This window comes from Idiotropiscis lumnitzeri, chromosome 18, assembly GCF_059441095.1.
Source record: "Idiotropiscis lumnitzeri isolate Australia: NSW breed Sydney's pygmy pipehorse chromosome 18, RoL_Ilum_1.0, whole genome shotgun sequence".
NCBI classification, from domain to species: domain Eukaryota; kingdom Metazoa; phylum Chordata; class Actinopteri; order Syngnathiformes; family Syngnathidae; genus Idiotropiscis; species Idiotropiscis lumnitzeri.
In genome coordinates, this window is record NC_142408.1 from 8,454,249 (window position 1) to 8,598,427 (window position 144,179).

The 144,179-nt window shown below is 39.7% G+C and overlaps 1 protein-coding gene across 2 annotated transcripts; it reads left to right on the top strand.

Annotated features, from left to right (window-relative positions):
- The first annotated feature begins 42,864 nt into the window (after window positions 1–42,864).
- Window positions 42,865–121,222, top strand: LOC148319395 (leucine-rich repeat transmembrane neuronal protein 4). 2 transcript variants are annotated; one of them, XR_015839792.1, is made up of 3 exons: window positions 42,865–43,535; window positions 51,092–52,716; window positions 115,427–115,537. XR_015839792.1 is itself a non-coding variant. In XM_088281867.1 (3 exons), the coding sequence occupies exons 1-3, from the start codon at window positions 43,532–43,534 to the stop codon at window positions 115,742–115,744; spliced, it is 1,884 nt and encodes a 627-aa protein (XP_088137993.1). In that variant the 5' UTR covers window positions 42,865–43,531; the 3' UTR covers window positions 115,745–121,222. The 2 variants fall into 2 exon arrangements, 1 of the variants encoding a protein (XP_088137993.1); XM_088281867.1 differs by having other exon boundaries at window positions 51,092–52,653; window positions 115,427–121,222.
- Window positions 121,223–144,179: the final 22,957 nt, after the last annotated feature.

Consider the following 144,179-nt stretch of genomic DNA (forward strand, 5'->3'; position numbering starts at 1 on the left):
CCACTCACAGAGTGGAGACTCAGGACATTAATCATTGCAAAGTCACTTCGCACCCAACTCAGCACACTCTCTCTTGCTCTTTCTCTCTCTCTCGCACTCACACGCAAACATGTGTTTTATAGCGAGCCCTGCTTCAGTGTACAACCACTCTCTTTGTCACTCTTAGTATTTGTTCAATTGATTTGACCTTTATTATTGCTGAAGACTATAATGGCTTCTCGTTAAAAACAGCAAATTCATATTTCGAAGCATGCCGCATTTCTAATGGAATAACGACTAAAGGGCGACTGCAATGTCATTAACTCCACAAGGGCCCCTCTTCTACATTATTTCGGAACGGTACGGTTTGATTCGGTTTGCTGCGGTGAGGAGGTCCAGTCGAACTTGAATGATCTCACTTGTCAGCAATTGATAATCAGAATCGAAATGAGGAATCGGAACTGGAATCGTCCAGATTGATTTGGATGCTCAACCCTAGCGAACATGAATATTGCTCACCATTGAGTGTTCAATGCCGATTATACGATGACATGCGCTTTCATGCATAATTAGGCTCCCATCCGTGCTTAATATCTTCGAGGCTCCTCGATCCGACCTGTTTCAGATATTTCCCTCCTCCACTACACCTGATTCAAATAATCAGCTTACCAGCAACCTCTGAGACGCCTGCTAACAATCCTGATCATCTTGAATCAGGTGTGTCGGAGGACAGAGACATCTAAAACAGGCCAGCTAGAAGGCATTCGAGGACCGGACTTCTTTAAAACTGGCTGGAATAATTGCACAGGTAGACTGCTGACTTGAGGTAAAAATGATGAGAAATGGCCCACTGATGAAAGACCTTGCCTGGAGCGTGTTGGTGAATTTATGTGCTCTCCCAGTAAACCTCTCTCCAGTTAAAGCGGGTGAGGGAGGTAGCGCCGGTAAATACATGGAAGAACGGAGAAATGAGAGGCGGGAGAATAAGGAGAAATACACTGGATTTTAATAAGCAGTTGTCACGACAGATAGCGTGGCCCTATATCAAGCATGCAGGAGCTTTGGGAGAGCCGCCAAAGGCCTGCACACAAAGCTCCGCTCCACTGGGCCGCCTCTCGACTCGTCGTCACAAAATAAAACCTCACTGTGTGGTTGAATTGTCCCGTGCAGACAAGGAAGTGGCTTTAATTCCGACATCTAATGTCATACAATCCCACATTCTGATTTTGCAGTTTGCCCGATCTTTTCCACGTCACTGGACTTGAGAATTGCCGTCACCAGTGTCCTGTTTGATGGGTGACGATTGAAGCTATCGTACGTCAAGTATTGCCGCGATCGCGCCACGAGCAGTCTTGCGACAACTCCCCATTCGGAGTTATATATTTGCGTGAACAACACACTCATCAGTACTGGCAACACGTTTTTTATAGGAGAATTGATGGATGAGGCATTATAATAGCGAGCAGTACTTTTGGGAAGGGGGTCACTTCTGGATCATGGCGCAAGCATGACTTGACAATTCAGAACCGCTGCTTGTCCACAAGCGTCATCTTTTCTTTTTCTCTTTGATCATCATCATTATCAAAGATCTTTGGCTCCACTATATTCAGCCATCTGTAATTCTCCATTCTACAGCATGGCTTGCCCTTCTTCAATACCACACCCAACTTTTTCCTCCTTTAATGTGCTTTGATTCATCCACCCCAGTACTGCCACATAATGGTGGGAAAAAGATTGCCTCCAACTTTGAAAACTTCAGAGAAGATGCCAAAGACTTTGACATTAAAAAGGAAAAGGGTTTGACAAATTCATTCGTCATCGGCAGTTGGACGTGACTTTTGTGCTTGATGAATTGATTTGACCGCGGAAGTGAATGAGTTAAAGAGGGCCCAATTAAGATGTCCCGGGAATTTTCAACTGAGATGAGTTATCGGGTCCAGGACCTAGACTATTGGATAGATTAGGTCTCTCGCTTCCGTGTGACCCCGGTGGAACAAGATGAGATCGCCTGCGAAAAGGAAAATCTGGGCGTCCCACTTTCACTGCTGTGTCCCTGACCCAGACTCAGATGAATGATTGTCAGAGTATGCACATTTTTTTCCCCCTTCGCCTACATGTTGAACAGCTGCACCACTGGACAACACTTCTAAACTCAATTGAGCGTTGATGTGGATAATTAGCTTTTCATCACAGTGGTTGAAAATAACGTGACACTTCACAGCGTGTAGCAGGAGTCTGAGAACAAAACTAAACAAACATTTTTCACCTTTACTTTTACATGTCAAATAATAGATAACAGTAAGGGACTGTGTTTGTGTATTATCAAACAAATCTTTTAAGATCACATCTGGATCCAAAGAGTCACAGCTCCTCTCAGAATCGTTCATTATATTTCTCGCTTAACAACACTTAATCTTCCCCCATTTAAAAATGTATCGTTCCAAAATATGATCCAGACACAGAAAAACAAGCAGCCGTTGTTCATAGTGGGACAAACACAAAAAAACCCACTTTCGTTTTCCTCCTTTGAAATGAAATTCAAGTGCATGTAGCTGCCAAGACCTTGCTAATCAAATGGTTTCCTTTCCGCTGTGTATAGTGGAGTGTCTGGGGAAATCACTGTCACCGCCGATGCAGATTGATGTACTGTTTGACTTCCACAACACAGTGGCCTCAGCGACGACTGTTATTATTTCTTGGGCAACATGCAATGCATTATGGGGCATCCACAAAGCGCAGTTAAATGTTTGGCTCTGTATTTTTGCCATTCATCCATTTATGTAATTTCCCTCACGGGATGAATAAAGTATATATTGTTCTATATTCCATGTATTTGGAATGTTCCCTTTTTGAAAACAGAACTTTGTGTCTGGGGATTTCCAGAAAGCAATGGACTGAATCTGTCCCACCACTGGTCTTCTTTTGAACAGTTACATCTTTGATTTCACCAAATACCCAATTTCATCAATCAAATACATTCATGAATTAAAACAGACAGCAAATATGCATTTTAATTTGCAACAGTAGCCCTATTCTGATGTTTCGACAATAAACTGCATTGCGAGCAAATGACATGGATTACATTTAAAAATAACGGAACATGTGAGTCTGACAACAGAAGCAGTTTAGAAATGCTGGGAGCTGCACAGTAGCATAAGACGTGATGTCAATACACAACAATAATTGTTCGGCAAGGAGAAATGTATTGATGGCATTCATGTGAGAATAGCTGGATTCACACGCGTGTATTAATCAGCACATGGTGTACATACGTAGCCGTGTTTTCATGTTGTTGAAAAAAAAAAATCCTTCATCAGTGAAATAAAGTTGGCAGCTTCGCTGTAAACATCACATTCCCGCAGTGGCATTTTTATGAATACTCTTGTTCTCAACAAGGCATTTTTATCATCAGAAATGTACACGGCACGCGTGATAGATTTTCCTTGCTGTGTTGAGGAACTGCAAACAACTTGGACCGTTTTACGTAAAAGAATGTTGGTCATTGGCTGCCAGGATGGCCGAGTGGTCTAAGGCGCCGCGTTCCGGACCCAGTCTCCCCAGGAGGCCTGGGTTCGAATCTCGAATTTCCCCATTGTGGGACTAATAAAGGCAATATTATTATTTTATTTTATTTTTTTAATGAAAAACATAGGTGGGCCCACTTTCTGTTTTCTAACGAATCAGCTCCCTTCATTCACAAAGTCACTGTCTGATTAGCGCTGATTGCATCTTTGTGGCCCATTTGTTTTGTCACTCAGTCATTTTTTTTGCTTTTTTTGTTGTTGTTGCTGATTAGTCGGTGAATTAATTGAATGACTTCTGCAATGATGGAAATTTCACATTCGGAGCTCACGAGCAATGAACAATTTTTTTTTTTACATTATTATAATATATATTAAATAATATTTTTTGTAATGTAAACAAAAGCAAGAGTGAAAAACTTTTTTGTTTTTCTTAAATTCAGCATTTGCAGTCCAATAATAATATGCAGAATTTTTTTTAATGACGATCAAATTTGGAAATTTCCAACTTCCCAGTTTTCTGTGATTCTGTGCTAATTCTATGGTTATTTTGGAATTTTGATGGGTTCGGTAAAGGATCTTAGAACCTAATTTACTGGGCTCCTCGAGCCATATAGTTCATATCAATTCTGTTCTTGCCCATTTTTGTCAAATTCCATCCCAATCTCAGAACATCACATGAGCCAACATATCAAATTCCCATATAACTTGTGTTTTAGGAAACCCAAAGCTAACACCGCAGAAGAGACTGTCATTTTAAAATTTTTATTTCATTTTTAATCGATGTAATTAATCTTGCACCGAGTCAAACAAATACGGTGACGACCATGGGTCCTTTTCTAATGCACCAATTTCATTCAAAACACTGCAACTCATTTTAGAACTGATGAACCGTATTAGCATGCAAATTAATATTTGCTAGTTCATCATCAACGGTCAACACAATCCTGTCTGCACATGCTGTGGTCTTGGTGTTCAATTCTCTTGTGTCACTCTCGACGTGCAATTATTGTCATTTGTTTCTTGTCATCTTTTAATGGCAAGTGCTTTTTTTTTTTTATTTGTTTATCTGAGAGTTTTTGCCATTTCCATTTCCAAGAAATAATGCCTGGCTCACATTAAGAGCGAAGAAGCGGTTAATACCGAATCTGTTCTTGTCCTATTCGGCTTTTTTTTTTTTATATATATATATATATCTCCGCAAATATTTGTTTTTCTCGGCTCAAGACTTCCTCGTCATAATAGTTTAAAAATCTAATTTCACCCCGTATGATTTACGTTCACAGTACAACTAACTCCGCTTTGGAAAGACTGACATTTCAATAGGATTCAGAGGTGACATTTATATATTGCGTGTCAAGGGATGGATGTCACACGCGTTTGTAAATTCATAGCTTTAAGACCTAAAAACTTTTTAAAGCGCCCATAAAATATACCCATCTGGTGGATTTTAAATCTTCATGATTTGTGTGTTGTGTTTCACTGAAAGGCCACCAAATAATCCTAATGCAATCCTTTTACATCTTGGAGAAAAATAGAATGACACAAGTAAACTTTTCCCTTTTTACTGTCTAATCTACCAGACAAAGATTTAAAAGCTGTCATTCCAACTGAGCACAGTTTTTTTTTCCAAGACTGCTTGCTGCAGTGTTGAGCATCTATATTAACCCAACTATTACCAAAAAGGTGCTGTCTCAGTTACTAGTGCCATTTCTGTGTTTAATACACACATAACGCTCTCCATACTATTGGGCGGGGGCATGGTAACGATCCTAAAACCAAGCTTCGATTTCTTTTGCGGTACTATTTACTACAAGGGGGCGCGCCTTTAGCGTCCTTTTTTGCGAGCACCCTTCGCACTTTAAAGTTTGCTTTTCCTCTGTGTAAGCAGTGAGGACACGAAATGCACCAGTCAAGCGTAGCGCTCATCAAAGTCACACAACATTTACAGATTTTCGAACTGTAAACTGTACCACGTCCATATTTATAATTCCAAAAATGACATATTTGAATATGTTTTTAAAGTTATCTACAAATGTTGGCTGCATCAGTGTTATGGATGTCCTTACAGCCAGAGAAGGGACCACCATGCAAACATTAAGTGTTTGAGAGCAGTGACAAAGGCTTTATTCAAACCATTTGATTTGAGTTACCAAAGAACAACAACAACCTAAAACAAGACAAAACGTTGACAGAAGAGGAAAAACAAATACGCACTGACAAAGAATAGAGGACAGGGCCACGCAAGAAAGTAGGCGAGAACCGAAGGATCCAAAAGGCTACCAACAAAAACTAAACAGAAAGTGCATTTAAAAGAAACATACACATTAAGTAATCGTGGTATGCGGACTAGTACTAAAACAGAAACACAAAATCACAGTAGAAGTTAGTTAAATCAAGATTAAGTTCTACTGAAGCGAAGACAAATTGACACAACGTGAGAAAATGCAGGATTTGGCAAGCATCCCAGAGCATGCAAAGCAAGACTCCGGCAGTTTCTCTCATTTGGGGCTGAACCTAAATACTAAACACTGCTGATTAGCACCAGGTGGATCAGACTGATTGGAATTGCTTCCCTTTCGTGACTCCGCCCACCACTCTACCAGGATGGACTGTGGGTGGAGAGAACACATGAGCAACACTGATCATGACAATCAGTTTTCTTTGTGATCAGTTTGACAGTATATTGTTTTTGGAGTATAGCACAAATATCAACGGGCGGGCTGGCGGCCGAGTAGTCTGGAATGACGGCTAAATGCATGCGACTTGGGCTTGTTTTTAGCCACAAAAATATGTCAGAGTCTTTAATGAGCTCTCCTGGTCTGTCACCCACGCAAACAGTATGGTGGACTAAAATCTACTAATGGCATCAAAATGTTTCCAGATACACCATAAATAGTTTCCAAGACATCAAAATCTGCATTTGAGCTTTTTCATAACACCAGAAAATGAAAAAGCTTTTTTCTGGAATTGACAGATTTGGTCAGGAAAGGTGAAATTATAGTGCAAAGTAACAGCAAGCATTTGGGCTGCTGACACTGGAAGGACAATGGGAGGACCACACGATCATATATATTTGCTCAAAATGTGTCAGCCTCAGGATGACTTGAAGCAGACTCAGATTTATTCGATATAGCTTCAATCAAACACATCCTTTGCCGCGCTCCACAGACTAAATCGTTTTATATGCAATGTCAGCGTTGAATTGAACTCAAATAAATGACATGCTGTTTATTTTATGCGGAATGAGAGGTTAAATCTTCAATCTTGCTGTCAGTGTTGTATTTGCCCAAAAAACCTGATCTTACCTCTGGGTGTCTTGTGCTTCAATTAAACTGTCCTATCCCGTGATGTGACACAATGTATTCATACGCGTATGTAAATTGTATTGAAAAACTGTCACCATCTTCTCTTCTGTCAACATAGTCATAGAATGCCTTCAAGGTTAAAATAGTGTAGATAAAGAAAGCATCCGTTGTGCATAATGTTGCAGAACCTGAAAAAAAAGCAGTCAAAGTTGTCCGCATGCTTAATGAAGACGTGTTCGAATGATTGAAGCCCGAGTTTGCTTCTATGGAACAAAAAAATAAATGCACACTGACAACTGCTGGCATTATGTGATGCAAATTATATATGCTCTGTGTGGAGATGAAAATGAAAATATGGGAACTCATCCTCGGTCTACATTTTTTATGAAAACAAGTGTGGGTGTCCTGTTTTTTTTTTTTTTTTTTAGTGGTTCACGGCTAGAGCTAAAAATGACATTTTAACTTGTCCTGCATCGTTTAATGACATCATACATATTTCATTACAGAATACTAATCCTTTAATTACATAATATGGCCACTGTCGGAAAATAATGCGATGAATAATTTAGCTCACATGATTACGAAATTACAATGAAAAATACCTCAGTCAAGTTGTATGTACCAGAAATCTTGCATTGAAGAGATAAAGATTCGGGAATGTTAGCTTATCATGGTGTTGCGAACGCCATTTTGACTCCAACTGGGAAAGTACCCCGCTGCAGTTTGAAATACGATTATAATTATACCCGCCGCCATCTTAACTTAGCGCGAACCTTGCTTGGCCATGTTATTAAAAAAATAAAAAGTTCGTCAGTTGCCATTAAGATGCTAAGGGAGGAAAATAACGAGCAATTTGATGAAGCTTTATGATAACGTAAAAAATTTGAAACGTGAACTGAAATCATGCATTTATAAATATTTAATATTTTGTATAACCTTAATTAAGGAGGCCTATATTAATGACGTTTTTGGTGAATTACTGCACCACAATCAGTTATAATGACCATGGTGAAGTTAAAAATCCGTACACCTCTAATTAAGCTAAATATGTTTCCTTTTTCCTTCCGCGCAAGAAGGCTGGCCAAACCAGGATGATTGTTTCAAAGCCCTTTTCAACAAAATGTAGCCCATTAGCTTTGAAACCTCATTTTAATGAAGCAAAGTGCTGCTCACCTGGATACATGTTACTAATTGCCGAGATTTGAACATTGTCAAGCCATTTTTGGTACATATTTATCTCAAGGGAGAATCTTGAGACTTTCATTCGGTGATATTTACAGCAGCTAATGATTCATTTTGACCTAATCAAATGAAAAAGCAAATTGTGTTGTTTGACTGGCCGTGAGATGAGTCTTTTGTATGCACCGCTAATGTTGCCTTCATTAAGTGCGGCATTCAAAAGTGAGCTCATTTCTGGTCAGTGCAACCACACCGATAATTTGTCAAGAACGTGGTGACAACAAGTGTATACAAATGTTCTGGTCACAAATCGTTTGAGATATTTAAGTTATTTTTACGATGAACTGCACTTTTCAAAGTTTACCGAAGGTTCATTTAAGTTCACCTTGTGTGTGTTTGTTGCTGGTAGCACGCACGTGTGCGAGCTTATCCTCCCCGGTCTTATCCAAAAGCATATTAATACATCTACGCAGTGTATATTTGGGCTGTCAATTTGAATTACAGGGAGAAGGTCACATTGCAAATTGTGCGAGAAGCTTTATTTTCTCGAGCTTAAAATTCCAATTTAATTTCAAAGAATTCTGAAAGAGATGGCGATTTTTTTCAAAACATAACAGCGGAAGACATTTGCGTTTCTTCGGGTAATTACAGAAATAAAGAAAGTCTTTAGCCTTTTTGACAACAGCAATTTCCCTTTTTTTGCGCTGATATCACAATATATAATTAACGTGGGCAAAGCTGATGTAAATGAATTAATTCCTTTGACATTATTGTCTTTCAGATGAATGTGTGAATGCGGTTAACTTGGGCTTCTTTCACTTATGACCCAAGAAAAAAAAAATGATGAGCCTCGCAAATTACTTCACACTTTATTCGTCACAGAAGTTGAAAAATTGAGTTTTAGTATGCATAAGATTTCCGGTGACAGTGGCCAACGTATTTATTTCATTGTAAAGTTTAACAACCCTTTTAACGTTCTCATACGCGGAACATATTAGGTGTCTAACTGCAGACTTTTTAATCACAGTTGATGTTTTAAAGTCAAGTTTACTTTGCTCCATTATCTTTGCTGAGCTATATTTTTTTTTTTGGGCTGTCGGTAATTGTTTCAGGCAGACTGGCTCAGCAAATTTAGCTCATCTTAGATTGGAGAGGCGAGACAGACCAGAGGCCAGAGTATGTGCACTCCAGTTTGTGTTGGGGAGGATTTAAGGGATCCTCTGTGTACCATCTCTGATTGTGCCCACTGGCAAATCAAATAGCATATTTTTATGCTCTTCTGAGTCACAGACTGGAGGATAAAAGAGGGGGTGGGGGTGGGCGGTGTCAAGAACAGAGTTACCTTGAGGCACTGGGGTGGCTTTCGTATGTCTCAACCTCGAAAAGTCACACAGGCGACTCGAAAAGCATTTGTCATGTTGCTGTTCTGAACCTGTACAGTCTGACGTTTTTTTTTTGTTTTTTTTTTCCTCAGCCCCTCACCCCCAGCTGTTGGCCAAGATAATTAAGTGCGTATTTAGATGCAGCAATATCAGAAGGATGGCACTGATTTTTTTGATTTTTTTTTTTTATTACATTTTCTAAGGTGCAATAGGTAATTTTTTTCCAGGTGCCGATTTGTATCAACATCAGTTTCGATTTTTTCCTTTACATTTTTTTTTTATATATGTGAGCCCAAGTGTGACTGCTACACAACCCCAAAGACATAGCGTAGCATTAAAATAAAAGGAAAATATATATACATTTTAAATAATGTGACATAAAATATATTCCTGCCACATAGCACTGCCAGAAGAAATCCACTTTTTATTTTTTTGGGATACATTTGTGATTTGTCAGTAATTCTATCACAATTGATGTGTACACCATTAGGCATAATTTATTGACTTGGAAGTGAGGCCATGCAGTTTGCCACCAGCAGTGTCCAATCAGATTGGAACGTTTTTTATTTTCAGATGGCCGTTACTTGTCTGATTAATCAAAATGGTAGTTTAACACAAAGAGTACCGGTGCCAAACGTAATTCCGTACCTGCTGCTCTGGTCTGCACTGGAGGAGGCCTACTGAACTACTGTGATTAGTATAGTATATATACCCGCCAACCCCCACACTCCCTCTAATTTTTTTTTTTGACAGCATACAGTGTTGCTTCAGTTTCTGATGTCTCATACCACCAAAACCATATTCCCAGGAAAGCTGCACCGTACATCATTTAATGCTCACCGAACCCGGGACTTGTGAGGTACACTGAGATCATGCACGGCGTCATGATGGCAGCAGTTTGAGCTCTGGAGTAGCTAAAAGTGACATTTTCATAGAATTCACCTGTGTGGTTCACCTTAGAGCAGCGGTGCGCAAACATTTTGATTGGTGGGCCACAATGGGTTCTAAAATTTGACAGAGGGGCCGGACAAGGAGCAGAAGGATGGAGTGTTTTGGTAACCTCATTTCATCGGAGAAAAAAATACATTTGATATTAAATGAAAGTGTATAAAAACATTACAACAATATATATGTCTTTGAAAAAAAAAACCCCACAGTATTTAGAAAATAAAACATGAACGAGGTTTATTAATTTAATTTTTTTCAAATTCGGCAAGCCGGATTAAAACAAGCCACATGCGGCCCCCGGGCCGTAGTTTTCCCACGCCGGCTTTAGAGGTACCACAACGGAATTTTGAGACAGAAGATGTTTTGGTTAGTTGTAGCCTTCCTTTGGGCCTTAACCTGTCGAGAGCAATGTTAAATGTCTTGAAAGTATTTATTGCAGACGTCTGTTAGGTATTTGTTCATCCGGTTACAAAATAAGAGGTTGAATTTACGACGTAGTGCAGCAAAATACCACCGTGAAAGTGCACAGGCTGGCTGGGGGGGAATAAAAGATGAGTTGCTATCATGAGAACACCGAGGGGACTAGCTTATGATCAAATGGGCCATCTGAGGTGCTAATTGCATTTGAGTGTGTTCGTGAGAGTGCAAAGTTTTGGCAGCTGCAAGCATCTGCCCTTTCCCTCAGAGCATATTCTTTTTTTTTTTTTGTTTCCCGTCGTGCAGGTTGGAGAACTGATAGTACAACGTACTTACCCTTTAAAGCAATAATACATTGCCCAGATAAAAAGAGATTGCTGTATTTACTGCCTCTTGCCTCAAGTGTCTGGTAAAAAACAAACAAGAGACAAGGCCAGTTTAGTGTACCCTGGAGTTAAATCCAATAACACCTTTACACATGCATCATATTGAGGACCAAAGCCCGATTCGGTGTTTTTTTTTTTTTTTGTTGTTGTTGAGATGCGTCTTGTTTAGTAACAGATTTAATGAGAATGTTTTCAAGATCTACAAGTCTGTGGTTGCGTTTGTCAAGGGGCGGTGTTTTGCACATTTTATAATTGTGCTATTTATGTTCAACATGATAGTAATACGCATAATATGCGAAGCGTCAGCTTTGCTTTGACAATTCCCGCTACAACTTGCGATACCTTTTGCCCTCATTTCAATGAGTGCTGCGCTCTCCTTAATGAACATTTCCCTGTCTCTTTAAATCCTTCTTCCCGGAGTTCGCTCTCCCTGCTGTATCATAATTAAGTCAGTATATGAGCCGTAAAGACCAAACTCTCCTGAAATAAACCGTAAATTCTTACCATCTGCTCCTTTTTTTTCCCCTCCACTGTGACTTCGCACCTTCGCAACTCTGTCCACCCTCGCTAGACTTCCTCCCAGACATCTAGAGGAATGAAATCATATGAATAAGAGCATCTTGAGTCTGAGACACACATCCGTCACAATGAACTCAGTTTGAATGTTTTTGAGGCACGGTAATTGTCATTACTCTGTTTTTATAAAGTATAACATTATCGAGTGCTATTTTTTTTTCATTTAAAAAAATAAAAGAAATTTTGTTTTAATTTTTTAAAATTTTTTGTATTTTTTATGAGAGACTGGAAGGGTTCTATTTGTTTCAATGAGTAAGACGATTTCAGATTCCAGTGTTTTAAGTTACAACCATTGTCAAGTAATGAATTAAACGCACCAAGGCACCACAGTATATTCTTTCACACTCACGTCAGCAAAACCTATTACAGTAATTAAACGAAATAATTGATTTCATTATATCCCTGAGACGAAGAATGTGCATTTATTTAATCAAAGCTGGATGTTTAAAAATGGATGAATTAAAAAAATGAACTCTGGAGCCCCTTTAAACCATTTGTTGCAGTCTGACAAAACTTTCTTGCAGTGTTGTAGATTAAAAATGAGCATCTAGCGCATATTCACCACAACCATCACCATGTGAAGTTGAAAAGCAGGCTCATCTCCTGCATGGACTCCAGCAAGTGCATTATGCTTCTGTCTAATTTAAACATAATTCAGGGTATACCACATTGCACACCTGGAGTAGGAACGTTAAAAACTGATCACAGTTTTCCGGTAAAGCCCCAATAGTTGCATTTCGACAAATGCTGACAGTTAAAATATAATTGTTCTAAGAAGTCATTCAAGCCTTGTATCCCACTACAGTAGTGCACCACAAATTGCAAAACTTGAAAAAGAAACTTGTGTTTCCTTGCCAAAACGATGGAGATCAGTTCAAAACGGTGATTAGTAGTGCAACGAAAAGGAATGATCAAAAGAGGTCCTGCGGTAATTAACGCGGGTCCAAAGACCACGAATACTTGTTTCTTTGAGTCTGTAATCCCGAATCAACAAGTTTTATCAAAGTACGTGATTTGCAGAAATGAGCACTTTCCCTTATTTTGCCGGTCCGTCCTTCCTACAAAACCTGGGAACCCTTCCATCATCATTCCTCCGTACCCATCCGTCCTCGTCCTTTTAAAGCACTTCTATCCTTACATTTCACTAGTACATAAACAAACACTTCCGTGATTTTTATTTCCAAAGCTGGCTGGCTAATGAAAGGCTGCACGTTCAGATCTCTGGAATAATTCCTCCTTGATCCTCTGGCATAGTGGTAATTGCTCCCTCCACTGTCACATTCACCTCACGTGGGACTGTTATTGGTAGAATGCACATTTTTGTAAAAAAAAAAAAAATACCAATCAAAAAAATACCAAAAAAAACAAATTAATTAAAAAAATAAAGAAAGAAAGAAATTATATATATATATATATAAAAGAATCCAAGATTATGACAATACATGAATCTTAATCTTAAAGTCAGAAAAGGGCCAATGCTATTTTTCCTATTTGTGGAACTGCAGTTATCGAATCACAGTTCAGGAAGAGGTTGCGCCTTTCACTTTTCATGCCGTCAATGTTCTACAACATGACAGGATCTGATTTACGCTTATGCTGAATACACAGACGTTAAGGGGTGCTGTCAGCTGGGCATAAATATGGATCGCATACTCAAACGGCAATCAAATGATTCATAAATCATCGTTTTGAATTTTGCTGCAGTCAGTTCATACAGTATGTGCGCTGAATATTTGCTGCACCTCTCATGTAAAGCCCAATCATGCGCATTTTCCAGGCAGAGCCAGGCTGAACTGTGCCATTTTAATCTGAATCGCTCTTCTGTTTTTTTTTTTTGTTTTTTTTTAATCATGCAGTCTGTTTGCAGCTGCAAACAATATACAGCAAATAGGCCATGCAACAAAGTCTACACCGACTTCTTATGAGCAGTTTCTGAGGTGCTTGAACTAGTTTAACCTTCCCAAGAGTCTAGGCGGAAGTTCAACACTTCATTTTGCTGTAAAAGAAGCCGCGCGGCTAAGAGACACTCTCCAACACATACTGTAGACACGCACGGAAATGTGAGGTGTGTTTGAAAAGTCTCCGGTCATGAAAGAGATACAGTATATTGACTTTGCTCAGTGCATGAGAAGAGGCAGAACAACTTATGGTCAGTCTCAGGCATGAGCATCAGGCAGTTCCTGACCAAGAAGAACAATGCTGTGCATGATCAACCTCCCTACTCACCCAAACTGGCTCAGTTACATTATTATTTATTTTCTTCTTTCCCCAGCTCAGTCTTCATCAAGCGGAACCGTTGGAAATATGACATCAAGATGGCCGTGACGACGAAGCTACGAAGGATCCCAGAGGATTCCTCCCAGGAGTGCGTAAAAGTGTGGAAGAGAAGGTCTGGCAAGGGATTACTTCAAGGATTGGAAGTCTATCTTTTGCGGGACCAGGCATGGAAGTTTTCCGATGACGTGCAGATTCAAAAATTCATGTGCTGTATGTCCGTTTGCACACATGCAGATGATATAGGCGAATAAGCTGCCACCTGTCTTTTTCTTTTACCCCACGGCTCCAAGGTGGCAGCCAGCTTGGAGGCCCGCACCAGATGGAAGTGCAGGGTTCCACAGGCACAGCCCAACTGATTAGAAGAAGGTACGATGGATCAAAAGTCTGCGTGAATCAATCCGTGAGCATGCAAAGTTTTCATTTTTTGTCGCATCACTAACTACAGCAGTCCAAGTCAAATGTGTACTTATTCAAATTAGTAAACACAAATAGCCAACTACAAGATCAGCCCCGCTATGCTTGCATGGATTTTCTCATTTTTCTGGTTGTCTTGGTTACAAAAACATGTCTCAGTGTTTGTGTCTGTAAATGGTTGCCTTTCTTAATGTGGCTGCAACAAAACATTCTAAATAAATTTAATCTCAATGTTTTGCAATCTGAACAAATCTGACCACAGCCAGCGCCATAAAATATATTTACTTTAGAAGGTCCACCTGCAGTATGTGTCATTTAAAACTGAGACATACCATTCTATTCAGTTATATTGAAATCACCCAAAAAAAAAAAAGGTTTCCTATCATGAACCTAAAGAGCAGAGATGACAAAGTGCACGCTGGGAAATGTTAGCCTCCACCTTGCCTTTTAATCAAAACGTAAAAAAACATGACAGATGGAATGAGAATGCAAAAATATTTCAGAGACTTCAACATCTTTCACACCTGGTCGAGAAAAGCAAAATTCTGGCAGTGTTCTAAATCAGCACAATGTTAACAAAAAAATAAATCATATTTTTGCTTCCTAACTTGTGCACTTATGGTGCAATTGGAAGCACTTCACATTCAATATGTTTTGTTTTCATACATTCTTGGATTGCCTCAATGGCGATTGAATCGTCTCAGACTTTCAGCATTGCATCCAGTTGAGTATATTGTGACAGTGGCGACTAATTTGTGCTCTCAAAAAGCATTTTATTGGAAAAAAAAAAAGTCAAAAGTCCAAATACAGATCTTAACACTCTTATTTGAGGCTTGCAGAACTTCTTGCATGCAAATGAGCCACTGCTTGCCCCGCCCACCCGAGTGCAGTACACAAATATTACAATTTTACTGAACCTTGCCTATTCTGCTTTATTTACATATTCCGCTAAAGCAGGTGTGGGCAAACTACGGCCCGGGGACACATGCGGCCCCGTTAAACGTTTTATTCCGGCCCACCGAACTTGAAAAAAATTAAATAAATAAACCTGGTCCGGCCCCTCTGTAAAATTTTAGAACCCATTGTGGCCCGCCATTCAAAAAGTTTGCCCACCTCTGCTCTAAAGTTCTCAAAGTAACACAATACCATACAATCCGAAATGAGAGTGAAAGGAGCTGGCTTCTTGTCCGACATGTGGCAGTGTGGCTTCCCCGACTGGTGACAGTTGGAGCAGATGTGACTCGTAGCTGCATTGCAGTAGCCTCTGAATCAGAAACTCGCCGCAACTTTTCCGGTTTAATCTTCAAGATGAACTGGAACAGAAAATGATGACACTGTATATTCATTTACATGCACGTTGCATCCCGAAATTGGCCCAAGTGACAGCTTTTCGCTCGATAGCACGTGATTGTGCTAGTTAAGGCTGATCGCTACATGCTCCACCCATTCCGGAGGATTCTATTTCTGCCGGTGCATTCTGAGCCACCCATGCCGAGTTGCACGCAGGTCTTCCCCATCTTTGACTTATCCCTGATCCTAAACCGGTTGGTTCCACTGCCAAGATTTAAATACTCCTTAAGTCTGATCAGGATGCTTAAAATGTGATCATGAGATCTGTAGTTAGCTCTCTGAGTGATCGAGTGAGAGTGATTGGATTAGGGCTGAAAGATTTTAGAAAACAACACCGGTCCAGGACACATCAAACAGTCGTGGTGACTCACACATGACTTGAGCACAGACACTTGCGATTTATTTATTACCCACACTGCCACGCGCTCCAACAATTTGACGGCATCCGAAACAACGCAAAATAAAAAAATAAAAAAACATCAAACGTTAGATCCTCAGGGCCTCGTGAGATGGAAAACTCACCGAAAATTACTCACGGCAGCGCGGCAGGCTTTAATCACAGCATTGGCGTTTCCTGCTTGCTCTCAAGCGTCTCCCCTTAACTCCGCTCCCAAGTCAGCAATCAAATCGCTGCCTTTGCGATTAACAAATCCTGACAATATTCAAGGAAATTATCGGTTCGGCCCTAGTTTCATGACGTCCGAATTTCTACTTGATCATTAGGTGATAGTTAAGGTTGTCGCTCCTTTGTTTTAAGGATATACAGCCTGGCAGCTTCTCATTTTGTTCTTCTTCAGAAGTGAGTGGGTGGGGATCAAGTATTTGTGTTTGTTTTCGCTTTCATTGATATGTTGCCTCCCACATTTTGTTGTTCACCACCTTTTGTTGCAGACCTCGGCACATCTCAAACGTGATTTTTTTTTGGAGCATGTGCTTTACTCTTTTCACTGCAATGAACAATAAATCACAGCCTTGCCATTTTCTCCAAAGTCATTCCGTATTCCTCGAAACGGCAATAGTTCAAATTGTTGTCAGAAAATAGCAAGACACCATCAAGTGTAGACACACTGTGGGCGTCAAACTATAATGGCGGGAGTGACTTCTTCAAAAAAGCAAATGTTTCATCCAGAATCCCTATATCAGTATCCATTCCCCTTTTGGTATTAACTTCAGGTGTGTAGATGTAATTAGGATAATTAGGTGGAGTTAGGAGCTTTAGATAACACCCACGTGAATTGCTAAATCTTCTAAGCTGGTAAGAGGTTTGGCCATGGAGAAGTCAAAGCTAAATCATGCCTTGGCGCAGAATGGTGAGCTTTCCCGTCAGAATGCAAGTTGGACAGCTGGTATGAGTGGCCCGAGTGGCAACACTTTATTTGAATCATCATACCAGTCTAGTCCACGGTAATTGTCGACAAAAATGCAGATTTTTGCAACACAATTTAACTGAATTCTGATTGGATAAAAACTGCCATCTAAAATGCAACACTAATACATATATATATATATATATATATATATATATATATATATATTTTATTTTATTTTATTTTATTTTTTTAAAGTGCAAAGATGAAAAATTTTGTCCAAGTCTGGGTTCACAGCAAACATTTGACAAGGTTCCAATATATAATGAAGGAAAGTAATAACTGAAAATTTGAAGTGCTCCACTTGCCATATGGACTGCAGCCAATTTTGTCGTCCCATTGCAAAGACAACAAAAAATGCACAAAAAGGCTGCTTATGGCACTACTCCGCCAAGCTCAACAGAGTTCCTGTGCAGTTCTTCTCGACAGATGTCGCCGGTCACCAACGACACTTGAAAGTGCTTTGAAAATGCTAGAAGTTGGACCGCAGCACTTTTACGCCTTGCATTATCCTCTCTGCTGAGTCATCACATCGCGTTGTACATATTTACATTTTCCCCGAGCTCGAAAAATACGACGTTATTCTCTAAAGGCCAAGTATGCGTTCATGAACATGGATGAAAAGCGAATATCTCCAGGTTTTAAAGCAGGACTCGCATCCTACCTCCCATTCGAGAGCATAAATCAACCTTTGCTGACAAGAGTTGAGCTTGCCTTTGTTTTTGCGAGGCTGAGTGGTTCCGCTGTAGACTGAGAGGGTGTCAGACAAGCACAGACAGGTCATTTCCTATCCATGTAGGGGGCCAAAGAAGCTGACTCAGCAGTCCTGAATTCAGATGATGACAGCTATGGATGCACCCAGTCAGGTCCTACGCGAGGCCATTCCTCCTCATCAGCCTCTCGGAGGGAGAGTTCAGTCAAGTCAGCACAACACTGATAAAACTGTTGCCGTGTGGCCTCCTCTTTCTTTCATTATTGTCTGTCGAGCAAAGAGGAGGGTGCATTTGACTGGGAGAACGAGTAGGCATCAAAAAACAAGGATAGAAGAGGAAGATTATCCCTGCTGAGCGCACGCTGTGCACTCGCCTTCTTCCTTTCTCAGACCTCCTGTTGCTCTCCATCACCACCGAGCACTCCTGTAAATTGGATGCTGTGACTTCAAATCCTGTTTCCAATTTTCTTGAACGGCTAATTCCAGGCATCACGTTTTGGTCGAATAAAATTTCAAAGATCATTTTTTGAAAAACTCTGTCTACACATTTGCATCCTGCTAGCAAGCAGTTGAAGGTGCAACCTGCCTCCAGCCCAACCGTGACCGGAATGAGGATAAGTAGTTCAAAGAATGAAGAGAATCAGAATTTGGAATCATATGTCAGTAGTATAATTTCATAACACATGTGAAGGGTAGTTCTTAAAATACAATTTCTTTCATACATTCAGTTTCAAGGTTTTAAAACCAAAAAAATAACAATGCAATCAATTTTACTGGTTTGTCATCCAGTAAAATGTAAATTGAAACAGCTCAATTGTAAACGATCCCATCATCTGTTCAAGCACTTTTTTGAGGTGAGGGTCCAAAAAATTATATTTTTTTCTCGAATGCTTGTCCTTGCGGCATAAACAGTCCAAAGTATTGATGATGTTGGTCATTCCCAACTATTATGGGTGCACGCAAAAATAAACAGCCCCTGACTTCCTGAAAGGCAGTGTGATGACTAACAGGCCTTACTCCCAAATGGAAATACAAAATCACACAAGGATCGCATGGTATGAACGGTAAACTTTTGATAACAGCGGAGAACAGTTGGCAGAACACAGGAGGGGGATCGTGTGTTTAATACAAAAGACAGCTTGGAGCTGCACAAGGGTAAAAGATGAGCCAGGTTGTGTCTAACTCAGCATTCAAATATTTGAAGTGACGGTTGTTAATTTTGGCTTATGGATTCTAGCTTTAGACCTGATGTCAAAAGTTTAAATTATTTTATAATTAAATAATAATTAATAGATGAAAAATATATAATACAATAATGATAATAATAATTAATAAAATATGAATTATAAAATAAAACAAATTAAAAAAAATATATAAATTATAAATAAAAATTAAATTAAAAACCTCTGCCCCGTAATTTCAGAAGTATGTACTTAAATTTAGTGTTTCACTAACGCTGCTGCCTCAGCATTTTTCTGAAAACTTGAACACTTGCATTGCAACTCATTTTTTTTAGATCAAATTCATCGATGCCAAACAACCAACAAAGACCAGTGTGCCAGCAAACAATCTTCTATTTTGCGATGAAATGAGGATATCCTTTTGGTTTGAGAAAAGAAGAGCTAAATTGTGTTTAAAGAGGATGAGGTGAGGCTATTGTAACAAGAGAAGAAATGTAACGGCACAGGGCAGTTCGAGGAAAATGACCTCTCATGAGGATCTCCTGGTGAGTCATGTCGCTGATAAATGTTACATTAGAGGCCGATGGCAGCAGGAAATGTTCCATCATGCAGAAAATTCTACAAGGTATTCTCATAGTTCCGACAAACAGATGTTTTGCTCTCTTGTCACCAGCACTGACCTCCTCAGACACGTTATCATTGGATGCCAGCTCTTCTGACTGTAGCTGCCATCTTGAGTTAGTGACGGCCTGGCGTGCAGAGGCCTTCCTGTCCGCCTGTCAGCTCAATGGAGGAAGAGGAAGTGGATCTCGCCCACAGCTTGTGCCCACATTTCACATTGACTCAGCTTCATGCCACACCATTCCTGTAGGCTGCTGCGGAGCACAATTCTGCGAATGAAGCCAAGCAGACTTAATACACACGAACAACTCTCCCATCCTTCTCCATTTATGGAGTTTAATGTCTTTGGGTGGTCTAACTACAACAGCAGCAGAAGCAGTTTGGCCGGAAAGGCAATTAGAATTGACGTTCATGATTGCCTTGATTTGTTATTCAAATTTCATTTTATTGCACTAAATTCTGGCTTTAATTCCGATCGCCGCAAACTCACCAGTCCAAATTGATACTAAATACTACACTAAATACTGTTTAACACAGTACAATGATCACAGTATTTAATCTGGGTTGTATACATACACAAACAGACACACACAAACACACACATATATATATATATATATATATATGCACATACACATGCAACACACCTGAACGATCGTTATCTAGCTTTTGCAGACCTTGCTGATTATCTGACCATTTGAATCAGCTGTGTTGCAGCAGGCAGAGTTGGAAAACCTGCAGGACACCGGCCCTTGAGGACCCCTGATATATATGATAAGCATTTAAAATAAAAGTATGCTATACACTACTTCAGACTTTTGGGGATTTTGTCGATAACATTATGGTTAATTGTAATCACAAAGACCTCATCTAATTGATTGTGATTAAAAAATTAAATTATTGCCAGCCCTAATATATATATATATATATATATATATATATATATATATATAGTATTTTTTGTTGTTTTTATTGCAATCGTCATTTTATGAGCTGTAGTGTGTCTGTGTAGCCACATCATATCTGTCTCAGCAGTACCGGCAAGCATTTCTTAGAAACTAACGAGGTGTGCATCGCTGCCTCAGTAACACACAGTCAACCCACACACATCACATGCGGCGTCATGGCTACATTGATGAGCAAAACTGTTCCACCCAAGACAACATGTTTGTTGTCAGAAGGTATGTACGTCAAGACGGTTGACACTTGGCATTTTCTTATTGAGCTATTTGGATTTGACTGTCTACCCCTGCTGTAATTCAGACTCAATCATTAGTGCAGTCTTCCGGGTATACAAATCACATATGCAGTCTTGGCTCAAGGTTTACATCAGGTTATCTTTAACTGGAGTGCTTGTAAAGTGTCTCCTGCTGATAGTCGGCCATCGCTTTGCATTACACTTCTGCTCGTCCGGGGAATGAATAAATGAGGCAATAATCAATTCTCACAGCACCAAAAATAAATGGACCAATTTTTGCTGATAGGTTAAAAGGTTGCATTCCTAAAAATAAAAAAAAAAAATCACCATTGAATTCCTCAATTTATTTAGATTTTTTTTTCCAGAAAGGAAGAGGCTTTATTTAAAAAAAAAAGAAAAAAAGAGTTTTAATGCAATGCATACATTGAATAAATGTGCTGGTATTAGTCTTTGAACAATTGCTGGCAATGACATGAATTGTTGTCATATTACATTATACATTGAAACAGAATATGCTATCAGCGGGTTTATGAAATGGAAACGAAAACCCACTAGCATGCATTGGAAGGGGGATTACATTTTTGGCAAATGTAACTAGGACAGGCTTTCGTGTTGGCTTATATTTTTGTGCACAGTCACAATGTAAGATACATTTGAGAGGCTGGGATTGAATTTGCAAGGAGAAATAACCTTTGAGTGTATGGACATTTTCAAAGAACCAAAAAAATCACTGAGCGCATAGCAAAATTATATATTTTTTTTAAGTCATTGTAGTTTTTATTTGTCGACTTCCACATGTTCTGTTTAAGTGAGTCCATACATTTGAACAGTAACATTCCTCATCCTGCTTCTTAGTGATTTTATCACCGTGTAACTGCCTGTTTTCTTCCATTTTCTTATGTGTGTGTGTGAGCACGTGGGCAGCATAAAAATGTGGCCCAGAAGGCATCATGGTCATTATCCATAGGAATGGTAGAATACGACGGCAGAGAAGCATGTTGGGAGTGGGAGGTGTATGATGCCGGATTGTCACATCCGTTCCCTCGTATCTGCTGTCGACATCAGCCCTGGAGGCAACGTCTTGACACTGGATGTCTCTGAGTCATGGGGCATGGGGGTGCGGTGAGAGGATATTCCTCTCTGCACTCACACCAGCGATCATATGAATCACCAGGATGCACACTATTCCGGGGCCGTTTACAATAGCTTGATCCAAAAAAAAAATAAAAGAAAAAATGAAAAAAAAAAGGCTTTAGTTTGGGCTGTGACGGTGGAGTTTTCGGTGAACCCAGGCACGTTTGGGAAAATGACACATTTCCATGTGAACACGAAAGATTCTGCAAAATATGAGTGTGAAGAGAAGAAATCCATCCCACATAGTTGACAAAATTCTCAAAAATGAATCAATCGACCATTTTTTTTGTAACATTTAAGTGGTCAGTCAGCATCTGACAGAATGTTGACGTGCCTCAATAGGTGTTGACTTATTGTGTGAAGAATTATGTATAAAATGATGAAATTAAAGTAGCCATTTAAAAAAAAAAAGAAAAAACGATTTCCAATCGGGGATAAGCATAATTTTTTGTCTCAAGAGGATCTTTCAACTGTGAGGTTGCCGCTTGAGGAAATCCTTAGTGTCTATTGACTGATTTATATTTGCACATGAGGAATGTATCCGAACGTTACAAGTGAGTTATTATCTCTGATTTTCCTCCATAGGTAATGTTGAAAAGCGAAATATTGATTCACGCTCTTGCCTGGTTCTCCTCAGCTTATGTGGCGAGGAGGAGGAAAACAAGTACGGAAACTTTTACAGCTTTGACTTCACAGTGAAGTGGTTTGGAATCAATAGGTCTCAACATGGGCATTTTTATCTGCTTCCCAAACGTGTCTCGATGTGTTCCTGGGATTATATGGAAGGGAAACATTCGCACTGTATTTTAAGACGCTTGCATCCCAAATTAAAATCCACAGAGAGGGAACTATTTTTAATCTCAAACACTACTAGGTTGACCCTAGGACCATTTGATGACTTTTATGGCAGTTATATACCAACTCTTGTGGCAACTCATACAGGAAGGGTTCAAATGAGTGCATCTTTGTGCTGTCACCGCAGACAAAAATGTATCCCTTAGGATTATTTATTCACAGAGCTCAGTTCATTTTAATAGCTAAGGTTAGAAATGAGAAATGTGTCTACAACGCCGGTACAAGCACAACTTAAGGGAAAGGTGCATACGAATTGTGATTCGGCATCTGCGTTGATTTAGAGATGATGTACAGATCAAAATGTTAGCACTTTGGAATTACACAGAGCAGAGCTTGCTATTTGCTGCATGGCTTTTTTTTTGTGAGATATTTATTTTCAAGGTCAAAAGTGGCAAAGCGCATCTGTACTATTTAAATGGAACTTGCTTTTAACTGAGAATGTTTCATATTTTTCAAATGCATATTGATTTACCCTAAATCAAAAATTGTGGTTTTCCACTGCAAGTAAAATAAAAAATAAAAATAAGGCCCCGTTAAAACCAACCTTTGCACAGGGTAGACCACCCCTTGACATATCACTCAGCTTTGGTTCTATGTGAGTCAATTTGAGAAAATTTGGAAAACAGAAATATTAACAATCCAATCATGCTACTCCATTTTCTGTGCTTTTTTTCCCCCAACTCATCTTGAGTGTATAATTCACAAATTCACAGTAGTGTAAAATGCTTTTTGGCCAGGCTGCAGCATATTCTTTATTACTGCAGTTGAAATGTGATGCAGTTTGGAGGACCATCGATGAATTTGCTTTACCGGTTGTATAATTTAATTCCCACGGTTTAAAATAAACGCTGACCCTCAAATGCCTAAGCTAGATGAAATAAATGATTGTTACAAAATGAAAGTACGACTAACTAGGGCTGCACAATTAATCGTAATAAAGTTACGATTACGATTAGTACATACAGTATATATTATATAAAAAACATGGTGAAATTAATTCTCAATTCACAATGTCTATATTGAGTAGAGTTAAGTCCAAATTAGAGTTTTATCAAAATTGTTTAATTAGAAATTACAACAGTTCAATGGCGATTTATAAGTGCATAGCAAGTAAAAGGTTTGTTTATACAAGGAAGCCATACTCAAATTTATACATTTGCACCTTTTTAATTATTTTAATTTGTATTAATATTGCTTCCATTTATACATTTTTTATATATCAAAAAATAACAATTGTTTGAGTAACCGTGATTTAAATTATTCGTAAAATAGGTGTGATTAATATTTTCTTCATAACTGAGCAGCCCTACAACTAACTGTGTTTTAGTTCAACAATCCAAATCTCAACCTGTATTCTGTAATATATGTTCTTCAAGTCCACATTTGGGTCACATCTGGTACAGAGTTTGGATGCTTCTTGAATAACCCGAGAGGTTGAACCTAAATGTAAGACTTGAGGCAAAAATCAATCACTGTTTAATAAAAGCAAAAAAAAAAAAGAAAAAGGTCAGTACACAGGCAATCAGTCAGGAATTCAAAATATGCGGTGAAAGGCCAAACAGGGTCGACACTTACTGAGTCAGTGGAATGCTTGAACGTGACCAACTGCAGGTGACACAGTATGAAACACATCCACTAATCGGGGAACGATTTGGTCACTCAAAATCTGATCAATAACATCAAAATTCTAGCGTAGTGCTTGACTCGCGCGACTTCCGTTCTGTGTGTGTTCACTTCCCATCCACAGCCACGGTGTGAATGTGAATGCTTTTCCTATCTCGAGAAGTGCCTCGTTATAGTGTGGTCGTCTGCTTTTTGCCGGAAATCAGCTGGGATAGGGCTAGTCAAAATGATTCGTAAATATATTCACTATGCTACGACTGTCGACTGCAATGAAATTAAAGGATGTTATGTATTAATAGAGGAATGTTAACGTTAAGCATGCACTTATAATTCATATGTAGTAAACACAATGTTGAGTTATAGTCATACTCCGGTTATATTCATATTAGAAGCTGAATACATGGTCCATTGCAGCTGCATTTAACAGATAAGGCACTTAAAGAACAAACCTGATGGCAGCACTGAGACCAAAGACCAGTAAAATAGATTGACTGTATAAATCCCATGTGGAGCTTTCCATATCTTAATAGTCCAGAGAGGGGGCAATGATTTACAACAAAACCATCTGTGCGTGTGCGTGTGCGTGCGCGTGTGAATGTATGTTTGGCATGCGCAGAATTTTCCTGCACAGGACATCATTTTACTTGTATTCGGAAATTGCTTTAGCACAGCACTTCTTTGAAAAGATACAGAAGGTGAGCCAAAAGTACTTACTGTACATCGCAAATTTTTCAAACTACTTTTGGCACAAAATGTCTTCCATAAATGTGGGGACATCCTGAGTCTGGCTCGGGCGATATTTGCTGTTCCTCTTATTCGAGTCGTTCACGTTATTTTCCGAGTGCCAATTTGATTTTGAATGCAAAACATCTGATATTTTTTTTATACTTTTCTGAAACAAAATTCAGGGCAAAATGAAATCAAATTGGTGACGTTAAGTAAACTTGATATAATTTGGAATTTATAAACTGGATTTCAAATATATCTATGGAAGAATAACACAAATTGAATAGCGAGCTGGTCGTTGAAAACGAACTCTGAAGCATAATTTTCCAATGCGAGTCAGAATGCGTCACATTGTTTACCTTAAGATCTCTCCTGATTGGATTTTGGAGACCTTAGATCTAAAATTACGAGGGGGGGGGGTTGGCATACCTTGATTGCCATTTTCGATTTTCCCGGACAAATGGTACTTATGTATCGTATCAATAAAATGCTAAATTTTTCTCAACCGTGTTGCCATTCCACACTTGCTTCAAGTTTCTAATACGCTCCTGGTTGGTGAGTTTTTACACACACTTTTTTGCAATATATTCAAAATAAAGTTTGTTGCAGAGCTTCCGGTGCATGGATCTGTGTTCCACTTACCCAAAGCCACATGAACTTAGAGTTCATGTGGCTTTGGATAAGTGTTTCTTACCTCTTCCTTTCCTCTATTTCCCCATCAAAAAGCTTTGAATCAATTTCATGCCCTACAAATGCTGTTTACCCTCTTGGGTGTGAAACAGCTGCTGCTTGCTCCTGACTGGCTTCTTGAGAGTGAGTCTCTCTCTGTCTCTCTCTCTCTCTCTCACTCTGAGCATATTACACTCCAGCGCTTGAAATTAAGGATTGCCCATGGAAGGCATTCACTTCGCAGATGCGGCATATTAAATTCCTGTTGTCATTCAAGACCATAACTTTCAAAGACACTTTGAAGTCGCTAAAATGCTCATCACTAAGAAAAATACTACGCTAGACATGTTTAAAATTCATCACATTAAAATATGAATCTTCCGTTATTATCGCTTAGAATGGCTTTGACAAGGCTCTGAGTTCTCAGCCCATAAATCTTCCCGTCTCGGCCCCCGTCAGTTTTGGAGTGATTTCAAACAGCCTATGTTTAAATGTTTTGCCGCACATCCAATTGAAAAGCAAACACATGGATCATATTTTAGTCTGACTCCAAGGCAGAGTATTATCTTTTCGATCAGGTATGGTTTGAATGTCCGGTGCTTGTTCTGTTTCCTTTTGAAAAAAAAAAAAAAAAAATCACATCATCTGAACCGTAAATGACCTGAATGCTGTCGATCAGAAGACATTCAAATCAAATTATGAAGAAACTCTGGAGGTTAGTAGTTTTCAATAATTCATTTATTAAGCAAAAAAAAGTGAACATAATCACTCAGCTGAAGGCAGAACTCTGCCCAAGGCCAAACAAATAGTGACAGATACTGTAGATTCCTCTCATAATTAAGTCATGAATACTTACAAAATAAGCAGAAGATGGTTGAACTATTTGGAAGTGTTGCACTCTCGATAGGAATTCTATTAATCAGTTTTGTCAAATATTTGTCCTCATAAAGGTGGTGGCTGAGTTGGAAACTATCCTAGCCAACTGACTGATTACTTATCAATCAAAGGCTACATACAGACAAGTACGGACAAATGTGCAATTTTGACAAATGGTCCTCAAGTTTTTTATTTTTTTGATTTAATTTTTTTTATAGCAATTATATGGACACCAACATTGAAAAAAGAAGAAAAAAAAAATTGTAGTAGGCACAAGCGTTCATAAAATAATGAAGCAGAGGTTTTATTACCAAAAAAATAAAAGAATTAACATTATTAGGAGTGAAACTATTTCCAAGAATATAAAACAACTGTGCTAAATAATGATTTTTTTTTGGACTATGCAGAGCAGCAAGTACAAATTTTCTCATAACTTAGATTGCTTTTAGATATAAAAACGCACAAATGAGAAGCCTTTCTCACACACTGAAAAAAAAAAGTGCTTTGAGGTTATTTCATTTGAGCATGTATTTTGTTATCCATGATTGATTTCTTAAAGCAACACATTGACTATTAGTTAGTTGATCATTTTCAAGTTAAGGAACAATTACATCCGTTTCATCACGTGCAAACGGAAATTAAGAACTTTCCTTCTGTGAAAGTTTAGGACTTTGATTGCTTCTGGTCATCACGTTTTCATAAAAGAAAATTGTATTTAACCGGACGGCATTTGAGATGAGACGCTCCACATGTTCATTGCTCAGAACTCAGCCACATGCCGCTAATCTTCCTCTCTCGCGCTCCAAATGAAAGAACGGCGGAACTTTGAAAGCATACGTGATTTGTTTAAAGCACATGCCCCGGGAAATGGAACTTAAATGGGGGGACCACCTTTCAGCACTTAGGTTGTAATTGGCTAACAGGACTGACCACCCTGGACTCCATTGCACTCCTGCTACAGATTCCGCTATTAATATTTGAAAAGCAAATTGACTAACCAAAGTCATCCATCATACGAATGAATAATAGACGTTATGACCCGAAATGTACTCAAAAGTGAATGTATTGCAGTTACGCCATCTCTTCTGCAAAGCACACTCCTGCAGTTTCCTCAAGTACCAGGTGATCTGTGTGAGCACAATTCCAGACATCACTTCACATCACCTGTTGGGAAAACATCCTGGTACATGTTTGTAATTCGACAATCCACAAAACAGGTGATGAAAATTGTGATCTGTTGCAGACAAATGTTTTAGTTCAGTGGATTTGTTTCATTATTATTAACATTTAGGATTGGGTTGAGAAAGATGTGAAATGTCCCCATTTAGGGAATATATACATGTTACATATCAAATTGAATAAGAAAGAAATAAAATGATTTTCTGTCACGTGGGATGACTTCTCTGTAATTCATTTCAATGCTTGAAAGTTGCATGCAAACATCGAAAGCATAAAACAAAAATAAAGAAGTACTGGAGTCTCATTTATTGCATGTTGGCCGTACGAATTATTTTCTTATAAATATTTTCTTAACAGTTAAATGAATCTCTTTGACTTGAGTGCATGTGTGAACAAGATTAGCAATTTTTGACAAAACATCTGCGCAATGTGAACCAAGTATTACACTCCTCACACACCTTTTCCTATTCTTCTACTCACACAGGGACTTTTACATTGGAGTACATTTACCTCCTCATATCAAACGATTCCTCGCATAACCTTTTTTTTATCATTTTCTCACGTTGTATTTTTTTTTTTTAATGTGTTTTTATTGCACAATGTTCCTTGATCTCTTCTTGAGATCTGACACGTCCTGATAAAGACACCTCAGATATATCACTTTATATCTCATCTTTGCATCATCAGTGCTGTTTTTTGAGATTAATAATGCACTTGATTACACTCACCCCTGTCTAGGGCTTTTTGACAAATACCTATCCGAGCAAATATTTATTCAAACAGATAGCTATGTGAACCTCACTCACCCCTACGAAATCATGCCGGGCAGGGGCTGTTTGACAAATAAATGCTAATCCAAATAAATACCTACTTGAACAATTACTTATTCAAACAAATACACGTTTTGAGTAGACACTCAAAGATCCGTGTGGCCATTTCACACAAGAAGATAAAATTCATTCCTTCTTGCATTTCATATAAAACTCAATGTTGGATTCCGTTAATTTAAAGGTACATTGGAAATTGTGCAAGGATGACATCGAACAGAGAAAAGAAGAAGAAAAAAAGGAACAGCGAGCATGTAAGACCACAGGTCGCGGCACCAATTGAAAAGTTCTATGGGAGCTTTTGCTGCTCTTTTATCTTGAATGTTTCACAATTGACTCGCTGTTCAGTAGACACGAGTGACACCCGAAGCTGTGCGAATCCCCTTTATGCTGCAATCCTGATGACAGCGTCAGCCTTTTGAACAATCACAGGCATCTCGTTTTGACAGCTGTCTTCAGCGTCAAATCGTTCAGAAGCCTCATGATCGCAGTTTTGGTGGAATTCAGTTGCTTTTAAGATTAAGGTCAAATACAAAAATCTACATTTACAATTAATATGTGTCTTCCGCTGACACAAATAATGTGGGTGTTTTTGTACCATTTTAGATACGGGATTTTATTATTTTTTTTAGAACGATTTAAAGGTAGAGTAATTATTTTTGTCACTTTGGGTGTGAGTTCATTCCAAGAGGTTTGTTGCAGTTGTGCTGTTACATCTAAGGTGGGCTGTTTCCTTTAACCCTTACCTGTGCCATAAACGGGTCACCACTCCGGGGAGGTGATTATTCTCCAGCCTGGTTAATGGTCCTTACTGACAGCGCTTAATGAAAATTAATGACGAGCTTTAAGATGGCATATATGGAAATGGGACAGCAGATGCATTTTTCCTGCTTTGAGAACACACATGTCGATTGTATCACACACGCAGGGCGAACTTATTATGACAATGTATCCTGGGTTCAAGTATATATTTTAGGGGGGTGCATTTCCCCCATTTAATAACATATTTAAATCCAAACTAAGCCTCTGATGGACTGCCTCAGCGGTATTCTTGCTTCATCATCACCACATTAGTCCGCCCGGCTGAATGAAAAGAGTAAGCAACACTAACTGGAAGAGCTCAGCTTCAGCCTTAAGTTGGTCAGAATCTCATTAATGCGTATTAATGGGTGACTTGCAAAGTTGTGATCCCCACAACATGGATCGGCTCGACAGCCTCTTAACCCTACTTTTAGTCTCACAGATTAGGTTTTATCGGATGCCCAGGTTTTGCTTTCTGGCTGGAGCCTCTTTGCATGCACATTTCAGGAAACAAGGCTCTGGTCAGTTTGAGGTAGAATATATATATATAATTGCATATTTTTTTTAGTTTTGTATGTTAGTTATAGTAGTTAAGAATTTTTTTCATGATTTCTTTTTCATTAGAATTCAACATTTTGGAGAGTCATTAATGGGGTGTGGATGGTTGACTGAATCAAAAGTGTTTTAGAAACATGTTTTCATTTTGTTGATTATGTTGCACAACTTTTGTAAAACGGACTCATCAACAAATTCAGGATGACTTTGCATTACTGGCCTTTATCAGAATCAGAATCAGAAATCCCTTTATTGTCATTGTACTCAAGTGTGCAACGAGATTAGAGATTGGCAATATAATTTGCCTCACAGGGTGAAGTGTCTGTCTTCAAGCCATCTGTCATATCAACCTATAACAACAACAAGAACAGCAAAAATATATCACTATTTTCTTCATTTTACCAAAAATGTCCATATCTTGCTTTAACAATGGGTTCTAAAATTTGACAGAGGGGCCGGACCAGGAGCAGATGAATGTGTTTTGGTAACCTCGCCTCATCGGAGAAAAAAAGAACCCATTTATTTTGGATGAAAATGAACAAAAGCAGTACAACAATATATATGTCTTTGAAGAACCACAGAATTTTGAAAATAAAACATTAACAAGGCATATTCCTTTCATTTTTTTCCAAGTTCGACGGGCCGGATTAAAACGTTTTAACGGGCCGCATGTGGCCCACCGGGACGTAGTTTGCCCACATCTGGTCTACATAAAGCAAAATGAGTCACATTAACAACTGAATTTTTTGATACATTAGGGTCTTGTGTGTCTTACGTTTGTATGTATACTGTATATGGAGTTAAATGCCTGCGTTGTGTGTTGACACAGATGACTTCCAGGGGAATTACAACGTCTTTCCGAGTTAACAGATTGCTTTTGTGCCATTTCATGGAAGCCAAGCCAAGATATTAGCAGCCAATGCTTGCAGCAGGCATCTGAAACCATTGTAATTTATAGGCCTTGTTTCTGCTGATACAGCCCGGCTGTCAAAATCATCAGCATGTGCACACAAACACTGGCCTTTCAGAGAGGCACACAATTGCATATAGAGCAGACCACCGTAGAGCGAGGGAAGAATTGAATCTCTCTCAGCCTATTCCCTTCTCACTCTCTCATTTTCACTGACTGTTTATCCTTCCCTTTTTTTCCCTCACCCATCCCTCCTTCATGCGGCACGGAGATTATCTTCTTTTTCCCCTACCTTCACAGAGGCAAACCCATCAAGCTGGGATTTATGTGGAAAGCTGTTGTTCAAGACCCCTCATCCACTTTAAAAAGAATCCGTGTCATAAAGGGGGGAGTCGTGTTCCAAACCAACCGCGTTAGTCGTGACTATTATGACAACCGCACTTGAAATTGTTTTCCGTTGGCCTTGCTTTTGTGTTGAGTGCTGATGAATTTGAGTACAACTCACATTTCCTCTTAGATACTGACAGATGGAACATTTCACTTTCGCACTACGAGAGTCGCCAAGGCGCCGCGGATGCCGATAGCATCAGATTTAAAGATATCGCCTGGTCAAAATGGGATTAATCTTCGCTGTAGTTACTCGCCGGCTCGTAGCGTACGAGTTGAAATCAAACCGCGCTGTCATTAAATTGCAGTGATTTGATCTTTGCCTTCGGGTGTTGTGTTAATTACGATGCTAGCGCACCAATGAGGAATTACAGATCACCACTGCACAGTGCACAAAAAGAATTTGCTTTTAAATCTTTTGGGGGTAAGATCTTTAGACTTTTTGGTGTTGTGTGAAAAGACCCCCCCCCCAATGTTTCTTAATCCTTAACCATTGGTGAAATTCAGCATGAACATGAGTGGATAAACTGTGGAAAATACTAATTAAGAAAAACGATGTTTGAATTTGCATTATTTACATGACAATGGACTGAAACTCAGTTTGTTTCAATATCAACAGTTTTTTGTTGACCTTTTTTTTTTTTTTTTTTTGTCTTATAGCCTCACTCTGGATGCATGATTGGATATTGATCTGTGGATGGAGGGGAGCTCGGGAGCATTCTGCACATTCTTCACCCCAATGAAAGTTGTTTACATGGAGAAAATGCATCTGAATCCAGGCCAGCCAAACATACTGTAAATGAAATGTTTTTTATTTTATTTTATTTTATTTTATAATGACCGGTGATAATATCAGTTAAGTGTTCTTTTTTGGTTCGCTCAGTTCTACTTGTGACCTCTTTGATATTTTTTTTCCATTGAAACAGCACCTTACATTGTGTACATATCATTCCAATACTAATGAAGTTGGGTGTGTCTGAATCAACATCTGCGTGTGTTCCCAAGCCTTCCAATCTGCACAACGGAAGACGCAACATTGTGCCGTTGGCTGAAGCTTGTGGACTTGGAGGTCTTCGGAAGGTGACTCCCACAGTGTGTAATTAAACAGCAAACTGCCTCACAAAACGCGGACGCTGCCCTACTGAGCACCTTCTTGCTCTAGCATCTGTGCCAAATGCCGGACAAGCTTCCTTCGACCATTTTTTATGGCACTCCATTGCAGTCAGGAAAGAAGCAAAAAAAAAAAAACAGCCAGAACAAAAGAACTATACCGCCATCCATCTGACAGATGATGATTTAAGAATTTCACAAAAGTAAGGTGGTAACTCATTATAGCATATGTCAGGGAACACTGTGATGCCTGTTTTGTTTGACTGATGGAAGACTGCACTTTTAAGACCAATTTTCTCCTAGAAAAAAATCAAATTCGAACAGCATTTGACAGAGGAGGTGTCTCACTAAGCACTTAAAAACTCAACACCTGAACTTCATAACTTAATGTGCAGTCAAATATATATATATATATATATATATATATATATATATATATATATATATATATATAAGGGTGTTCTACAAAGCTTGCTGATGAGCTGATCTTTTGAATCGGGTGTGTTGGAGGAGGGAGACATCAAAAATAGGCTGGATAGGGTCTCTCGAGGACCGGGCTTCATATTGAAAATCATCGCTTTTCCGTCTAATAATAATAATTACAACAACAACATTAATAATAATAACCTGTTTGCTTATTTACTACGCACCAAAAAAGATTGTTGGCAACAAATAACAAATTCATCAGAACTTAATTGATCTTTGTTCAAATTTTCTTTGAGGCACAACCAGAAGACCGTGGTGTTGCATTTGTCTGAGGCTGCAAGCACACAGTGCGCATTTGAATACAACAGAATTGAAATGCCGTCTCACCGAGGTACGAGTAATGAAATCCTATATTTGTGTGGCTTTCAAATGATTCTGTGCATCGGTGTTTAGCCACGGTCACCCGTATGAAATAGCCTGAGACCATCTGCGATTTATGATTCGCTCCCAGCCCCTGGCAAGCCAGGCTGAATAATTTACATTGTGCTGAGACCAACGTGCCCAGAATGTGAGATGCCAAAAATAGAGGAACGATAAAGCCAGATAGAGCAGGATGAAGGAACATAGTCAAACGGGTAAGCAGTCCTGTTGGAAAGAGGAAGCATCAAGTGTGAGGGAGAGTGTAACATGTTGAGTAATTGACGACTAAACGTGCCGAGTCACAGAGCCTTGATAATCTGTCGATCTCCAGTGGGTCACCATGACACTATAAAGATTATGGACAGGATGCTCACTGAGGGAAAGGAATCATGGATGGGAAACATGCTTTCTTTTAAGGATTGTCCATCTATACAATCAAATGCATCGTTCTGAACATTAAAATAAGCATTTGGGCCTACATATTAGTTGTTTTTTTTTAGGCCTTTTGAAGAACTTTTAGCCTTAACTTTTTAGCTATATTGCAGGATTCTGTCGTCAACATGGTCAAATTTTACTGCCTACTTATGTAGCAAAGAAGCATGAGCCAGGAGGAAAGATTGAGCAAATAAATAGTAAATATGAAAAAGTTTGGGAGCATTTCACAGTTACTCACGCTCAAGCTTAAGTGCATTGTGTCAACAAATCCAAAGAGCAGACTGGCGAACGGTGCTGCCAACTCTACACTCTCATTTGTTGACTCCCAGCCTCACTGATCTGGTCGGGTCTAACTTTTTAAAGCCACCAATGTTCAATGTCTCCAATAAAATTTACAATGTCGCGAAAAATAGTACCTGCACTTTACATGCACTTTATAGTAATCAAAATAAATTTTTATTTTTTTTTTTTACGATGAGATGATTAGTCGAATAATTGCAAACATTTTTGACAGCCCCGGCTCTAATAGGAAGTGTATGTAGCCCATAAAGACAAAAAATAAATAAATAAAGAAATAAATATGTTTTTCGTCCTTACCAGAAACATTCTGGTCCTAACGAGAAACACTCTCATCCGCCAACGTTCTGACGAGAAAGTTTCTCGATCGGATGAGAAAGTTTCTTCTCATGACGAGAAAGTAGTATATGCGCAAGTGAGATCCTGTTGCTACATTTCAATTTGTGTTCCTGCGTGAAAATGTCAGTCCAGGACCTCTTCTTTGTTTTGAGGAAAGAGTTCAAGTCCTCTTCTGCTGCCATTATATCTTACTGCACTGGAAGCAGGTTGAAAATAGACTACACTCTGCAGAAACCTGTGTTCACTGGTAAAGTCGCTTCTCATTAGGGCGAGAAAGTTCCTCATCCTAACAGGAAACTTTCTTGACCAAACTGTAAACGTTCTCGTTTGGACGATATGTATATATATATTCCCCCATGCCATATTAGGGGCTCCGTAGAAGTGTTTATCAGACTATGGCAAAGTTTAATACGAGAGTGGGGATGCTTATGAAGTTTTAAAAATATATAAATAATACAATAAACTCCTACTTTGCAGATTTTAGACAGTCATGAGGGGTTTTGGAACATCACCCCTGCAATAAACAAGGGTATGCTGTGTACGTGCGTGTGCTCAGGTGTGTGTTTGGGATCTAGCCTTGTGCCTTCTGGCAACAACCTTGGATGCCTCTGACTTTTTTTCACCGGTGAATGCTCTTTAAAAAAAGTTACAAGCCTCCAGCTACCTGTCCCGAAGGCCCCCCAAAAATGGACAATGGGGAGAAACTAGAAACGTATTTGTATATATACTGTGAACATTCTACAAAGGTCACCAAGGAAAAAAAAAGAACAATGAATGAGAAATTAACATTTTATTGATACCTGGAAGGTCGAAAGCCACCAAGTTTGGTGTCGAATGCTTTCAAGTTCAAACACTTTTTGAAGTTTCAACTGTCATTCTACGTGACACCATCATGCAATTTGTCAAAGACTGCTACATTAAGTCATTATGCAAGATAAATGTTTGACATACACTCAGTACTCAAACCGTGTGCTCACATTAAGCCTCCTCTTTTATCACAAGTTAATAAGAATGTCTGATTGTTCCAGACGTGAATTTGTATGAAATGCGTTATTGTTAAAATGCCCGCTAAAATGTTTCCTGTGCTTCGAAAAAAGTGATATGATTGCAAAGTTATAGAAAAAAACGATTCAAAGTATATTTATGTCTATTTTGCAAAATGCTCTCTCTGTAACGTCCTTGAGAATTTGTTTTCTGTCTCTCAGAACACTATGCAAACAGGCAAGCAAGATTGCATTTGGTGATAATCTTCAATCCGTACCAATCAGTCAGGCTCATCTCATTTTAGATTTAATAAAATGGGAGTGGCAAGATCGGAAATGCCAGTGGCTTGTAGTTTGACCTCATTGGTCTGATGCTTTATGGACCCTTATCGATAATTCAGTATCAACACGTACAAAGCAGCTTCAAATCTGAAGATATTGAGAACTTCAAGTGAGACAAAAATTCATGGGTAAAATACACTATTGCTCAATTTCTTTTCCCATGTGTTCCATTGGTCCATTGCTTGATTAGACGAGAGACAGCAATAATTTGTGTTAAATTTCTGACCTAAACATGAGACTCTGTGCATCCCCCATGTGAGCTTATGTCCACAGAGACCCCCTGGGCAGTGGCCAGATGGCAAGGCACTGCCATACACAGATGCCTGCCTCTTATCTCGCTCATCTTAGCCAGGACAAAACGCATGAAGCAGACATGGAATCAACTACAGTATATTTGGTGAGAAAGGAAGAAGAAAAAAAAAAAGACAAGCATTATTTGCTTAAAGAAAATGCTTTGCAATTCGGTCAGGTGCAAAAATGTGTATAAATGTAATATAATGGCCTCAACACCAATTTGGGGTTTCTGGGGGGGCGTGTTGGTTTGATTCAACATGTAGAATCGGGTTGGGCTGTCGGAACAAATACAATACAACACAACTTTATTTCTATGATCACTGTGATTGGCTGGACAAGAACAGGAAGTCTTGAAAGTGGACAAATGTTGAAAATTGGAGATATTAATCAAGAACTGAATGAACTTTGCTCATTTTCACTCATTCATTTGGACATCAGGGCTGGCTAGCCAGAAGAGCGAAAAGACAAAGTTATCACTCTCATTCACTAAAGACCACCATTATTGGACTTCACCGTTGTTGGCTGCATTTACTGGCGTCCCCATCGGCTTTTGTTTGCTTCTGTCATTTTCCACTCCGACGGTTCGACTTCTAGGCCGACGTTGGATTGGTGTGTAGCTGTCTTATAACGTCAAATCCTAGCACATTTTTGATCACATGGAACAAAGCATATGGCAGTGAGACATCATGTGGCTAGCACAAGAAAGAAACAGCAATCCAGGTTTTATTCAGGATGGCTGGTCAAGCAGCACTAAGATGCAGCAGTGACATCATATCCAAGTGCCTTATCAATCCACACTGAAATTCTCGAACACACGCCAAAAGTGCAGATGTTACGCTTGTGACTCTGCTTGTTCAAGGGGAGCATCTTCGTTGCATTCTCTTCAACAATCTCTGTTGGCATTAGACATTCTTTCAGAAAAGTGTTATAAAAAAAGTGTCCGCTATATACCAGCCAAGTCTATTTTTTTTCAAATTTTACAAGTTTTAAGGTGTTCAAGCATTGAATTGAAAAAGAGATTTTGGTTATTACAAGTTAACAAGCCCCAGACAAAAGTTAAGGTCTGTTTGATGATTTGTGACCTCGGGTACCTCTCGGTTATCCGCGTTGGTTCTGATAAGCGTCCTCTATTTGTGCCTCGTGTCACTCAATGACAGTTCCATCAAGTCACCCATCATCGTTATCTGCCTGGTTGTCTTTGACCGGCCCCTCACTGCTGTGTACCACCGAACATCTTGGGGACACGGCCAAGCTGATCTCGGAATAGTTAGCCTGTCTTTTAGGATTTCTCAGCGTATGTATTTTAGGATAATTAGATCTCGAGCATTTCGTATGGAAGGCACTTTGCTCATGCCTTGTACCACTTCTCATGCACAGATTGTCGTGATTAGACTTTAGAACGTCACAGGATTGAATGCATGCATGAGGTTTTGTGGAATCAAATCTTTGGTGGTACGCGGCCATCAACGTAAATGCTTACCCCTGCTGAGATATTTTTGTCTTGGTGCTTGGGAGTCTCAGTGAGATATATGAGCAGGCGCTTCTGTCCCTGGCAGATCTAAACCAAGCCAGACAGGTCAAGACCTGAATTGAAATCCACTGAGTGGCGGGTTATATGCGGGGTAATGTCATGGACTCTGCAATAAGTACGTCTCACATCAAGTATTGGACATTGTTGAAGTTCTTGCTTTGATGTTGATTGCAATAATTGGGAAAGTTTCCAGAACATGAGCCGCAATGTTTCGATGAATAATTGAAAAATCAACATATGATGCTCAGTGAGGATAAGAAGTGCAGACGACGGATCGATGTCAGTGAAAAGAAAAATAATAATGAATCAATCCAGCACCAGAAGTAACATCCATTGCAATGCGATGAACCCCAGGATATCGTGAATGAAGTAAACAACGCAGATGTAAATCATCGTGCTTGCCGTCTAGCGTTCTCACGCCTTTTTTTAAATGGTTTGGCATTGCTCTCGTAACAGTCATATGTCGCAAGTTTCTTACTCATCTGCCCGAACACATTTGGGCCTTTGCTTGCTTTCCGGTTCAGCTGTTTTGACTGCCAACCCACAGTTTTTCTTGTACTTCTTGTCAAACCGTGGCCATTACTCCCTTAATGACAGCGACAATGACTGCACAATGACTGCAACACAACCCACCGCCAGCTACGCACCCACTGAGCGTCATTATTGCATGAGGGAACATTGGCTGCCAATGTTAGACAACATACAGAAGTGGGATCTTAAGAGGCGCTAATCCTGGGGCAGTTCATCTGTTTGGCACTTCTCAGGCCGAAAATCTGCCTTCACCGCAGTAATAAGGCATCATTCCATCTAATGTGTCGTGCTCAGATACTGTCACACACAAGGCCACTCTTTTGTTTCCACCCCACTCAAGTCAGTTCCTGATGAGCTCTGTACTTGTAGACGCTCATCAAAATCATATCCAATTAATATGCTTCCTTTCAATAACTATATAATATTACATAATGGCATTTTAACACTTTTTTTGTTGCTTAGTGAGATTCCACCTGAAGATGCTTTATTGTAATTGTGCTAAAATACCGTCGCTGTCCTGTGACAAACACTTATGTAAATTTTTTTGCAGATTTTTTAGTTTTATGTTAATTGGATGTCTGGGTTACTGACCTCTCATTAATGTGAAAATTAAATTAAAAAATGTATATATACTAAATTGGACAAACATGCTTTTTTACAGGACAGCGACGATTTGGTATTTAAGTGTGGAAGGAGTCTTGTTTTGGTTGCCGTTATGATTTCGGTAGGATTCTCTCTCATTGATCCCATTTCTTTTTCATACTATGCAATTCTGCGATTTGGGGATTCAGTTCTTTTTTCTTTTCTAGAACTTCCAGAAGTGTTTGAAGTGTGTTATATTTTCAATCAACTCAATCCTGTTCCTTAAGGGTTGGTGTCCTGTCTATTTTCCATCTCTCAATGCTACAACACACCTGATTCAAATGATCAGATTATCGGCAAGGTCTGCACAAGCTAGATACGATCCTAATTATTTGAATCAGGTGTGTTGCAGCACGGGAGTAATGGAAAACAGGCAGGGCACCGGCCTCCGAGGAACCGGATTGAAAACCCGAGGATTCACGATACGATTAATACGATGCTTTTTTTTCTGCCGTACTTCAACAAAGTGTAATTGCACATCCACTCCAGTATTTGGCCGTGGCGCTTTCATTGCCCATTGTGCGCAGCAAGTATTAACGTTGGTTTTGCATTGCAATCCTACTATTTATATTTGTGGGTGGTGACGTGTGGCGCGAATTGTTTCCTTCTGGCTAGGGAGGGGGCGTGACAATAGAAATAATTGAGAAGCACTGGTTAAAGTAAAGGTTCATGAAACAACGCAAGAGTTTGATTTTAAACAACGAATGTGTCATATCAACACTTTCAAATATGTAAATTTTATATTAGAAAAAAAAGCAGTGCGCGGCCCCTTAATATTTTGACAATTCACATCCGCAAGTGAACTCGAAAAGCTCAGTGTCAGGAAATTGCCGGAAAATGAAAATAGCCTCAAGGCAGGTTAAGATTATACTGCCAGGCTTAAAGATGAGAAGAAATGAAAAAAGAAAAGAACACTATATTGGACAAGTCCCTGTGTAAAGTAAACACAGGAAGGACAAACCCGAGCCGTCACTCATGCTAAAGAGTCTGAAAAGGTTTTTTTTCCGGAATATCATATTTTTTTTTTTTTTGGGGGGGGGAGTCACGCTGAGCAGAGAGTTAGGTTACGATGCCATCCAGAGGCATATCATCCATATTTATGTTGTTTAGGCTGTTTTTCATCTTGCGTTGACATCGGTAACCTCTACAAATTGCACACAACACTCTCTCGTAGCTGGACAGAAGCGTGGAAACGCTTTGGCTCTTCAGTAAAATGCAGACGACATCTGGGAAAACGGTACGAATCAAGGCCGTAGGCTTCCTCCCAAAGAAAAAGCACACACAAATTGAGAAGGAAATATTCAATGTATCAAACTGGCCAGTCGATTACTAATCACAATTACATGAAAAATCCTTGCTTGAAAAAAATAAATAGAAGAAATTGTGTGATGAGGGGGAAAAAAAATAACGCAAGCATTCAAGAACGTGGCAAAGAAAGAACTGCAGAAAAATATTTATCAAATGACAAGGGCAATAAACCAATAGCTTAAGCTGAATTGAATTCAAGGTATTTGCAATGATCATTGCAAATACCTTGAATTCAATTCAGAAGTCTTTTTATATTATATATACTCTGTCAGTAAAAAAAAAAATGTCACATTTCAATTTCTATTTTGGGAGACATTGACTCCTTCGTAAACAAATTCAAGTGTGCCAATAAGAGAATTATGACCATGCAATTGCCGTTCCGCTTCATCCCGTCGTGTTCGATCAAATTGGGCTCAAACGTTTCCCACAGCATTAGTTTATTTTGGGGAAAGAAGGGTGAGATGAAGACAGGCTCCAAGATTCTCATTATGTTCCATGTTGCCATATTAGAGTCATAAGAAGGAAGAGACCAGAGGCTGTTCACTGGGCGAGTGAAGAAATCAGTGTAAAAGATACAGTTATCATTTCAACAAAAAAAAAAATTAAAAAAATGCAAGCTGTTGCCTGTGGTCTGGCACTGGCTGCCTCGCCATAACTTCACAGGATATTAATTGTTTCGGCGCTGTCAGCAGATTGGCCTCTGCTTGTTGAACCGCATCCAGAAGTACAGTCATCAGCCAAATTGCATGAACAGATTCGAAGACTGAGGGACAGTGCAAGACATTTAGTTTTATAAGCGCAACGAGGAAGATGCTGCCTAGCTCCATTTTATTGGGTAGTCTTAGCAACAGACACCCAACACAGCTGTGATTAATGGCTGCTAAATGAAAACAGCCAACCGCAAAATGTTTATTTATGTGAATGGGATGAGGAGAGAAGTGATTGACTTATCGAAGGTGGAGCAGACATTGAGTTTGTCCGCAATTACAGGTGCTTATGATTGTGGTCATAAATTTTATTGAATGTATTTGTGTTCTTGATTATTTTCCATGTGCTGCAAAAAGTCCAGCTATGACGCAAATGTAAATTTGTTGTATGCGGGAAGGTAATCATCTTCATTATTTCTGTCTCGTATCAGTGAAGGAAAATGATTCCCGCTTTGTAGCCTTTGACATTGGATGCATATTAGTTATGCTTTGGAAGGGGTCCAAGGATTCTGAAAACTTTGCCAAACCACAGTGGTTCTGTTACCAATGGAAACCTTCTCTTTATAGATAAATGACTCTTAAACCATTTTGTATAAGTTGTCATGACAACTGAAGAGGAGAAGATACTCTTGGTGGATTTCGTCTGCATGAACTTGATCAGGAAAATATGTATATATTTTTTATATCTTAACTTTTTGTGACATAAGAAAGCCTCGCACCCCCGGTGTCAAGGTATCAGAAAAAGAAAATAAGAATTGCTCCGCTGTTTCGCTCGGTTTACTAACGTGAACCCTTTATGGTAAAATTGTATTTGATCTTCATTGGTTCAGTTCAGTTTCTGTATTGTAAATACATTTTTGGGCTGCTCCCTCTAAATAGTGGGACTGCGCCTTGAGGGTAAACAGAGGAAAATAATAATTAAAATAGCCCTGTTATTTAGAAGACGACAGCCCACCGGGTATCTGCGTTGTCGAGATGACCAATCCAGCTCTGGTTGTGTCACGTTTTGGTGGCGGATTAAGATGGAGGAGGACTCAAACGAAGAGAAGCGCGGCAGAGGTAACTTAAATGGTATTTCATTGAAGATAAAAAGGAAAACAAGGGACTCGGAAAATCAAAAATACAAAATAACAGGTATAAAAAAAACAAGGACTTGACTTAACTAGACAAAACGAGAGACATGAATGACAATGGACCAACAAGAACTGCACGCAACAAGTACAAACAAAGTAACAAGACAACGAGGAACACCTGGACAAGACACGACCGCATTGCTTCACACCAGGGAGTGCGAGGATGACAAGCACAGGTGAACACAATTAGGTTTAACATGAGACACACACCAAGCACAAGGAAAACATGAAACTAAATACGAAACCAAAAACAGCAAACAGAGATGACAGGTTGCAATTACAGTACAAGTCACGGTGCGGATTAAATGTGCCCTTTATGATTCAAATGAGTAAAAATAAATAAATAAATAAAAAATAAAGGGATGGAACATTGGCAAAGAAAAAAAGCAGGTCTGCTCAACACGCTCCCAGAAGTAGGAAAGCAGTATGCTTATGAGCAGACCGGACAAACATAAGTGAGTGCCTCGAAACAATGTGGCCCTTTTGGAGGTACATTGCGTAAACACTCACAATCATGTCAAAATAAACAAGAAATTAAATCTTCTTTCACAGCACTGTAGCGCAGTTGATCTGAAGAGTCCTCTTCTTAATTGACTGGTGTGTGCGCGTGTGCGTGAAGTAGTGCTGTCGACGTACGTCACGTGATGGCGTGCACGTATCATAATTTATGCTTAAATCCAAAATATTACCAAAACACTGGCCCATTCAGCATTACAAGTGAAAGGTAAAACTAAAGGCGAGTTCTCTTATCGAAAAGGAGAAAAAGACAAAAAAAAATTATGCGCACGCCACATCTGATGAGGGGGGAAAATATTTCCCTCATGTTGGAATTGCTTTCTCATCTGTTGACATTACTAGAGTAAATAAATATACGTGCATCCTTGTCGATCCTCGCCGTGATTATTGGTCGAATAATCTTTATCCGGAGCCACTTTGAACGGACGTGCGCGTGGGCTGCGGAGCCGCCAGAAGAGGGCATTCGGATTCTGCTTGGTTAAAGTTGCTTGGGGATGCAGACGCACGCATTAACAACAGATTCACGCCGATTGAACTGTGTGTGCGAGGAAGGCACGTGGACGCCCCCCCAAAAAAGGTGGATATTAGGATATTGGATTATTTTGTGAGTTTTTGCGTTGACTTGTGGAGAAAGCTGCGTTACTTTGCTCTGTGCGCCATGGGCGGTCCAGACTGAGCATCCCTCCAGTCAGACGACGCTGAGCTTTTTGCCCTGCACGCGAGAGGAATCACAAGGCTGCTTTTTTTGGAGGGGAAATCGAAGCATGTTGCGTTAATTGAGAGGTTCTGCGACGGGTTTCGTGATGAATCTTCGGGTGCATGAAGAGATTGCCACGGTCCACTTGGATGGGACTGCGCCTGCTGCAGTGGGCAATTCTTTTTGGCTCCAACTTGGACACGGCTGTTGTTTTTGCAGCAAAAGCATGGACGTGGAATTTTGAATTTGGGATTTTCTTAAAAATCAATTGAATCATCCTACAGTGGAGGGAATTGTGTCGTGGTGTTGGGGTTAAACGCACATTTGAACCGGACTGCACAGCCAGGTCTATGAGAGTAAGCGGGGGCAGGTGCGCTCAGACCCGGCTATTGAATCAGGACGGTACCTGTTAGTGGACATGCGGATCCGAATCCATTAACTGGACTCGACACATACGCTGATATGGGTAAGTGTCTTCCTTTAAAAAATATCACATAGTTTATATAAGCAGTATACACGCTAATTTATTCCTACATTACAATTCGTTTTAAACGATCGAGAAACTGCCCCGAATTAATTAGTAGGACCAAATGCGTATTTGGTAAAGGTAAAAACGCATTTGAGAAGCTTCAAGAATGAATGCTGAATCGTGTGCATTAATTTTCAGTAGCAGCGCTGCAGTGCTCCCCCCTCCCCCCTCCTCGCCCCCCCTCCACCCCCATTTGGCTGTAAGGTTTATTACAGACTAAAGGGACTTCATTTGTAATTTGCAAGCCTGCGCACTCAATGAAGGTAGCCCAAATGGTCTACATAGCAAATTAGAGTGTGTCGTTGTTTTTTTTTTTTTTTTTAATCTTCTTGACCAATTTGAATGGCTGGCTCACTGACATGCACGGGAGTCACAGGAATGCTAATCACATCAATGTTGGAAGCCTGTCAATGTTACAAAAGCGTGACTCCCTGCTTAAACTATCGAGTGTCCTTAATCTGGTCGAAACTAAACGATACAACCCAGTCGGAGCACATGGATGACCCCAAACTTTCACATTTGTTGGCACAGTGCAAATTTTGACTATGTACTATTCAAATGTATTAAATAGGTAATCTACAAAGTGTGCCTGTCCCTGACTTTAAAAAAAGTCTGTTCAATAAAACGTCCATTAACGGTTGGTGCAATATTTAAACATATACAACATTGAGAGTCAAAAGCGAGCGTTTTTAGTTTATGATTGCTGTCCTGGTTTCCTTATGTGTGCCTAAGACTACACACTCACCCCCACTTCCTCACTCTGATCCTCTCTTTGATAATATATTCTGCTCACACACCCAGACACACACTTTACGCTGTATAATTAGACCTTGTTATCCATCATTTGCCTACCCAGTAGCATTATCAGTGGTAGCCTAATCTTCCCTCGCCAGTGGAAACTCAGAGTCTGTACAGATGATCAAGTTCACTGGTATTGCTATGCCATTAATTGTAAGGCAGCTTGATATATTGACCCACGGTGAGTTTCTGCACCGCATCAATATAAGCAACAGCAGCATGCACGCAGAACTGCACTGTATGGCTCGAGGAGCTCAAATGCAATGAAAGTAACTCAATAGGGTGAATCATGGCAGCCTGGCTTTGTGTTCGCTAAATAGTGTGTCAGAATGTTAAAAAAAAAAAAATGATGTCATTTTTTCGATGGTTCCCCTCAATTATTGGATGCAATTATCCACCAGTCTTCATTAACAGCATGCAACACTCTTATGCTTCATGGACCTTGTCATTGGAGATCTGGCAAAATGTAAGCAAAACTTTCAGCCCACATATATTTCACCTGATTTCATCTTTTCGTTTCTAAAACAAAGAACCTGTTGATGTTATCGGTGTGTATAGTGTTCATATCGTTGGCTAAGGCTTGCAAGCAAGGTCAAATTAGCACAACAATAGACAAAAGATGACCTTCTGCTGGCGCCTCTGCATCCAAAAGGCAGCATTCTTGAAATGTCAGGTGATGCTGCTAGGGCAATGGTCACAACAATAATATATACAACTAAAAATAGATTTCCATCATTTGGATTCAGAAGACAAACACCATGCAATGAACGCTTTGGGAAAGAAAAGTGAGAATCTATTGCTTGTACAGCCAGGGCCTTCAGAGTTACAATATGGCGTGTCATTCCACTTCTCTTCTAACGACACCCGGTCGTACCTGGCAGCCATTAAAGCCCAGTGATCCCAGCAGCCTCACTATGCCCGTCACTTGCATTTTCGGATAACGTCCAGACTTGTTCTTGAATTTAATGATAGTTATAAGTGAAGTCACTTGTTTGGGCAACGAGTTCATTTTGGAGCTTTCTCTCTGAGAATTAGTCAGCAAAGAACCTTGAGATTGTCTGTGATACTTTTTAGTCAGAACTCACACCAGCATATACAATATTGTAGCCCATCTCCTTAGCAGGACCAAGAGTAGTTGTTGTACTTGTCTCTCTATTCCAGACGTCTGTTTCGTTTAAAATAGATTAATAGATAGGCCTCACCTCATTTTCGATGATATGCTGAGTTTGAGGAACTGCCTGATCTCATAGAACAACGTGGTGGAAGCAAACAATTCTATATCGGCTCATCACATCTGATTGTTTTTTAATTTTTTTTTTTAAATTTGTTGTTGCTCCCAAAAAACACCGCATTAGGAGTAACCTACTCAACATGACATGACAGTTTAACATGACATCGTCAAGACGACTTTACAGACCAGGCCAAGTCCCTGTAGTCAAGTTAAATTGTCATCAAAAGCTGCATTCTATAATCCTCAAATCTGAACTTTAAAGCATCCTATCACCTTTGTCGTTTGGTTACAAACCAGCTGTTTTGACATGAATGTCAAACATGATATCCTTCAGACTGGTACTGACCAGGGAGAGTTGGCGCTTTTCCACATTTGTTTCTCTAGCTCAGTGAAGACTTCAAACTTCCCGTACCTGACTCCCCTGTGCTGTTAGGACTTATCAAGACTGCACGTATTCCACGTATTGATACATGCGCTGTAAAATTACCGTGTAAGCAACAGAATGCCTCCTTTCAAGCAACAATCGCATTTACTTGAACTATTCTTATGAATTATAAAGTGTCATTATTTTCACCCCGACTCCCGCAAATAGCGGAGTTCCAGTGTATTTCCATGGTCTACTGCTGTACTTCAATAAATTCATCAAGGTGAAGTTAATTGACTGACTGGCGTGTGCACGACTCAGATTTTCAGCCCGTATCAAAGCGTCACGAACGTAGGTTGGCTTCCTTTTATTTCTGCAGTTATTTGAGTGAACTATATTACGCTATATTTGGCGATTTTTAAACACCTGGCTGATTTACATTTTCTCTATTAGATACATGCATTTTTATTGCTCGGGCAGTTTGCAGACAGTGAAAACATCGAACGGCGCTTCACTAAATATAACCATTCAACATTTGTGAATTGGCATCGCGAAAGTAATTCTGATCCTGAAGTTTTGTTTGTTGAAACTGAGTTTCAACTGGGACACAGAGCGAACCGTGTGGGCTGGTTATATTTGTTATTCTCAGTCTTATTATCACTTCACCTGCATGGAGCTGTGACTATCAAGGGAAATCAGGAATCAGACAAGATTGAAAAGAAAAACACGCTCGCCCTGTCGTATGTGTGTGTGCACTGTATTCACAAAAATATTGTTGCTGTTTTTCTAGTCCCGGTAAAGTGGCAGCGATTCAAGGGCATGGCAGGCAATTGTTTTATATCAACAGTTGAAATGCTTCTAACTTGGCAGGCCTTGCCATCATCCCGAAGATAATTGGAGACTAATGGATGCTAGCCGGTGCAAGCGTTCTCTCTCCCTGTCCGTCTGTAGGCTCGCTTCAGTACAGTAGTTTTGTCATCACACTTGATCCAAACAGTGCACTAAGTTGATTAGAGAAATTTGTTTTATAAAAGGGCTGCAGTAAAGTGCATTCATTGTCTTCATGTGTTACGTCTGCGAGGCACAAATGGCTGTCATGCAGAGGACAGCATTGGTTTTGTTCTGGACCGGTATGCCTTTTTAACACAATTTCACAATGGGTTTATCCATCCTTGTTAGTTTTCGAGAGATAACTGAAGAGCATGACAAAGATAAAGGAGAGGCACAGATATACAGTATTACACAGAGGTGGGCATTTTCCTCAATTTTGCCAGTCCATCATTCGTAATTCATCAGCAGCCCGAGTACTGTCCAACTTTTCGTCGGCTTGTCTGTCAGGTATTATTATTGTCATTATTATGGGTCCATCAGAAGTCCGTTGGTCTGTCAGTCGGTGCGTTTCATATACACTTAGTTACTTGCAGATGTTTTAACCACCGAAAATGGCAATGTCATTAAAGTTTTAAATAGTTTACTCTAAACAGAATCCACCTCTGCATTGTAGCCGAGGGTAAATAAAATCCAATCCAAGTACCACGCTCCCCCTCTTCGTCTTCTTCTTCATGGGCGGATTACTGATCTTTGGTGCCTATTGCCACCTACTGTACTGGAAGCGCACAGCGTTTCCACGTATGGTCAGTGCCTCGCAATCAAACACACGAAACAGTCTTGAATAGAAAAAAATTAACCAAGAATTAACAGAAAACCACAACCATAAAGTTGATATGCTAATAAATACACATACATACATTGAATAAAGTGAACTTGAATATATATGGCTGCCAGGATGGCCGAGTGGTCTAAGGCGCCGCGTTCAGGACCCAGTCTCCCCAGGAGGCCTGGGTTTGAATCTCGAATTTCCCCATTGTGGGACTAATAAAGGGCAAATTAAAAAAAAAAAAATATATATATATATATTTATATGTGCTTAATCCATTTATATGTGCTTAATCCATTTATTTAATTATTTATTTATTTTATTATTATTTTTTTTTTTTAGATTCACATCTATCATGAGCAAAACGGTGCGTCCATCAATGACGGGCTGATGGTCTATTCCGTCAGTGACGGAATGCCCACCTCTGGTTTTCCAATAGTGAATGTTAAATGTTCAGAAAGATAAAGGCCCATTTAAGATGGAGCTGAAACCAAAGGTAAAACATATAAATGGACAAAAAAAAAACTCAGCAAGGGTTCAGGACACGATTTGAGTTGGGTTTAAAATGTAACAGAGGGGCATCAAATAGGCCCGGGAGAAGATCAAAGCTATGCAGAATAGCACATTAGATAAAGGGTAATAGAGACACCTCGGAGGGTGACTTTTGCACCTTGGTGAATGCCATTAGAAGAGACATTAGCGCACAGAGCGCTCATTAACCACACAAGGTTTCGGTAAGGGTGGTGGGAGGTGTCTTATGAGGCAGCCTTTGAATGAATAAGGAAACAGTCACATCTGATGTAACGGACCTGTTATGCACGTGGGAAACACAAGCAACAGAGGGTTATCTGCTAACTCATGGGATTAAAGTCTAAATTGGAAAAATAAATAAATAAATGAACGGCCTACACAAACGCTCCCCCAGTCAAACCTGTGTATTACAATTACTTTACAACAATACACATGGGATGTCAGTCTTATTCTGTCGTATTTTAGAAAGCATTGCAAGTAACATGATTGATGATGTATATACAACTGTTCCCTCCATCTGCGAGGGATGATGAAAGATTCTTCTGAAAATAATTTTTCTCTCCGCATTGTATTTTGACACACACACACACATCCAATACGCATATGGGATACACAGATGCTTGGCTAGAAACTAAATAGCAATGTTAGAAAGCATATGTTCAATCATGCCCTTCAGCTATTCGATTTTTGAGAATTATTGCTGACAAATCCTGCAGAGATTATGCTGAAACTGAAGCCATGGACACTACGGCTAAAAGTATCAACACGAGTATCCATAAAGAATGCAGGTTCAGGCGAGGTCAGCAGCCCCTCAAGCCAGTCTATATATTAATCATGAACACTTCCTTCAAGTTCATATGCCCAGCACGGCGCTTTTCAAGGTATCATCTATTTCGTAAACCACTTAAATGTATGCACAATTCATTTCCTCAAATTGATTTTGTCCTTTGGTAATGGTGCGCAAGGCGAATTCCTGCATGCAGCATGACCCCACACTACTTTCTCAAGGGGAAATCAATATTTTTTTAATGACAGATCATGAGTGACTTTGTAAAGAGGAACACGTTTTAATGTAAATGACTGACCCCCTCCTCTTCCCAGTTGAAGAAGAAATGTTAGGAAACTTGGCCATCGAGCACTTTACTGGATTTTTATAAGTAGCAATTTTAAAGCGTCTACCCTTCCCAAGTGCTCACGCGCTTTTTATTTTTATTTTTTTAGCATTTCGTAAACTAAGATTCATAATAAAAGCTGCTGTACAAATGCATGACAGCGCAACAAAATCTGTAAAATATTCGGGGTTTGTTTCTAATTCATACATATGTCACAGACAGCAGATCATTTCTTAAAACCAACAACAATGCCAGTCCATACAAAATACTTTTGGTGAAAATGCTCAGTCACTCAATTATATAACAAATAACATTGCTTTAGTGGATGTCGTAATTACAGACTATAAAAAAAAAAGTCTGCAGGACAAACCCAACCACTGATATCGTAATGGCTTGAATGACCCATTTTCTAAATATATAAAATGCATATTTACGGTTGCGAAACTGCCCCGTGCCACAAAGTAAATGCCGAAGACCATCAGTCGCCTTCATTTTTTATTAGCATGCTATTCTCGCTGATGCATTCCGATACGGCTTACATTTCGACAAAACTACAATAATGGTAATGGGATGCGGCCATTTCAATTTGTCTCCATATGAGAAAGAAAAAAGTGTGACACCATGCGATGGCCCACTGGGGTCTATAGGGAAGGGGAAATTGTGGGATTAGGTTTGAGAGAGTGGCGGTAGAGAAAATGTGATCAAGTAATCAACACTGAGTGGATTAACTGAGCAAAGGATTTCTCACAAGCAGTGAATGCCAGCCATACAAATATATTTGTAGGTAGCTGACACAATCCAAGAGGTGGTAAAGGCAAAGTGATTTATTGTTTGAATCGTAGCAATGATGTGTTGATGATTGGTGAAGAAGCATTTGCTCTGAGAATGTGGCCGTGTGCATGAGATAAAGACTTGGCAAAAAAGAAAAAAAAGAAAATCAGCTGAGAAGCTTTGTAATAGCATCTGTGAAAATCAGTGTACAATCATGAGCATTACCTTGACATTGTATAAAAAAAAAAACGTCAAAGTGTTAAGAAAATGTAAATGTGACGGAGCCATGATTTTTATTTTATGCTGAAATGCAAAGTGAACAACAACAATGCAAAGTTTAACACAACGCAAGATGTTCTTTTATTTATGTATTAAGTCAAAAATATGAACTATTGAGGACATTATTCAAGGTAGCATTTTTAAGCAAAATCTGAAACCGATTGATGAACCAAAACGACTGTAAAATCATGGCCGAGCCAACGCTGCAATGTTACACTATCAATGGTACATCAAAGCAAAATCGATGAAGAACACTGCATGGCGTGTGCTGGTGGATCTGAATTAATAAGGCAAACAACATTTCCCTGATGATATGTTGCTGTAAATTATACTTCTTATGAATGAAGTTGCTCAAGCGTTTCACTGTGCTGTCAGGTGCTTTGCTGCGCAATATTTTGACCAAAAGTCTTCACCTTAAAATTGATGAAACTACAAAATCAATGCCATTGTATACGCCGAGCTATCCAATTAAAGCCATTTGATCAATTAATTAGTCTCCAACGGTGACGAGAGCGGGGAAGAATTGCATTGATATTTCATTATGGATGAATATGAGTTCATGTAATGTGCTGAGATTTTTCATTCATGTTTATGAGTATACGCTCACATATCCGGAACTAATTTCATTGTGATAAAATAAATAGCCGGTGCTTTTCAATAAAAATAAACAACACATTATTACTCGTATGTGTTTTTAACATAGTGTATTGTATCTTACCTGCTTAACACTATTCGTTTTCTTCCATCCAGGCTCTGCTCTGCAACGTCGTTGGATAATACTCCAACTGCTGATGCAGGTGTGGCTAGCAGCAAGCCCAGCTCTGACGGAGCGTCCATGCCCAAAAAGCTGCCGCTGCGATGGCAAAATTGTGTACTGCGAGTCAAGTGCATTTCGTGACGTCCCCAAGAACCTCTCGGGAGGTTGCGAAGGCCTGTCGTTGCGGTACAACAGCCTCGTGAACCTTCGAGCCGGCCAGTTTGTCGGCCTGAACCACCTCATCTGGCTTTATTTAGACCACAATTACATCACGGCTGTAGACGGGATGGCGTTCCAGGGAGTTCGCAGGCTAAAAGAACTGATCCTGAGCTCCAACAAGATCACTTTACTTCACAACACCACATTCCAGCCAGTACCCAATTTGCGTAATCTTGATCTGTCCTACAACAAACTGGAAGTGTTGCAGCCGGGCCAGTTTCAAGGACTACGGAAGCTTCTCAGCCTTCACATACGCTCCAATTCACTGAAGATCCTTCCATTGCGTCTATTCCAAGACTGCAGAAATCTTGAGTTTCTTGATCTTGGCTACAACCGCTTGCGCAGTATCACCCGGAATGCACTTTCTGGCCTAGTCAAGCTCACAGAGTTACACCTGGAGCATAACCAATTCTCAAAGATCAATTTTTCACATTTTCCTCGTCTCTACAATCTGCGGGCACTTTACCTACAGTGGAATCGCATTCGATCCATGAGCCAAGGCCTAACCTGGATTTGGGCTTCCATCCAAAAATTTGATTTGTCTGGGAATGATCTGTCAGAACTTGATGCTGCTATTTACCAGTATTTGCCCAACCTGCAAACCCTCAATTTGGACTCCAACAAGTTGACCAATGTGTCTCAAGAGGTGGTTGATGCCTGGATCTCGGTCACGACAATTAGCTTGGCTGGAAATGTTTGGGACTGTGGTCCGGCCATTTGTCCTCTTGTGTCTTGGCTGAGAAAATTTAGGGGCGCAAAGGAAACCACCATGATATGCGCCTCTCCAAAGAAGGCCCAAGGGGAGAAAGTGATGGATGCCGTCGACGCTTTTGGGGTATGTCAATCGAACCAAGTGACGATGCTCACCGCAAGCATTCCCCCCACTCCATCCAATGTTTCGGAGCAGCCTGAGCATCACCCAGCAATTTTGGCTTCGCCCACTCGTTCTGGAAAGAGAGCCGAAGGATCTATTGGCGGTCCGACTTCATCGGCGGTTACCCAGCCAGTGGCACTTCCCCCAGATCAAGATTTGGAGCCTGTGTCCTTTCACAAGATAGTTGCCGGAAGTGTTGCCCTTTTTCTATCGGTTGCGATGATCCTATTGGTGATCTACGTGTCGTGGAAACGCTATCCGAGCAGTGTCAAGCAACTGCAGGAGAATTCAGCGACGGCCCGCAAACGGCGCAAGAAGTCCAAGGAAACAGAACGCACCTTGAGCTCTCCCCTGCAGGAGTACTATGTGGACTATAAACCCAACAATTCCGAGGCCATGGATGTGCTTGTCAATGGGACCGGAACCTGCACTTACACCATCTCCGGCTCCCGAGAATGTGAGGTATGACCCGCACCACCGCCACTCCTCCTAAACAAAACTCTGTCCACAGCGAAACGGCCAGAGGTAATTATTTACTCTGCATTAAGCATGTACTTGAAAATTTGAGACGCATACAAAGCAAATACTGCCGTGCAATTAATTATTTTTTTATTATTATTAAGGTTTTATTAGCATCTTCAAGAGTCATTTTTCATAATTTGCAAACTTATCTCAGTTGTGCTCAGGTTTGTGACTTTATCACAAAATTCCTTTAAAAAAAATGCTGTTTCATGTGTCATTTCATTTCTTGTTGTTCTTCTACTGTTTCATTTTTTTCGGGCATAGTATTGCATTTTGGGGGAATGGTGTAAAATATAAAACTTTGACACTGTAAAACGCCCATGGCATCTTTTGCATGATTCAAGTTTTTACTGGAGGGGATGACTTCATAATGACAACTTTAGCTCAATAGTTTTGGAAAAATGGCAGCTTGCTTCCCCCTTTTTTTTAACTTGTTTGGCTTGCACAAAATGGATCTTATATTGGCACACACACAACTAAACAGTGTTTTGGCTGTTTAAGAAATTACAATGCAGGCTAAATGTTTGGTTCGAGAAAGAAAATGACAAAATGTGAGCAAACGCCCCATCCGACTCAGGTTTGATGGGTCGCTTTAAAGAAGTTCAATAGGCTTTAGATTAGGGCTCGTCAAAGGTCTGAATAATGCAGTGTTTTTTTTGATGACCTGCAGTTAAGACCAGGCTTTGTGACAGAGAGCAGCATTTTCCAAAATGTCTTGTGATTTAATTGTGCCCTGCACAGACTCAAGTATCAGTAATGGTGTGTCGCTTGATATTGCTTCTTAAGCAAAGTCTGCTTTTGCTGGTATCAGCAGAGGCAAAATGCTCCCAAAGCTCAGACTTTCCCGAATTCTGGGTGGGAAGAAATAAATGAATATTAGATGGATCGAGATGCAGATATAAATACCTCGTGAATGGTAATCAAATTGAATCGTGAGTTGGTGAGAGTATCAAACCCACAATATAGTGTTGAAAATGGGCTTTTGGACCAGAAGATTTGGTGTGCAAATGTGCGCTACTGGCGTTGCTTTAAAGTGCTTTCAGGAATTTTGTTAGCATTGTATGAATTGTCATCGTTACGTGAAACCTTCGAAAGACTCATGTGTTTGCTAGATTGTTCTATAAAGTCTGTTGAGAACAAAGTCTCCAATATGAGTGTTAAGAAAAGATCCAGTGAACGGATTAATTGTGTTTCAATGTATTTCAATGGGAGACCTTATTTTGGTTTAAAAACTAATGTAGTCACGGAACGGATTAAATTAATAAAAATGAGGTTTCATTGTATTTGATTTCTGGATGTCTAGCTTTATTCCCTCTGAATCATCTTTTAGCGTTGTGGAGTGTTGACAGCAACTATCAGTCAGCAGTCCGCAAAGTCCAGAGAGCATTTTAGAATGTGCTCCGATCTTGTTTCCACATTTAGTTGTTCCTGTACAGACATAAATCATTCTGCGGCACGTGCTCAGCCACCTCACAGTGCCTATGTGACTGCGCGGGTTTGTGGCTGAACTGCTTTTCATCTCTCCTGAGTGGGAATTGCTTATTTCTGCTATTTTTTTGGTTTACTCTTTTAATTTGGATTTTGCGCCTGACTCACCTAAGCTTTCTTGACGTGATTATTTTCCATCTGTCCTCTTGGCATGAATTTGGCTATGTCAGACAAAGAGAGGAGCCTCTATATTTAATTTTTTATCATTCCCCTGTAATATTATTCAATCAGGACAAACACAGCTCCAATAACTTCAAAATTGCTGTGGCTTCTCAATCTTTTTCATTTCCTTTTCTGCCTTTAAATACAAATTCTTAAACCTTTCCACCATTTCCTCTCTGAATACAGTAACCTACGTTACAAACCGGAAATGACGTATTTGTCTTAGCTATCGACAGTGTGCTACCATTGCGTCCTGATTGTAAAATGCTAATTTAAAAAAGAAATAAAAATTGGGGGGGATTTTTGTAGCAGAATATAATACATCCTTTTTTGCCTCACTGGCTGTTGTTCAAAACAGAATCAAAACGTTTTATAATCACACCATTAGTTGGTGCGGACTAGGGATAGTTTACGTCACTCTCTGGTAGTAGAATAGAATCACATGAATGTGGCAGGGTTTTTAGATTTTGGATCTGGGTTTGACATGTCAGTTGACCATACACAATTACACCATTGTTGGCACTTTGCAATAATGAGCAATTTTTTTTAACGCTCGTTAAACTCTGCACATCTTTTCCATTTACTTTTCAAGAAATACAGTAAAAGTAAATGTGGATGTAGTTTATTCTAAACATGGATTATTAATTGTTATTATTAGTTGTATTGTTTTTTTTAATATTTAATATTATGATTATTATAAATTTTATTAGTTTTATTCATTTTATCATTATTATTATTAGTTTTATTCATTTTATTATTATTATTAATGGAAGTACTGTTTAACTGTAGTTAGTAGTCAAATGTTATCATAATCCAATCAAGATGCATCACATTCAATATTTATTGCGTGAACTCTAATCCTCTGATTTGTAATTGTAAAAAACTAATAAATAAATTAAAATTCCACCCTAACTAATAATGTCGTGCAAAAAATAGTTTTCAAAAATACAAAACCATCCATCCATCTGAATGGAGAGGAAAAGAAGAAACAAATGGTGACACGTTTTTTCTGAGTGCAAACATGTGTTTGGTGAAATCCTTTCTGCAAATTAAATCACCACTGTATCGTAGCAACTTTTTTCGTCACTCTCTTTTTTCAGTCAAAGGTCAAAGTCAGATTGGTAATTGCTTGGGAAAAAAAATTAAAAAAATCAGCACCAATACAGGGAAGCTAGCCAAGGGCAAGAAATCTGTCTGTAATTTCTTTGAGACGCTCCACTCCATAACGTTGGCTTCTTCGGTCGACAATTAGCCATGTGGGAGACATCAAACATGCTCTGCGCTTGAGAGAACATCTCTCTCATACACTAATCCTGTCGGTTTCACACTCTGGTTCCATGCCACTGCTTCCTGCACCTCACACTTTGATCCATGCTTAATGAGGATGTTAGCTCGCCAATTCGACAATCAAACTACCTAGAACAAGAATGTTGTGTTTTTTTATTTCCATTTTTTTTAACTCTTGTTGCAACCTGATGCATATAATTCACTCAAAAGCCTCTTTGTATTTGCTTGTTTCACATATGTCTCTTGCCTGTTTCACAGACTGCAAATCGCTGTATTTGCTGCTGCTCTTGAAACGTGTTTGACAGAGATATTGGACAGATTGGCTCAAAAAAAAAAAAAGCCACAGTTGTATTGAAAATGATGAAAATAATCCAGAACTACGATGGGTAGGAACCATTTGCTCAGAAACAATCGCAAATTTTAAAATCCATCAACTGGAAATGACACAAATTACAGATGAGTATCATGTAGCCATAGCCCACATTTTGTAAAGAGTAACTGATGGAGGCCACATGATCTGAACATCAGACCCAGCAAACCATACACACAATTATAAGTGTAAAACGGTTATTATAGATCAAATAAATTAATAATCTTACAGTGGATTGTTGGAAGTGACACTAAAATTCGAGGCCGTCTCCTGAAATGTGCAATTTAGGTAACTGCAGCAGAGGTGAAGCAATAAACTTCAGTATTACACCCACACACTTACCCGCACATATTTACCTTTTAAATTAACAATGAGTTTATAATGCAAGCAGCCAAACAAGTTATTTTGTCCTCAGTCAAATGTTACCACACTATTCCAAATGGGATGGAAAAGTGTGTCCAAATTCTTGACTGGCCGTGTATGTAATGTGGAAGTTGGAACGCGCCAGAGTCTGAGCTTCATGCGGGTTTCATTCAGACTAAGAAGGACGGATAATGGAAAGCAAACTGCACTACTTTCTGTGAAATCAACCCCAAATGTAACGTTACACATAAAGCACTCCACCGTTTGATCACAAGTGACATGCATGTGGCAGCCGACCAGTCGGCGGCTAGCTAGTTCGCTAACGTAACAATCTTCATCTTTCGTCTGTGCTCCTTCTTGTCAAACAAAGCAAACAGATGGACTCAAATGCAGCAGTTGCGGGGGATTCAAATCAAAGTCCTTTGTTTACAAACCGCTTGATGTTCTGTACCAGCCGAGGATGCCGTTTCAAGCTAGCTACGACGGAAGTAGCTGCCATACAGTATCTCGCTTAACAGAATAAATATTTTTGCTAGCTGTCACCAACCTTTTGTCTGCTACGGACACAGGTTTTATGAAAAGCCACATTTGAGGGAGTGGCATGGAAATAAATAAACAAGAATTATTAAAGGTCAATGACTTTAACAAGCACAAAAGACATGCCGGCACCCAGTGATTGTGGCCCATGTGGGATTGAGAAGCCATTTCAATAGAATGGAGCAGTCGACAGGCGGTCCGACAGAAGGCTCAAGAAATGAAGCAGCCAGTCGGATTTGACAGCCAAACAGGCAGGCATCAGTTCACAGGCCACTGACCATTATTGACTGTCCATCGTCTGATTAATGAAAGACCCTTTCATTTTCTTTTTAATAAATGATGATGGTTAAAATCTGACACGTGCTTTTCTGAAACCAAATATCAAAACATTCTCATCCTAGGGATTGAGCAAATTGTTTAAGAATATGCCAGGTGTATTTACATACATTATATGGGGGAATAGCTCCAAGTGGTGTGTTAGGATTATATGATCTCTTACGATTATAATGGAATGTCAAACATGTCAAAATCACTGATGGGTTTTTCCATCTCTGTGCTTGAGATTCAGTTCACAAACAAAATGCAATAGCAACGGAAATAAGACATCAAACCACTTGAGGGACTGAAATCTGCTCCCAGACTTATAATGTACACATAAAGAAATCCGATGAAAGTTTTTTGGAAGTGCAAAATGTTGTTGTACATTTAATGACATTTTCAGCAGCGTTTTTATTTGATCTTTCCGCAGCGTTATCAGGATGTGTGCAACATCACCAATCTCCTTCATGCATTACTCGTCATCTCTCTGAGGTTACATTTAACTTTCTTTCTATCCTGTGTATTTTTTTTAAACGACCTTTTCATGACAAGATTCACTTTAGCATTCTGTGGACATAAATGGTCAGTATGCTTTGCTTTACAGAATGACTGTGTGTGCCCCGTGTGATTGATGGATAATGTTCTCCCTCTACTTGAGTTTAGTATTCCTGCAACATATGTCCAGGGCGTTGAGAACATATGCAAATACGGGTGAACGAATGGATAAATCCCAATTTGTGAGCACACCTTTTGATGAATATAATCTCAGGTTTAGTAGAATGAAGTTTAGCAGCTGTGGCTATGGTTGGAGGCTGTCTTTTACTTTGCAATATACGGTAATTGTCCCCTTCATCGATTGGATTAGCACGGTAATGAAAGGTTTTTTTTGTTTGTTTTTTTTTCATTTTATAGTGACAGAGCATAAAATGGATATTTTAGGAATTATGAGCCCTGTGAAGTGACTCCGAGACCCTTTCTATAATCGCTGACTGTTTCTTGCAGCCGGAAGAATCAGCACTTATAAATGCTGGAATGGAGAGCAAAAAGCTACTTGAGTCATAGATATCATATCTGTGTTGCAATTCCAGTAATGAAAATTGGAAAAATCTTATGAATGTAGAATGAGTCCAAAATCAGATTTGTTTAACATGTAATAACTACAGAACGTTTGCTGGCACCCGCGGGATTTAACATTCTGGATTTGTTGCAGCACAATTGTAAGAATGTTGCAATTATGGTAACGAGGACCATCAAGTCAATTTAGTCCAAATCCTCTCTCGTGAAAATAATGCATCAATCAACATTAGGGTAACAAGCTTCGGGTTAGCATATTGATGTTTGGAACCTATGACCATTACGGTTGATGAAGGCAGAATAATCTACTCGGTACATGTATGCTTGAGTGCTATTAAATTGGTGGCTGTTAATCTGGTTCTTTTTTTTCCACTGTGAATTAATTCACCTTGAGGGGCATTACATTATAAATGGAACGAGATAAGGGCTAGATAAGGGAGGGGAGAGAGAAAAGAAATGGGTAAGTGGACCTAAAATGATGTCGAAGTTAGGGTGAAGAGGAATTGATTGTTCGAAGGAAGATCATAAAGAATTCTCCTAGCCCTTTCTGACCTGAGGTGCATAGTCCAGTTCTAAATGTCTTTGCAGCGTATAATAATTTATTTGGATTATTATGAACTTGTGCTTGGAGAGGAGGTGACGATACTTGTGCGTGCTTTCCTCGCAGAATCAATGAATGACGTTCATCCGGCCATATATTTTGGAACCAACCTCCACCTGAGCGAACCGTTCTATTCCCTTCATCAAAGTCAAGACCTAGAATAAATATTCAGCACATCATATTCTAGTTTCCCCCCCAGACAGGGCCAAGGATTTGGTTGAAGGACAGTTCCAGAGAAGTTGCAAATATATTCTTGATAGGAGGGGCCGTGGCTGACATGAACATTATATTAATGCTTGATGAATGCAACAGGCCAAATACATCAAGATTTATGCAGGCCGTTGAAAACGATGTTGCAGTGCAGGTTTAACTATAAAGCTCCTTCTCGTATCATAACACTGTTATACACCACAACATAAGCATTTCTAGGGGAAGACGGTTACAGCTTTCAATGTGTTACGCGCTTCTGGGATGGTAGCTTAGTGGAACAAAAATGAGCTCTGTCATCAAATGTTTGATAACCTGGAGATGTTTCAAAGGTATATTCGGTCGTCTGGGATTGCGACTCCAACCAACATACCTGTGTGCCGCTATGGTCATAGGCAACTGGTTTTTGAGTTTTTAACACATTGCCATGATGAATAGCAGATCCAATTGCTTTTTTAAAATAAAGACATCAGTCATTCTTCGCAGGTGTTAAAGAATATATGCCTGAGAGAATTCTTATATTTTCTGCCTATGTGTGTTGTTCCACTGTTTGTGATCAAATATCCCTTCCCAATACATGCTCGCATTAACATTGAAGTAGCGGACCATGCTGGCATTAGAGTTTTTCCATCTGCACTTGAATATGACGACTACAACTATCGATTTTTTCGCATGTCTTCAAATCTTGACTCAACACAGATTTTATTGCACCGTTCAACCTTTAATTGAGGTAGCCAACGTAGGTGTCAGTGAATTGCAGTCATCACAATGTGTCGGTGCTTTAAATGAGCAATTACAGTGCAGACCCCATGGTGGCTTGGACTGATAGTAAAACACACATTCCAATGAATGAATGTGAAATATGTGGAACAATTAACGGGCAGACTGTTGAGGGTTGGTTTTGGTTTGAATCTGGCACGGAGCTCAGTGGGAGTATGACAGGTGGAAACACTGCAAACCCATTTAACAACTACTTTTCTTAATTAGTTACTCCCCCATCCATGACACATATCCTCTACTCTTTTAAATCCTCCCTATATGCGCTCTGTTATTTTTCCTCGTTTCAAGCCTTCTCTGTATTTTTTGCCATCTTTTTGGGTTCGACCAAATGGTGACAATATGTTGGGAGCTGATAAGCAAGCGCATGTTGCTGCAGCTCAGCGTGTCTTTGCCATTGCCCATGTTGCCACTAGAGGACCAGACAAAAATCCAGCTGCAGGCAACACAGACTGCCTGAACTGCTTTGTCTTTAGAGATGTACATGCCGTGTCTCACAATGCCGGTGATCAGTGGGCAGCTTGCAAGCTACGGTGCCCTGGGCACAGCACCTCTGTTTTTCTGGTCAGGTTTAAGGCAGGAATCTGCCAACATTGCTGTACCTAAACACTGGCTGAACACCTAATCTTAAGTGAAAATTTTCAAAAACTATTCGGAGTTGTGTGTAAACAAGGCGACTGTAGCTACATTTCTTTGATGGCTGTTTGTCAAATAATGGTGGGTGGGGATTTGAAATGTTTCATTTTGGAGAGCCTTGAGCTTTTATGCCTCGACAGGGGAGTTACTGAAGAGTTATGTGACGTGTATTTATTTATTTATATTGCTTATAAAATCTTTTGGTCATTTTGCTCCAGAGGCTGACGCTTGTCCTCATTGTAGATTGGCTGAAACATATCCCAGCTTGCTTTGGATAAGATTGAACATATTAATAATGTAAAGAATGTATTTTGTCATTTGTGAAGTACTTTTAACAGAGCATGTCAAAGTGTTGCATTTGAAAAAAAAACTGTAACTGGACTTCAACAATAAAACAATATAATCTAAAACTACAACAATTTGACTTTCCATTAAATCAACATCCAATTATAGTGTAACTGAAGAGTAACATCACACAGATAATGTTAACAAAGTTCCATTTTGATCCTGAATACAAACTCAAATGCACTCCCGCTTTCCTTCCCACCTGGTGTGCAGCCAACCCGGAATGTTTTCCCTTTGATGTTGTTTAACACTGTGGTTGCACTACGTTACTATGTGTAGGTGCAACCGAGAGACTTGCAGACCAGGTGGATTGAAAGGAGTTTGCACCGGCAGGCCGAGTGCAAACAAGGCATCTCACTTTGCTTCTGTTGACACATTCAAGTCTTGTAAATGAGTCCCCACTGCCCTACTGTAGAAATACACAACAGGATGTGGCGACTTTAGCACCTGCGACGAGGAGCAGGTGATCAAACGAATATCGCACAATGATCACCCAAAGAAAATAAAATATCCCCAAAAGATCCACCATCCAAAAGAAACCGGTGAGCAGTGGCAGCCAGTCGTGCCAGCGTCCTCTCAACAGGATAGCTGTCAAGTCAGTGCACACCCTAGATTGGACTCCAGCAAATCACAGAGCAAAAAAACAAAAAGTGCAACTAAACATCCAAAGAAATATTTTGACACCACTCATTAATCAGTGAACATTGGAAGGCCCATTTTTTTTTTTCGGATTTGGTCGACGTAAAATGAATGTACAGTACAAGGAAACGGCAAGGATCAACACAAATGAAATCAGTAGTTTTGATTCAAATATAAGACAAACGTCCCAAAAGCCGAAGTAAGAGACAAAATTACACAACAAAATGCAAATTTGTGCTGATGGCATGAAGGCAAAAGCAGTTTATTAGTCCACGTGAAGCAGTCGGCTCAGCACCTTCATCTTGTACATAAAACCGTGACGGTCTAATCAGTGCTGTTTTCGTTCGGCTTGTACATACCTGCTAATTAGCCGGCGCCAGTAATCTATGTTGCAGTATTTTCTTTCATTCCCGAGATTTCATCTCTGAAGTTGATTAGGTTTTTCGGTATATCAAGGTCATCTTACGTACTTATTATCTGCGCGTTGAATTCCCTCATCAGTCTGCTTCTCACCACCCACCATCTCTCTCTCCTATGCGCTCTCTCTTGCTAATTTATTAGGTGTGCCAAGATAAAAACTAATGCTCTACAATACAACCACCGCGCAATAAATCCTCCCTTCAGTGTTTAGTTATCTATTGAATATGTTTAATAGAGGTGCTGATTCAATTTAGGTACTGTTTTGAAAGCTATTTCTTTGTAGTCCTTGACTGGACTGGTTCATGCTGACGCGTTGCTAATATTTAATGATTCAAGCTCGTCCATTGTTCCTCTGGATTAGTGCGCCAAATGTCTTTCCAAAGATGCGATCACCTTCAGCTTACAAGCGAGGCTGTCAAGAACAACTAAGCTGTTTATGTGGATCCCCCAGAACAGACTCAACACAGATTGTACAATAAACTCGGTTTAATAAATAAAAGAGCACATAGGATGAGAGTACAACACAAAGCGCTCGTAGCACACAAGGGTAGAAAAAAAATGAAGGAACAAAAAGGCACGTAACGAAAGGTCGATGCGAAGTCAAGTGAATCGATCAACAGAAAAACAGATACAAAGTCAAAACACAAAAGCAAAACCATTGATGTCATCTCTGTTAGCAGAAGCAACAGGGGACGAGAAACAGTAAACACACAGGATACGGTGGTCGAGAATGATACACACGGTAACTCGACGAGGCAAACAACAACTGAGTGCGTCTGTAAGCAAGAGAGTAGTCTGACATTAGCTCTGTGCCACAACGGCCCTTGTGATTCGAGACAGATGTGCTACAGGAGGCAAAGACCACCGAGCCTCTGGGACACAAAACTAAATTTACGACAGACACATGACAGAGACTCCCTTACTAAATTAGCGGTCTACCTGGTTTCATTGCATGGGGTGGGGAATCCAATCTCAGGGTACTAGAGGAAAGTGGTTTAAGCAAAGAGAACTCGGGCTGAATCTTGAAGGATGGTGGAGGTTTTGGTAGTTTGTGGTGGTGAGATTGACAACAGAGTCGAGAACAAAAGGACCAGTGCACCGTACTCCCAGTTTGCAAATCCCGTGTGGAAGGACAGACCCTCTGACCTGAAGCGCAAAACCTCATATCGCTTACGTCGGGCCAAAACCTCCTAAATCACATTTTGGTTAATTTCATTAAAAAAGGAAATAAATAAGTGAATACTATTGGTTAGTCCACATTTTATTTTTACACATTATTGATCAATCCAAAGCGCTGGAAATGCCTTGCGCTCTGCTAGACGTTAAACATTTTTGACTGTTTTGGAGTTACAAGGTTTCGGCCCGACTGCCTGTGATGTGTTTTTTTCCATCTTCCTATTATTGACTATTCTTTGTAAACATTTACCATCGTCTACTTTCAGCTGTGTTTGTTTGAACACTTCACGTAGCTCAGCTTTAGGAAACATGTCAGATCCCTACAAGAGACAAGTGGGGGTTTTCTTTTATGCCTTACTTCTGACTATAATGCGAGGGGATCCCAACAATATGCCGATGTCATATGTGGAAGATTTTGAAGGTTAGACACTAGTGCTGGCTTCTCAACACTACAATCCAGTTTGCATATACAGCTGAAACTGTAAGTCTATCCCACTTTACTCACTCACATCTCGTGTCGCAAGCCCAGTGATTCAGTGCCCCTGTATCTTTTCTTCACAAAAATCCTAATCTATCTTTCGATGCTACATAAATCTTGGCTCTTTCCGTTTAAAATGTTGCCCTTCGCCCGTTCTTTGCCCATTTTTTCTTTCCCTTCCTGTAAGCTTGGTTAGTCTGATTTGCATAACCTAGTTTACAGTTTGGTTAATACCTACAAGTAGACACTTGAGCAGATATCACTTCAAAAATTACAGTATTCCTGCATTAATTCTCACCCAAACATTCCTTTAAGATAGTCAATTGTCACCCACTTTTGCAGGTTGAGCTAAACATGACTATGTATGTGTACTGTTAGCATCGGCTACTCCAAAGTGGATGTCACCTTGATTGCCTTCCAATCATTCACTAAACTCTATCTATCTATCTAGCAAGCTAGCATGCCAGCGAGCTAGCTATCTAGCTACGTTTTCCTGCCTGTCTGTCATCCATCTTCTAAATCTCATATGTCTCTTCCCTGCAAGGCAGGAAGCAAAGGAAACAAGTCATTATCAAAGTTTCAAATCCATATCTTTGGAATGAGCCATTCAGCATCATTCACACATTTGCATGTTTCCCCTCCTACCAAGTATGCAGGCAAAAATATGTCAAACCACTAATCTCCCACTGTGTTTGGCTTTCTGGGACACCAGAACCCCAAGAGGAAGCTGCTTGAGCACTATAAACAACTCAACTCACTGTTTGTGTTGGGTTTTTGTGGGAGAAAACGGATTGACGTGGAGGTTTGTCTTGCGATGTTGGCAAGGAAAAGACGGAAAATGGATGAGATGCTGGGATGGAAGAGCTGGGTTCATATATAATCGCCGACTGCTAGGGATGAGAATAGTCCATTTATCATGTCACCTGTCGTTGCAAAAAGAAGAACCTGTCACACAGAGAAGCTAATGTCATTAAGACGTGCTGTTTCCATGGCAACTGGATATGCATCCGCTTCTTGATTTGTATATGAATAACCATATTAATAGAAGGTTATTCTTTTGCCTCCTTGGATTAAAAAAAAAAATCCATGCTGCTGTTTGATTATCTACATATTAGACACAAATGCTGTTTCTTTGGCATTGAATAAATGGCGGTTATTGAGGCTGTGGATTTGGAAAGCCTGAATAATAAGTAAGTAAATAGAGAACCACAGCTCAGTATCCAGGTGGGAATTCTTTCGTCAGACGTCTCCAACAGGTGTCTAACACGTGTCAGTTGATATAGTGACTTGGTGCATTGCAGTTACATTGCCAAACACAAATACACACCACCCCCATTTTGGCAATTTAGCCAAACATTGCAATAGCATAACTATCAGAAGTTACTGCTTGTAGAACTGCATTTCTGCGTACCTTTTGGCATGATGCTGCTTTTGCAGGCAGATGATTGAAGTTTATTTGGGGGGTTAATTTCACACTTAGCGAGTTGGCAGTCAAATTAACATATGTCCCCATTAAAGGGACACTTGATTGGGCTGAACATTGGCACTTATATAATTGGTCTGTATGGAATGGAGTGGGGGCGTGGCTATATTGCAGACTTTTAAGGGGCCTTTTGAGAGTTATTTTCTGATTACTCAAAAACAAATTGTTAAAATTGAAAATGCAAACTACTATTATTTACCTGATTGAAAAGAAATCCATAAATTGAGTTGGTTCAAAAATGGATTATTCCAGACAGATGATCCATGTCAGTACAGTCAAACTTTGTCTTGGATTTTTCCATTTGGAAAAAAACTCTGATGGTGTTGTGATTCATACTATTGAGGTATTGTTGGCGCTGACAAAATCAGACCTGACACGAGAAGGCATAAAGAGTTTTTGGAGAATCAGTGGGATTTTTTTCTTTCACACACTGCTGGAAAGTGATGAGGCCAATCAGTTTCGTGCGGTGGGAGAGAGTTCCCCCTAAGACCTTGTGATTTTCAGGAAGAACAATTATGTTATGTTCTACCATCGTTCATTTTGGGAACTTCAGGGGGCTGTATTCAAGTCTCTCATCCATACCAGTTTTGAGCCACAGGTACTGACACCATCCGTTCATAGATGTATTTACTTCGGGCACTAGTTACTACCATGTTCATTTTGCCTTCAGTGAAGCAGATCGTTTTACACTTCATCACACTCACATGCACACACATAAAATTAGATTTTATGAAAGTCAGCAACTTATCAAATAAATTAGACTAATAGATTGCATATATATTTTTTAAACACACAAGTAATTTAGATATATGGCTTTTGTTCGTGCATTTTAATTAACTGTTGGTAATTGTTAAGCTCAGAGAGGAGATAGTATGTATCTAAAATAAATCAAGACCATTATAATCTAACATTGCTATGATGGTGTCTTGGTAATGGGCTGAGACTTGCAAATTGGTGTGTGCGTGTGTGTGTGTGTAGGTGTGCATGTGTGTGTTTAATGGTATATCACTCCACTACTAAAACATTGCATCGTTCTCTCTGTGGAGGAAAGACAGCGCTGCAGCACGCCGGGAAGGGATGTAACAAGTAGAACATAGGCTAGCTTCTCTTGAAAGGGCCATCTTGAAAATGGACTTGTGAGATGGGGAGACTATGCCTGTGCTTCAAGTCAGCACATACCTTTCTAGAAATAGAATTGGATTTTTATTTTTGGTTCTGTAAGATTTGATGATGTGTTCTGTGGGAAAAGGATACACTAGATTTTTCGCCTAAATTAATTAGGAATTTACACTGTTTGTTAATAGGAGAGAGAGTTATTATAATTTCTTGAAATCATGTCAGCCCGTGTATTGCCATTTGTAAAATTAATACACAAACATAAGTGGACCAGTTACAATAAGAACCAAAACTGCTTGTACTTGACAGTCACTAGAAAGGCTTGCCGTGCTCAGTTCAAAATTTGGTCGCAGGGATCAGAGGTCAAGTGTGGAAATCCAGAAATACAAACAAAACCATTCTTAATGAATCCCAGCAGAACCAGAGCAAGGAAGTTGCCTCTCAACTCAGCATGATACAAATAAACTACGTGCATTGATTTTTCCATCATGTCGGGAGTTTGCGGTAGTGTCAACATCTTTTCCCAGCCTCTCCCAATTAGCCTTCAGCCTGGGGAACTCAGTCAATCCTCATCTGCCCATCTGCCTGTCAGTGAATTCATTCGTCTGTAGGAGAAAGGGGAAGTCAGGATAAGATGGAGCAAGAGGGCGAACAACCACGCAAATAGATGATTCTGCATTTGGCTGCTTTGGGTGAAAAGGCAGAAGCCAGATTGGAAGGGTGAGCCCCATCCTCCCCCCCTCCCCTTGAGAGACAAATTGTTATCTGGATGATAATAAAAAAAAAAAAAAAAAAGCAAAATAGCTAGTCAGCCACACACGCGCGCTTCTTGTTTCTTTCAAGAAAATTGTGCAGTCTTCATTTCTCTTTTTCTCCTTGCTATGGAAAGGCGCGATCATTGTGCTGCCCTGTAGGTCAGAGAATCTGTTGCAGATAATGAGCTGTCTAAAAGGACCACGGCGTAGTCTTTGACTCTCCCAAAAGCCTACACTGCGTGTATTTGTCAAAAGCGCATTGACAAGGTATGATTGCTGCCTCATTGCTTTCCACTTTCTTCCATTTGTACCCACCAAAACAGAATACCCCCCCCCTAAAGTATAATGAGAATTATTGATCCTCAAATTCCATCTGCCTCTTACAAAACTGTCCGTCAGAAATTATGAGAAGTCTTTGGTGTGCAAATTAGACAGATAAGGAAGTGTCTCATCAAATAGAAGGCGTTTTATTTCGGGTGAGGATTTTGCTGAGCCAACCCATCCATCGCTAATTGATGTGCTGTTCGACGCTTTTGACTGCAAATGTTTGAATTCCTTTGAAACCGGCACCTGGCTTTGTCTTCACACGTGTAAATGATGGTGTTGTAATGGCATCTCTGTTGTCCATGCTCTCTTGACTAATTATTATTCCTTTTCATTCTTTTTTTTTTTTTTTTTTCTTGATGGGTGGTGTAATAACCGAAACCACAGGGAGGTGGCTTTATAGTTTGAGGGAGCCTGCTGGGACCTGTGAGAGGTGGGGAGGGTGGTGGTGAAACATAAACCATCCTTCTAGTAAACTCATTAGTGCTTGGTGAGTAACAGCGGATAAGATCCCCAAAAACATGAGGGGGAAACTGGCACACTGTTGTTTAACACAGCCTAAAAATAAACATGAGATGTGCATTCACACATAAGATAACAAAAACTGTAGAAATGTCCTACATTGAGCCGTCCACCTCTGCAGAAGAAAAGATAACGTCAGCATTAGCTCAGACTGCCAGTGGATAAATTACCCGAACTTTTTTTTTCTGGTTGCGCTTTTTCTTTGGCCTGTTTTTTTTTTTTTTTTTTTTTTTTATCAGACAGGCTGCAGTAGCTGAAAGCACATAACCTGAACCAGGGACAGGCAGGAATGCACCGCCAGTGCACCGGTGCTCACATGAGCAATGAGTTTTTTGATTAAGCGGCCCACCTTTCTCAGGACTGATGGAACATAACTATGAGTTTACCCATCGTGATGTAATCCGCAGCTGGGCTCAGAGATGGGCTGTTCTACTCGAAGGAGTGCACAGAGACAGATATAGATTGAATAGAAGTGATTTGGAGCAAGAGGGGCGGGATTGAACCGAAATGAAAAGGATATACTCTGCGGGAAGAAACAACACGTGAGGATCCTCCATGAGATTCCATATATGCTGTCAGTGTGCGTGCGTGCGTGTGTGTGTTGGAATATAAACAACACCTTGCATGACTGCAGGCATACTGGTGGGTCAGTATCTTACGGTTGTGCGGGGAGACAGAGAATAAACATCAATAACAACTGCCACAGGAAGCAACAGCCGCAGTGAATTTGGCAGCGGTGGTGTTGTAGATAAACCCACATCGCTAGCCCCGAAGGAGCCGAGGCCGCATTCGCCAGAGTGGCTATGACTCATTGGTGGGCGGTAATGACCACACATGGCCATTAACTAGGTGCGAGGTGAACAGCGTAGACGTCAGCCCCCCCCCCCAAGCGCCACGGAGGTGAACGCTGCCTGTTTATGACTCAAACCTGATGTGTGTCTAATGAGCCTCTTGGTAAATTTTGTTTGAGAGCATCGTCCGATTTCATCAGTCTGACGGAATTGTAATATGTGGAGGCTGAATGCGGATTGCTTTTTGAGCGTCTATGGGAAATATTTAAACACCTAAGTTAATGCGATACTAATAATTAACTTATGTTATTATACCTACCCATCCATCCATCCATTAATTGAGCCGCTTCACCTCACGAGGGTTGCGGGCGTGCTGGAGCCTATCCCAGCTGTCCTCTGGCAGTAGGCGGGGTACACCCTGGACTAGTTGGCAGCCAATCGCAGGGCACATAAAGATATACAACCATACGTGCTCACAAACACACACGGGGAATTAAAATATGAGGCCATCGTGCTAACCAGTCGGTCACCGTGCCGCCCCATTATAGCTACAACATCAGAAAATGTTTGAACAGCAAAAAAAAAAAAATCATCTTCCTAATATTCATTCAGGACTATAACTCTGTAATACCTGATTTCAAAGTCTACTATACCATGCTAAGATTCCTCCACGAGGCTGTTGGCAAAAGTATGAAAATTACTTTGCGATGTCCTGGCCAAAACATGTCGAATATGAACTCCACTAAAAAAAAAAACATCAAACGGCACATTTTGATCTTTGATCGAATTTTAGGATTAAATAGTAGTGATGCTTACACTTTGTTTAAAATGACAAAGTTATAAAAAAAAAAAATTCTTTGGAATAATTTGTTCTGTGCACTCGTCTAAACATGGCATTCTGATTAATATTGCGTTTGTGGAATAGGAGTTAAGCAGCAAATTCTAGCCATCTCGGGGGTGGGGGCGGGGGCAGCCATTTTGTCACTTCTGTCATCTGAAATTGGCATCACAGTTGCCCAGGGCTCGGGCGACATCCAATCATGGCTCATCTTCAGAAAACAGGTGAGCGCATTTTCTAAAACACTTTAGGTCAAAGTAATGGTGCACTCTGGAGTGGTTGCTCGCGTTACAATGAGCAGAATAATCCTGCCTGGAGGATATGTGTCATCATGGAGGTGTGCTTGAATAGAATTAAAGTCCCCACAGTTGAACAACTCCCAAAATTGTTTTGGGGGCAGACAATTTGCTTGCTTTGTTGTGCGAACTAAGTGTTTGCATGAATGTCAATAATTTATATTTTAAACTTGTTCCAACTTACATTTCTCTTTTAGCACCCTCAAAAATACAATTTGAGATTTTTACAGTATACAATAGGGAAAAAAAAAACTGTCTCACCGTCAACGAGTTGGGACTTAATCAACGGCCCCTGTGCTGGTTGCATGCAAGTAATATACTCCATTATCCGCCATTGCTTCAAGATAAGATTAATCAATAATTCTGGACAAGCTACCAAATTCTTAACCATCAATAATTGATTATTTTCAACTAGTTAGCCGTTATGCAAAACAACGTAATGTCCCCGTTCCCCTTACCATCTGGACAAAACTTTTAGTTGGAAAAGAAATGCTGCAAGAAATCATCATGTGGATTAAGTGCTTCTGTTCAGCATCAAATCTAATCTATTATGCTTATTTATGTGTATTCAAATATTAAAATGGGACATGACGAACATGCCGGCCAGTTCTTTTACGTCTGAAAGAGTGTCAGCAGACTCCCGTTGGAGAGCTGAGTCCCCAGGTGGATGCACTTTTGTGTTGCCATATTTCACTCTAAAGCTCGGAGCTTGATAGGATTCCCTGTCACGTTCCATCTTGGCTAAGCTCCCCAAATAGGGCAGGGGAAATACAGGCTTTAGTTCTTTCAAAAGTAGTTGTTGAGGAAACGATTCATAGCGGGATCCAAGTGAGTGTGAACATCAAATCACATTGAGACATTGCTGCATAAAAGTCATTCGAAAAGCAGTAAAATCCAGAAAAATGACCAAATCAGCATGTTGAGACTGTCAAAAGCCGCATGCCGGGTGATGAAGATATAGGGAGGAGGACACGCAAACGCATGCTTGTCGGAGCGTTTTACATCAAGTTGGATTGGGGCAATGCTAACCAGGAGATGCCGTTTGTTTTGAGCTTGCTTCATGCTTTCATCTGTGGGCAGGTTGTGACAGCTTTACTTCTCCTCGATGTCTGTTGTGACATCAGTCAATACCGATCAATCACCAGTTGGTCCTCGTCTACTTGCACAAGTTTGATCGGCTTTTTATTCCTGGTGTTGCTTGAAATGCTAACCCGTCATCTCTAATGGTTTTATCGCATTGAGACCTTATTTATATTCACATTATATTTTTTATTTTAATCTTTTTGCCTGTCATTTATTGTTTAGTTTGTACTAAGGAAGTGTTTTTTTTTTCTTTTTTTTTTGGAACAGAGATATACAAACTCAATATGCTGTCATTGTCCATGCTTCACCCGGCACATTATTGTTAATCCTAAAATTTTCAGGCCATTTGAATGGTAAACAATGGCCAAGGTCAAAGGTCACGTTGTAAAATGCGTACCGTATTTGTAAAGATTACTCCAGTATTAATCAGAAGCTCTTAAGGTTTAGGTTGACTTTTTGGCATTGCGTGACTATGTGATTAATAATTGGAATAATTATTATATAATAATAATATATGATAATAATAATATAATTATTATATATTATTATTTAAGAATTTAGTTTAATTTCGTATGACAATATGTTTCTGAACCTTTTGTTTTTAACAAGTATTTAATGTAATCCACTACACTCCTTAATTTACCGTTTATTTCCGAGTTAGTTACCTTGTTAGATTATCCAAAGATGCGAATGTAAAAGATTTATTTTTTTGTCAATATGTGTCCTGTGAAAGCCTAACGACCAAACCCAACCCAACAATTTATCTAAAACTCTCACTAGTCTACAATGTATTTCAGGAAATGTTTACATTCTATAATTTACACGTTAAATTATACATGAATGTTTTGAGACTAAGTATGTTTTGAGTCCTAAATTTTACTGTCAGTTGAACAAACACTCCCGAAATAGGCAGATGTGTAATGCTAGCGGGGATGTCTGTTTAACTATGCGTCATCGTTTTTCCTAAAGCTAAAAATTCTTCAAAGAAAAGCAAATCCCAGCATATGCAAAGTGTTTGGATTCCTTTTATCCCAGTTTTTGCCCAAAACAAGAGAGCCTTTAAAAGTGCCACAGTTTTGGGGCAACTGCCACCATTTATGGGTGTCCTTTATGAACACGAAGCTGATGATGATGCAGCTTTGCTCGACTCAGCAGGTATCGCCCTCCAAATCCTGCTCCGTGAGAGAGCTGGACACGAGGCAGACAGACGCACCGATGCCTGTGGCAGCGCTGGTTTAGATGGATCACATGAAAACAACGCAAGCGGACTGTAAATGGGGATAGGAGCAGACAGCGGGGGGGTGGGGCAGCGAAAGGGTGGTGTGTGGGGAAGGCAGAAAGCCAGCAAGGCCTCAGGCCAGATGCTCTTATTTAACATCTCCAAGCAGTCATGCTGCCTGGAGTCACCATTGGACATTATGGGATTCTTCATCATCGACTTTCGATATGACTGACAGCTATCTTTATTGATTGACACTTGGGAGACTGACAGTCTGCTCAGAGGGGTGGCGGGGAAGATTAATTGACTCTACTGCTGGTTGGTTTTTGGCGATAACTCATCAAACCCCGATTCTGTGCAGACATTCTAGAAATGAGGCATTGTCGGTTTCCAGTTTTGGGTTTCAAATTTACATTAAGGCGACTGCCAATTTTCAACGTCATTGTTCTTCATTTTTGTCAAGTGGGACATGTTTAAAATATAATATTTTTATTCTAGCGCTGGTTCACCAACAACAGTTCAGTATAGCAGTACTGAGTTTTAATCAGTTGTGATTTGCTGCAACCAAAATTTTGAGACACAATTTTACAGAGATAATATTTTATACCATATATCTTGGACTATATATCTTTATTTTTTTTTTTTCTTAGATTGGCTGATCGTGCCACTTATACTCTGATATGACTTGTATGTATTAAAAATAGAGCTCACACTGACACCCAAAACCCTGGTTCCCTAATATTGTTAACTTTCCTTTGGCAATTGGAAAATACATTTGGTGCACTACTGCAGGTGGCCAGAAGGTGGTGCTAATCCAACAAAAGTATTTGTCAACCACAAAAACAATGTAGAAGAAGTTGTATAATAATGTTAATGCACCAAAAGTATTTGCCAAAAGAAAGAAGAAAATGTAGTCGTCATGGTAACTAATGTGTGACGTATTGCCAGATTAGCATGTTACTGCCTTACACCACGACAAGGATTTACGGCCTTAAAAGGCATAATAACCAACCAAGATTCTGCCATTTATTTATTTAACCTGAAAAGAAAAAGTTTTCCGTAGTTCGAACTCGCTCGCTGCCATCAACAAAGGTGCATTTGGAAATTCACGCTGATGCCCTAACACAACTCTAAAAATGCATGTGTTCGGCGAGGCAGAGCGGATTTCCCTCACCCCCAATTAATTTCTGAACACAGCCAATGTCGTAAACCAATCAGCCGCTTGTGCTTGAACCGTTTCCATCTGTACCGCCTGATGCACTCCAGCACTCCTTTTTTGGGGCACTCTAAATAATTGAACGACATGAACAACGCTTTGAGTTTTTGGACAATCGGAGTGAATCAGGGCGCGCTCAAAGCTCATTTCTGAATGGAGATTTTGGGTGCGAGTCTGAGCTTGGTTTTGGTAAAATTTTTGGAGGAACCAAAAAATGCGACTTATACTGTGGAAAACACATACATTTGCCGTTTGACTTTTAAAAGCATCCCTGCATTGCAATCCATACTTAAGCATTTCTGAAATCCTGTGTAGATTTTAAAATATTTTTTGGGGTGAAATAACAATGACTGAAAAAAGTGAAACTTTGTGTGGAGATCAGTCCAGTCGTAACTCTACTTAAGTTGAAGAGATTACTATCCAACCAAACTGTCTTCTCATCTTTTAGCCAATACATTGCTTTAATTTCCCTCACATGCAACTTAATAACATCTTCCTAACATTTGGTCAATTCAGTTAGACAGCTGTCTCGCCTTGGAACGGAAGAGCTTTACTTCATGCTCCACCCTTACAATAAGACAGAGGGGGTTCTATTAAATAAAACATTTGGTCACTGAATTATTAAATCTAAAGTATTGTATACGTGCAGAGACAAGACAGGACTTGATGGTCTTTTTTTTTTGTAACGCTGCAGCTCAATTAGAGTATTTTTCTAATTATTTTCTAACTACAGTTGAACCGTTTTTTACATTGCAGAATTAATGGTATGCATAGAAATTATATGTATTAAACCCTCCTAAAATGCAACCAGTCAATAATTTGTCACAAATGTAGTCTATAAGACAATTATTACTAATTGCGTATAATCGACGGTAAATCTTCCGATATTTTAGACAGAGATAGGCACTTTATCCTATTTTGCCGCTCTGTCCTTTAGGACCTAGGTACCCTTCCGTTTGCGTCGCTCCGTCCTTATTTATAAAATGATCGTCCTCCGACCCCATTTACCCTCGTTGTTTTAAAGGGCTTCCGTCCCTGCATTTCACCAGTTCACTCTCAAACAGATGTAAGTCTGCAAATATTTGAATTCTAAACAGGCGGTACTTTAGGGCCGATTACAGGGAGGTATGAAAAACCCACTTCCATTCTCGCTTAGTCCGTCCTATTAAAAAAATAAAATAAAATTCTACTCCTCCGTCCCCAAAACGGGTGAGCGTCTGGGACGGACCATCCCTGGAACAGAATGCCCGTCCGTCTCTTATTTGAAATTAGTATTCTTTCTGCAGAAATCCAAACAAACTTTCAGAGTCACTCTGGCATGGAAGTCGCTCTGCCATTTCAATACATTTAAAATACCCTCTTGAGAAATGCGGATAAACAACATCCAAAGCTAATATGCATTTTAATTTGCAGCAGATGCAGAATATCTGCGCTGAGGTCATCCTATTGAATTAATGGAAGATGCCACAGTGTGAGAAATGGCATTTATTGACATAACACAGCATTGCATTTAAACAGATTTTGCAGGACAGTCCTTGTATATTTTTTGTTTGTATGTACAGCCAAATAATCTTCAATACAAATTAGCCCGTTTGTGGTTCAACTGGGTGTGTGTCATTAACTGAAAGGTTAAGACTTGAGGAACCGTAAAAGTGAACAACTCAACTTCTTGCACTCCAGAGCTGAGGAGCAGGAAGGTCTTCCCCATTCAAAAAGAAAACTGCTTTGCAAAAAGTATAAGTAGACAACAAGCAAGTTGGACTGAGCATCCAATTTTCTGCTTCAGTAGATATGCGGGTATGTAAGCAAATGCGTGGAGCCACATGATTTATACATCTGCAAGCCTCAATTGAGACTATGGACAAACTGAGCTGGGCTGACCAACCGACCGACCGACCGATGGACGAACGGATGAAAGGATGATATGTGTGAGTGTTTTTCTGCACAGCTCCGGCTCAGTCATCGACAAGCTGTCCAACGCTCAAAGTAATTTAGAGACTCAACCAGAGAGTGTGTCTGAGTTATAGCGTTTCTCTTCTTCCACATAACTCCACCCACCAAAATTCATTTTTCTTTGATTTTGTCGTTATCCTCACATTATTTGATCAGCAGTAGTAATTGCATTCCAAAATAACTTTCTATTTTACTGATATAATATATTACTCAGGCGGATCATGTGACCCAGGATCCTTTGACCTCTCAGCAGATGTTGCAGTGTTTGACTCAGACAGTTCTGAAATTCAGAACGTTCTAATGTGCCATTTGGTTATTCGTACTCCCAAAAAAATGGAATACCGAAGCCCAGTTTGCCAGGCAGCACATGGAAAGGAAACAGTTGAAACGTGAGCTGCTGATTATACGTTGCGTTAAGAAATGATTGTGAGCCTTGCGCACTGTATTCCGGCAGCACACGACGTCGGACGTCGACATTTTTCTTTTTGGTTTTCCTTCACCAGAATACCTCGTCACATTGTAGCTAAAGTTCCAATCTTGGTGGGTTCGTGTGCCTTTAGGGACTGAAAATCGTTGTTGTGGACATATAAGATAGTTACCATGACTACCGTTTTTCTTTTGGAAGACGACGAAGAATAACTTCCAATGGAAGTACTGAAGTGGAAGAACGGTAGTCATGGCAACTAGTTTACGTTTTCAACAACAAGGATATACAAAAGTGTTATTTATGATGTAAAATTATATAATAAAAACAACTCAACCTCTACTTTGCGTAAATTCACCTATCGTGCGGGAACACAATATCTACGTGAATATAACAACATTTTGCGCGACATCCGCATCATCATGAAAAATTGCATGATACCGAGAGGGGCCCAAGATTTTTTAGTCAAAACACACCTATGACTTTGCTTGAAATGAACGTACCATTTATGACATGAGCACAGGACTCATTGAAATCAGACGGTGCAGTATACTGTTGGTGAAAATGATATTGCAAAATATATCTACACATTTACTCATCAAGTAACGTTACATTTTACTATTAATATACAAAGCACTCTTATTTACGGATGAACTCCAAATTATTCATACTTCCTTTACTCACTCACTCACTCACTAAATTGAAGATTCCTTATAACCTGAGCCAGACGGTACTCATATTTTACCAACCCTCCCGAGGAGAGAAGCAACAACCTTTATTAGATTTCTTTTTAATCAGTTCATCCGTGCTTTAATACAGAGGTAAAAATAAAAACACAACCCAGTAAATGAACAGTTGAATCTATTTTATAATAGCATATAAATCTTTCACGGTTTGGTAATGAGAAATCAAAACGACACACACACCGGCACGTCCGGTAATGAGAGCAAACAAAATCTCATCTCTGCGAGTTACATGCTCATTTGTCCCGTTTCCATCACAAACATTTTTATTTATTTTTTTTGTAAAAAAGGGGTCTTCAGCTGGATCATGCTCCGAGATAATTTCAAACTCACTAATTGCAAAGTTGGTGATGTGAATTGTGTCAATGTTTCAATTGAAACATTAGCTACCCAACAGAGGGATGAGTTGAACAGTCTTTTCCCCCGTATCTAGGCAACAAGAACACCACAGAACGCTTCGATTTCTCTTTCGCTCCAGGAACCCCCGCCCCGCATCTTCCTTCGGAAAATACAAAACGCTCCCTTTTTTCATACTTTCAACCCTAAATGTGCGCTAGTCTTACTGTCAACATGTATGGTTGATCCCTCATACGGAGAGCAACGGCTGTTGTTTTACGGCTCTCCTTGAGCAGTGATGAAATGTTTACCGGTGGAATGACGGGCGGCTGTGTGTGGGAGGACTCGTTTGCGCCGATGGAAGTGATGGGGAGGAAGGAGGAGTAGGAGGATGAGATATAGGTGGAGCTTCATGACATGAAGGCTCAACCCCCACTGAGATTAATCAAACACGGGTGCAAAGTTTGCCAGAACCGTGTGTTTTGCCTTGAGCGTGTGTCTACTTTGATACAATGTCACGCACCTGCACTTGTTTTGGTTCTTCGTCATTGGGACTGTCATTCCTCCTTGTTTAATAGACGATTCTCCTTTCCACCCACCAGCTTTTAATTTGCAGTCATTTCCGGACATCAGGCTTATGTAACCTCCTCTTATTTCAGGATGCCTGGCTTTCAGCATTGATGCTTTTGCAAAGGAGTTGCCAGAGAAACAAGCCTGCATTTTTTTCACCCCATATTTTGCTGCTGAGATATGCACCTAGTGAGATAGAGAGTTTGTCCTGTCTTGTCCATTCTTGAATTTGATCTTTGGTCAAATTACATCAGCCTCCTAATGCGACATTGGGAAAATTCTTCATTCAACCCTTTTAGCACCTTCTATTGTGAATTAAAATGTTAGTCAATGAAAAAGCTAGAGAATGTGCAGAAAATCAGTGAAAATGTTTGATCAATAGTAGTATATTGACGCTGTCCTGTGAAAAACCTTTATGTCCATTTTTTTTTATATTTCTGTCGCTGTCCTGTGAGAAACACTTATGTCCATTATTTATTATTGTTATTTTTTTTTTTTTACGTGAATGGTGTTTCTGCATTACAGACATCCCATTAATATGAAAATTAAAAAAAAATACAAAATTGGACATGCATGTTTTTCACACGACAGCGATGGTAATCATGCCAGAGGAATTTGGTTTGCAAACACAGTCATAATTTTTAAAACGTCAAAAATGATGAGACCAAAGAGTTTACAAGCACTTTGCTTATTCGTATTGAAATTTGTTTTGGTTACTGCATGATGACTGTATTTATGTGGACGTGTCCTTGAGCAAAAAAAAAACAACAAATCTATTAATTTCTTATGAACAGATTGGAACTGTGCTTGATAGCAGCCACCATCTGTTTATCAATGCGTGGGTCAAGGAGACCATTTTTTTTTTTTTTTAGAGTATTGTAATGCTTTTAAATGGCAATCGTGGCTCATGTTGTCAGCAAGTGGAAAAATGCGTTTTTAACTTTGTTAATTGTGCTTGAAAAATTCTGAAGTTATCAAATTTCATTTTAGACAAACATTTCACTTTTTACTGTGAACATTGCAAAATTGGTAAAGTATCCTTTTACCATGCATAATGGTCATACAGAAAAGAAAAAAAAATGGAAAAAAGAAAAGAAAAAGTCACTGGGCATAAATTCTGATAGAATAATCTGGGCTGACTCTCCTACTACAAAAGCAAAACCAGAAACATAAATATTATAAATTATTGAAAATGAAAAAAATACCCCATATAAATGTATTATTATTACTATCATTTATTTATTTACTTATTTTTATTAGCCAGTTTTAATGCTATTAGCTCGTGGTTTTTAGGCTTGCAAGATACAAAAAAAAATGACCCAAAGAAGCCCATTGATGTGGAATATAATATAACATTGTTATTAATAATCCCTGATCACTGCTGTTAACAGTTATTTCTTCCACCCGCCATATAATTCCACAAGATTTTAATCAATTACTCAAACAATCAATATCATAACCTCTCGTCTTTATAGGGTTGTTTCATTCACGGAGATTGCCAAAAGTTCATCCGTCCAATTAATTAAACTATTCATTTTGGAATATTGAGTAAACTTAAATTATAATTAAACTTAACAGTAAAGTACTGAAAATCTATTTAAGTACAGTCAGAAATATTTTGTACTATGCCACTCCCCCCAGCGCAGAACAGATTGTAGTCAAACATCAAATTGCCGCCTTATTGTGTTTTCTTGCCCGTGTTTTGCTAAAACTTCACTCTTTCCTTTCTTGCTGCAAAATGTGATTATCGTCACTCCAGCTCATCCCCTCAAAGGACTTTGAGACAGAGTAGGTGTCAGTGTTCATGTATTAAACCACAGGTGCAAGGGCAGAGGTGGTGGCAGTAGTGCGATGAATAGCTGTGAGGCTCTTGCCTGTTTGTTGTGTCTGAAGGACATCAGAGATGTTTTCTTTTTTCAATACTAGCGTCTCTAGTTATAGACGAGACACGAGGCATCCTGACCATGTCAATGAGCATCTCTTAACAATTGTAATACATTGCTAAAGTTTCAAGATTCTCCGTTGGTCACGTACTCTTAATTATGCCTAAATAGCCGCTGGAAATTGTTTAGGCATGCTTAATCTTGTTTTGTAAGGTTGATATACCAGTTTGAGCGTTATATGACTTGGTTTGGTGATATTTTTTTATCCATCCATCCATTACCCGAGCCGAGGACGTGCCGAAGCCTGTCCCAGCTGCCCACCCTGAACAGTTGTCAGCCAATCGCAGACATAGACAAACAAAAATTCACACTCACAGTCACACCTAGGGACAATTTAGTTTCTAATCAAGCTACCATGCATGCTTTTGCAATGTGGGAGGAAACCCTAGCACCTGGAGAAAACCCACTCAGACACGGGGAGAACATGCAAACTCCAGCACATTTGTCGGAGACAACCAAAGCATTTCAACGAGTAATTGCTTGCCCATCCTTTGTGCATTTTAATCAACGGATGTCAGATACAATTTTAGTGAGGCACCTGGGAACTGTTCTAAATGTTAAAAAAAATAAATTAATAAATCACATCTGCTTTATTGTTTCAACACAGAATTATGAGTATTTATCCCTCACAGTATACCCGACACTGTCCTGTGCTTCAAAGAGTTCCACGTAGCGGTGCATAAACAGGGTGGTTTCTAAAAATGTTCTATTGCGGCCCAGTTTTATAACCACCTATGTTAGAGGAATCGCACGCTTGTTCGGATGAGATGTCGGGAGAATTAGTAGGCCAGTTGTTAATTATATTCACGCTACACTGCATAAGCACACTCGCAGACAAGGTGCAGCTGTAGAGTAAGTAAAGGAATACAATGTCGATCAGGTGAATTTATGAGTATCATTCTTGCTTATACAATGCAATGCCTCGAAAGGCACGTGAAGAGATTCTCAGACACACACATGACAGAAATATACCACTGATAGTCTTGCTTCAAGATTTTCAACTGTACATAAAAAGAAAAAAAAAAACTCATGACAAATTTGGACTTTGTTAGAGATATAACATCATCCCATCCTTATTTTCTTTTTCTTATCATAAAAACATATCACCAGAAAGTAAAAGCTGCAGAGACAGAAAAGCAAATCCCAGTATTTTGTTTCCTCTCTTGTGCTTGTCTGTGTTTTGTGTGTACTCCACTCTCTGGCCAAATGGGCTTTCTTGGAGGAGCATGAGAGAAACTGTGAAGATAAGCCAAGACACCCCTTTAAGCACCTCTACATCCATTAAGGTGGAGATTATAGCTTCAAAGCTAATTATTTTTCTCATCCTTTTCATGGAGATTGTGCCGAAAATCGAGAAGTGTGAGCCCCTTTCGTTTCAATTTCCTCCCTAATAAATTCACAAGCTTTTATCCCTTGTCCCAATATAATGGCAAATTAAAATTCATTGAGTTTCAGCGTGTTCATTAGGCTCTGAAGGTGAGCCTCTCTGTGAGAGGATGCGGTGCTTTAGTAGCACTTGTCTTCCTCAAGTGAATGACAAATCGAGTGTCAGTCGGGAATGCAGATCAAGTGTGAACTTGTTTTGTATATGGCTTCTATGGCTGTCTCTTTCAAGCAACACAGACACGAACAAAGTTAAAATACATTTGAGCAAAAACAATGAAATTATAAAAAATAATCAAATATGTCCAGTAAACCCATCGACATGGGGACCCACAAACACACACATTTTATTTTGGGACTCTGCATGGTTTTATTGTGAGGCATTGTGTAACGCGTCGGTAAAATATTTCGGTATTTGTAACCAACGAGAGCCGAGGGGAGCTTTTTAAAATGCAACATACGTTACTTGCTATGTCATTAAATTGAAATACTCCAAAATATCACAGCGATCGTCCCATATATATATATATATATATATATATATATATATATATATAAATAATGTGTGTGTGTGTGTGTGTGTCCTTTAGACATCGAAAATGAATATTGATTTTATTTTCCGTTTTTCAAAGCAATATGTCATCACATCCGCCATATTGGATGAGGCCATCGTATTAGCCATAAAAATGTGCAAGTAATATTCAGGAAAATTGAATTTTATTGCCAATAGAATCAAAAGCAATGCTTTGCTTTTAATCCAATGACTTCTGAATTGATGATTGAAGTCCATCTTCACAAATTGCTTCACTTTGGCATATCTTGAGACGGCGTCTTTAGACGTACTCAAGAATCTGTATATGTCCTGTAAATTTTGTCAACGGCAATGCTTGCCAACGGTTGCCGCAAAAGAGAGCCACAGCAAGGTTTTGTAACGTCATACGCTGAAGCATTACACGTTCATAAAATAGATATATGAATTAGGTAGGTGAGCCAGTTACATAATCAAAGAAGTACTAATCCCTCTCATCTGATAAGACTTTATACCGTTGAGTACTGAGGGAAAGACTGACAAAGAGAGCAAGAGCATAGAATAAAAAAAAAAAATTAAAAAAAACCCACACGAGTTCTCCAGGTCTTAGCCCACTGTGTGAAGCTTGCTAGACATGCGTGCGTGTAATTTGATGGTGAGTGAACGAGAACGTGTCGTGTGTCGGGGTTGCAAGGTGATGAGATAAATCAAGGACAGCCGTCCGTGCGCTTTTGCAAACTCTTTTAGGTCAGACTTGCATTTTAATAAGGGCTGCTGAATACCACTGTTTCATTCCCGGGGGAAGCCAAACACACACACACGCACGCACGCACACACACGCAGACCTTTGAGCATGTATGCAACCAGTGTACTCAGAGCAGTGCTGGAAATTTGAAATGGTCACGTATGCAGATTGCATACGAGCGTCAACATAAATGAGTTCACTCATGATGAACAAAAATGCGTTTTATATTTGCAATTTCAAATATTAATTCTCTGATTGAATTCCGATAACTTGAATTATTTTCAACAAATTTGTTCTTGTTAGACTTTCCTTGGTGCATGTAATTATTTTTGGAAAATATCATTTTTGTGTGTTCGGATTGACTCCCGCAATGGTAGTAAACACGAAACTTATTAACAAGTCATCAAATAAAAGTTTCCTACTTATCCGTTTAATGGTATGTTCCTATTTTTTGTCAGATACAAGATTTGCTTTCTTCTTCCGCCTCAGGGAGTGACGTGGCATAGGCGCCGAGTCACATTTCCAGCCGGCGGCACAAACAATGGAGCGAGGAGACGGGATTCATCTCATTTCTCTAATTACATCTTCCCAGGTCCTCATTCCTCGCTCCTCTACATGTTCGCGCCTACTACTTGAAATCTCATTGAGGAGAAAGAGGAGATTGACTGAGGAGTGAGGGAGATGAAATTAGATGATCCTTCCTTGATAACGACATTTCCAGAACTGGGCACTTGACCCTTTTTTTGACAGTCAGTCCCCCGCCCTCCGGCCGTGACCTAGATACCCTTCCAATCTCATTCACAAAACCGTCCGTCTCTATAGCTTAATTATTGCTTCTCTTAATACATCCCATCAATTATTTTCTATGAGTGGGCTTCAATTATAATAATTTGATCTTCACAACTTTGCAGAGGCAATTTTGAGTGGTTTTAACCAACAAACTATCAAAATCAAGTAATAATACAATCATTAAGTTGCTTCTTCAAAGTAACTATGGCAACACTCATTATCTCAATGGCCCACATTTGAATATGTATTTTTCACATAGCATAGAGCTGCGGTCCCCAAAAAGCCGCACGATGAAAAAAAATATTCCAATTGTCTCGGTCGAACGGCGCTAATATCCAACACATGATCTTAACGAAATGAGTAACGATAGCACATGGGAAGCTTGCTTGCCACACAGAGCGACGAGCACCGCTTACTGAATCTCTATACATGATTATCATGCCGAACCAGAAGATTTATGTGCAGATAAATGTCTGTCGTATTCCAATCAAACATTTCCTGGTTATGATAATATTTTTCAATTCAGTTTCCTGCCCTGCACAAATGTGCACCCACAGTGGTCAGCACACATCCTAGCATGTCACGCTGATGCCCCGACACAATACAAGTATCTCCCAAGGAGCAGTACGTACAAGATTCAATGACAATAGACTGGTTTCAGAAAGTTTATCAATCCTTGAGACGGACGTTCTCATCGCTACTTTACATTCGCTATCCCTATTTCAATCAAAATTGCTTCATTCATTCATGTTGCTGCTTCTGAAATGAAGGTAATGAACTGGTGGAAATAAATGAATTCAATTCATCTTGGTCGTCAATATTAGGTCAGTGCTTCTTGGCTTGAAGGCTTGGCTTGAAAGCACGCCACGCCGTTTCAGCATAAACCTTGAACTTTGATACAGGAAAATAAAAACTGGATTGAAATATTTCATTTAAAATGCACTGCACATAAAAAGTGACATGAAATTGCGCCTAAATACACGTTTAAAAGAAAATAGTTCTTCAAGATTAAATACAACTGAACAGTGATTGCTCGGTGCACCACTAGAGGGAGCCGGCATGCCAACATTAGTACGATTATCGCACTTTACGAATCACGGTGTTCCATCAATGATTGCCTCATACTTACTTTTGATCAAAGCAAAGCCATACAAAACAGGACGCGATGTTCACACACACACGCTCCACTTGCTGCTGCTATCGATCTGACGTTTCCAAAGCCAACTAAAGCTACTCCCATGCTGCGATGCACTCATTTGATTGCCCCGTCACACTCCCTACCTCCAACTTTATATGATATGCCCGAGAATGTCAAAATTGTAGTACATATTTCACTCAGGCCATTTATAGAACTTTTTTTTTTTTTTTAATCCTTCCGCTCAGGCTCCGAACGGGAAAAAAAAAAGAAAAACGCCACGCATTTAAAATCAATGCAAGTACAGTATGTGTATAGAAATATATAGTGCATATATGTTTTCTTTACTGGACTAGCTTGCAAATACCGATGGGAACAAAATAATATGTTGACCTTTCAAGCTGACAAGTGTGTAATATGATTGCATCCAGCTCCCATTCTATTTTCTTGAGATGTGGTTTTTGCGCAGCAGCTTTTGAAAGGGATCAGATTGGTTGTGATAGCGCTTGGCTTTTTAAGCAAGATGAAACAGTGCAACGTCCCCGTAGAAGATAAATCCACTCTGATTAGCTTTGCTTTATTCCTTATGTTGCTGTTGACCCCTCCAGATTCCATTTCAGCTGCAATTAGAAACTGTCACCAAAAACTGATCGACTTGCATTATTGGTTCTATAGAGTCAATGACCACGACGTCATGATTACCAAAGATATGTTGTATTCATGAGCGGTGCACACTCGGGGGAGGAGGGGTAATTTACATGCATGCAAGGACATATGTGACACCTTAACATGTGTTATTATAATTAATTAATCTGCCATATAATTAGAAAAAAATGATTATATTATTGCTTTATTTTATTCATATTCATTTTGTAACCAGAAATAATGAATTGCCAATAACCCCTCCCTCGGAGTTGCACAAGACATGCACCTACTCACGTGTAAAGACCCCGGCTTATCTCGCTGCATTATTGGAATTGCCCAATGGGTATTGACAGCGGGATTTAATGAATTAAAGTGGACATAGCTGACTCAATTCAATCAATAGCAGCCCCCTGTGGAGCCCTTTTGCTCCGTGTGCCAGAAACTGCAGAGTCGGGGAGATAGCAAGACAGAGATAGAGTGACAACGAGAACGACACGGGGAAATTCAAAGTAGCACTGATGAGAACGGTCACGGGAGAGCAAATGAAGGGACTAACTTGAGAGAGAGGCAAGAATCGGGGATGTAGCTTAAATACAGGAATGAATGTGAACATCTGAGGTGATCAAATGCAGTCGTCTAAGATTCCTCATTCCAAAAACTCCAATAATAGCCCTTGATAAGGCGAGTATGTCGCTACAATCTCCAGAAAGGTCCTAACAAATTGGTAGCTGACGAACATCCTGGAATTTTTTCACCATACACTGTAGGTTGCATCTCAAAAACTCGGGGATTTTTCCTCTTTTCTTACTCATCCACACAGACGTATGGAGATCCAACCTCCCATTAAATTGATTTAGACTTTAAAAATTCAACTTGTGTGTGTGTGTATGTGTGTGTGTGTGCCTGTGTGACCTCACAATTGGCAAAAACGAGTATGTGTGAGTGTCCGTGACATCGCCACTCTCCAAGGAAATTGCATTTGTCACTTAGCCACCATTGAAAGAAGCAATACATGCTCCTCAGGGTGCTTTTTGGTCGGGTCTCATGGAAAAAGTTTTGCTTCAGCAAATTTTGCACATGAACAAGTTCAAGATGTGGTGAAGACACTCACCATACCTGAAAAATATTGACACTCCATGATTCTGTGAAGCCTTTATAAATATTGTACTGCATACAAAAAGATGACTTGAAAAGATGTTTTTATTTTTTTTTTTTTTATGCGTGAAATTATGGTCGAATTTGATTCTGCTCCATGACGTGATCTTTTTTACCATGTGGGGAGCCGTGAAATGTTACATGATGACTGTTTTATACTTGACTCCCTATTGAGGCTGCTATTGATGCTGATTGAATTTGAACAAATGTGTGAATGAGATCCACTTCAAATAAGACTCTTTAGCCTTACTACATTGGCCATTTCGGCTGGTGGTGCAAGTTATGCGGTTGCTTCATTGACCTTCCAAATGAATTCTATGTACAGTAATATCTCATTTTTGGTGGTTATTAGGGACTAGAATCACCTGTGAAAAGTAAAAAAAAAAGGAGTTGCTTTTCATTATTATTATTTTTCATTTTCAGTTTTTTCGTAATTACGCCTCTATTACGCAGTTGCGACACACGCCTGTGCCTCCACCCCCACGATGGATCCCAACCTTCTCAACACTAGTTACACTGGAAAATTAACGATGAATATGCAAGATTAAGAATGAATACCAACTTCCAGGCTGTGAAAGGAACGTGATCTATAAGACGACAATTACAACGTTTTCGTTGTCGGGTTCTTCGCTCATCTTTGTAGACCACAAAAAACAACCGCTGTTGCGGAACTCATCATGGCTTTACTTTTGCTGTGCACAGTACCAGCAACAAGAACATTTGAATTAAAATGTAATGGGATTCTAGTTAAGGTCAGCTGTTTTTCTGAGTGCAGCCAATCACCTCACAGGATAAATCCACTCGTGCTCTCATTGGTCCATCTCGCTGCCGGCAACCAATCATGCGCCCTGTACGAGTGACCCCCGAATGTGTAAAAAGCTTCTGAGTCAATTCATCTCTTTGAAGCAATATTTTATGTATATTTTTTTTTTTATGAATATGTTGGAAAAATTCGCCCAACACAGAAGCCGTAAAAAGCGAAGAGTGAAGTGGCGAAGGCAAATATTTGTGAGACCAGGCTAGATAGTTGCAAAATCCACTCTTTCTGCTGGAGAAACTTTCACCTCTCCGGGTGATATACAAGTATTTCTTTTCGCAACCATGTCAGTCACGTCCAGTTTTCTGTTTTGTATTTTTTTCTGCCGTGACTGGAATGGTTTTGCCTGTCGTGTCACACTTGTGACTGACTGCATGATGGATTGTATTCTGGTTAGAGCTCTGCTTGGTTTGAGGCACACAGCTGGGAAGCACCCTACTGCCTCACAATCTACCTGTCACACGGCTCACCCTGCTCAAGTCACCTCACATTACTTTTATTTTTCCTGCTGCCAGTCCTTTTTTTGTTTGTTTTGTTTTTAGGCAGCTTGGAAACAACATCCAATGTATTTGTAGGCTCGACACTGCCGTGGCAGCAGGTACTCAAAGGAACCCGGAGGAAACGCTCCTTTTAATTTAGCATTTACTTGTCCGAAGCCACCATGTGAAAGAATTTTACGGCCGGTGTCGGTACTAGATGTGATCGGGGTCCTTCGGTGGCCTACGTGTCTGCTCATGACGTCATGCTTTCTAATATATTTTTGAGTGAACCACCGCATTGTTGCAAGTTCGGCAGGAGAAACGTAAACGGTCCACTCCTGTTGCAACGGTGGCTTCTTGGGAATAGGCGCAAGCTGCCTCGCCAAACTGACATTTGTGCAGTTTTGTATTAGTATTTTTTTATTTAGCGGATCAAAATATGGAAATAGAACATCCAGGGCTAAAAAAAACACAGAAGCAAAGAAATATATTTGAGAAAATTGACTAAAGCGCGACATCATCAGCATGTGGGCAGGCCATCGAAGGTCCCCGATCACATCTGGTGCCGACCGGGCATTTTCACCTTTCCGCTTATTCTTTTCCGACGATATTCCAACTCTGTTGCCTGTGTCACTAATCTACATGTCAGCATTTGGACAGCGTGTTAAAATTTCGGTATGCTAAAATGCTTTTTCAGGCACTGGTAATAGGTCGCTGGCTGATTGACAGGCCTATTCTCTCCTCCTCATGAGTGACAAGTCTGCGGTCGCCGCTGCGACGCAGGAAATTAGAGTGGAATTACAATAGCAGCCATGTTACCTCCTCGGGGAAAAGAGAAAGAAAAACACAATGTCTGTTCGCTTTCACACACATACATAACACGCATTTATCTGAATGATCGTCTGGTTGTTGCCCTTCCAGAGAATAGCTTGTTAAACTAGTCTAGCTGAGCTCAATCCATCTTTTTTTTCCCGTCGCATAATGAGCCTCGTGTGTCGGCTAATGATTACAATTTTACTTCAGCGGCAACGCGGCCATGAGGAGGCAAAGTGGTTCCGTTAATGCATCGGTGACCCGACCTCGAGAGCCACTATCCTGCCTGTTGTCGATGTTTCAATCCTCCAACACACCTGATTCAAATGATCAGCATCGTTATCCGGCTCCTGCAGAGCTTGTTGATGAGCTGATCAATCAGGTTGGTTTGGTGGAGGGAAACATCTCAAACAAACAGATGTGGCCCTCGAGGACTAACTGTGAAGGGTTCGCTAGTTCAACCGTTTACTTTAATTTATACATTTTTTTAAATATATGAAGAGTGTGGGTGGCTTTTTTGTGTCTGTTTTTATCCGAAAAATATATCCACATTTGGTGAAGTGATTCCATAGCAAGCTGGCTTCAGACGGATGCCCACTTTTCTCGTCGCAACATAAAAAATATGAATGTGCCGTCACTTATAAAAACTATATTTACTCAATTTTATTGAGTTGGGATTATTGCACAAAACGTTTTTTTTAATTTTAATAAGTGTGTAATACCTCCAGCCATAATGGGCTCAGAGAAATGTATGGTGTTTGATCCCAGATCGGAGCACTCACAGTTCACACCTGTCACACAAGGCCAATTTGCAGACAAGCTCGGACCGTGGTTGCACTTTAGAGATGACTGTATTTATTGCATGTCATCACTTTGCTCAAATTAAACACAACTCAAGATGTTTATTTTGGCTCTCAATTGCTTCTTCACACAGCCTCGTGTATCATTTACATTTGCACAGTTGATGTCTCTCTCTCTCTCTCTCGCTCTCTTTTTCTGTGTTGCTCTCTCACTCAGTTGAACGCTCAGTTAGAGGACCATTGCACACAACAGCATAACAAGATTTCATTCTGCTCCGAGTGCAAATATTTTAATTCTATCCACGCGGTACTTGACCCACTTCGGGACAATTTAAGGGACGGACAAAAACCACACTTCCGCCCTTGCATAGTCCGCCCATCCGAAAATGCTCTTGTCCTCCATCCAAAAAATGGGTATCCGTCTGGGAACGTTCCAAACCTGAGAGGGAATGTCCATCTCTGCTACTTAAAATCTTGTAATATTATTCTTGCAAAGAAGCGATCAAGCTGCCACTAGGTGTATGTCTGTCTAAGCTGTATTTACTGTCACCTTCTGCTTTTATTACATGTGGTGTGAAAGGCAGGCTTGTCTGTTTATGGGTTTGTGAAAGGCTCCCGACACCTCATCACGCCTTTTATAAATTGAGACATGAAAACTCCCTTTTCACCCTCGCCCTTCTGTCTTCTTCACCATTATCAAATCCAATCATCCCAGCAGGCTAATTTAACCATGATAAACCCCGGATAGAGGACCACTCAAGGGTTGTTACACACCACAGTAATCCTTAACAGGGGATGCATTTCCGTTACCATTACAGGGCAAATCGGTTCACATCTCGCGCCATTCAATTTCCAGACAGAAAGCTCCAGATCTTCCGATAGGGCGGAATGGCCATTGATGGCATGCCATTTGAAGCCATAGGGAACAAAACTGAGACAAGAGACAGGGCAGTTAGTGTCCAGACATAGTAGCGGAGTGTTTTTTGTGGCAAAACAAGGTGAAAGGTTGAGGGCCGTGAGACAGATTCATCTCTTGGGTGTTAAGCAGCAGCTGGATGAGTGCACAGGCGCCGTAATGAACTCTATTGAAGGTGAGCAGGAGCCAGGTGGCGAGCCTTTCACGAGTGGACAAAAGGCAATCAGCCTTGTGCCCCCATTGTTTGTGTGTGTGCTCGTGTGTGAGATGCACACTCACATTTGAGTAAAAAAAAAAAAAAAAGGAGGGATGCGTCAAAGATTGAAATGGGGAACGCAATTGGAAATTGGTTTCAGGAGAGCTGGAGTGCGCCGTTGTTAGCGGATGAACGTCACGGCTTCGGCAAACTAATATCTTTCCAATACCCGCTTGAGAAGTCTCGTTCGTTTGGACTCTATAAAATTGATCAACTTTTAAATTGATTATTTGACTCCTCCTCTTTATTGGCATCAAAGGCTACTGAAATTGTCCATGAGCATCCGATGCGGCATTTAATCATGCTTGCGTTTTATTTTTCCCAGTAAAAGCTACTACGTTTGCTTGTTGAAATGAGTAAAGTTCTTTATTGCCCTAAAGATGTGTCATTTTGCCCCCAAAAAATGGTGATTGTTTTTTTTTGTTTTGGTTTTTTTTTTCACCAGAGATGGCCTCCACAGCCTGAGCACAGCACTTTGTGGATAAACGACTGCGTGTTTCACTGCATGTGTATTGGGCCGTGAATCTTCTTAACTGCAGCTCAACTATGGGATGACACAAGTATATACAACAAGTATACGGTCAAATCACTGTTTGTGACAGCAACCCACAATTTTTGCTCTTCTAACAACCGCCACTGATGGGTTTCCTTTACTCATCCCCTCCCCTCAATTCCACTCCTTTCCCCTCAAATTCTGGGTTTGTCCGAATGGAACAAGTTTGTGTTTTACAACGCTTCTCTTTCCTCTGTTAAAGTGTAGCTAAGCCTCACATGAACCCGTAGATGGGTTTTGGTCCTCTTTTCTGGACTTAACATAGCAATGCTGTGCTTGCTTGTTCAATCATTTTTGTCACATTAACTTGCCGCTTCACAACTCATGCTTATAATTGTGTTTATAAATGTTCGCTTAACTTTTAACGTTTAACTAATTTGGATTGTTTAAAAAAAATGCTGCTGCTTCCTTGAAAAATGCCGAATGAGATTGCAAAATTGGTTGAGTGAGAAGTGCCATTGTCAAACAGTTTTGGCATTAAAATGGGGATTTATTATTATTATTATTTTTTTTTTGTAGGTTGGCACTCTATTTTAGTGAATTACTCCAAGTTTTATTTTTCTACTGCATTCAAAAAGCTTACTTGCGGGGGGAGGAAATAAAATTCAACATACATACGTACATGAAGTCATCAAAATCATAAGTATTTAGAAAATAATTCCAGACAATGAAAAAAATGCAAAGAAATCATTCTGTCCCTATAATTAATAATTTTGCAATATTATTTTTTTTCCTCCTTGTAAACCCCAAACATTAGAAACCTAATTAATGTGAAAGTCGACAGATTTGCTTTGATGTTTAATAAATATTCTGGTGTTGAACTCACTTGCCGATTCTGCTTATTCCTGAATGATTTCACTCGTTCTCCCTTTTTTCACTCTTATAGCATGTTTAACTATTTTATCAATCCAAGAGCACTGACATTTGTCCCCATCTGATGTCTTACAAGCAGCAACCTGAAACCCATCGTACCACGAATCGGTTCAAATTTTATAATCTGCTAACTTCAGAAGGATTTTCATTGGTTCTGAAAGTGGTTCTGACAACATCCACCATGCATTCACTAATATACTTCTCAAATAATTGTGAATACCAGCAGGTGGCAATTTAAGTAGATCTGAATTAAACTATTTGACTGTCCACACTTCCTCAAACCTTAAAAGTATAGCCTAAATGTCCGTGAACCCGTTTTGAGTTTTTAGCAACCACATGGTGTGTCAGCAATATATCTGGCACCGCTCGGTCAGCAGGTTAGATATGAGGGCGCTCACATCTTCTGTTGTACAGAAGAAGTTATCATCCTCTTTACACGGCTTCTTTGCCCTGGCAATCCAGCAAATCAGGAACTGAGTGAGTTTTATCGGCACTGCAGTGCTCCCTCTGAAGGCCTGCTCTCAGGAAATGGTGGAGGAAGTGAGGGGGTTGTGCACCGCCGGTTATCAGATACACAGTAGTTGCTCTGGGATATTACTTGCTGGAAAAATCCAAATAAGACATCTGGCAAGAAAAAAAAACATACCTGGAGAGTCACTTCAGATGAGAGAAGGCACTATTTGATTGATTCCAAGATTGGAATTTGAAGAGGTTGCTTTTTAGCGGGGGGGGGGGGTGTCATCAGTGGATGGTTAAATACAAAATTGCATGCAGCTGTCCTCAGCACCGCTGAAACAAATAAGCAATTACAAAGTCATTTGGTTAAAGAGGATATGGAACCCGCAAAGGACGCTCTATCCGTAACACTAGTTGTGACAAATAATTATGGGTGCTAACATAAGACATACGGGCCAGTAAAACACAAAGGCGCCGCACTGCAGAGTGAGGAAGCGACCCATTCTCAAGACACATCACAGACAAACTGCTATCTCGGGCCAGAATCCCAACACCATCATTCTGTAACACTTCTCGGATGACAGAGTCTAATTATTTTCAGGAGGGTGGGGGTGTTCTGAATGATGGACTTTTCAGACAATTAGATCTTTTCCTCATGAGCGTTATCGGAATAAATTCTGTTAACCGTATTTCCAAGCCCGGCATATTTTCACAGAGCGCTTTGATTCTCCGGCTTGTGTTTAATTACCATTATCATTAGCATAGAAGGTAATTGTATTACCGGTGTTGATATGGTTGTAATTGGCTTTATCATGTTGTCCAATGGCTTCATTTCCAAAATCATATTCTGCATGCAAAAAGTGGATGGAATTATTTTTACATATCAGGCCGTTGAGATTATACCTTCTTTGCATCCATCCATCCATTATCTGTACCGCTTCTCCTTACAAGGGTCACGGGGGGTGCTGGAGCCTATCCCAGCTATCTTGGGGCAGTAGGCGGGGTACTACAACAGGGAGAGCGACAATTTGGTGACAGACACGAAAACTTATGAACAGGAATCGTTCGAGAGAGCATGTGGGGCGATGGGAGAGCTGCCTTTCTAACGAAAGATTTGGTCTCACTTTTTTTTTTCACTGATTCTGGAAAGCAGAAATGAAAGTTTCAGAGCGTAGTGCCTGAGAAGTATTCTCAATTCAATGAACTGCCCACAATTCATCTTTTCAGTGATTACCGTTCGGAACGCTTCGTAATCGCTTGTGACAGCCAACATGGAAAACTAAGACAGATGTCATGAGTTATTGTCGTTGCCAGTCAGGAGGCATTATGCAACTTTAATGATGACTTTTGTCAAGCTTGAGTTGACTCTACTCGACGATGATGCGGCATTCTTGCGTGAAGCTTGAGCTGCATCCCCAGGAACATGGTCCCCAAAATATTTATTCCAAAGCCCTCAGCTGCGCTTTGAAAAAGGTTGCGTGGAAAACGCAATGAATGATGTGGATGCCAAAACAGGAGTGGCTACCATTCATTGTTACCCAGGATATGACATGAGCAGGTACTTTTCCAATTTACGGCAGTACCATAGTTTGATGACCTTAAGGGGCACTAAAATGAACGGCGCGTCTAATAATGCCGTGCACCGAGTTCCAAAATCTGTGAATGTGTGATTTCGATAAGCACTCCTCTTGACTGACAGCGAGCATTTCCTGGCGACATGCTGCTTATACAGAGGATGTGACTGAGGACAGCATGCGGAAAGGCACGAACCCAGTCGGGATTGTATAGTAAAGCAAGTGAACTCAGAGCTTGCCATCATTCCCGCTTATGGACATCATTGTAAACAGAGCGTCCAAAGTCAAGTTGGAGCAGCGTGCGAGCGGTGGTTACCAGATGGCTTACACAGCTTTACAAAGACTGCGAGGCAACGCCGATCACAATTTGTGATTCTGAATGCTTGGGTTAGCGTGTGCGCTTGCACTGTTGTTCGAGCTTTCACAATAGTCGGGATCATTTCTGAGGAGTTGCACGGCGACGAGGCGGACTCTGACTCTGAAAATGACGAGAAGAAATACGCTAGCATATGTCACGGTCCGGGTTGAGGTAGGTGAGGACCCAAACGCAGGGAAGCCAGGCAGGGGTAACTTAAAGGGCATTTAATAAACAGAAAACAAAAGGCAAACGAGGGACTTGGAAAAACTGGACAACGACAGGAAACCAACAACAGGGACAGGCAACAGTGACAGTGAAAATGACAATGAACCAACAGGAACTGAAAGCAACCAGGTAACTAAATACACACAAATTGACGAGACAACGAGGAACACCTGGACAAGACACGGAGGGTTGGAAGGACCGGATTGGTTAACACAAGGGCTTGGGTAAACGAACACAGGTGGACACAATAGACAAGACGAGCCAAGACACAGGAACACAAGGCCAAAACATGAAACCAAATACTAAACCAAAAATAACAAATACAAATCATGACAGCATATGCTTTATGCTAGTGTATGTTTTACCAAGTCTACGCCCAATATGGCGAGCCTTATATATGTGTCAAATACAAAAATACAGAAATACAGAGAGAGCGCATTTTCAAACGGTGCACTTTATGGTTGTGAAAATACAGTAAATTAAGATTAAGACAATCGAGTGAAAAAAAAAAACACACACACAAAACAAACAAACCCTCTACTTGAAGAACATCTGACGTTAGAACTTCCATTGCTGTAGCATTTTCTGCAATGCGAGGCGCTGTAATTATTAGGAGAAAATGGCTTCTGTTCTGAGGGTATTCTAAAAGACAATTATGTAAAGTAACTGCCCCAAAATGTGTTTTTTGGTTTAACCAAAGCTGTTCTGCAGCTTGCGGTGTGTTGAATCTGTCTGCCTCGTCCTGCCAGAAAAATCTTGTTGCACACGAGATGTTTTGCATACTATTTCAGTTTGTATTGAGATGCATAATTATTGGCAATTTTGCTGCACAAAATGAAAGGGGACAAAGAGTGAAAAGGTAGAACAATCACTCATCTGGACACCTTTCTCATATTTCATGCGGAGTGGTTTGGTGTAGTCTCTAATCAAAAACATTGTTCTTGTGTTTGCTGTTTGTGCACAGAAGAATACTCGGGAGCAGTGACAGCAGTGAAAAAGACGCATTTTGTGCTTTAACTTTGATGTAATATTTCATTTGTGTTGTATGAGTTCCAACCGAATTCTCTTGAGAGCAAGTTGAATATTTCAACCCGTCCTTCATCCTCTTTGTGGACACATGCGCAACCCACAGCACTCACACTCGCTTATACTGCAGCTCATCCTCTCCCTCTGGTTTGGTTCTCAGAACAATTTACAGTGACAGCAGCAGAAGTCAACAGATTGCAACGCCTACTCGTATCCCGCAGTTCATTAACATTCTGACGGTGCAGTTCTGGTTCCAGCACCCACCACCATCGCCATCCTGTCCCTGACAACCCACCCACCCACCTATTTTAAATCAAATTAAGATAATTAAAAACTCACATGACTATTTAACATAAGCTTAAAAACAAATCAACCAGTTCACATATATACATATATATTAGAGGCACAGAAGAGATATGTATGCGTGCATATATACATTCATTTATTAATTTTAAATGATTCATTTTTTTTTGGTGCATTTCTTTTCATGTCATTGTAACACTAGAAAACATTTTTATGATGTTTGTAATCTCTAAATGTCTTATCCTAAACCCATCGTAAACTTTGGACACCCGTTATCGACCCACCCAAAATAATTGAAATTACATTTTTGAGTCCGGACCACAGAGTTGAGAGTCATCCGTTTAGTGACAGTTTAACTTAAAATAGTGCATTCCTGATTGATTATGCAGTATGTGTTCAATAAAAAATAAATAAGGCACTTGCAAACATCTGCTTTCACTTGAAAACAGCATTTCAATCAACACTTATGGCTATTTTACAGACCAAAGCAGTCACTGATTCATGATTAATTTATCTTTGTGCGTTTTTTGCACTGTCAATTTGAGTAAAGGGATGAAAATAATCCACAGATGAATCAATTATTAATATAATAGTTAGTTGCAAGCCTCACCAGCTCCAGTGAAGGAAAACAAAATTTGTGTATCCTTATCTTCATAGGCCATTTATTTAATTCTTTGTCTGGACCTTCAAATCGGTTTAGGTTGACGCTACGAGTTGCATAAAGCCCCCCAAACTTAGTTCCTATGGTCATTAGGACACACAAACCCCTCCAACATGTAGTAGTAGTTCTCTGGACTGGTTAGCAGTGAAGCGCAGGCCATTTATGGGCGATTTATAGTCTTCATTTAACATAGTCTTATTTCCTGTTCCGCTTAACCCCACATGGGTTGCGAGGATTTAGCATACATACTTAAGGTTGAAAGCCACAACCTCACTGGAACCAAGACATGCTCATGTCATGCGCTATCGAGCGCCTGAAAAAAATCCACCCTTATTATTGTTTTGTTTTTTTTCCTTCTACCCAACCCATCAGGCTGCTAATAATGGTCATCCGCCAAGACATCCAAAAGAAAGGGTAACATTAAGGTCGGTTCACTTGGCTTGTCTGACTCATCAAGAGAGAAGGAAAGCAAATTGTTTTTTAACGATCTGCCTTCTGAACTTGGTGGAAAACAATATCACTTGGCCAAAACACCCGGACTGTGAAATGCTATGAAATCCTAACGATGGGGAACTTTAAAATGGAGGGGTGAAACACACAAATATGGCTTATCTGAATAATTCCATTAGAAAACAGACAATGTTCATTTGGAGCGTAATTAGGACCACTTTCTCAAGGCACATGCTGCTCTGATAGTCACATTGGAGGAGATTGTGTTTACTTTTTTCAGCCAATCAGGGTTAGGAATTTGGCTCTTACCTTGTTCTCCTTCTCATTCTTTCCTTGCAACCCTCCGATCCGTCGAATGCTTTACGCAGCAACAGGCCGAATGTTGATTCTCACAACTGGAAAGGCAATTATAGGATACATGAGGTACATCTCGAAAGGGACAAGATGGGGTGCATTGGGTTATAATTAAGTATAGGGATGATTGTCATTTCTCAAAATCACATTCGTTCGATAATAAGACAATATTCGTGTGAGTGCAAGACTGATTCCAATGCAGGGGTGGGCAATCCATTTTCAAAAGAGGCCGTGTGAGAAACTGTCGTTGAGGGCCAGCCAACATGTTAAGATCAATTGTGTTCCGTATTTAATTAATGTATTTATTTAAAGCAATACATTATATTGTTGTAATAAACCCTTGTGTATAACTAGTAAATTGTTATCATTTGAAAATCAAAATGGTAAACAAATTTGTAAGAAGTCTTTGAAAATACATTACATTATAATATTTAATAAAAAACAAATCTCCGGACATTTTTTTCTATCTGCTAACATTATGCTAACCCATTCCTAGTTGAAAGTCCCACACGATAATCCGGTTAAAATGCTGTGGCCCTTTTCCACAAGAGACCACGTTTGGTATTGCCACAATTATTTTATTTATTTATTTATTTTTTATTTTTTTGGGGGGGGGGGGGGGCGTCATCCCTTGAGAATTTGGAAAAGCTGCTAAATATAGCAGCTGCATCACTAATGAGCAACAATGAAGCCACAAGTCATTGCTCATGCTGACTGAGACTCACCTCACACATGCCCATTAAGCGCCACTTTGAAAATCAACGCACCGTATATTTAATTTTATGTTTTTAAATGCTTCATAAAGTGCTAGTGCCGTTCAAGCGAGCATAGACTGGGCCGTGTTTTTTTTTTTTTTTTTTTTTTTACTTCTATGCTGCAAAACATATTTGTAACAACATTTCCAGGTTTAAAGGCTTCTAATATATATTTCAATTATCTTTTCCTGACAAGAATTTGCTCTAGCTTGACTGCTGGGATGTTTTATCAGCAAGAGAAGAGATAGGATATCAGGGTCTTATCATGATCCTTGAAATATTTTCTGCCTCAAGGCCTCACACAGCATTGTTTTTTTTTTTTTTTTTTTTTTGCACAAAAGAAGTGAGGTAAGGGTGCCCTCCAGTGCAGTGTCTTGTCTCTGAGCTTAACACACCCCATATTGCTTGACAGAGCCGTGTTTACTCATATTTGCTATTTTTTGTGCTATTGTTATTGCTTGTTAGGCATGCCATGCGCTCTCTTTCGATGCTGGCCACATGTATGCAACTCGCTATGTAATTATATTTTTTTACTAAATTCACATTGCAGTTCTCACAAAACAATAGATAATTTACTGTTTTTTTCCCCCAAACACAGTCAAGCAAGATAACGAGGTGATCCTCTAAAACCTCGCAGCAAAACAGTCAAAATATAACTGGCAAACATTTGTGACTTAAAATTAGTCTTGCCACAGCAGAGCAGCGTAGGTGTGCACATTGTCCTGTCTTATGGCACAGCGAGGCCTGCATCTCCACCTCCAGTTGATAACCCGGCATTGGGGCATGAATACAGTCAAAAAAAAAATTTAAAATTATATTCATATCCACTTAACCATGTTTTGCTCATTGTCCTTCTAGGATTACGCGCTCTCTACATTGCATACTCACATCTCGCTCGAACAGTAAGGAAGGGCAAAGAGGAGTGGTGATTTGTTGGAGTGGTTGTGTGTTAAGCTTGGAATCTAAATAATGCTCTCAATGAGGCAGACTGAATATATATATATATATATATATATATATATATATATAACAGTTTGTTGGTCTCAACTGACAATTGAAAGCAAACAAGTCACAGCAGTCTAACTTGGCACCAAAGTATTTGCTGTGCTTTTGTCTTCAAGCATGCTTTGGGCGTCACTTCTAAAATCATTTTACCGGCAGCTTCACAAAGAAGATTGACAATATTCACTGGGATGATATATCTCCCATGTGTAATTTTTGCATGTTTTTGGCATTATTGTAAATAAAGATTGGTTGGCTTTGTTAAAAAAAAGGATCTGTCATAAGACATCAAATGTAGTGCATAGACCCATCTTCGGGTTGGATTGTGTTTTCAGAGAACTACCTTTCTTCTCTTCACACGATTGTCAGAGAGAATTTGTTATATTTTGAAACAGATTTTGATCGTGCTGTTATATTCCTGAAACGTCTCAAATTACTGATTTGCGCTACAACCTGTCAACCAATATAAACCATTTTACCTCGATCCCAATATGAGAGCGTTAAGGCCGGATGCTGCAATGGTATTATCATTCAGGTTGTCTTTTCTCGCACTGCGCATTTTGACTTGACATTGAAGATTTGGGTTGGATGTCTCGCAGGACTCGGAATACAATGAAGTGGAATGATATTGAAATTAATAAGGTGAAATGGACAGCTGTGAGCCTTGGCCTTTAAGTGGATGGCATTACTTTTTGACAGGATTTATAAGGCGAAAGAACCAATGAGAGGGGTACAGAAGTGGAAAAAGGACAGCGAACGCGGCTTGAGAATAGCGTTCCATGACGGCTGCCCCCTAACAAGAGTCCTGTCATCGCCTTCCAAAGAGAAGATGCCCAGGTTCCGACGAGAGAATGTCAGGCTGAAATAAATCACCGGGCCAATTTTCTTGAGGGAGGTGAGCGTTCCACGGTAAAGGCGGAACGTGCGAATCACTGACATCTCTGAGTGGACATTTTCTTTAGTCTTTCTCGGTTGGCGTGACATTTTTATTCATTAGACCTGTGCATTCCGTTCCAGCACGGGGGAGAGACTCAAAAAGGGGCGAAAAAAAGCTGCCCATTCAAATTTGATTTGAAGGAAGCACTGAGCTGTTTTGGCAGTGAAAAGTTTGAAAAAGCTTTTCGTATGCTTAGAAGAGGTGTGGTCAAACTTAATATAAGCTATCTAAATATTCAAAAAGGATTTATTTTGCATTTATAAATGGAGGTTAAGAAAAACTGAGAGCTGTCTACTTATAGAAATTCCCTTCCAGAATAATTTATTTAAATTTTCACATTTTCGAATTAAATATTCAGTCAGGGACCGTTTGGAAGCACCCTTAAAGTCAGTGTTTTTTTAATTATGAAAAAATAAAAAAAATACAAATTCTGCCAAACACAGCACAATTGTGCTTCCAAAATGTTTTGGAGTATCTCCAAAAATAAACATGCTCAGTTTTTTTTTTTTCCTCAACTCTTCTGAGATTGGCAGTTGATGTGACGTTCTCACCGATGTGCCGTGATGCTGTCAGTCATTTTATCCAGAGTTGAGTGAGTGTGTAGCGAACAAGTAGTGTGCACATGCTTGAATAAAAATTCAAAAAAATAAATACATAAGAAATCATGATCCGATGACGCAATGACATCAAATTTACGTCCACTTTTTTCAAAGGCTATTGAATGCAAGCAACTGCTCGACTTTAAATTTTGACACATTTTAACATACACGGGAAAAAAAAATTGATTTTAATGGAAAAGCCCCTTTTAAGCTTCTGCAATATTTTGAACCATTGCCTTAAATCCAACATGACGGCTTCTCCCAGTTACTTTTACAGACTCAGTGGAGATCCATTTTTTTGGGGGGAGTTTACATAGATTTTACTGGTTGGTGTAGTGAAGATATGTTGACAAGTCACTACATGACAGTCGACTGAGAAAGAATTTTAATGAGGAAACCTCATTTCCCCAGGTGATTTCTCTGGCAGTCAACGAATAATGAACAATGCGGTGAAACTTGATGGGTACACTTAAGAGTGCATAAGGCTACCCCTGCCAAGGAAAAAAAAAAATCCCACATTTTTAATGGATTTGTTTTCGGCCCACTCGACGTCTGCTCCAAAACATTTGCAAACATTATTTATTTATTTATTTTTTTTTTTTTGTGCAACGCTACTATGAGCAAGCAAACTAAAAAAGAATTGATTTTAGACACTCAAGGGAGGCTTGTGTGCGGCTAAGCACGACTTACATCGAATACTTTAAATTCATGTGTTGCATTCCAGGCCCTCCCCAACGTAGCAGCGTGTCAGCAAAATCCAACAGAATTTGGCATAATGTAGCAGAAGCCACCAAGACACCAGAACGGTCACCTCGCTTGGATTATAATGAGATATTCCGCTGAATGTTCTTGGCAAGATCTCATTAATATGTGCATAACACATTAGATGGCAATAAAACAAACAAGCTATTCCGCCAACAAATACATTCAAGGTATCGTCTTGCAATATATGATATGAGACTTTTTATATCACTTTCACCTCTTCAGTATGCTCGTATAAAATGAGTTTGGAGCTGCTATCTAATATGTACAGTTGATATAGCCACATGAATTCTCTTCCGAAATCCCATCACTATAGTTAGTCTTGCTCACATTGCCCTTGTTGCCTTTGCAAACATATATTGGAGCTTTATCAGCGTTTTTAAAGATTTTTGGGTGGTTTAAAAATTTATCAATATTATGCAGATTTTTTATGTTCACGGCCCGGCCCGCTGTAATGCTTAAGTAAATAAAAGAAAGCAGGGAAAATGTTGTCTATATGTGTCCTATGATTGGCTGGTTCAAATTCACTTGAGTACCTCGAGTACCTGTTATTTTTTTTCCCCTGAACTTTTATTATCAGCATCCAGCTTGGTGCACATCACGGTAATTCAATGTTGATAATGCTGTCATTATAGATTTTTTTTTATTTTAATTCATGTGATTGTTTTTCTTTATTTCAACGTGTACATATTCAAGATTACGCCTGATCTGTACTTATTGTGCATGTCAGTAGGGCAGCTTGAGTGATAAAATTCTGCTTTTATTCATCCTTTTGAGGCTCTGTCTTATTGGGAGCTGAGGTTGGGGAGCAGACAGCTGACAGATTTGTTCTTGTCAGTGAAAATTTCGTACAATGTCAATAGTGAGAGCCACAGTCCAACCATGAGTGCCACGGCTCAGTAGGCACATGACTGAATTTCAACGTGTCTTATCTTTCACTGATCTTCCTCAACAGTTCTTGACCTGATTTAGTCTGAGTAGTCGCTTGAAACTTCACAATTTTTTTTGTACTTATTTTTAACTCGACATGTTTCCATTAAATTTGCCTAGAATTTATCAATATGTGTTGTATACTGACCTTGGGTAAAGTTGCAATGGTACGTTAAAGGTTGTGCAGCAGAAACAATATATATTTGTCATCCCAACAATGTACAAATAGACAACAACAATTATTTTCACGACCATAGGGCGCATCTAAAAGCAAATTTTCTTTGAAATGGACGGGGCGTCCTATAATGCGGAGCCCCTTATGAGTGGACTGAGTTTCAAAAATCTGCACATGTGCTTTAAGACGGTACGTCCCGTGGTCGTTACTATTTCTCAGACACCTGCAAACCGTTCTTCATGATATAATATTAACATTGTAAATATATATCCAAATAATTCAAACAAAATCAATTCATCTCGTACCACAGCTGAAGTTAAATAATAATTATAGGACACAAAAAAACTAAACAAAACTAGGGTATTGATAGAAAATAGAATAGACAATTAAATAATATAAATAAATGTCTGTAAGGCACACATAATATGTACAGTAGCAGTGGAGTCCTGAACGTTTCAATGTACAAAGTAGCAGCAGTGTTGCTCTTTTTGTGAGCTGAGTGCAGCGAAGGCTTGTGGGAAGAAGCCGTCTCCATTCTGTTCCGGTCCTGACGGACCGCTAGCATCTGCCAGAGGGCAGCAGGTCAACGAGAGCAGAGATAGCCGACAGGTTAGGGACAGCCGATGATGCCATGCGCTGTCTTGACCACTCTCCGGAGCTTTTTTTGCGTTCTGACTCAGTGCAGAGCGAGAACCACACATTGATACATTGTGTCAAAATGCGCGGGATGTTCGAGCAATAGAAGGTCACGATCAGCTTCTGGCAGATGTTGTTTTGTTGTTGCTAATGACAAATCTGATTTCACCTGAAGATCCAAATTTAGCATTAAGATCTGCCAACTAAATCTAGCGTATGACTTCAGACAGTTTGTTGCAGTAGTTCTCCTAAGCATCAATCTAGCTAAAGCCCAATAATTAAAAATGAACTCATACTTAGACAGCACTGTGGTATATTATGCAAGAATAAGCCGAGGGATTCCTCCCACCACGTCAGGGTTGAATCGGAATGCAGACAGGGGATCTGGCTTGAACGGCTGCATTCTAATGTAATTGCAAGCACACAATTTGCTATTGCCCGTCCCCCGGGCATCTTCTTGTATTGTAACTCACTTACATGTAGATTCAAAAGGTGATCATGGTTGGATGGCCAAGAGAAAATCAGGAAGCTTTGAGAGATATACACAATGAAGAGATATACTTTGGAATTGATGCGGTACGCTCTCCGGATGATAGCATTTCCATTAGGGAACAGCCTCATTGTACACGATGTCGCATGTCTTGTCTTGTCAGATGGAACCTGTGATTATTCTGCACCTGCTTTAGGTACAAACAACATTCGTACAACTGGCGGGCTGGAGAGAGTGAAGGCAGCACAGCGCAGACAATTTCAAAGGCTGAGAAAATTAAACCCTTATTTTATTTTGCTGGTTGGACTCATTTATCAATTAATGAGACAGGGCAGGCTATGATTACTCTTAATACTGAGCGGATGGCTAAGAAAAACATTTTCAGATATTAACTTTGCGCAACTGTTAATGGAGATGAAACACTTTATGCTATGCCACTTTTTCTTGTAAATACCGAAACACAACAAAACATTTCTCTTGCCCTTCGTTATAATCACCATCATGCCTCAGTTAGTCTCCAGGTACATTGAAATCAAGTATTTAATGGAAAAAAAACAACAATAATTCCCTGCTGGATTAGTCAGAACATGTTCACGAATAATTTACACGTCCTACAGCGCTGTTATCTATTATTACATCTTTTCAAATTCATTTGTCTGGTTTATCCACTGCATGGATTTGCTGCAATATGATAATTTATAGAGCTTGCCAAACAACATGATCTAAATGCAATGCATCATGGGTATAGTCAAGACAATATCTATGTGTTACAAGAGACGCAGCCTTGGTCTTATTACATGCTTATATTTTCACAAGAAAAATCATTACTTTAACGGATCAGCAACATGCTCATAAATAAAGTGCAGTTATAAAATCTGTGGATCTGCGACCACCATGTTGCCGTGCTCCACAAATGCAAATTGGTTTAAATGGAAACGACACCTAGTGCAAGAAAAAAAAAAGAAAATATATGGGCACACTTTTAGTGCACTCCACCCTTGCTTTGTAAGCATCTCCACTGTCAGTGTGAGGCTTTTGGCAGAGCATCATGGCCACACGAGCTTTGGAAATAAATCGTCTGATATCATAGCGGCGGGACAGCCTAACCTAATTCAGTAGCTAATTCAACCATGAAGAAAACAGGAAACATCACAGTCTTTCAATCTAATCTCCGTCCATCTTCTATCCCCTGTTCTTTAGCCTCCCAAAATAGATGAGAAAGCTGGCAGTTCTGGTGACAAACGGCAACGGTTTATCTGTAGACAAAAACAACCATCAGTTGATCAGGTGAAAAAAGAAACAACGCACTTAACGTAGCATAATAATTATATAGCACACAACAGGCATTATGGCTCGCATCTTGAGCTAAATTATGCTCATAGAAAATGCTTCAAGCATACCACCTGGTTAAATTACAACTTGGTGAGCAAAATATTCTATTTTGTTCCTAATATAGCAGGCAGGTAATGATTAGCCATCGGGGAAGTGTAGTTCCACTCAAGCTTTTGAACAAATAACAATGTCAAAAAAGACTCCACCATTACCGTAAGGGACTTCTTATAAAAAGTAATTACACCCCAATTAGCGAAAAGTTAGTTGTCATTGGTAGTCCGTTTTTTTTTCCTTCTCAATTGCCTTCTTTCTTTACGTCATTCTCACCCTTGCTCACTTTCTATAAGAGCAAGTTGCTGAAAAGTGATATTGAGATGAGTCCGAGCCGATCAGATCCGAGCAAAACGAGGACGAATCCTCAGTTGGAAGGGTCGGCGATCCGACGTGTTCAAGTGCTCGGCCGCTGCTTAAATTGTTGGTCGCACAACAGCGATGGTCCTGAACACATGCTGGAGCCTGCAGGCTTGTGTTGTGTCTAAAAAAATAAATAAATACATTACTTTACAATGAGGCGTATTAAATAAATGAATATAAAATGCTTGAAATGGCATGACTGATATGATTTAAGTAAAATGTCAGGGAGACCAGTCATGTGATTTACATAACAATCAATATCAGCTTATATTTCGACTTAAGTGATTTTTATTCACTCAGATGGCTTGTTGCCATGACGCTCTGTTACCTGTGCCACTTCAGCTTTACTTATATTCCACCAGCATTATTTTTTTTTTCACACAGGTGTATGCTTTCTTATGTGGTGCCAAAACAGATAAAAGATTTTTTTTTTTTAAATCTTGCAACATATACATTTTTATTAGTGTGAGTGTGATGACCTTTCCCTTCGCTCTCAGGCGCTCCGAAACTGACAGAGAAACGAAAACGAGAGAGAAAAAAATACAGCATTTGTTATTCTGTTTTTTTTTTGTTTTTTTCTTTTCAAGCAAAAAGGGTGTGATACAGATGTGAAGCTAAAACAAGACTGACAAAGACAGCGAAAAAAATAATGTCCAGAACTCAACAGTCGTCTAAATCATACTCCATGCATCCCTGTCCACCCTTAAACTCGAGTCTCCTCACAGAGACCATTCTGGGCCCAACCAGTCCTGAAGATTGGGTCACAGAGGTTGCTGAGAACCAACATCTGTGTAATTAGCGCGCTTTCCATCCGGAAAACCCAAACAAGTCCCAGATTGGCAGGAATGACCTTGAAGAATCTCCCTGTGAATATCCCATGAAAATGTGTATACATAATAAATGAATGCGTTAAAATTAAGCCCCTGCCCCATTGATTATTTTACCCTAACCGGTTCTACACAAAGCACACATTTTTTTCACAATTTATTTTCCTATTGTCCTGCCATTTATCAATTTGTATCATACTAGTTTGGTTTCAAATTTTAGAGGGATTACTGTGTTTTAGGTACTGTAAGGACCTTTCGTGAGTTTACCCTTAATTCAGTTACCTACATTTTACTGTATGTCATACATTTGGAGAAATTGCCAAGAAAACACTTGTCGTTATGACCTGGACATGACCACGTAATCAGACCATTTAGCAAGTACGACAAGAGAAAGCTTTGTGAATCCCCCCCCCCACCCCATTCCATAATTCACTTACTACCAAGCTGTCATTTAGCTCACAGAGACTGACGGGGCTTTGAAAGTAAAGTAGAAAGAGCAATTACCTTGGGAGAGATTTAGTCAAAAGGATAGAGCCCACAGCTGCTTTCCTATCTACAATAACACAGAGGAAGTGAAGGATTGGTATATTACTCGTCGGAGAGGAGAAAGACAATGTCGTCAATCGTTTGATTTCTCTCTCTCGCTCTTTATCTTGCTGCATCATTATTTATTCACATGCGACAACAGTTACTGTATGTGACATCACAACACTGCATGGCAAGGACATTGTTACAAAGTATTTTCAATGCATGCGTTATCTGGATTTGATAAGGAGCTGATTCTCACGCAGAGACAAAGTATGTCTTAATGTTGTCATTAGATCTGGTAGATGCGATCAAATTTATGACATATCCTGGAGCAGATTTTTTTCCTTGGAGAGTTCACTTCATGAATTGTATCATTTCAGGACTTGTTACGATGCATGTGCCACTTAAATGTTTCTGTCACTCATCACTCAATCTGAATAGTGGTGAGCAGTGCATTGTCCAGTGAATAAAAGCATGAAATCATGATGCAAAAACAATGTAATTCTTTACGTTGTATTCGGTGGATTATTTCTACCAGTACCAAAAATGTTACAAATATTTTGGGAAGTTTTTATTGGGAGGTTAGAACAGATTAATGTCATCTCCATTCATTTTAATGGTGAAAGTTGATTTGGACAATTCGAGTCACGAACATTATCACAGAAATAGGTAATACTCTATATTGCTCAGTGGCAGTCAGTGTCATGTTTTACTAAATTCTAGTAAGAAGAGCAGAGTGTTGCTTTGCCCTACAGGTGAAATAGTTCAAAGGTGTTGCAACTGCGACTGAGTCTAGTTACAAAAAGCCACAGCACGTGATTCCCCTCAACCTGCTAAAATGAATGTATTGGTGCCGTCAAAGAGAGCCATTTACGCTGAGGAAACGCCATTTAGCTCAAGGCCCTGCTGTGCCCAAGTGTCTCAGAGCTGCTATGTACACTTTCTGAATGAATACATTAATTTCATTTCGCAGCATCAAAAGATTGTTTGCCAGGGTGGGAACAGATAGATAAAAGGATCGACTCACGCAGGAAAAAACATCTTAATATACGGTCAAATTGGTCATGGTGAAAGTCGGCCACACTTTTCCCCCATAGGACTTGAAACCATTTAATGAATCAAACCAATAGGGTTTAAAAAAAATCTTCCTGGAAGAGGTAATCAGGTTTTTCACTTTAGTCTTTGCGTGTAGCTTTTGGTAGCAGGAATGAAAAATTGGGTTTTAATCGAAATTTACATCCCAGCTTAAAACCTTATTTGCCAGGTTTTGAATCGATCCATGTTGAGGTCCCGCGGGCTCTCAGTCAACCGTTCTGGTTTCAAATATTAGCTTGGACCTTCCTCTAGAGGAGTTTCCCTGTTCTTGTGCTTTTGAAGGTTGTACGACTGTTTCCTCCCACATTGTAAAAACATGTCGTCTAAAATGTTGTTTTAGTGAGTGAAGGGATGGAGGTCACTGTATGTAGGTGGATCATAATTAAGGAAGTGGTTCTGATTGTTAGTTTCACTGAAGGCATTCGAAATATCGTTGCTCCATTAGTAGCAATCACTAAGAGCCACCTGATGAAATATTTATTAGGAATTTAAAATCAATTCATAACTGAACTGACGCTGGACAGCAATGATCCAAATGTGTGATGTGATTTAAATCATCGTAAACTGAAACAATGACTTTCTATGGTACTGTAAACTGCATTTGAAGGATTAAGCACTTCAAGAAAGGGGTAACTCAAATCAGAATATAGATTGTGCTCCGACAAAGATAGCTCATAAAAAAAAAAAATCTGGTTGAGTCATTGTTTTCTCTGTATCATTAAATGCACAGTTTGTAGTGTGCAGGAAAAATAGTGAAAGTAATAGCTTATCAGAGACGGTTAGAGAAGAAAAGGTGTGACGATGAGTGTTGCTATGCAAATGATGTTGCCATGTCGTCAGGGACAACCGCCAGCCTCGGTTTGCTTCTGGTTAGCAACAAACATCAAGTAAAGAAACAAAAGGCAATTTGTCAACTAGGGGCAACAGTAAAACATTCTGTCATGAATAAGACATGCTAGCAATGTAGCAGGCCGTGGCTCAGGACGGCTTGTTTACGGCTTGTTTACGTGAACGCTCTCACAATGAAGGTCTCGTGGATGCTCACCTTAGTTTGGTCAGAGACTCAAAGGGCAGGAGTGAAGTGAGAGGACGTTTGAATCTTGGAGGCAGCTTGGAAACTCAAACCTCCCCTTTTGATTAATTTCACACCAAAGACATTCCTGCTAAGAAAATACTTTGTCAAAGTTTAAGAGTTGAAAGGTTGCGTTTCTGAAAGGATTTCTTCTATTAGATGAGTATGGAAGTGTGCGTTCCTGCTCTCAGGACTGCTTGTAACAACCTGGATTTCCCCACTATCACAAAAGCAAAATTCATAATTACCTTTCCGGATGATTAATGACACCTCCTTATCATTAACCGTTGTTCTGATTGCTTTGATTGAAATTTGGTGTTACCGGGGTCCTCCATTTTCAACGGACCGACTTGAGATGGTTAAAGAGTTTTTTTTATCCAGACATTTAATGTAAATGTGGTTTGACAGCTGCATTGGAATATGTGAATATAGAACGCGGAACCCGTCTACTGTGAAATATCTGCAATGCATCCCAGGTGACACTCACTTTTTTGAGGGAAGATAACATTATTATCACAGGTAGGCAATAGAAATGTTATTACATAGGATGTAATGGATAAATATTTTTCCTTATTTATTTATTTGTTTTAAATTCGGTACTGTTTGCCGAGTTCCGACAATCTCAATGTCAAGATATCAGTGAAGTTTTGTGGCCGTATTTTGTGCAATAGTCATATAAATGTACTTGTACTATATTCATTATTTACAAGCCGTTGTCATGTTCCTCCGGGTTTTTAATGAGGCGCTTTGAACGTTACTTCAAAGGCTATTTTTTGAGCATAGCATTTTCTCTCTTTTGTTTTGATTTTCTTTAAACGTGGATAACGACTCAGCGACAAAATGCATACGTCGGTCTAATCAGGACAGCCACCGCTGTAGACCTGTCAAATGAAGTATTCATAATCAACGTTGATGCCTCCCTACGACTACGAGACACTCCATGGTACAATATGTGCAGTCGGATTTGCTCCGTTGGGGTTCCGAGTGCGCTGTACAGACACAGTATAGGTGATGGGAAGGCACTGCAGGTTTCTCATTGGTTGTTTTGAGTTTCTTTTGCAACTGGGCAGAATTAACATTTCAGGGTGGACATCTTTTGCAAATATCATGCTAATTGTATCTCAATAAAAAAAAAATTAAAAATCGAATCTTGGGTTATGACTGGATGTCCAATCCTGCTTTGAAATGCTTGTCTGAGTGAATCGCCAAATCATGATGAAAGGACATCGGCGTCAGAATAATTTGAAGTCATTTCTTCGAGGCACCCAAAAGGAAGCAGAGTGGAGGGAGAGGTTCGGCGTATCAGTTCTGGCTGGAGCCCAACTCCTTTTAACGTGCTGCATCTTATTAGTTACAGCCTTTAAAAGCCTCCGCTTGCCTTTCCAGGCACACTCCACCCCCAATATTCATGATTAGTGTGGAACTGATGTTCTCAGTGTTGAACCACAGTTGATGTAGGGTCATGCTCATTACTCACACACACCGTTGCCGTTTTTGGAAGCAGCACACTTTGCCACTGAGGAGATTTTGAAAGTTGCCATGATAATAGAATCAGCAGGGTCTTACATGAATCACGTGTACTATGAATTCAGAACATTAAAGAATATACATTTTTAAGCAGCGCTATGCGGCATCAACAAATCTACGCGAGTTCATACAAAATAACCAAAATAATGAAAACACGTGTAAAATGTTCTGGAAGTAATACAACCGCAACATTTAACAACTGTGATGCAGTATGATTAAAACCGAGCAATCCTCTGAGTGTGCAGTTATTTATCCAGGGTATGCGAACACCCTTATATGACGCGGTGACCAGTTAAGACAAGCAAGCGGCGATAACTCTTGAGAGAAAAAAGCAAGCTGCGGCGTCAAGCTTTCAAGCAACATTTCACGGCCCATTTCTTGTGTGCGTCACGCGTAGTGTACAAAGTGTGTTTCGAAGTGGGAGACTGTTGTGAAGTGCTCACGGGTGGCCCTCATCGGTGCATGAAAGGGGGACAAGGGCCTCGATTCCGCTCTCTTCTGTTGCCTCGTTGTCGGAGCTGACTTTGTGAGTGGAATTATACGTTTTGTTTGCGTAGTTGTTCCCCCAGATATTGTTAACCTTGTTGGCAAGGCTTTAATCCAGAGTCAGCAGGCACAAAGGCCACTCTGTCATTATGGAATTAGTGGGAGGCTCACTGCTCGTTTTCGAGAATCAACATGAATATGGACATTGACAGCTTACTTTTATACTCAGCAAGGTCAGGGAGCATCGCACGGCCTTTTACTTTACACTTTTGTCCATGCCAAAAAAACATTCATTGGAGGCCTCTTTTATTTTATCTGTAGAGCTTGTAGTAGAATTTGATATCAGTGTGATATCTGGAGCAGTGCCTTTTCAGCAATAAATAGCTATTTTTAATTAAAATATTCAATCATGTAATAACACATACATTACAATACAATACAACTTTATTTACATAGCGCATTTCACAGTTAAAGCAGAGCCTGATATTACTGATAACAACTCATCTATGCAATTTAGTACAAGGTATTGTATGACAATATAACCTCGAAATATCTAATATGATGTCATTGAAGTTTCTAGTCCGTACTGTATCGGTTTCAACCACTGCACATGAGTTTACTCGGAGGGACTTAACAGATATGGTCTGAAAATTATTTGGAACAAATAATGTATCTTTGTTGATCTATCTAGACCAGTGTCATTAGAGCTTTTTCAAAGTTCCAAGATTGTATTACAAAATATGTATTTCAAACCTGAACTTTTTCCTTTCAAAGTGGGCCAGACTATGCATCAGAACGATGATGGCCATCCTTGAAGGCAAGTTGCACACAAAATGGCTGTTGGGTGCTTTTGCAACCGATTGTTTCGGAGCTTTGGGACTGAAGGTCACCAAAGTGACTAGAGTGCATTCAGGCATACAAAGACAGGCTCCAGGAGGAAGCGGGGTGCCAGTCATTGTTAGCAGAAGCGCAGATATTGGTGGCAGACATCCAAAGGATCAAAATATAGCAGTGCGGCATGTGTGGCTCTGTTATTTTTGCCCCTTTATGTAAATGCCTTGCAACTGCAGCGTGTACAAGAAGCAATCCAATAACTCGACCAAACACATTTCTCATACATAATGCAACCGTGCAATGGAAATGTCAAAGTTTCTCTTTGCAACGCCATCTTTTTAAGCATACCTATGTTGTGACGCATGAGTTATATACTGTATCAAACAGAATCGGAATAATAATAATAATCGTCCTGCGTCCCTGTCTGATCTGTGTCCTTTTAAAGTGCTGCCGTCCTTGCATTTTACCAGTCCGTCTACACCCAAAAAAAAAAAAATAAATAAATTTAAAAAAAAAGAAAAAAAATGTATATATATATATATATATATATATATATATATATGTATGTCGTTTCCTGAGAATGAACAACACACAAGTATTTAAATGATATGATCAATATATGCCAGGTTTGTCGATAGAGAAAGCATTTGCTGGTCTTAAATGATCCTGATTCGGTGTGACAGGATTGACGAAAAAAATTACGATTTATTGAAAACGTGTTTGATCCCACTTGGTACCTTCATTACATTGCCATTTTTGCGTCACAAGGCTTGGTATCTTATGAACTTGCTTCTTGTTGTTTACTCTTTGCGAAATGAGCAATTTTCTCCACTGTTTGAATAAACCTCCTGCTTATTCCTACCGAAAACATTCTCAGCATCGTCGGACGAGATCTTTATCATTCACACGTCCGAATGTGTTCAGTGCAAAAAAACGTTTCCTCATGCTTGAAGGACAGCCTGAAATGTTTCACAAAGCGCAAGTGGTACCTGCCAACAAATAGCTTTGATCATGCCTTTTTTTTCCATGTAAAATACCATACAGAGAGACTTAAAATGTGGATTTGCATTTAAAAATGCATTTATTGTATTTGTCACAGTAGCCATCCTTTGTACTTATCCCGCAGGGGTGGTCGTCACCCAAATTCTGCACAAGGGCAAATTAATGCCCTGGCACTTTGATAGAATCCACCGAGACGCTTTGGAGTTAATATCAGTTAATTAATTCAATGCACTGGGCAGGGAGCCGTGAGCAGAGGTGAGATGGACCTCGATGTGTGTGCGCGCGTGCGTGTGTGTAACAGCAGCTGAGGTGGTGGTGTGGCGGCCGAGGCCTGGTTGGTGAAGGGTTTAAACTGAGAGGGAAATGATGGGAGTAATCCACTGAGTGCCTATAATGTAATGAGTCAGCCTCACTTAATGGACACCATTTGAGGAAAGAGGAGGAGGTTCAGGAAGTAAGAGAGGTGGTGCTTGTGGAGATTCTTGCTTGACAGAAAAGCTTGGTCGGGGAAGAGAAAGGGGAGAGGTCTGCGATCCATCTTAAAGCGGGAGCAGACACCAGATCGCAGGAGCTGCTTGATAGGAATATATGACTGCAGTGTGGCACAATTGCTGAGTTATAGTGAAGCACGACTCAATATAATCATGTTATTTTGATTCGAAACAGACCTGGTGTTGCAGATGTTTTCTGGGGAGGCTTCTGCATAGTGTTGTGGGGTTGAGGGTCATTCCTGAAATACATGTTGTTGCTTTTTGATTATTTCATGAATTTGGCATGAGCTGTTTAAATGACATCATCAAGTCATTTAAAGAGGTTCGTGCTTATTTAATATGAGATAATCAATATGAGTGATTTTTTTTTAAGTTTCTAGAAAAGGTTCAGATATGCTTTTTGCTTTGCTTATCTCAACCATGACTTAGATCAGATTTAGGGATTACAAATTATTCATCGGGATGATATAACCTTCATTCCATGTTTTAAAAGGGAACTCAACACCCAAAAATTATTTTGCAATAAAGTGCTTTATGCACCTTCACTAGTCTAAACACGGCGTTCTAATAAATCTTGCATTTGTGGAATATGAGTCAAGCAGCAAAACACACCCGTTAATGTCCATCTCAGGTGGCGGCCATTTTGTCACTCTCGTCAATTGAAAATGACATCACAGTTAATCAGGGCTCAGGTAACAACCAATCGCGGCTCACTTCTTTTCTGAAGCTGAGCCATGATTCGTTGTTATCTGAGCCCGGAGCAACTGTGATGTCATTTTCAGTTGACAGGAGTGACAAAATGGCCGCCCCCAGAGATGGTGAAAATCGGTTGGATTTGACTGCTTCACCCGTATACCGCAAACGCAATATTAATCAGAATGCCATGTTTCGACCAGTGGGCCTGCATAGAACATATTCTTATCGAGACAAAAATTGGGTTCACTTCCCCTTTAAAACCACATATGTGGTGTTCAAATTAGTCAAAATCCAACACTCCTACGATTGGAAATCCAATCAATGGCTCATTATTGGCTCACAATCAATTGAGGGTTGGAGGAGTTTGGGGAGGCCATGTTAGCATTTCGATCAAACTCGAGCAGGCTCTGGCAAGAAGTTCCAGCTTGTGCCAACAGAACAAAGCTGCCAGGATGTGAATCAGTTTCTCTTAATCAGCGGCACTGGTCTTTAGCCAGTGTTGGGAGAAAAAGTTGTTTTGGGAGAAAGAGTTCAAATATTTCGATCAAAAGCATGAGAAAGATGGATCCTTTTGATGCAGCAGCCATCTATCGCAATTAGATAATTTACCCTGCGCGACACAGGTTTATTGAATCCAGGTCAGCCGCCACCTTTGCCTTATAATTTCATGTAGATTTAAAAAAAAAAAAAATTATCCTTTGTCTTTTTCAAAGCCATTCGACAACTCTTGTAATCAGCCGAGCTTTACACAGGCTCTATTGTGCACTGGAAAATTAAGAGGGATGAGTTGTCACAAGAGTCACATGTGCTTGTTTGGCATGGTGGGAGCAAGGGGGTGGCGGTGGGCACACACTAAACACATGACCAGATGTGACATGCGCTCCTGGCTGTAACACAAGTGGCATGACACAGGAGAGAAAGTACATTCTTCATTCAGGATTTGTGTGCCTAAAAACTCATCCCCACATCCAATTCTTAAATGTCACGACTAGCTTTATTTTTCACATTAAATGCATCACTTTTGTAAAAAGCAATTGCCGCAGATGCTTCCAGGCAAACGTTTTTAGGTGGCTGGAGACGCATGTGGCCACTCTGTGAGGATGATGATGGCGGGCCAGCAATAAGCTGCCAATTGGGCTGAAGGATTTGCGCCACAAATGCACATTAAACTGCGCTTGAAAAGATTATAAACATTATGAAAAAGCAATGTTTCAAAGCTATGTCGTGCTTAAAAAAAAAAATGTATTATCCCAACAGTCAAAAAAAGTGCTTTAATGCACCATTAAATATAATCATCCTCCCATTCACTTTCTTACCTCATTAGCGGGCTGGATGCTTTGGAGGGAGGCGGGGTCGACCGAGAACTGGTTGCTAATTAAAAATCTACTTTCAGTTAAACAACTTCTACGTACTGATAACTCCACATGCAAGATTTAATCATTTAGGGCATAAACCTAACACCTCTTTTTTTTTTTTTAATTAAATGTATGTCTCCACGATTCCAGTTCAGCGAAAAAGCAAACTGCTTTTTGGAAGTAAATATGTGTTGAATAAGGATACAGGTTTTTTAACCAAAGTTTTTGATGCCCCTTTTCATTTTGTTCAGTATTTTCAGGAAGGAGTACATCAATATGACTGAATAAATATGCCCACTTATTTCGGCTACTTTTTAGGCGTTTATTTTGCCATCATATTTTATGTGAAAATGGTAAAAAAAAAAAAGTCCAGTCTTGGTTTAATCAGATGATTAGCCGTAACGTTGAAGGTCCAAAAGTTTGCCAGACTTCTAATTCTGGTTCTTTCCACAACAAAAAATTTACAGACCCTTAAACCGAAAATACAGAGATTATGAGAATTGTGGTCACGTAAATCGAAATCCCTGCAGGTCTTTATTATCTTCTTGCATACCGAGTTGAGTGTCATAATTCTGCTGGTAAATGTAAAATAAAAAGAGTGAATGTTTTCATTCCCTTGATTGCAAATACTCCCCAACAATCACTCATTAGCGAAGAGTATTAAGCTAGCAAAACCAACATTCTTCTGAGACTGAGCATAAGTGTTAACCTTTTTTTAAATATGGACACAAAATTTTAAAGTGAGAACATAATTCCGCATTAACATCCCCACATATCGATAAGCTTTCCTCGGCATGTATCACAAATTCACAGAAGCATTATATTACAAAATCAACTCAAATCTGGTGTCGTCCGTGTTGCTTTAGGCAACGTGTTTTTCGAAACAATTTGCCTCATCGTTTCCAAAATGTGATCGTGTCTCTTCCATTTACTCAACTCACCCACCCTTCCTTCTCCTTCTCCTCTGCCCACCCACGAAACAGGTTCCTCATCAGATGGGCGCACTGACCTTCTACCGATACGAGCAGCCGATTGTAGACTACTGCCAAGCCCATCAACCCCTGCGGCTAAACATGGGCTACGAGGGCCCCCCTCAGGGTCTTGAGGGCCTGGAAGACCTAGGGCCTTGTGAGAGGGGCACAATACAGACAGTGGCGCTCCCGGCCGTGCCGACCGCCGCCACCATCGGGCCCTCTGCGCCAGGGCCCCGTTCCCCTCCACCAGCACTCAGGCCAACGACGGACGCTCCCAGCGGAAGTATTCCCACCGAGCGCACCGGCACACTTAAATTTGGACGCTAGCGAGCGGGACATGAGCCTCTGATGAATTGTGACTTGAAAATAATGGGGCAGCTGAGCTGGTTATTGACCTTGCGTTTGAAACACGAGTATGAACATTAGAAAGAAGAAAGGTTTTGGTATCAGGACACACAATCTGAGCAAATACAGAGTCCCCAGGACGGCACATTATTTTCCGGAACAGCGAATTGAAGATGGTCTGGGCTATGTAAAAGAGAAGTTTATTTTTTGAATGTTTTTTGGGTTTTTTTGCCATTTCAACATGTGGGGTTGTGCTTTGGCAAAATGACGGCACTGCATGTACAGAACACGAAAAGGAGCAATCACACAAAAAAGGAGTTAGATTTCAGCTGAAGAACAGGGTGTGTAACTGTGACATACACAGATACAAATTTCTATAATTATTTCAAAATGATCACCCCGCTCTCAAGGTGAAAAATTACAGAGTTTGTCTTTGCTTTTTTTTAACTTTTAATTTGGAATGTGAAATATAATTAATGACGTCAAAAACATATCAAACCAAAGAGGTTTTTTTTTTGTTTTTTTTTTGCGCATACACTGAGGGCATTCTTAAAATTCGATGAAGTTACATTGTTTGGTACTCAAAACAACGTCTGTGTTTTGGTTGTTACAAATTGGCTTTCTGAGTTTGTGTTCACCATGTAGTTATATCCCGTCCGGTCCTCAAATCATTCCGCAGCAACACTTAAGGTCCTCTTAAAAGAATGGCGGAAATTCATCGACAGGTGTCGCCCAACAACGATTTGCCAAGTATTGTACATACCGTATCCCTGAAGAGGTCCACTGACCACCCTCATTGCCCCATTTGGAATCATGTCGGACTTTGATCACATGAGGAAAATTTCGGAGAGCGTCATCTCTGACCATGTTGCTCCCCCCCCGCATCCTCCACTCCCCCACCACAGTGCAAAGCAGTGCCTCGTGGGGGGAATCTTGAATCATCACGTTGACAAGGATGAATCGGGGAAAAAAAAAAAATGCCTGACATCTCCCGATTGTCCGGTGCGTGACATCATGGCTCTCTGTAAACTTTCGGCAAACATGTCGAGCGTTGCTATTCGCTGAATTGTGGAGTAAGAACGCAAGCAATGCACAGGGATCTTGTTTCTGTTTTTTTGTTTTGTTTTTTTCATGCAATGATGATAAACCTGGAGATATCGGACCGCTTCTCAGCTCTATCACCAGATGAACTGAACAAACTGAGACCAACATTTTCCACATGGACTTTTACAAGATAAGAAACTGGGGTAATTATTTATCTTTTCTTTGCGTTGGTTGTCATGAAGAAAAGAGACACTTTTTGAGGCGTGCAATGATGATGTCAAGACATTCTATAACCGTATCAAAGGTCAAAATCAAATAGAACTTATTTATCATGTACATACAACATCTTTTGAAATGGCAAGAAAATATGACTTTCTGCTCAAGCATCTTATGAACAGAAGAGGAGCCTTATTCATATTCCAGCGTGGGATCTGTGTGTTATAAAGTTGAAACTGTACTGCTTCTGTTTCAATGATAAATATTTTTCTATTTGCTCCCATAACCAATGAAACCCAAAGCGGTTTTTCTCATCCAATCATCGCCCAAAGCTACGTTTGAGAGCCCATTTGCGACACAGCCACGCTCGTCTCATCTCGGCGGCCATACGCGGCGCCGTGAGTTCCATCCCAAGTCATATGACTGCTCGTCTCATCCCAGTATTTCTTTTAATGTGTCATTACTTTGTATTTGAACAAATGCAATCCACGATCAGCAAATGCTCCCAATTTTAACCCCCCTACACCCCCCCTTACAAAAAAAAAAAATGAAGGGTTCAGCCTCCCTTGATGTACAGTACATTGCGTTGATTTGCTTCGTAAAATTGCTTGGTGGCGTTTCCTATGTAGCAATGTATTTATAATAGGAGCAAACTCAATTCTGCCTTGCTCTCTAGAAATCCTGCTCACGCCCGACTCAGCCTCTTGTTGATCTGCCGATACCTGATTAATGATTTATCCTTGCATGCTAATACTTTGGGCTGCGTCACTACAAAAGATACCGGCCTGAGAAGAACATGTTGGGAGCGTAAATGTTTTGGAGGGACCCGTTCCAACCCCTGTGATGTCGTACTTCCTGTCTGGCTCATGAAGCTTGTCAAGTCCCATGCTGGACCTTGATACTTTGGTTGGTTTTGCCTTCTGTGGTTCTGCGTATTGCAACAAATCACCCTGCAACAATGGCAGCAGCCATGATTTACCGCTTTGTTCTGAGCCAATCATAAGCATGGTAACAAAAAATAAAATAAATAAAAAAATGTGGCAGAAAATTAGCTGAAGTGTTCAAACAGGCAGGTTTGTCGCTGTGTTTTAACCCTTTGACCCAAACACAAATGCTGTTTTATCTTGGGAGGAGATTTCACAAAACAGTATTTTGCATCTGCAGGCACATGGGGGAATATTCCAATTTTCTTTGATTTTTTTTTTGAACCGCCAATTGGACCACATTTGTTTTTCCAGGCTTGTGACTGGAAATCTAGCAGTCAACAGCTGGCAAATGTGTTTTCAGCTAGATCCTTTTAACTGATGTGTGTGAGTGGTTTTTTATTTTGATTGGAAGATCAACATTTTTAAAATACCCATTTCCTTTTTTGAAAGAATTGGCTTCTTCATGCTAGTAAACCAATTAAAAAAAAAAGCGTGTCTGGTACTCACGCTTGGAAAAGTAGCCTCATTTACAGTTTATCTCTGGTTTAGTCCGGAATAGCAGTCGAGTCAAATATTGATAATCTTCAAGGCTGAACAATTAATTGAAATGTTAAAATAAATCAATGAATATATTGATTGGTTTCATCCTGCTTCATTGACATCAATGCAAAAATGATTTTAAATTATTCATTTACACCAGAGCAACGCATATGATGACAATTCTAAATTTTTATGGTCCATGTTCAGAGTGGTTCACACCATGTTAATAAACAACCACCTTTTTTTTTTGGAGGGGGGGGCATCATTTTTCTTTCTTTCTTTGACAAAATTCTGTTGGGTCTCTAAAATAAAGCAATGCCTGTTTTTAATTATTTATTTTTGTCGTCATGTTTTATTTATTTTCATTCTTGTCAGTGCCAAGATATTTCAGTGACCATTCTTACTGTTTTACTTCTTTAATAGAATACCAACAATTCTGTCTTTCAGGCATCGAGTAATTATTTTTTCTTTTGTTTAGTTTTCTCTCCATTTTTTTTTTCACCATCAAGGAGTGGGATGCTAAGGCTCCGCATGTTTAATGATGCATGTTTGAGCTGAAGTTCAAGTCCTACCTGTATGAGGCCCACAACGCCAACAGGTTTTATTTTGTGATTCTCCCAATTTTGTTTGTTTAGGATTCAGAACACAGCAAGCTCCCCGACACCCCCTCATTCCTGCTGGGAGGTTTTCTTTCATTGATTTAATTATTTTTCTTCTCTCTTCTTCTTTCTTTTTTAAAATTTTTGATCACGGTGTGGTGAGGAAAAAGAACATGTCTAGAGAATTATATTGAAAAATATTCTTTTTGTTTGTGCTTATGCTCCAAGGAAGCGCTAAATGCAGCAGCAGAGATCAGTGGGTACACCAGAATCACCGTAAATTTGGGAGGACACGTGGATAAATGCGAGTACATTTTTTTTCTGTCACAACGAAAGCTTTCGTTACATCCCTGAATGTTTCAGGCAAGTTCATTCCCGGTACACTAACAGGATACAAACGTCTTGTGCTTTGCGCACGGCTGAACACACAATTACTTTAAGGCGAGGAAAGGGTATTCTAGAATTGTCGGCATTTTGTACGATGTTTAAATATATGCATGCTCACATACAAACAACGGCAGAGAGACTCTCACCTCAAGTGTTTCGTCAAACAGAAGTGGGGTAACAGTTTGACTTTGACTCTGTTTTCTCAATATGAGGTTTTGCCCCCCGCCCTCTTTTAATGGGATGGCCCAGTAGCAGCTGGAGATGTCAGAATAGTTAATACGTACACAAACATGTGGCAGTGGCGCTTTTGACACGTTCTGAGGCCAATTTTTGTCGTTTGCCAGTTTCGTGAGTTAGATCACGCAGAAGGGCTGATTTGTAGGCCGGACTAAAATCTACCTTTTTTCCCTTTTTCGTTTTGTGTCTTTTCCCATTCCGCGGGAAATTCAGTCACTTCCCTTGTGGCTTTTGCCTCGTTGCGGCTTTTTGCAATAGCATTGTAGTTCAATGTTGATGCGTTGCAATTGTTGAGAGCTTTCTCGGCCATCGTATGTGTCAGCTGAAAGCCTCAAACTTAAGACCAAACAGGAGCGGACACACTTTAATAATACTGACTTTAGCTTTTGGCGCAGCCATCAAATTGAGCTCACCGAAGGCAATCAGTGATGGTTCGGTGATTTCTAATCCATTACCTAATAAATAGATTTTGAGAAATTAATTCCAAGTCCAATACCGATTTACGGCTTTCCCTGCTCTGCTGTGCACCACGTTTCTCATCCACAAGACACTGCTTCACATACCCCGACAGCACACGTGAGCTTTTTTTCAAAATAATTCTGATTTGATATAGTGAGTGGGACATAAAAAAAAAAAGATACATTTTATTTCTGTCAACATTGCTATGTTAAAGGCTTAAATGGATGTGTAATTACAAGATAACTACGTAATAAATAACGGTCCTGTGTGTGCTCCTCTACCTCCCTTTTGCCGATGTCACTGCGACTGATGCTCATGCCTGCCTGGTCCCCATTGATTATTATTGTCCATTGCTGTTTCACATTAGCACAAGGTCTTTAACCTGTGACTCATATTGTCCCGACACAGTTTTTCTGTCATTGCTCATGTCAGAGGGCACACAGAATAGCAAGATGTGATCATTAACCTCTGCCAGGGGAACACACTTTCTCATTTGCCTGACAAAGCCCGTTTACGCCCTTAATTGTATTTAATGTGAACACTGAAGAAGGTAAGGTTTGAATTTAAACAAGCGTCATTTTTTTTTCCTGCGTTGAATTTGTTGGGACGGTGAGAGAGAAAGTAGAAGGGAGCAGACAGACCGCAATATGAGAATAAGTCTTTGTGTCCACGCAGGCCCAAAGCACTTTTCCCTTTATTTCCCAGCCTCATACTGTAAATGCGCAAAATGACGGAATCCCTGCTGTCTCCCTCCCATCCAATTTCTGCAGAACATCGATTTCTGTAGGGTGTAAATATGTGTGGCATTCTATTCTTTGGTAGTTTTTTTTTTGTTTGTTTTTCTTTTTTTTTTTTTTTTTTTTAGCTTATGCCCCCCCCTCCCCTCTCTCATCTGGAATTTTGCTTTTATTGTACTCAGACCTGACACACTTTTGTGCAGACTCGGTCCAAGTGCAAACATATGGCTCTTTGAGTAAATTATTGTCAGAAAATGTTTTGTAAAAATTTTGATGATGATTGAAAAAAATCAAAATAAACATATAAGATGGAAACGCTTGGTGTTTCGTTCATTTAAGTGGTAAGCGATGTGTGTAAAGATGCAGTTTGAAGTTTTAGTTTTGTGTTTGTGTCCACAGCTTGCACCTAACCACATGTAGAATAAAAACAAGCGGGTTGACAAAACTAACACTGCTAGCAAATTGGAATATAGCACCACTTGAATTATTACTCGTTTCAAGATCTGTTCATTTCCGTTTTGTTGTCCTATATGTTAATAATCTAGCAAAATATTAGCATGGAAGAAAATAAATAAACAATAATAATTAAAAACAAACAAACAAAAAAAAAAAGCCAACAGTTTATTTGATGTTTTCCATTTTTGGAGGTAAATCTTGGTTTTGTCACCGCCTGCTCCATTCCATGCTTTAATTGTCGTTATTTGCATGACAAATTGTGCTATGCTTGTCTTCTGCTACATGGTGAGCCATCGCTCCAGGCTCATCAGCAACACTGCACATCCAAACATTATCAGAGCTGCTTAGGAAGGAGGAGAAAATCACATGCATTTGTTTTACTAGATATCTGTATAGGTTACAAGATATATAAAAAAAAAAAACAACATTATGACCGTAGGGCATCATCTACAACCACAGCTAATTGCTTTTTATTGGAAAGCTAGTCATGTTCACGCAGCAAATGTACAACTTCTATGAAAGGTTACAAAACATTTGCAATGGCTGAGGGTTCAGTCTATTTCACCTCTGCGCACACAATCCTTGTCTGAGTCCGGAAGATGAAAAAGCCCCCAGCTGGTGGTTGATTGCTTAGGTCAGGTGATTTGGTAAAGTATACCGAGTGTGATTCCAGCTGACCTTTAAGGCCGTGTGATAGTGTTGTACACCCGAAATCTCAGCTGCAAGGGGCTTGGAAAAGAACATAGCTTGGAGACACCCAAACGTGCTTTCTCTCTCATACTCGGCCTCTTTTCCACAAAGTACTGTACTCATTTCATTGGTGTCAAAAACATGCACTTGGAGGTAACAAGAGGTCCACTGAGCTTTTAGATGTCATGTCCTCAGAGAACTTTGGCCGTTTTTCACTCTCATACATTTACAGTCTTGCACATTGGTTGCATTCAATGGAAGGCCAAAGAGAAGCTTTGCCCTTCGGCACTTTCCTTTGACATATTGTTCCATGAGTCCACTTTGACCTGAAATGAGCATCTCCATTCAAAAATAATTTGTATTTTACGCTTTATAGCAACCTTTTCCTATTATGCTTTTGTGCAGCCTTCCTTTGTGTGTCCCACATGTGTATTTTTACACATGGTTAAAGGAGGTTGTATGGTAAAGTAGAATGACGGAAGGCCCTCTAGGATCTAATAATAGCGCCCACATTAAAAAAAAAAATGTAGTCCATTATGATGCTTTTTATTACTTAAACAATATTACGGCCGTTTTGTGAGTTTCCTTGCTTGAAAAAAAAATTTCAAAGCACATCTAGAGTGAAAGTTGGCAAAAAGTAATACTTCAAAAAAAAAAAAAAATCACCCTTCAATTCTGTATTGTGTAAAAAGTTGGTTGCGTCATTCAAAGGATTTAATTCACTGGGATCATTGACCATGTAGAAGACGTTTCTGAAGTTACCGCGTAGGTTTTCAATCAACTTTCCTTTGTGACCTCACCATGCATTAGAAACCATTTTCAATGCTTTTGCACAGTCATTATATACTGCCTGTGTCTATTGAACTCAACTTGTGCAGAACTCTGGGTGAAAGTCATGAATTTCCCTCACGTCATATCCAATGCCAAATGGAGTTAACTGCACAAATTTGTCAGTAGATGTAAACAATAATTAAATGTTTATTAAAATGCACATATCGTTGACAGACTTTTTTTTTTTCCTTATAAGAGCTCATCATTCCCCGAGCTGTTCATGTTCACTTCAGCCACCAAAAGTTTAATCTTTTCACGGAGTTGAAAACGTGCAATTGTCCCACCAAAATGATGATTGCGCAGAGGAAAGGAGACAAGAGGGTATTTTTCAATCTACAGCCTGCTTTAGGATATATATCCTCTATGACCTTGATTTCTAATTACGTTTGCTGACTTCCAGTGAGAGATGAATATTTAAAAGCCACGTGTCGGAGGTCAGCTTTAAAATAAGGGTGGGCTCATATTTTTATTCGTTTTTATGCTTGACATTCACACAGTCAGTCCACATATATAAATCATTAATCCTTATTCAAATTTGCCAATATGGTAATAAGCGTGATACGCATTCAAAGGCTTTACATGAACTCAATATGATGAAATCATCAAAAGTCATACTTATGTATCACCATCTTATCTACTTCTATGAAAAATCACACAATATTCAGTAGTTTAAATCATTACGCTGTATGTTTGTATGGTTGTAGGAATGTGTTTAGGAATGTGTGTGTGTGTGTGTGTGTACAACTTACTGGATAAGGAAGATCTGCTGGACTGAGGACCGATTACATTTAGTAATGCGTACTTGCAAATAAGGAATTTGCTCATTCACATGTAATGTCATTAATATATTTAATCTTTCCCTTTGACTAACCGTTGAAAGTGTGTCACTAGGTTTTTCTAAGCTGTGGGGTTCTACTTTTCCGCTCCTCGTGGGTATTCGGGCCCATGCCGAGAAAGTGATAAATCAGGTTTCATTGATGTGTCAAATTCTTTTTGTGAAGTATCATTTACATGCTGATAATGAATAAATAATATACCGTTCACATGACAAATAAGCTGGCTAAAGGGTTGACCTGCATGCATTTTCCTGCTCATTCGTGGATATTTAAAGAGGATTCCAATCCCCAATTGTCCTCTATATGTCCATGTTTCATTCCCCGGGAAAAAAAAGGGGGTTTCTAGAAATGCATGATCTCGGTGCAAGAAATAGATCTCAACATCCATTGAAAAACTTCTGTCTTTGAAAGTTTGCCGAATGTTATTTTTGGTAAAGTTCTTGTTTGCATGAAGGCTCCCTCTAACTTCCAAAGAACTGAGTCATGCCTCTTGAGACTAACAAGAACACGATCCAGCTTTCATCAGGTTAGCATTTAAAAAGCTGCAAACCTCAAGCTGAACATTGTTAACAAACAAAGCAAGGCCGCAATTGTTTTCAATTTATTTATTTATTTATTTATTTTAGTCAATGATTTAATAAGAGCTCTGGAGATGTAATGCATTTATCTGTAAAAAAAAGCATATAGATTATTACTATTGATTTTATTTTATTTTTTTTTTACGTTGAGGCTTCTTAATAAGATCCCCTTGTCTTTTTACTGGTGAACAATGCCTGAATCGATCAGCAAAAAAAAAAAAAAAAAGAAAACAGTGAGAGATTCTCTCAAACGGGCTCAGAGCATTGAGGTCAAAGGTCAGGGTCGCAGTAAGATCATATTCCTAAATAACAGAAACCATACTGCTGTAATTTTCATCCCGTATATGACAGCACCTTGAATGTTTTAGGTTTCGTCTACTTTATTTTTCCTTATTCTATTGATGGTAATTTTTTCACTGTGATTGTTTTGGCTGTTTGTATACTAAAAACCAATAAATATATATATAAAAAAATAAAAAAACACGGCAAAAATAATCCCTTTACAATATCCAGTCACTCCACGGGCGTATCTGTAAATAATGATCATTTATTATTTGGTTTTGATTCTGAAATGTATATCTTTATAATTGCATGGAATGACATCACTATATAGCAATTATTAGGCCTTTTCGTTTGTTAAATGAAAGGCGAATAATACCAAAATCCACAATCATGACCGCTTTCTAAGACCCCACAACAATTGGAAGTAGTCATGTAACACGACCATGTAGTAGCTAAAAATCAACTCTGTACTTGACGACAGACCTGCACTTAAGAAGGAGCTTGTGGAAAAGTAGGGACTCCAAAAAGCACAGCGTCACCTTATTTGGGACATTACGGTGACGGATGAAAGAGAAAATGATAAAGTGGGAGAACGGAGAGGATTAGGAGGGGCTGACAAGACGATGTAAGACAAGCAGCTGAACAGATTGATCAGGGACGGCGGTACGAGGAAGAACTTCAAACTAACCATGTGCCTCCGCCAATATACGTAATGCTTCCTTGACATGGCGGAGGGAAGCTTGCTTTGAAGGTTGATAACCTGTGTCAAGAGTCTTTTTCCAACACTATCACTCTACCTTACTCACAGGAACGTACAAGCAGGGGGAGGAAATTGACTGCAGGGAAGGAAATTAAGCATTCCATGCACAAGATACATGCCGCTGCTTAATTACAGGATCAGTGTCTTAATTACTCAGGCAACACAACTGACTGTCCTTTTCCTTCATTATCTCAAACATCACCTGCAACAATAGAGCAAAACAAATGATTAGGGACAACTTGAGCAAATGCGCTGTCAACGTGTATTACTTGGTAAATATAGATATATATATTAGGGCTGTCAAAACTAAACTGTTAACTCTAAAGATTATTTTACTTTTACAACTCATATATATATACATATATATATATATATATATATATACACACACACCGGCTACTTCCACACACGTGACATCATCAAAAGATGTGCTGCTCATTTAAAAAAATAAAATTAAATTAAAAAAAAATAAGATAAGTACACATATATATAATACGACAGAAAATGTGTTCTGGGTAGTATGATAAGCAGGTTATCAACATGTGAGCTTTTCCCCACCTCCTCCTCCCTTACCTAATGCGGTGCTACGGAAAAACATGGCACTGGGGACATTTTTTTTTTCAGTCTGCCCGATTGAACTTGTCTGAGACAACAGCCTGCCACTGAAGCTGCTTGGTGATATCCGTGAGCAAAGAGTAAGCGACATTTGCAAGATTGGACTGGAGGTTTGCCCTCATCCTCTGCTTCACCTCAGCCACCACGGAGTGCAGCACCATCCTGATCATCAGCTATGCCTTTCCGATGAGCCAGTGCACAACGGAAAGGCATATCCGGACACAACAGCATAGCAGAGGATACTAGAAACTTCACTGGCTGCAGATAATCAATCAAAGTCACGCGCAGTCTCTTTATTTGTTGCTTTGGGAACGGATTAGACAATAGTTTTCATAATTTCATTCAGTAAAATCAGAATGTTGGCTTATTTTAGTGCTCGTGGAAAATGCGCATCAGCCTATGACTTATATATAATCTACGATGACGATTTGTATTTAAAATACTTAACCGTGTTGATGTTCATTTGTTAAATATGTGAAAAATTCCGCCAATACTAGTCATTATCCTCGCATGGAATTTGAGGTCATGCACAGAATAGCAATTATTGAGCATCGATTGTCTTAAAAATGCCAATTGTCCAGTCAGATAGCTCAGATGTCAATTCCCTCCCTTTGCCCACGGAGGCGTACTCATCGTAAAAATCCATCCAGCCATCCATTTTCTTACACTTATCGTGTTCGGCAGAGAGCTGGATTCCATCTGAAGTACACTGCTGGACTTTTGTCAGTCCGTCATAAAGCACACATGCTGTGGCCTGACATATATATACAGTATACTGTCGCTATATCGTTTATAAATAGAAGCGACCATTCACATCCACATCAGCTCATCTTGGATGAATGGAAGTCACGAAAGCACTCCGCTATCCGTGGCAATATTAACATTTTGACTCGACAACAGTGTGAGGAATGATCATAAATTGCTTGAGAAGCTTAGAAGTAAAATATGAACACCGGAGTATAGCGTTACTGCTTAATGCCGTTTAATCCCCCCCCCCAACAAAGTTGAATGTTAGCATGCTGTTGTGAGAGTGAGTCCAACACCTGCTCATGTTTTTGTCAGAAAGACAGAAGAGACTCAAGGGACCTCGCTGGGGTCCAACACTTAGTTGTAAATTGTATGCAGTGTTTTTTTTTGTTTTTTTTTTCGCGCACTTTCGGAAATGTCAATGGATTTAGCTAATTAGTACAAAACAGGTGTTAATTAGCTGAGGTGAGAGGCTATCGGTTTCGTTCCGATCCATAGTAACTTGTCTCATGGAGCGCCAACTCTTTGATCTCCCCTGCAGGGCTGAATGCGCCACTAGACTTGTCATTTCCAATTGGGATGTTCAAAAGATTTTGCAAAGGTGTCCCTCTTGTTAATCCTCACTCTCCTCAATGCACTTGCATGAATGGAACAAGCGAGATGACAAATCAGTGCCGTGTATTCCCCCCCCCCACCTCTGTCGAGCGCCTCCCTTACAGCTACCTGGTAGGGAGTTTTTTTGCTGCGAACATGAAGCAACACCTGCTGAGTAGGACACGGGGGAAATATCAACAAAGTGCCATTGTTTTCTGTCAGTTTGGAACCAAACCAAATTAAATAACGTCGTGTTGTTGCAATTACCGTTTGACGAAAGAGGCAGTCAGGCGATTGAATAGTGGGAGTCATTATGCAAAACTTGACTGTTCCGCAGTCTACACAAATGCCAAAGTTGTTGAGGGCCATTAAGTGTATCATCAAATCCAATGTGTGACAGCAGAATAACTTCATAGTAAATTAGTCCAGTCAGTCATCATATTCGGTTTATTAGATGATCATTTATCAGCACAAGTACTTAATGTGCTGACGTATGCGGCAACATTTGGATTTAACATCCAGAAAAAAATAAATAAAAAAATAATAATATATATATATATATATATATATATATATATATATATATATATATATATATATATATATATATATAGCATAGTAACTCATGCTTATTAAAAAAAAAATCCAATTAAATATTACATTTACCTAACATCTTAGACACTGTCTCTTCCACTTAACAATAAATCACACCTGCTCATTTAAAAGTAAAAGTAGCCTGTCTTTTGTTTATCGTTGACTTTTCCACATGAGTTTGCCCCAAGGACTTAGCTTGTCTTGCTGTTTTATTCAAATTTATTGAAGGGATCGCACTGTGTGAATATGCATGGAAAATTGATTATTGGTGACACAATTTTCCTGGCATCTAATTTGCATCCCAGCAGTGCTTCAAGTATCTTTCTTGGAGCAGTCACAGCACCGAATCACGTACAAAGCTTTGTTTAGTACGATGAAAGACGGGTGAGCGTGGTGTTTTGGAAGCGGTGGTAGGGGGTTGAGTTGAGGAATTTTCAAAACAGCATGCAAATATGGAAGAAGAGAGGATTAGAAGAGACATATTTGCATGTGCATCAACTGCTCCCTCGTGGGGAATTCTTGATGCCTTCATGCTATGGGTGAACACGCGAGAAGAATTGTGTGTGTTGGGATTGGAGCACACTCGTGAAAAAAAAAAAAAAAAAAAGATCAGGTTTTCACAGCTGACGGGCTTACATTGAATTAGCCTGACAAGGATTTGACAAAAGAGACACAAATCTCAGATAATTTAACATGCTGCTAAAATGTTATGGCATCAATTGATAATTGGTTCCCTGTGTAAATATGAAGTTCAGTGTTGTTATTTTAAACGGCAAATTTAACTGAACAAACCACAAATGTCTGTTTAATTGTCAGAGCCAATACTGACTTTCGCGTCTGTGAACAGAATGTATTGGCAGCGATGGTGAACAGATTTTTGGCTTACTTGGAATTTTTGCAAGTGTAGCACAGCCCATTTAATGTCTTCAAGTAAGAGGAGAGGCAAAATTTAATGTTCAGAAGCCTGGACAAGGCTTTAGAGATTTAAGGGCATGTATGAACCGGAAATGTAGTCACATGACCTATGCCTGACTTGAAACGAAGGGATGTCAGTATTAGCGACATGGAATTGGTCATTGTTATATAACAGAAAAATGATCCCATAAAGGCAGCACCACATGTGGAAGTTAAATAATAAAAGCGAATATAAAATGTAATGCAATGAGATCACACTTTTCCAGTGCCTCACAAGGTTTTCGATGTGAGTGTCTGTGGTTCGTCATTCAATGCAGCCCTGAGACCTTGAGGAGTTTTATTCATCTTCAATGCAGAAGCAAATTTGGAAGAAAAGTACTTGCACTAATCACAATAAATTCCACCAGGGCAGAAAGGAAGCAAGACAGCGTTGCGCTCCGAGGATGGGAAAGAAGCTGTCTCATTTAATCAAAGGCTCCCGTTCGACTGGACATGAGGACATCACCAATCACAGGGCTCAGGCTAGCATTAGTCCAAAAAAATTGTTAGATAGTTTCATAGAATTATAATTACAATTGCCACTCGCTGATTGACTTCAGAGTATTTTTTATTTTTTTTATTTTAGGAGTGGTGGGTCCCCAACTGCAAATTATTATTTTTTTTTTATCTAATTTTATTTTTCTGAACACTTAATGGAGGCATTTTTCAATATTTTGGGGGGTTGTTATTATTTTTTTCAAATGGCATTTACAATGAGTGTGTATTTCTGTGCTCTGACTTTTTTTGTGTTTCAGCGCCTTGGTGGGCCGGGCCTCCAGAAGTGCACCTGTCTCAAATCACAATCAGCAGCTTTTAAGGTGCAACTGCGGACAACTCACTTCCTTCGCTCCTTCCATGCATTTCGGTTGTTGTTTGCCTTGTCTAGCTACCATCTGCCTTGTTCTTGCCTGCTTTATCTTTTTTTTTTTCTCTTTTTTCCTGTTGTGATTGTCAATTATTCTGGTTTTGTCCTTGATTTTTTTTTCTTTTTTTCCATTTTGTTTGTATTACGGCTTTGACTCCATTCACCAACCTTATTTTTTTTTTTGTCCATCGATTCACTTCTCTCACAGTTTTTATCTGCTCATGTTGTGTAAGAACTTGTAGTGCTCTTTTTATTTATTTAACCTTGTTTACCGTGCAATCTGTCATTTTTTTTTTTTTGGGACAACTAAAGCACTTTTATCTGCTTTTTGGACCTTTTAAGGCTACTATTATCTTAACTAAAGAATGTCCGAGTTGTGTGTGTTTGTGACAGAATTCAGTCGAACAGCTTTCAGTACACATTGTTTCGGTAACTTTTATTTTGTGGGCCTCGCAATGAGATGTTTGTTTGACACGTCACAAACTTTACATTGAAAGAAATTACAGTGAGTCATAGGTAGCTGTGTATGTTGTGGCAAATGTTTAAATAAAAGAAATAGCAAACAGGAAGTCTGCAGTGGAAGGAGGACTGTTGGGTCAGTCTCTTAACATCTTTCAGCAGTTGTGTGATAGACTAACCCAGGGAAATAAATAACGTGAATTCCTATCTATCATTCTGCCCTCTCTTAACGCCGCAAAGATCAAAGACTGCTGAGCCAAGGGGAAAAAGATTCCATCAATCTTTACTTGTCCCTGACAGTCACGTTTACCTGTCAAAGTTGCACAGCACTCAGTGAAATGCGGTTCCTCCCTGCCAAAGCCTTGGCTTTTGCCCCTGAAATATTGTTTCTTTCTATCGAGTAAATTCCATTTAACACGTTGCCGTGGTGCCTTTGAAGGTGTTCACGCATAATGTCGGCACATGACCTTCATGGCTTGTTTTTCTCTTTTTTTTTTTTCGTTTGTTTCGTATTGGCTGAATATGTAGGCTTCCGAACATGGAAGCTCACTCTCGAGATGTTTACTGTGACAAATTTAAAAATCACAACAGCGTTTGACGCTATTGGCGTAACTGGACTGACAAAAACCTCTCGATGGATGGCAGGATCCTCCCAATTTTTGCAGTTATGACTAAGCTCTATTTTAGCCTTGCATAACCAACCTAACAAGGAATAAAAAAAAACATCTCATGTAAAGCACTTTGAGTTGCGTTTTTTTTTTCTGTTTATACGTTTATTTGATTGATTGAGTTGGAACGTGTGGAACATAAAAGTAATCACAATCATGTATTCTTTATCCTCTGTGAAGCATGGTTTTCATTAGTGCCGTACTGATGAGCTGAGAAAGTTACGACCTCTCAATGAACAGTACTTTATACCATCTATCTGGCTTATAATGCTCCGAGGCAGGCCGGTGGGCACACTAGAAGGGGCAGCACAATGATATTTCATTTGTTTTTTGTTTTTAAATTATATTTATGTAATTACTGTCTATTTTCATCAATTACAACACGATGGAGTGACATTTTTCCCCTCATTAAAATACACATCGCATCATTTCTGGTTCTTGGGGGAAGGCTGTAATGGATTTTTGGGATTTCCATTCATTTCAATGGGATAAACGTGTATATATGCAATGTGTCATCGGTATTTTCCGAGCTGGAGATACACATCGCAAATTAACGATATAACGGAGTGGAAGTATATGTTGACGCCAATGTAGCCTTCTACCCCTCAAAGCTGGAATCTATCTGTTCTCATTATTCTGAGATGATTTTGCCGTAAGACAGATTGGGCAAGCAGATGCTAACTACTATGCTTGAATAACCCCTACTATCTTTACTCAGCCTTATTTTTCTAGTCCTACGTTGGGAATAATATTGCAGATATGCCTATGGTGGTCTTTCTAATTATAGAAACTTGTCTGATTTTGGCTGTAAGCCTAGAGGATCAACATTATCATTGTGGGCCAAGATAAGAGCTGCCCAGAAGCTTGTCCCCAGAGGCTGCTTAATGACAGGACCGAGACAAGGAAGAAGAATTGAAGCACCTGAAAGCTAGCTGTTTTTTCCGAAACGCTCGAAGTCATTGTGTTGACGTGACCATGGGGCCTTTCCAGACAATGTCACGACCTCACTCTACCTCCTGGACAGACGGCACCGTCGTTTATCCGATACATTAGTCCTAAAGCCACAGTTAGAGTGACTTAACACAAGATGACTCCACAGCTAAGGCACAATTCCTGAGGTTACATGGTTCACCGGAGAAGATACTGGCCTGTTTGTGTTGTTAATGTGACAAGACGTATAGTCACCTCTGGTATTACACTCAGACAAGTGTATTATGCTTGCTTATACGGCGCATCAAAATTCAACAACGGTATTAGTCAGGAGTTGGTGAAATCGTCATCTCTCACCAGAAGGCCAGCAGCTTTTGCTGCTAAGTGTTTATGGCTTTCCTGCGGGGCACAAATGGGGTGTTTAACCTTGATGTTGTTGTGAAGCGGCGGCACATTTTACTTATGTTTGAAAGCAAAACAAAGGGAGTCAAAATTGAATTCATTATTTCATGTACTTAAAATTCCATATGTCTGAGTGAACTTCTTATTACTGACAATCAAGAACTAAGGAGTGCGCGTCTCGCATGCTCTGTTTAAAAAAAAACCAATTGTTGTAGATTCCAAGAAAAGTCCTCGCATAAGAGCTAAAATTTTGTTTTGAGATGGGAGCAGCAATGAGTAAATAATACATACTAAAATGGCCAGGATATGACATCGAGGTGCATATGAGTTGCTTTTGGTGTATGTATATTGTTTGTTTTGACTTTTTGGGGGCTCCAGGGGGTATTCATCAATAAAATTGCTCAATTACACGCAAGTGTTGCCGCGTGTGAAGCGTTTGCCTTCGCTCGCTCTGCGTCTCAGTGGTGCAACTAAAGGTACAAAACAATGCTAATATTAATCTGTTCCTCGCAGATGGAATTTCAATGAAAGATTTTTTTTTTCTTTTTTGCTAGAGCCCTGATGATCGCCTCGTCGTTATGCAGCCACGTGTATGTGGGGAGATTTAGCTCTGAAAAGATGCGACAGGAATTTTTTTGCAACAGCGGAAGGTCCTGTCTTTTTTAAATCCAAACAAATGATGGATGTCAACAGTCGCAGGTGTTGACAGTACGCAGCACCTGCATCTGCACCTAATGGGAAACATTAATGTGTCGCAATAGATTTGGGGGGAGTAAAAAAATACATAAAAAATTACAATCCCAAAGTATTGCAGTCAGCATGGACGCAGATGGCTGTGAGCACAGGGGGGCGTGTCCCCCTCAGATTTTGATGACCACAATCTGTCCGATCCACTTTCATCACATCCGGTGAAAAAAAAAAATAGTTTGGACATTATTTATTTTTTTTCCAAGTATTATTCAATACCTTCTATATAATATTCTTATAAACTTGGTCCTCATCCTTCCAAGAGCCAAAATCCCATCTGCACCCCTGGCAGTCAGGAACCGTTTTAAAAAGGAGGCTCATATTGCACTCTTGTAAAAATTGTCCAATGTCATTATTAGAAGACAAAAAAACTAATTTATACTCTGTATTGACTTTAAAAAAGACAGGGAATTCCGAGTAAATTGTTCTCTCTCTGAAGTCCTAATTAATATTCATTCACAATGGCAGCTAACACACCACAAACGTTCCATGAGGCCGAATACAAATATTGAAAATGATGATTAATAAATTGTTTTACTCACCCTTGAATGCTTTTTTTCTTTTCTTGATAGTTCTCTGGATGTAAATTCATTTGGTCGTGTGAAAACGCCTTCGACGAAACAAGCAGGACTCAGTGAGAGGGATGCAGGGGATTAACCAGCATGTTGAATGTTTGCAGTCCTGCTCTTTTTATCACCAATAGCAAAATAAATATTCATCACATGGACCATTTGGATGTTCTGCTTTTATAAGACAGCTGGTCATCCAACAAGTGTCGTGGCTCCTTTGTGTGGAATTATACAAACTCCTGGCTGTCACTTTCGCAATTGAGAGCAAAAAATTTGCATATTATCAGTGCTCACCCTGGAAAATATCATTACATGTCAATCAATATAGCCAATTAAATATATAAATATATATTATGAAGAAGAAAAATCACAAATAGAGTATGTTGGAGTTTCAACCAGAAATGACATTGACCATGATATTCTCTTTATTTTTTTTATTGCGCAAAATTGAGATTTCCCTTTTCCTTCGTTTCCCATTTGTGGTGTAATAAAAGACATCAGGGGCGTTAAGCACCAAGCATAATCGAAAGGTCACCATTCTCATAGTGTTTATTGAAAACAACAAAACATACTATGAATACTCTCTTAACTTGAACATGGATGTGTAATAAATATGTTGCTGTTGCACCTCGTCTTTCTAAATTTAAATATGAAATGAAATCCAATGCTAATGTAATGCAGGTTTAAAAAATGAGAGACGGTCACACTCAATTTAATCTTTTTTGGCAATGTACATCCCCATGGCGAAACTGAACACAATTAAGAACAGAATTAAGTTAGACGAGACTTGGTTGAGTCACTATGAACAGAACGCCAGAAGATGCCTCATGAGTGCTGTTAAGTAAACTTTTTTTGTTTCCCCCAGAGGGCCAAGTTGATTTACAAAATGGTTCAAGAAATTAAAGGTTTTGGTGCACCAAACCATTACACCTGCTAAATTGCTGCTGCTACTTTATTTTCTGTGTCCTCCTTGCATGCTAATTCTTAATTTGTATCCACTACTGCTGCGGAAACCATGTTCAATTCCTTTTTTGTGGGACTCATCAAGGTTACTTGATCATATCTTAGTTTCATTTCACTGACAAATATGCTTTCTGCGCAAGAGGTAAAATGTCGTTTCCCCCCCAAAAATTAAGTTTGCTATTGACCTGAAAAAAAATGAGATTATATACAAGTGTTATATAACACTTGTCTTGACAGGAATAAAATTGAGATTACATACTGTAATGGTCCCCCATGCAGCCCACTAATCCCCGATGATGGGATTAGAGACACCCCGTCTCGATTGTTCAAAAGCAAAATGAGCCAGGGAGGATTGAGACTCCCTGTGCAGATAGATCCAGTATGTGTCATCGAGCTACGGTATTCTCCTTTCTCGCTACAAGTAGGCCGTCTTCACGTCAAAATGGGTTGGCCAAATATTGCAGAAGAGGTCTTAGTTGTTTACTTCAGTTTTTTTCCCTTCCCCTTTAGTACACATCCTATCGCTCCGTGCATATATTTGTATTGTCATGTTGGTGTGTGTCAGTGGGATGACTCACTAGCCAATGACTGTAGCACTCCGTAAGTGCTTCAGCCACCGTCACTCAAGTCCAGCCCGGTCAGACGGTTCTCAGCGATTGTTAATCCACTACTCAGTGATTTCAAGGCCATTGGGATTTCAGAGTGTCGTCTTGCTGTGTAAAGGTCACGCGAAAAAAACAGTCTAAAACACGTCGCGCTGGGCATTATTTTCCATGAGGTACAAACCAGATCTTTTTACCTTGAGAATTGCATTTATTTTTTTTTTTTACTTTTCGCGGTGCTATGCTGTGCAACCCATGTCAGGGCAAAAAATAAAAATAAATCGGCCAAAATTGGTAAATTGGCACACTCCTACGAGGCGTCCCACTGTATTGCCTCATTGCTGAGGAGCTCAGAATTTTTGAGCTCATGTTTTGGCCAATGAGTGTGTTTTCAAACTATTTGATGTATTCAGTAGTTGCCAACTCCAAGGAAAGATTGCAAAACTATTTCCATCTCTATGTGATGTTGGGATGTTTGAATCAGTTTCCGACAAAATGGATACAACTAAGTCTTTTGTACTTATTCAAGTCCCGCGCCAGGTAAACTTTGCAGCTCATCTGAGTTCCTGGAATGCCGCATGAAGGCATGAAATTGGGAAACAAAAACGCCGCAGAAACTTGTTCCTTTTGGCAAGATATACTGATCCTCCATCGAGCTGACAGAGGCGGAGTTGGATGTGGAGTCTGGGGAGATCTCTTGTATAAATGACATGGGAGGAAAACGCAATTCGACTTTTGTACTTTTTTGTACTCTTTTCTCAGATTGAAAATAATGCCTTCATCACATTTGTCTGTTGATCGTGTTCATAAAATGATGGATAAAAACATGGAGTATTAGTTAGAATTCAGTTGTGAGCAAACTACGGCCCGGGGGCCACATGCGGTCCGTTAAATTTTTTAATCCGTCCCACCGAACATGGAAAAAAACTAAATGAATAAACTTTGTTAATGTTTTATTTTCTAAATACTGCGTTTTTTCAAAAACATATATTTTGTTGTAATGCTTATGTTCACTTTCATTTTAAATGAAATGTATTTTTTTTTCTCCGATGAGGTGAGTTACCAAAACACTCCATCCAGCTGCTCCTGGCCCCTCTGTCAAATTTTAGAACCCAATGTGGCCCGCCAATCATCAATGATGACCGTATTTTCATGCCCAAAAGGTGATGTCTCGGTTATCGGTGTTAAAAAAAAATGCTATCTTAAAACATACGGTAAAAAATGTTTGTGTTGTACAAACGCACAACCACTCACATTTATCCAACAACTATTCACGTTTTTTTTCCTTCCTTTTTTTTTTTTTTTTTTTTAACTAGCGGTCCTGTTCATTTGCATGGTCATGCAGAAAGGTTGGACTGATAGGTAAGGGGCACCCGCCCACATTCAGCGTTGTTCTCCAGCTGCCACCTGGGTGGTCGACAGCGCAAACTGGCGAGGCATTAACATGTGCAAGCTGGGAATGAAGCCCAGCGGGGGCACCTGGGAAATGAAATACGGGCCCAAAGGGGGCCACTGTGGGGCGTAGGCGGATTGCCCCAATCAACAATCCATCCCAGGTCACAAATAGACAGATAACATTCAACATCATCTCATCTGTCGCTGCAAGTTTGAGTTGAATTAAGACAGATGGGAACAGAACTGCACGTTTTATGAATGGAATTAAAAATGAGTGAACCAAAACACAAACAGTGACAGCACCTTTGTCTCGACTTAACATCGAAGTGATTTTTATGAACAAATGTATTATGGGATAATTTTTCTACTGTTTATTGGAAGTAGTTGTTTTAATGTTCAATCTAACTGTATTATGCTCTCTTTTCCGGCACATCACGGCAAACAGATCATCAGAAATACTCACTCCAAACCGAAACGCTTCGTTTTCTGTATCGCATCCCGAAACAGCAACACACATCTTAAACGTTAATCTCCGCGATTGCGAGATGCCCATGGGCACTTGTGTTCCCCGCGCCTTGCATTTGCTATCGCTTTTGTTGTCATAAGTTCAGCGTCTCCCTCTGTCTCCTTCTCCTTGCCGTCTGTCGACTGCCACTGTGCCTGCAGGGCACCGGAGGAGACGTCCGGCATCGTCAATGAGGACGGAAGCGGACCTTGACTTCATGCTCCAGCACCTGCACGCACGGAGGGATGGCACTGAGTCGCGAAGGTGTAGGTGACAGGCCACAACAGCTTTTTCAGTGCACGCAAACTTGTGAACCCACAAAGACAACGGGAAGGTTGTAAGAGAACAGGGACGATCCATAATTGTGGTAAAATGAGTTCAACATGACCAAATCTTCAATAATTTTCATTTCTGGTAAAAAACTAAACACAGAAGACATCCGCCATTGACCAAATATGAAATTCAATACAGTAAACGACTTACATCTGAGCACCCACATATACATTTTACGCCACCATGTGAAGAATATAAATGGTTAGTATGACGATAAATTAGTGCAGTGCTGCAGCCTGCTTTTAAACAAAGAACATTTGTCGCGATAGCAGAGGAGTTACATGGAAGGCCCTGATGGTGCTTCTTCCTCTTTTGTCCAGGCTTTGTGTTAGGGATTGCTGCTAGAGTCTCTTTGCCTTTTCCCGGATGATTTTGTAGCCCATAATCCACAAAGCATAGGCAGACTCTGTCTTTATCTCGCACCCAGAGGTGGCCCAAGAGGGCGGGCAAAGCAGGCAATTGCCTCAGGCCTCAAACAGAAAGAGGCCCCACAGACAGCTGACAGTCTATATTTGCATGCCCCCCCCCACCGCACCCCACATTCCGAATGTATGGCACCTCACACATTGTAATGGCTATGAAAACAATAAATTCACAAGCTACTCTTGAATGTATCTTTTTCTTTATGACTTTACCTTAGATCGCAGAAATACAATGTTTACAATCTAGGAACAATTTGGAAGATCGTCTCTATATTCAGGGGCTCAAAAACATTGAGGCAATTGACTTGCAAGAGGTTCCAATGTAGTGGTGCAATGGATCATCTTTGATCCGCACGCATCAAGCACCACGGGGAATGGTTGGTGAGAAAAAAAAAAGTGTGTGCTCACATTAAGGCAACATGATTAATCCGCATTCACGAAAATAGTAACACTGTCATTTAGGCAGTCTTGTCAAGGAAACAAACATATTTAGCAAACAAGCCGCCTTAGCAAAGGCTTTCTTCAAAATAAGGCTTACCAAATAATTCAAATGAGTCATTGACACCTGAGTAGGCTTTTACTTTGAAGTTGGCCCCCGTAGTGGTGTAACAGCTAACTTGACTTCCATTGTCGACGTTTCAGCTTGCCTTATCGTAGTTTCTGGTGTCAACATCAACACGACGCTATGCCAAAGTCATATTTGGTTGCTAATTTAGGACGCTAAAATAACACGAGTTAATTACGTCGTTATCTTATGATACGGCACAAGTCGCCGGTGTTACTGGCTAGCAGCTAGCTGTTAGCATTAGCAACAAGTGCCTGGCTGGTAGTTCAACAGCTTACTTTTTTTTTTAAGTTTTGCAATGTTGTGGAACTAGAAAACACGAATACTCATTTCATAATTTTATGAAAACATTAAGTTCAAAATGTCTGGCAGAATACTTTGTGTCATACAATTCTGAATAAATCCTAAATGGACCTTAATAGATATTCAGATTTTTTTGTTGTTGTAATCTGCGAGCATTTTATAAAATAAATTAAGGTTCTATTCAGCCATTTAAAAAAAATTAATTAATTAATGCTGATCTGAGCAATGATCCAATCCGGGTCTCAAAATCCGTGATCCATCACACCACTACCCTTGACGCATGTCAAGATGCTCATTGTCTTGGATGAGTTATGCTAATATAATACTAAAACAACAAGCTAGTGAAAAGACAAAAAAAAAATTGACAGACTATGTGCGAAGCCCGCTCTGTCGTTTCTTGGTTCTCTGACATTGACATTGAAAACCGACATGGTTCTTCTTGACGAGGAAATATGTCCACAACATTTGAGCACTGGGTCGCAATCAACTGTTGTTTTGATGTTACTTCCTTTCTCCTTCTGGAACTGTCAAAAGGGTCGTAAGAGGTGTTTATTGATTATGTGACGGCTGACAAAAGAATAATTGTGCGGTGTATCGAGCCATATTCAGCCTTTTGCGACAAAACCAATAGGATGGTGCTTGCAAAAGAAAAATGCTCTAAACAGCCTAAAAACAACTGAATACTTTCAGATTGCAAATGATTCGGATATTTGTCATTGACCAAGGGATTAACCTCATCATAACTCAAAAGAACATGCTTTCCAGTCACTGAAGATAAAAGTCGAGGCAAAAGGACTCGCAAAATGAGCATGCGGCAAAGGGAGGAAAGGAATAAATGTGGCTTTGCTCAAGTCCCAGGCTGCAAAAGAATTTTGATCAAAATATGAAAATGGCTGATTTTGTCACAAATATTGAAACAGCAAATTTGCATGTGTTCAGACTGGATCCGTGGAAACGTGCCATATTTGTATGCCTCACTTGGCAGAGCATACGCAATCGTGATCACAAGATATAATGAATAAACAACTCACAATTTTTAAAATAATAATGTCACAACAAATAACTCATTAAGTTTGGGATGTCATCAACACAAAGATGGTCTTGGCAAAGAGTGTTCAAGTAAAAAATGGTCAGTTCAATTCATATTTCTTGTCCTAGCACTGTTTCATTGTAAGAATTTGTCACAACTACTGACAACCAAAGGTTAGAATTGAACATGCTATTTTCTTCAGACGATCAGTTTTAAAATCCCAGAGACTTTTGCAGAGCCATCCTCATCCTATTAATTTGAGATGACAGAGTTAGTTGGGATAAAAAGGTCATGTCTGTGTAATCGCAAGTTGCAGCCAAAAATTCCCCAGTTTTATTGATAACTACTGATGTCAGAGATATTTTTTCTTTGCAAGATAAAAAAAAATGGAAAAAGTAGTCCAGGCACAGAAAATAGAGTATAGACACCTGACATTTTAGTCACATTAATAGCAATGTTATTACAAGAGTCCAGTGAAGAAGCAAGTGTAACCTGCGAATTAAATAAAGGAGAAGCGAAATTTAATACGTCAAAGTCAATGCACGACATAAATGGCAAGCGTGTTTGCTTATCCCACTCTTCGAACCAACATGTTTATATCTTGGTGAACTACCAAATGCTTTGGACTCAACGGAAGGATAATTTAATAAAAAATGAAATCCGCAAAAAGTAATTCAATGGTATAGAGTCACAAAATTAAACTTGTCTTCTTTCAGTTTAGTTGATTTTTTTTTTTCTTCAGACAAACTGAGGTTTTTTTTTTTTTAGGTGAAAATGAACCTCCATTTGTCTGAAGAAATTAATAAAAATCAACTAAAGTAATTCACTGATTTCCTTTTATTTCGGGAATCTCATCACCATATTTTGGATATGGACTTGAGTTACCGTACTTTGGAACAACCGAGTTACGGATCTTCAGACATACGAATACAATTTTGAGTTAGTTAAAATATTGTGCTTGATTAAATTGGAAATGAAAAGTATGTAAAAACAAAAAACAAATCCTCAGTTAAAAAAAACATCTATGAGGTGAGCCATTATTTGCCATTTTCACTCACGTTACTGCCGAGGGGCCACCTCCCTTCACACTTTTATATGAATATATAGATGCCTTTCGTTTATTTATTTACCCCCGCCCCCCCAGCCTCCATCTTACTTCTCACCGTCAGCCCCTATTAAATCAGACAGATTGTAGGTGTCTCCTCTGAGTAGGAGGATTCACTGCTGCTGCAAAGCCTGCTTTGACAAACTCCTCTGCACGATTCACCATCCTCTAATTTATCCCTACACGTCCTTAAAGCCCATACATGCAAGCAAACCTTCTGCTTCCCCAATTCATCACACACCTCTACCTCTGCATGAACTCAGAGTCATGATTAACTGCAAGCGCTGCCCCAAAGTTAATCATTAAACTGACCAGTTTTCATCCACTGGCTGTGCAGTCACGGAGCGATTACTTAACCAGCCAATCTCTGCTGAATTTGAATTCATTTACCTCGGGCATTGCACATTTGTTGCGAGAGCCTCCATGTATCCGTGTTGAATATATTTGCCTATTACTGCTGCAGTGTTTTTTGCAATTTTTTTTCCACTCTCATCCGCAAACTGCTATCAGTAAATGGCACCAGTCTCAATGAGCAGCGCTAAAATTATTTACTGGGTAAATTTTGCACAGCTTTTAACTTGCTCCCAAGATGGTGGTTAAAAAAAAAAAGTGTTGACCTATGTGTGGCCACCATACTGTATATATCAGCCGGAACAGCATGCAGGAAATAATCCCTGGAGTTTTGAATTATTATGTGTCGGGAGGTCCTTAAATGGATTTTCTTGGAAGCAATGCAAAGCCATGCAGCCAGGAAATCAGGCTATTTTGCTGTGGTGGTGCTTTTTTTTTTTTTTTCCACCAGCTCTCTTGTATTGATTTTAATATTAGCTAGACTTCCATAATCCTACTTATACAATTAGATTTATCTTCACTCTTCTCCTGAGGCAGAAGAGCGCTGATTAATTGAGTCTCCATTGACAGGTCTCAATCAATTGAATAAAGCCATGGCATTCGAACAGCAGCAAAAGCGCCTTCCTGAGAAGAAGGATATACGTAACTAGTGATGGATGATGAGGATGCCTGGCCTTTTAGGATTGCAAAAAGTAAACAATCTCCTTGAGAAAACCATGCCATTTCTCAGCTTGCTTTTTTTTTTTGTTTGTTTTCATTTCCGTTGTGTTAAAAGAAAACATACTCTTTGTGCCCTGTCCTCTCAAGCTCTCAAAGGTCAGCCTGGACAACAGCCAAGTGCTCTAATTATGTTTTACTTTTAGGAGGGCGGGGCCTTTGGGGTGCACGGGACTATAGCCGCATTGGCGCAATAAAGTTTTTTTGTCTGCAGTAAGGTGAGGGTTCGCTTTAAAATTGCTTCCAATTCATCGGGAGCTCTCTGAGCTCTGACCCTCCCAAGACAGATGCTTGTTTGGAAATTGCCGAGTGCTCTCATTTTCAGCTTTATTGCTTCTCTCTCTTACACTTTTAGTGTGACACTTAAGGTGCAACAAAATCGGAGGTGACATTTTGTGGCATCAAAACACCCCTCGTCATTCCATGCTGCCTATTTCAGGTGATGAAAACGTGAGCAGTAATCGCGGGCGGGAGTGGCAATCAATATAAAAATCCTCAAATCGGGCTCATGAAAAACAGGAAAGCGGCCAAAGGGGGAACTTCCCACAGCCATCGGGTTAACTCAATCTTGATATGCGGAAAAAAGAAAACATGAGCATACATTTGACTGCAATGTTTAAGTTCTGAACTAGGTGGTTGAAATGGCAACAGTGCACGCTGCGCTTCATTCTATTCCAAAGCTGAAGGTGACCCTGGCGGTGCAAGTTCTGAACTGCTTCTCACCGCTGCGTTTTCTTGCCACCCGCGCCTCGAGAAAGCCCCACTGAAAACCACTTTCCTAAATTGCTACCGTTTAATGGAACACCTTGACCTGTCTTCTTCTCCCAGCCAAATATAAATAAAGAAATTGGTGGTTGAAAGGCCTTCTTACTTAGAGGAGATGCCTGAGAAAAGTGGAAGGCGTCAAACATCACTTTTGCTCAGCTCCCTGACACACAATTTTCTTCAAGAGGTCTCAAGTGGCTTAAATACAGCAGCATTTTGGGATGGCTCATTTTAGCTAATTTTGCGTCAAATTTACTGTTACCTCCCTCAAGGAGCTTGCATTTCTATCTGCGTGGTAGTGCTGGGCCGTTCACCGAGAACAAATCTTTTCACTGATCGTGAGTCAACGGATTACTTCCTCAAGAGATTTGTTCTTTTCTCAGTTCATTGGAGCTCAGGAACACACATTTGGTCAATCATCGCGAACGACCAATCAGCAGCCAGCCTCAGATAGAGGAGGGATTTTACGGGAAATACTGCCACGCTATTGGTGTTACACTGAATCAGTGAGGTCATTTCCCGTTCGTGAATGATTCAGTGAATGAACGTGCTGTCGTGACATTTTTGTTCGTACGTTACAGCTACATAGTTTTAAATAGAAATAATAACAATAACAATACAAATGCACAATTCCAATTACTGCAACGTCAGGGTGAGCACGAGGGGGCGTGTTGTTTGCGCTAATGATTCAGGAAACAAAGCTTTAGAACAATTGATTTATTATGATACTCATAATTCAGTTTACTTAAAACAACTACCATGCCCCGTCACTACTGCGTGGGTCACCTTTTTGATTGTTTACTTTCTTGCATGCAACTTCCCGTCAACATTTTTTGAAATATCAACATATTCATGAATACGTTGCCTGGCGAAGATTTGGAGGATCGGAATCAGAAAGTCCTTTATTGTCATTGTACTCAGTGTATAACGAGATTGGAGATCTCCCCTATCCAGTGCAATATAACGAATAATTCAATTAAATATATTAATTAAATTTATTAAAGATTAAATAATTAAAACAAATACATATAAAAATACATAAATAATACAGATTATCTTGTAGTTCTCCAAGTTAAGGATAGTTGTGTGCGAGAGGTCAGCATGATTGGGAAGAAATATCTTGTGGGTGCTTCAGCCCCTTTAAAATAGCTCTAGTGACGGCGTTGGTATTGATATATTTGATATATAGCACAGTTATTCATATGTTCCTTGACAATTTTGTGCATACAATTACAGCCAAATGTGAAAAAAAAGGTAGCCTGAGTAAGATTATGCATCAATTTTTTTTTCTTTTTTTTTGTTGCAAAAAGTCCTACAACACCTGTTGCTTTTATTCATCCTACAAATCACCGTACGTGGTAATCACAACTGATACAGTCTGTTTAAAATATGAGCAGTTTTAAATTAGTTTGGCCCCCTCACTGGAATCAGGTGCGAATTTAAATGTAAATCACAAAGCATCCTGCATGTTAACTCTAGGCAGAGCGCTATCTAATTAGTGGTGACTGCTGGCCTGAGTGACAACTTGTTTGTGCAACGTGTCGATAAGGGGAGGATGTTTGCCAAAAGCAAAGGAAATGAAGAAAATAGTTTTTCTTCTGGCTTAGTGGCTAAAGCCGAGCTGATCGTTTCTGAAATT

Coding starts and splice junctions, on each gene's coding strand:
- LOC148319395 (XM_088281867.1), top strand. Junction 52,654..115,426: donor CCGGCTCCCGAGAATGTGAG/GTATGACCCGCA, acceptor CCCACGAAACAG/GTTCCTCATCAGATGGGCGC.